Source organism: Diceros bicornis, chromosome 17 (genome assembly GCF_020826845.1).
Source record: "Diceros bicornis minor isolate mBicDic1 chromosome 17, mDicBic1.mat.cur, whole genome shotgun sequence".
NCBI lineage: Eukaryota > Metazoa > Chordata > Mammalia > Perissodactyla > Rhinocerotidae > Diceros > Diceros bicornis.
In genome coordinates, this window is record NC_080756.1 from 61,352,562 (window position 1) to 61,454,834 (window position 102,273).

At 47.6% G+C, this 102,273-nt stretch overlaps 3 protein-coding genes and 1 non-coding gene across 5 annotated transcripts; 2 read left to right on the top strand and 2 right to left on the bottom strand.

Annotated features, from left to right (window-relative positions):
- Positions 1-16,942: 16,942 nt before the first annotated feature.
- On the top strand, positions 16,943-17,070 carry LOC131416595 (small nucleolar RNA SNORA40). The gene has a single exon (XR_009222614.1). It is a non-coding gene; the product is annotated as a small nucleolar RNA SNORA40 (small nucleolar RNA).
- Positions 17,071-21,966: 4,896 nt separating this feature from the next.
- IL17RA (interleukin 17 receptor A) lies at positions 21,967-46,004 on the top strand. The gene is made up of 13 exons (XM_058559128.1): positions 21,967-22,182; positions 32,406-32,430; positions 33,155-33,301; positions 34,135-34,247; positions 35,638-35,764; positions 37,402-37,449; positions 37,579-37,742; positions 38,585-38,668; positions 38,997-39,081; positions 39,870-39,881; positions 40,148-40,246; positions 42,363-42,404; positions 43,002-46,004. Exons 1-13 carry the CDS (start codon positions 22,045-22,047, stop codon positions 44,504-44,506), a joined length of 2,589 nt encoding a protein of 862 aa, XP_058415111.1. The 5' UTR covers positions 21,967-22,044; the 3' UTR covers positions 44,507-46,004.
- Positions 46,005-53,211: 7,207 nt separating this feature from the next.
- TMEM121B (transmembrane protein 121B) lies at positions 53,212-57,957 on the bottom strand. Its single transcript, XM_058559134.1, has one exon. The coding sequence runs from the start codon at positions 55,456-55,458 to the stop codon at positions 53,719-53,721; it is 1,740 nt and encodes a 579-aa protein (XP_058415117.1). The 5' UTR covers positions 55,459-57,957; the 3' UTR covers positions 53,212-53,718.
- A 12,728-nt stretch (positions 57,958-70,685) lies between these two features.
- On the bottom strand, positions 70,686-87,222 carry HDHD5 (haloacid dehalogenase like hydrolase domain containing 5). 2 transcript variants are annotated; one of them, XM_058559135.1, is made up of 9 exons: positions 87,085-87,222; positions 86,338-86,379; positions 80,073-80,276; positions 78,846-78,958; positions 77,130-77,223; positions 75,749-75,782; positions 73,858-74,032; positions 71,738-71,926; positions 70,686-71,564 (listed from the first exon to the last, which is right to left on the bottom strand). In XM_058559135.1, exons 1-9 carry the CDS (start codon positions 87,208-87,210, stop codon positions 71,231-71,233), a joined length of 1,311 nt encoding a protein of 436 aa, XP_058415118.1. In that variant the 5' UTR covers positions 87,211-87,222; the 3' UTR covers positions 70,686-71,230. The 2 variants fall into 2 exon arrangements, with proteins under 2 accessions (XP_058415118.1, XP_058415119.1); XM_058559136.1 differs by lacking the exon at positions 86,338-86,379.
- Positions 87,223-102,273: the final 15,051 nt, after the last annotated feature.

The following is a 102,273-nucleotide window of genomic DNA, read 5'->3' on the forward strand; positions in this document are numbered from 1 at the left end:
GTACTTTTTTTCACTTCAGCAGCAGGGACTATGGGATCTGTGAAGTTGAGGCTCAGCTCCCTGTCTGAGGGAATGGCACACTCTGGACAGACCATAAGCACCCCATAACCTCAAAGTCACCTTCCCTCTAGGATGGTTTGGACAAATCTTCTTGAACTCTAGCCCCACATGGGAAGGATGGTGGGAGGAGATATATTCAGACTATCAGGAGGAGGGGGGAATATTGTTTCATAACCAGCCCCAAAGCCCCGACCTATGGAAATGGCATTCTGAGAGCACAGCCTGAGGCAGACATTGCCATCCTGCCCTTTTTCCATAGGACTAGAACTGTTAGGTGGGCACACAGCTACCCTGAATAAGACCACATTTCCCAGACTCTCCTGCAGCCAGAAACGTTCTGGTCAATGGGATGTGAGCAGAAGTGAGGTGAGCACCTCTGCGTTGTGCACTCAGACGGGCAGGGCTCTCCCTCCCCTCTGCCTTCCCCCTTCCTACTGGCTGAAATGCTATCCCCCGACATAGACCAGGACATTCCCCCAGGGATGGTGCAATAAAAAGACAGAAAGAGCCTAGCCCGCTGATGACCTTGTGAAGAATCTCCATACCAATTTGAACTTTTACATGCAAAAAAATACAATGTTTAAGTCAACATTCTTCTGGATGTCTTTTGCCCTCAGCCAAACTAACATCCAACTAATACCTGATCCAAGAATGGGCAGCTGGGCAGAATTGGGTAATTTCAAAGAACTGAGAGAACATAGAATGGGTGGCTGAAAAAAGTCAACGACAATATGAGTTGCAATCTAACAATAAAATTGCTCTGAAGAGAGGGGACCCTTAGCCACCACTATGGAATACTGCCCTGGAGACCCAAAAGCCAGGGAGGAAGGAGAGGGATCACACTGGGCATCCCCGTCCCGCACTGCTCCTGGTGATAATCTTGCTGCAACAGCGTCCTGACTCAGGGATTGACTCCCACAGGTAGCTGGGGAGCCCTAAGAGCATGACTTGGTGAGCCCCACTCCACTCGAAGAACTGCAAGGGAACAGAAAAAATCATGCTAAGGGAGACAGCAAGGAAACCATCAGACAAATATGAAGGCAGACCAAATCGCCATCACCTGGGAAATGGAGGCTCTTAAGGTAAGACACAGCCACACACTCCAACCTTCCAATGAGCTGGAGGGCAACCTACGCTAGGTTGGAAGTGGCTTGGCCACCACAGCCCTGACTGACAAGTATACTCTCTAGAGATTTGTACCGAACAGAAGGTTCTGGGTTCCTAATATCTTTTAGCCTAAAAACAGTATAAAAAGCAGCAGGCCTATGCTTCTGGGTACCCCTGGCCTAGAAGATTCTTCACTCTGTGTAGACTGCAGAAATAACAAACTTCAGGTATGCCTCCTCCACAAGGAACAAGGATGCACCAGGTAGCCAGGTCTAATCACACTGACTACCCTTGATCTCACGTATGTCCTTGCCACATCTTGTTTGCTGGTTCCATACTGAAAAAAACAAAAAAGGAAAGGAAGGAAGGATGGAAGCAAGGGAGGGAGGAGGAGGGAGAAAGAAACCTCAGCTGGGACCTCGCATATGGGTGCTTACACTGTGTGCTTCACACCACCAGAGGGCACGTTCACATGGAGTCCATCATTGGCGGCATTTCCCGGGATTGTGAGCTATGCAGGCCCTGAGCTCAGGTGACTCTGGTGGTCCCCATCACAGTCCCGAACCCAGGTCAGTAGAGACAGTCTGCCTGGCTCACTGCTGGTGAGGGTCCATGTGACCAACCTTGAATTCAGGCTGGGCAGAGAAGGAAGAGAGGCCAAAGAGGCTGTGAGACTGGGAAGAAAAGGACAGTTCCAAGGACTGAAGGAGGGCCAAGAATAGGGGGAGTGAGGGTGTGGGAGAGCAGAACTTTGCCATCTTCCTCAAAACTGATCTTCAGACTTAATTCTCATGCACACAAAACCTGCTCTATGACCTTGGGTGAATTGCTTCATCTCTCCAGACTTGTTTGCTCTTCTACAACATACCCACCTCACAGGCGGTTGTGAGGATTAAATGAGATAACCGGGGGGAAGCCACGCCAGGGCCTGGCATCGGGTCAGCACTCAGTAAATACTGGTTTCCTCCTGTCCCCCACCACCTGGGCCTGAGCTTGTCTGTAAAGCTGTTCCGTACAAACCCAGAACTATAGTCCGAGGGGCTAGAAGAGATGAGCACATGGGGCAGCAAGTTCCAGAACACAGGGATGTAGAAGGGAGAGGAAAGGGGTGGTGACCTCCCCAAGTTGCACTCAGCACTGCCCAGAGGGTCACTCGCTACCCCTTCAAGCCACCACCCTAGCACTGGCTTTCCTAAGATTTTTAAGACCTCATAAATTAAGTCAGCCCTGTGGGGGCTCCACTTCCCCAACACCCACTTTCTCCTTGGGATCTGACTTCTGTCCCCACCACCGCACTGGGGCTGTGCTTTCAAAGGGCACGTGGAGCATCTTAAATTCTCAATCCTATGGCCTTTCTGAGTCTGGTGCTCCCATGGAGGGCTTGGCTCATAGAGCTCAACAAATCTCAGTGAAATTAAAATGTCTCTCTTCTCTGGTAGTCCCCACTTTAACCAGGTGACCACAGTTAGCCTCAATAATAGTGCGGCAGAGTGTGGTGGTGTGGTTACACAACCCTGTGACTATGACTCCTAAAGAATACAGAACTGTACACTTAAAATGGGTGAATTGTGTCGTATGTGGATATATCTCAATAAAGCTGTTAAAAAATAAGTAAAAAGAGCGATGTCAGCAACATGGCAGAGTGAGCTGTTCCCTATGTCTCTCCTCCTTTGAAATATAACTAAAAGGACATTCATCAATCAGCGGAGGATACCCACACAACATACCAGGACGCCTGAGAGACTCAAGAAGCTGTATATCTGAAGGTGGATGGACTATCCCCCCCAGGAGGCAGTGGAGATAGGTGAGCACCCTCTGGACCCCAGGCAGCCCAGCACACATGTGCAACTACATTCCCAGCTGGAGCGAGCATAGCACCCCTGTGGCCTCGAGGGTGGCAGCGTACCTCAGCTTGACTGTGGAAATAGGTGACAGCAGCCTTGAGCCCCCCATGTGATCACTTCCCTGTCTAGTGGGGGAGCCCTCAGGGCCACACAGCCCACAGAGAGGGGCACAGGCTTGGACCCAGTGGGGAAGCCCTGCCTGCCAAGCACAAAGGCCGGTGCTACCTAGGAGCAGAGGGTGGCTGAGCTGCCGCCCAGGTGAACAAGCTCCCGGCTGCCGTGAACACCCATAGTACTGCTGTGGCCCCAAAGGGGGGAAGTGTGTCTCAGCAGGACTGTAGGAGCTGGCGGCAGTGGCCCCAAGCCTCCATGTGATCACTTTCTCGTCTGGGGGGACAATCCACAAACCCACCCAGTCCCAGGGAGTGGCTGGCTCAGTCCCAGAGGGGAGCTCCCACCCACCAAGCACAATGGCTGGTGTGACCTAGGAGCAGAGGGTGGCTGAGATCCCAGTCCGGGAGAACAAGCTCCCAGCTGCCGTGAACACTCATAGGACCGCTGTGGCCCAGAAGCAGGGAGCACAACCCCCGGGGTCTGTGGGAGCAGGAGGAAGTGGTCCTGAGTCCCCCACGTGACTTCCCTGTGGGGAGACCCCACAGGGCCACTGCAATCCCAAGGAGTGACCCAGGCTTGGACAGGCACAGCTGATAGGGATCGCAGCAGTGGGCTCAGATTACACAGCGCCTGCACTCCCCCCGAAGTGGCAGCAGGCAGAATCTGCATCCAGAAACTATCACTATGCGCCGGCAAAAATCCACTCCATCAAATGGTATAAAGAAATTTATTAATACTCCAGACCAGAAGGAAAAAGACAAACACCCAGAAACCAATCCTGAAGGCATGGAAATCTATGATCTAAATGACAAAGAATTCAACACAGCCATCATAAGAAAACTCAATGAGATACAAGAGAATTCTGAAAGACAGTTCAATGAAATCAGGAACCAAATTACTGAACAGAGGGAATTTTTCACAAAAGAGATCAAAACTATAAAGAAAAACCCAATAGAATTGTTAGAGATGAAAAACACAATGGATGAGATAAAGAAAAATCTGGAGTCCTTAAACAACAGGACTGATAATATGGAGGATAGAATTAGCAATCTGGAGGACAGGAACACAGAAATGCTTCAGATGGAGGAGGAGAGAGAACTTAGACTAAAAAGAAATGAAGAAATTCTCTGAGAAATATCTGACTCAATTAGGAAATGCAGCATAAGGATTATAGGTATTCCAGATGGAGAAGACAGGGAAAAAGGAGCAGAGCGCTTGTTCAAAGAAATAATAACTGAGAACTTCCCAAACCTGGAGACAGAGCTGGAATTACATGTAAAAGAAGCCAACAGGACTCCTAATTACATCAATGTAAAAAGACCTTCTCCCAGGCATATGTTAGTAAAGCTGGCAAAAGTCAATGATAAAGAGAAATTATTAAGGGCAGCAAGGCAGAAGAGAATAACCTACGAAGGAAGCCCTATCAGGCTTTCAGTGGATTTTTCAGCAGAAACCTTACAGGCTAGGAGACAGTGGAATGATATATTCAAAATTTTGAAAGACAAAAACTTTCAGCCAAGAATACTATATCCAGTGAAAATATCCTTCAGATATGATGGAGAAATAACAACTTTCCCAGATAAACAAAAGCTGTGGGAGTTCATTGCCACAAGAGCCCCCTACAAGATTTGATCAAGAAAGCCCTCATACCTGAAAAAGAAAGAAAGAAAGGGTTTACAAAGCCTTGAGCAAGCAGATAAATAGGCAGACAACATCAGCAATTGCAATTCTCTATCAGAACAGATTAGCAAACACAATTATAACTCTAAAGATAAAGGAAAAGAAAATATCAAAAATAAATATTATCACTTCATTTTAACCACAAATTCACAACACATAACATAATAAGTTGTGACAACAACAACTTAGAAGGGGAAGAGGAAAGGGATTAAACCTGCTTAGACTAAGGGAACAAGAGGATATCATGAAATGGACTATCTCATCTATGAGATCTCTTATAGAAAGCACATGGTAACCACTAAACAAAAAATCAGAACAAAGACACAAATGATAAATAAAGAGAAAACTGAGAAAACCATCAAAGAGAGCCACCAAACTGAATTAGCAGTCCAAAATACATGGGACAGGGCCGGCCCCATGGCTTGATGGTTAAGTGCACGCGCTCCGATGCTGGTGGCCCGGGTTCGGATCTCGGGCGCGCACAGAGGCACCACTTCTCCATCCATGCTGAGGCCGCGTCCCACATACAGCAACTAGAAGGATGTGCAGCTATGACATACAACTATCTACTGGGGCTTTGGGAGAAAAATAAATAAATAAAATCTTCAAAATACATGGGACGAGAAACAAGGGAAATACATAACAACTGAAAAACAAGAGATAAAATGGCAGCATTAAGCCTTCATATATCAATAATCACTCTAAATGTAAATGGATTGAATTCTCCAATCAAAAGACACAGAGTGGCAGGATGGATTACAAAAACAAGACCCAACAATTTGCTGCCTCCAGGAAACACATCTCAGCTCTAAAGACAAACACAGGCTCAGAGTGAAGGGATGGAAGACGATACTCCAAGCTAATGGCAAACAAAAGAAAGCAGGTGTTGCCATATTTATATCAGACAAAGTAGACTTCAAGATAAAAAAGGTAATGAGAGACAAAGAGGGGCAAGATATAATGATAAAAGGGAAACTCCACCAAGAAGATATAACACTTACAAATATATATGCATCCAACACAGGAGCTCCAAAGTACATAAAGCAACTATTAACAAACCTAAAAGGAGATATCAACAACAACACAATAATAGTAGGGGACCTTAACACCCCACTTACATCAATAGATAGATCATCCAGACAGAAAGTCAATAAGGAAATAGTGGACTTAAATGAAAAACTAGACCAGATGGACTTAATAGATATATAGAGAACACTCCATCCAAAAAGAACAGATTACACGTTCTTCTCAAGTGCACACGGAACATTCTCAAGGACAGACCATAGGTTGGGAAATAAGGCAAAACTCTATAAATTTAAGAAGAGTGAAATCATAACAAGCATCTTTTCTGACCATGATGCTATGAAACTAGAAACCAACTACAAGAAAAAAACTGGGAAAGTGACAAAGATGTGGAGACTAAACAACATGCTACTGAACAACCAATGGATCATTGAAGAAATTAAAGGAGAAATCAAAAAATATCTGGAGACAAATGAAAATGAAAATACACCACACCAACTCATACAGGATGCAGCAAAAGCGGCCCTGAAAGGGAAATTCATAGCAATACAGGCCCACCTTAACAAATAAGAAAAATCCCAAATAAGCAATCTTAAACTACACCTAACAGAATTAGAAAACAAAGAACAAACAAAGTCCAAAGTCAGCAGAAGGAGGGAAATAATAAAAATTAGAGAAGAAATAAATGAAATTGAAACCAAAAAAACAGTAGAAAGGATCAATGAAACAAAGAGCTGGTTCTTTGAGAAGATATACAAAATTGACAAACCCTTAGCCAGACTTACCAAGAAAAAAGAGAGAAGGCTCAAATAAATTTAATACCTATCCTTCGCAAACTATTCCAAAAAATAGAGGAAGACAGAACACTTCCTAACACATTCTACAAAGCCGACATCACCCCGATACCAAAGTCAGACAACGACAACACAAAGAAAGAAAATTACAGGCCAATATCGCTGATGAACATAGATGCAAAAATCCTCAACAAAATATTGGCAAACCGAATACAGCAATATATTAGAAAGATCATACACCATGATCAAGTGGGATTTATACCAGGGACACAGGCATGGTTCAAAATCTGCAAATCAATCAATGTGATATACCACATTAACAAAATGAGGAATAAAAACCACATGATCATCTCAATAGATGCAGAGAAAGCATTTGACAAGATCCAACATCAATTTATGATAAAAACTCTCAACAAAATGGGTATAGAAGGAAAGTACCTCAACATGATAAAGGCCATATATGACAAACCCACAGCCAACACCATACTCAACAGGGAAAAACTGAAAGCCATCCCTCTGAGAACAGGAACAAGACAAGGGTGCCCACTCTCACCACTGTTATTTAACATAGTGTTGGAAGTTCTGGCCAGAGCAATTAGGCAAGAAAAAGAAACAAAAGGAATCCAAATAGGCAATGAAGAAGTGAAACTCTCACTGTTTGCAGATGACATGATTTTACATATAGAAAACCCTAAAGAATCCATCAGAAAAGTATTAGAAATAATCAACAACTACAGCAAAGTTGCAGGGTACAAAATCAACTTACAAAAATCAGTTGCATTTCTATACTCTAATGATGAACTAACAGAAAGAGAACTCAAGAATACAATTCCATTTACACTCGCAACGAAAAGAATAAAATATCTAGGAATAAATTTAACCGAGGAGGTGAAAGACCTATACAATGAAAACTATAGGACATTATTGAAAGAAATTGATGATGACATAAAGAAATGGAAAGATATCCCATGAACACGGATTGGAAGAATAAACATAGTTAAAATGTCCATACTACCTAAAGCAATCTACAGATTCAATGCAATCCCAGTCAGAATCCCAAGGACATTCTTCATGGAAATAGAACAAAGAATACTAAAACTCATATGGGGCAACAAAAGACCCCGAATAGCTAAAGCAATCCTGAGAAAAAAGAACAAAGCTGGAGGCATCACAACCCCTGTCTTCAAAACATACTACAAAGCGACAGTAATCAAAACAGCATGGTACTGGTACAAAAACAGACACACAGATCACTGGAACAGAATTGAAACCCCGGAAATAAAACCTCACATCTATGGGTAGCTAATCTTCGACAAAGGAGCCAAGAACATACAATGGAAAAAGGAAAGTCTCTTCAACAAATGGTCCTGGGAAAACTGCACAGCCACTTGCAAAAGAATGAAAGTAGACCATCTGCTTTCGCCAGACACAAAAATTAACTCAACAATGGATCAAAGACCTGAAGGTGAGACTTGAAACTATAAAATTCCTGGAAGAAAATGTAGGCAGTACACTATTCGTCATTGGTCATAAAGGGATCTTCTTGAATTCCATGTCCACTCGGACAAGGGAAACAAGAAAAAATACACAAGTGGGACTTCCTCAGACTACAGAGCTTCTGTAAGGCAAATGAAACCAGGATCAAAATGAAAAGACAACCCACCAGCTGGGAGAAAATATTTGCAAACTATATATCCAACAAGGCGTTAATCTCCATAATATATAAAGAACTCACACATCTGAACAACAAAAAAACAAATAACCTGATCAAAAAATGGGCAGAGGATATGAACAGACATTTTTCCAATGAAGATATACAGATGGCCAATAGGCACATGAAAAGATGTTCAGCATCACTAATCATCAGGGAAATGCAAATCAAAACAACACTAAGATACCACCTTACACCCGTGAGAATGGCTATAATCACCAAGACAAAAAAAAACAACAAATGTTGGAGAGGACGTAGAGAAAAAGGGAACCCTCATTCACTGCTTCTGGGACCATAACCTGGTGCAGCCTCTATGGAAAACAGTATGGCGATTTCTCAAAAAATTAAAAATAGAAATACCTTATGATCCAGCTATCCCACTTCTGGGTATTTATCCAAAGACCTTGAAATTAACAATTCAAAGAGGCTTATGCACCCCTATGTTCACTGCAGCATTATTCACTATAGCCAAGAAGTGGAAGCAACCCAAGTGTCCCTCGACTGATGAGTGGATAAAGAAGATGTGTATATATACAATGGAATACTACTCAGCCATAAGAAAAGATAAAATCGTCCCATTTGCAACAACATGGATGGACCTGGAGGGTATTATGTTAAGTGAAATAAGCCAGACAGAGAAAGGTAAACACTGTATGATCTCACTCATATGTGGAAGATAAATGAATGCACGGACAGAGAGAACAGTTTGGTGGTTACCAGGGGGAAGGGAGTTGGGGGGTGGGCACAAGGGGTGAAGGGGTGCATTTATATGGTGACTGACAAATAATAATGTACAGCTGGAATCTCCGAATGTTATGAACTATTTTGACATCAATTAAAAAAATTTTTTTTAAATAAGTAATATAAATAATCGTGGGAGCAACCTGACCCAATGGGCCTCCTAACGTGACTTCATAGGAAACACACAGCATCCCCGGGGAGGCACTCTTGCCGAAAATGTCAAACTTGAATCAAACCAAGCCTTTAGACTCCACTCCAGTTTACAGGCAGTGCAGGGAATAGAAAAAATAATGCTAAGAGACACCTCAAGGAAACTGTCAGTCAAATAGAAAATGTGGAATATTCAATGTCACTTTAAAAACAAAGAGGGGAGGGAAGTGTCCTAGACTTAAAGAGACATAACAACCCCACACAATATGTGAAACTTAAATGAACCCTGGTTTAAGAAAAGCAATGTTTAGGGGCACAATGGGGGAAATGTGAATATAAACTGAATAGTAGGGGTTATGGTTAATTTTCTTGGGTGTAATAAAGGGATCATGTTTATGTAGTAGGCTTTCGTTACTCTCAGGAGATGCTTGCTGAAATATATTTGGGTCAAGTGCCCTGATGTCTACAACTTTCAAGTGTTCCTGAAACACACACACACCCACATACACAGATACAGGAAAAGCAGATATGACAAAGTGTTAGCTATTGAGGTGGTGGGACTATGGGTTTACTTGTCATTTCAACTTTTCTTCATGTTTGGAATTTTATAATAGAACGATGAAAAGAGTGAGTTCCTTCATTTCTTCCTTTCCATGCTCACTGCCACCACCCTAGATAGTCATCCCCTGTTATGTGGACGGAGGCGATGTAACCAGGACCCATCCTTCTCCAGGGCACTCTTCCCGGTGTCTTAGAACAGCGAGTCCTCCAAGCCTGCATTAGGGGCCCCAGCAGCGTGGGCATACTGCTGTTCAAGTATGTACCACCTGCTGGTTATCTATTCATTGTCCTTCCCACTTATCAGTGAGCTCCTAGAGGGCAGGGACCATATCCCTTCATCTGTGAGTCTCCAGAGCACAGGCCTGGCACATGTAACTGATCCATAAGGCTCAAATAAATGAAAGATTGTGTGAGGGAATTAACGGGTGGGCGGATGGATGCACAAAAAAGCAGACAAAGGACTGAACAGATCTTCTAGCACTCAGGCCCCATGCTCCAGTGCACCTTACATGGCACTGCTACCAGTATGCGGGGGCAGAGTCCCTGCTCAGCAAACTCCGATGGCTTCTCATGGCCCAAGGAGTTAAGCAGCCTCCCTCTCCTACTGTAACTCCTACACGACCCATCACATCTGACTGCATACTCGCAGTCCCTGGAAAAACTCTATGCCTTTCCTTTCAATGTTTCCTTTGCCTAAAATGCCCCTCTCTCCTGCCCACTCTCTCCTTCTTCAGGGCCCTTCTCAGAAGCCATTTCATCAAAAAACCTTGCAGATTCCAAGAAACAGATGGGACCTTCCCTCACCCCCCAACTCCCCAAACCACTTTGATTGTGAAATGGTATATGTTTTTCAAGTTTTATCTTAGCAGCTAACAACAGAATTCTTTAAAAGGTATTTAATATCTATGTTTTAGGAAAATATGTTAATAAGCTTGTTTACTTAGGTTGACTAGGCATTTCAAACTGTAGCCAGGAAAGTAATGTACTTACTTTCTCAAGTTCATCAAACTCCTAACACGACAGACTTACATTTCCTTCCAACAAAACCATCCTAAGCATTTAAATTCTTTTCCTAGACCTTGTTAAGTCTTAAAGATTCCATAAATCAAATTATCTTAAAAATCTGAACACTGATTACAAAAGTAATCAGATTCTTAAACACATTTCAAATTATCCAAATCTATTATCCTTCAACTTTTTACAAATTTCAAAATACATCACAAGATTAACATCAAATCCTCTTAAATGTTTCAAATTAATATCACAAGTGTAATATGTTAGATTCTCTATGTGACACTCTCTTAAATATTTCAAATGCCTTAAGAACAATACCTACAAATTACCATGATGGTTTCAAAATTTATTTCTAAGCCTAACACAAAGTAGTAACAGGGATTCAATGTACTTTTTTCTTATCTCTATGCTTATTTCTACACCTTCAGAACAGAGTATCTATACTTACCAGACCAAGGAGATGAGAATTACCATCTCTGTTTGGCTGGGGTCCAAACTTTGGGACTGAGATGGGTTACAGATTCCAGTGATAGTTGGAGATTCTGAATTACAACAGAACAGCTGGGTCCACTTCCAGGGCAATCCTCCCTGAGCCCCATAAAAACAAGGTGAGGCTTTTCTCAGAGTCTTACAGTAATGGGACATTTTACGTCCATGCCTTTTCCTTGCAAATCAGTGCCTCACGTTTTAAAAGTAACCTCGAAGACAACTTTGAATTTTTCCTCTTTTATTATGAAAAATTTCAAACATAAAGAAAAGTTGAAAAATTGTACAGTAAACACCCATATACCCACCATCTAGATTCTACAATTAACATTTTATGATATTTGCTTTATCACATATCTGTCCTTTTATCCATTCCTCTATCCATCCATCAATCCACCTTATTTATGCTTTACAAAGTTGCAGACATCAATACATTTAGCCCTTCAGCATGCATAGCATCAACTAGAGTTCAATATTTGTTCATAGAGTTTTTAGATAAAATTTACAAACAATTAAATACACAAATTTTGAATGTGCCTTTAGATGAGTTTTGACAAACATATACACCCATGTAAGCTAAACTTCTATAAAATATAAAAACATTACCATTACTCTAAAAAGTTCCCTCATGTCTAGGGTTGCCAGATTTAGAAGGAAAAATAATAGGATGCCCAGTTAAATTTGAATTTCAGATAAAGAATGGATAATTTCTGAGGCCAGCCCAGTGGCGCAGTGGTTAAGTGCGCGCGCTCCACTGTAGCAGCCTGGGGTTTGCAGGTTCAGAGTCTGGGCACAGACACACGCACCACTCATCAAGCCCTGCTGCGGCGGCATCCCACACAAAATAGAGGAGGATGGGCACAGACGTTAGCTCAGGGCCAGTCTTCCTCAGCAAAAAGAGGAGGATTGGCAACGATGTTAGCTCAGGGCTAATCTTCCTCAAAAAAAAAAAATGTGCTCAGTAAACAGTTATTGAATGAGTAAATGCACTCAAAAAAAAAAAAAAGAATGGGTAATTTCTTAGTATAAGTATGCCCCTACTATTGCATGAGAAATACTTGCCCTAAAAAATTATTGTTTATCTGAAATTAAAAATTTAACTGGGCATCCTGTATTTTGTCTGGCCATTCTATTCATACTCCCTTCCAGTCAGTCCTGGATCCCTATCCCCTAGACGCAACCACTGGTCTGATTTTTTTTGCCACCATAAATTAGTTTTGCCTGCTATTCAACTATCCAGCTTTATAAATTGGAATCATAAAGTATGCAGTCTTTTGGGTAAGGCTTCTTTTACCAACATAGCATTTTTGAGACTCAATCATGCTATTGTGTCTAACATCACCACCATTTATCCATTCTCCTATTGATGTCTACCTGGACTGTTTTTAGCTTGGGGCTATTATAAATAAAGCATCTATGAACATTTTTATACAAGTCTTTTTGTGGACATAAGTTTTTTATTTCTCTTGAGTAAACATCTAAGAATGGAATAGCTATGTTACAAGGCAGATATATGTCTAGTTTTCTAGGAAACTGCTACACCTTTTTTCCAAAATCACTACATAATTTTACATTCCCACCAACAAAGTATGAACGTTCTGGTTGTTCCAAATCCTTGCCAACATTTCGTGTTGTCAGTGTTCTTAATTTTAGCCATTCTGGTAGATGTGTAGTGGTTTTTTATTGTGGTTTTAATTTGCATTTCTCTAATGAATAATGATGTTAAACATCTTTTTTGCACTTATTAGCTATTCATATATATTAGCTTGTGAAGTGTCTATTGAAATGTTTTGTCTATTTTTAAAAATTGAGTTGTCTTCTTACTATTGAGTTAAGCAGTTCTTTAAATATTCTAAATATCAGTTCTTTGTCAGATATATGTCTTACAAAACATTTTTTCCCTGTGTCTTCTCTTCTTTCTTAACAGGGCATTTGATGAACAGAAGTTTTTAATTTTTATTAAGTTTAATTTATCATTTATTCTTTTATGGTTTTTACTTTCTATGTCCTAAGAAACCTTTATCTATGCCAAAGTTACAAAGATATTCTCCTATATTTTCTTCTAGATGTTTTAAAGTGTTAGCTTTTATGTTCAGATCTATGATCCATCTTGAATTAACTTTTGTGTATGGTGTGAGGTAGTGGTAGAGGTTCACTTTTCCTCAAAAAAAAAATTTAGAATCTTGGCGATTTTAGAGTTTGGTAATTCCTATGAAAAAGCCTGGTGAGATTTTGATTGAGAAATATTCTGCAAATGTTTTTACACTTTCTTTTTTTTTTTTGTTTTTTTGTGAGGAAGATCAGCCCTGAGCTAACATCCATGCCAATCCTCCTCTTTTTGCTGAGGAAGACCGGCCCTGAGCTAACATCTGTTGCCAATCCTCCTCCTTTTTTTTTTCCCTTTTTCTCCCCAAAGCCCCAGTAGATAGTTGTACGTCATAGTTGCTCATCCTTCTAGTTGCTGTATGTGGGACGCGGCCTCAGTATGGCTGGACAAGCAGTGCGTCGGGGCGCGCCTGGGATCTGAACCTGGGCCGCCAGTAGCGGAGCGCGTGCACTTAACCGCTAAGCCATGGGGCCGGCCCCTACACTTTCTTTTTAAAGATGAGGTTTTTGTTTTGTTTTTAAGGAAATTTTTTTTGCTGGGAAAAATTTGCTCTGAGCTAACATCTGTTGCCAATCTTCCTCCTTTTTTTTCTCTTCCCAAAGCCCCAGTACATAGTTGTATATTCTAGTTGTAAGTCCTTCTATGTGAGCCACCGCCCCAGCATGGCTACTGACAGATGAGTGTGTGGTTCCATGCCTGGGAACTGAACCCGGGCTGCCAAAGCAGAGCGCACTGAACTTTAACCACTAGGCCACCAGGGCTGGCTCAAATATTTTTACATTTTACTTCCTTCTCAATGACCACCATTCTCTAGCCATGTTATTGACGAGCACTTGCACGTAGTTCTATACCTGTCACTACATCTTTCTCTCTCTCTCACAAACAGGCATCACTTCTGTTTTCAGCCTCTGATTCTTTTGACTCATCTTGCTCAATTTCTCCCAACATTATTTCTGTTCCATTATCTACATCCCTTCCCTCTCTTCCTTCAAATCTCAATGTTCCCTTTTTTTAAAATATAAATTTAATAATTATTCCTGGATGTAATGATTCCCTACTCTGGCTTCAGTAAGAGGAAGAACCCCAGTCTAAGAGTTCAGAACTTCTAACTTCTTTACCAAGCCTACCACCCGGCTCTCTCTCTACCCTGGGCCCTGCCACTGACTAACTGTGTGACCTCAGGCAAGTGATTTACTCCAACAGAGCCTCAGTTTACTTTTCATTAAGTGGAAAGATTAGACTAAATCAGTGTTGTGGTTTTGCTGTGCTGGTGGTGGTGGTTTGGTATGGTTCTGTTAATACCAAAACTCCTTCAAGAATCTGATGAAATTTATGAACTCTCTCTCCAGGGAAAAGCACATTCACACATAAATATTTTGCAAATTATGTCCAGCTGTTTACAGACTTCCTAGAGCCTATCCATGAACTTTAGCTTAACAACCCCTGGACTGGATGCTTTTTTTTTTTTCCTCCAATAGCTCTCTCTGGCTCTAATTCTAATTCCTCTTAGAAACAGAAATAGAAAAGCAGCAATTTCCATCCCTGCTAAGCACATATCTCCGAGAAGAATGGTGCTGACATCCCTCAGCCACATTCTGATGATCAGGATTCTAGAAAGCCCCTATGCTGAGAAGATAAGTGGTTTAGGCAAGAAAGCCCCATACATCTGTTTATTTGCCTCCCAGGCAATAATCATTTCTAGAATTTGATGGAATTCTCCCCTTAGGTTATATTTCTCCACCTTCCAATCTGTCCCATAAAATGTGACTGATATGTTTAGCAACTTGGAACTCCCACTTCTGCTGAATTTAGTTGGGAATGTTGTACTGAACTTAGATATATTGCAAATAAAATAATTTAAAAATATTTTTATATCAGAACAACATGTAAGGATTAGGTTAAGTGGGAATTATATTGGAACATCATTGGGAACGCTTTACCTTTTAAAAGTATAACTTTTCTAGCTCTATCACTAAAACTGACCCACAGCAAAATCACCCATTTCAGACTCATGGAACAATTTGATATGCACCCCTAGATCCCTAAATGGGATTTCTAATACATCACTAAAAGAACCAAAGCTTGGTGAAAAGTAGCTAATTCCATACCTTGTTGCCTAAAATATCTTATTCCCAGGAAGCAAGATGCTTTCAGACCATCTGGAATGGCACTGAGAAGAGCAAGCTTAAAGGATCTTCCACTGGCTGAGACACTACAATTTCAACAATAAAAAGGAAATAATCATTATATTTCATTGGAACAAATCTGAGAAAAATTATCTGCCTATAACAGTATTCCAGAAGGGATAAAAACATAACGTGTACTAGAAGAAAATTTCAACTCATGAAAAGGATGATTTTGCAGGATATATTAATGATGATCACGTTATTCTCTGTTATTACCTTAGTATTAATATTAATTGTATTGCATTGCATTATTATGTCAAGAAAGTATTAAATACATTTCTTTGTTTAAAAAGATCAAAATTTATAATTACAAGGGTAATTGGCCCAATGACCATGGGGGAGATATCTAGAAATGATTTTCAAATGAGAGTTGATAAAAGAAAGTGAAATATCAGAAGAGTGTGGAATCCAATCAAGTGGTGAAGTAATTAGTTACAATCTGGATAAAGGGTTCATTACCTTATCAATTCAAATCAGGAAGAAAAGTTGTGAAAGAGATTCTGTTATAAAATGGATGGATGGGCCAGGTTTCAAGGAGAAAACTTTGGCCTGAAAAGGCCCATTACAATAAGGATTTCAGTCTGTGTATCAGTTTGCTTCTTCTACATAAAAAAACACCCTAAACTTAGTGGTTCAAGTTTTCTCTTATTTCTTTCCATTCTGTGGGTCAATTGATCAGCTTCTTCTGGTCTGGCCTGGTTCCAGCTAGTGCTAAAGGGTCTGGCTGAAAGGTCCATGTGGGTAGTTAGAAGGTGGATGGGTCCGGGGGGCCTCAACTGGGATGGCTTGTCTCTGCTCCACGTGGTCACTCATCCTCCAGTAGATTAGCCCCAGCTAATCCTGGGAGTTTAAGGGTTCCAAACATAGTAAGAGCGAGCAACTCCCAGAGGGTCACATTTGCTATTGTCCTGTTGGCCAAAGCAACTCCAGTGACCAATCTCTGTCAGTGTGAGACAGGATCACTCAAGGAGGTGTGGACAGGCAGGGACCACGGCTGCAATAACCAGCTATAGCTGGGTAACAGTGTAGTTTATTAGACCTGTAAGTGTGACAAACGCTTAGAAATATTTTGCTTGTTAGATTTACCTGGTCAGCATTTGAAGTGTTTGAGAGAAGCAGACATATAAAATTCGTGATGTGGTTTGAACTGTCTAAGGAAATTTAACTAATCAAGTTTTAAGTGGTGTTAAATGTTTAAAGATGATTTAATCTTAAATTTATGAGTTAACTGCACAAGAATCAAAGAACAAGTAAAAGCAATTATTCTTATTTTATATAAATATCACTAGATTAACAATTGGACTATCAAGATTTGTAAGTGAATTTAAAATTTTGAGAAAAACAGGATTTAAATTTTGCAGCTTAGCACTTGTGTTTGTGTTTGTTTAACTTGTGGACAAAGACTTATAGACAGGTGCAAAAAATAAATCCTCTTTTGCAACCCAGAGCTCATTGTTCAGTATGAGTTTTGATACAGATAAGAAGGAACATACCTAAAGCAGAATAAAGTGATGGGGGCTGGGGAACTGACTGACAACTAAAAAGCATAGGATATAAGGCAAATCTTGGCTATATTGATTTAGTATTCCAATTTTAACATTGACATGAAACAAAGATGGCTTCTTTTTTTGTTAGGTTTTTATCTTGAAAACACGTCTGGACTTATGTCTTATGCTTTAGGTTTTGGCATATCCCAAGATCTGTACTATTCTAGAGTGTGATAGCTTAGGAGTGAATATGATTTGAACGTAACTCATGTTTAGAGGTTGTCTAATATTGAGAACCAGGCAGATCCATCGACTCTGACCCTAAACATCTGGGGAATTTTTAAAGAATGTTCACATTCAAGTGGAAATCAAAGAAGCCCAACTAAAAGAATCATGAACTGACTGACATGACAACCGTGGATTGAGCAAAATTTCTCTTTAAAAGGGCTATCTTGAAGACTCAAAACTTTGGAGGAACTAAGGGGACTGGCAGTGGAAGGAATCACAACATGTGAAATTACTTAAATAAAAATTTATTGACTTTAAAAAATAATAATAATAAAAAACAAATTTTGCAGCTTAATGTAAGTGAATAGTAATTAAAATATCAATTATTGTAAATAATTATTCCATACATAGAAACTCTCTCCAGCTTTAGCAAACCTCAGTTGACACATTTATTCAAAACATATTTATTGATTGTCTGCTACGAGACAGGTGCTGTTCTAGGCACTAGGAATATAGTGGAAAACGACTCCCAGTTCCTTCCTTCATCGAGATTATACACTAGCAGAGGAGGGGGTGGGCAGGTAATGTCAAATAAGCAAACACATGATTTCAGACAATGGGGAGACAAATATCAGTCAATCAGAGGCTATTTCCTTATCTCCTGACTCTAATCCCATATTCCTCATGGCAAAGGATACTCTGTCCCCTCTCCCACTGTCCAGGAACAGAAGCAGTGGCCATCCCCCTTTTTCCACAGCCAAAGACGCCACCAAGTTCTCCAACTTCTACCAGACTCCAATTCTTAATACCAGCCTACTGCTCCTCTCATAATCAGTCAATGAATCCACAAATGTTTATTGAGCATCTACTATATTGCAGGATGAGGCTCTGTCAGGGCAGAGAAGAAGGGAAGAGAAAAGTAAGAATCCAGAAAGCATGCAATAAACCAAGCAGCCCAATGGTAATGAGCACTCAGTAAGTGATACTGGCCCTGATATTGGTTCCCCTACATTAAACCCAGCTTATATGGGGTTAAAACCAAAAGCACCCATCCCTTTCCCTACTTCCTTAAGTTACATTCATATGTAAATATCCATTTCTTTAACCTTTGTATCCCTGAGCTTCACAAGGCAAATAGAAGATACAAATTGTTAAAGCCTGGGTGGCCTCATGCTAGGCTCACACTCAAGTTTTGGCTCATTACCATCCTTGAAGTTTATTACAGGGAAACTGATGTCCAGAGAATATCAAGAAACTGAAGCTCCCAGACCCCAACTCCGCTTCCTGGTGCCAGATCCACCCTCCACCACCGAGGCAGACAACCAAGGACACCCACCTGCAGATTCTTGTCTCACCATCCCCCTCCCTGCAAGTAGCCTCACAAGGCCAAACACAGGCTGGTGGGAAGGCGCCAACCAGCAAGGCCACAGGCTCCCCCTCCCCTACCTAAAACCCCAAATAAAAACCCCTACCTTTTTCCCTTCCAGGAGGGGAATCTGAATTTTAGCTCCCATCTCTTCGTCTGGCTGCCTTTCAATAATAAAAGCCCCTTTCCTTGCCATAAGCCTGGCATTCCAGTTTTTTATTTTTGGCCCCTCTCCTGTGGCAGGTAAAAGAACCTGTGTTCGTGTATGGTAACACAAGTATGTCCTCAACACCTCCTACCCAGCTAAGCACTGAAGGGTGAGTAGAACACAGTGGTGAGGAAGCTAGGATCCTTGCCACTATGGAGGACCAGTCTTGTAGGGAAGGCAAGACCATATTTCATTCAATCAAAGACACCCATTTCTTTACATTCTAAAATCTTTAAAATTGGACCTTATCTTACAGTAGTGATGTTTTCAACTGGATAAAATACAGTAACTGTAGCACAAAGCAGCATCGTGCCCTGAGACCTGTGTAGAGCCTATGGCAATTAGAACAGTGGTCCAAAGTCAGGCTGCATATTAGAATCACCTGGGAAACTTAAAAAAATACCTCTACTGGGACCCCACCTGAGACCAACTGAATCAGTAAGGAGAGGGTGAGGCTGGGCATTGGTACTTTTTAAAGTACCCCATGCAATTCTAATACATAGCCAGGCTTGAGAACTAGGATGGCAATTTCAAACTAAATGGCAATTTCAAACACATTCCTCTGAGGTTACATGAAGACTTTCCAAGAAGCACACTACATGGATACTTTAGGGCAGGGGTCAACAAACTAGGGCCTGTGGCTGAAATCTGGCCTGCGGCCTGTGTTTTTTTACCAGCTAGGAGCTAAGATGATTTTTACATTTTTAAATGGTTGTGTGAAAATATCAAAAGAAGAATAATATTTTGGGACATGTGAAAATTATATGAAATTCAAATGTAAGTGTCCATAAATAAAGTTTTATTGGAACACAGCCATACTCCTTGGTTTACTTATCGTCTGTGGCAGATTTGTGCTACACGGGAAGAGTTAAATAGTTGCGACAGAGGCTGTATGGCTGGCAAAGCCTAAAATACTGACGATTGATCGGACCCTTTATAGAAAGTTTGCTGATCCCAGCTTAAAGGGAACGGATTTCCAGAACTTCAACATCCCTGTGTCCTCTTTCAAGAACTTACCTGCCTGGGAAGGTGCCAGCTGTCAAGGGGTCAGGTGTGGGTAAAGGGTCTTCTCCTTTCCACCTCTTGTTCACATTCGCCCTTCTCTCTTTCAAAAGAAAGGCAGGCCTCTCAACAGCCCTGAGGCATAAAAAGCCCCTAGGCGCTAAATAGAGGAACAACCCCAAATACTGGTGTCTAATAGGCTTTTGAAGAAGCCTATTTTCAAGTCAGGTGGGTTCCAGATATTGCGTTCCCAAAATTGTGGAAGACTCAAGTTTTCAGCTGCCAAACCATTAAAAATATTTGGTGACAGATGGCTACGTGATTTTTGGCATATAACTCAGAAAGAGGTCAAAGAATTGAGTAACATGGTTATGACAAAACTAGTGTCACAATTATTCATGTAAACGAGGTTTTTCGAGGCCTACATCTAAAATATTTTAAACGCTGAGTACTGACTCATTCTATGAATAAGTAGTATTTGTCCCCAGATACAGGCACTAATTAAGAGGGAAAAATCATTCATCTCAGAAAAAATGAATTCCAAATAACAGTTTGTTATATTTAATAATTACTTATCAAAATGTGTATCATATTTACATTATTCTGATCAATTATGTGCTAATAATTCTAACTGTGAAATGACGATCTCAATTTCTGACTGGCTGTTCCTCCCCACTTGGGCGCCTCCACCGGGCAGCTCACAGCAACCCAGACAGAGGCTGAGCGACCAAAGGTCGTGGTCTTTTTGTAGCCTAATCTTGTAAGCGACGTCCCACCATTTTTGTCTTATTCTATTCATATTCTACTGTTGGAAACAAGTCACTAGGCCCAGCCCTCACTCAAAGGGAGGGAGACACAACAGGCCGTGAATACCAGGACATGGGATCGTGGGAGCCATCTTAGAAGCTGCCTGCTACAAATGTCAAATTTTAATAACAATTATATCCTCTACTATTTAAACTTAGGCTGAAAAATTTTAGATGTCATCTTAAAAGTGTATGAGAAATGCAGTTTTCCAAAATTCTTTTAGAAATAAACAAGCAAAGACATTTGAAGTCCACGGAGCTTTAGGCCTAACTTAGCTGGGTCCTGCGAGGCAGCGGGGCCTGACGGAGATGGTCACCAGGGGCCGGCCGGCAGCGGCAACCGGGTGGCGGGTGCGGGGACAGTGCGAAAGCCCACCGCCCCAGCCCCGGGAGCTCCAATCCGGGCGGGTGGAAAATACAGGGAAAAGCTACGAGCGTCCGGCTTCCGCGGGCGTCAAAGGCCAGGCAGAGGCGTTTAGACTTGATAGGGAAGGAAACGCGCACGACGGTGGGTCTAGGATGAGGGGAAGAGGCTAAAAAGCGCAGTTTTCAAAGGTACATGTGTCAGGAGCGTGTAGGACGATCCGCGGAGGGGCAGTGGCTGGAACCCAGGGGGAATGGCGCGCCGGCCTCAGAGCGGTGCTGGCGGTCCGGAGCGGAGAGGATGCGGTCAGCACACGCTCTAGAGGACGAACCCTCAGAGCGGAGCCTGACCAGATGTCATGAGCCGATGACAGGCCTTCAGAGCAAGCCCCTTGGGAAACACGGCGGCCTGGGGCGCTGTGGGGACGCAAAATGGTGAGACCAGGGGCCTGCCCCCCGGGAAGTCAGTCTCCCCGAGCTGGCGCCACACGTGCGGGAAAAGACTGTCCCCGCCCCGCCCCCGCGCCCCACGGAGAACGGCGTCGGAGCCCGCGCTGCCGCTGCCGGAGAGAAGCAAGGCGGCCGGCAAGGCGGGGACGGAGAACACCGACCTCCTTGGAGTCTCGGATCGGGGTCTGACGTCAAACGACCGAGGAGAAAAAGAAGAGAGGTCTGACGAGGAGCGACAGCAGAGCAGAAAGGACGGACGCCGAGCTTTCCGGCTCTCCGGAAGGAGCGAGGCCGGCCCGGGCGCGGCGGGGGCGGTGCGGGCCGGAGCGCGGGCGGCGGGGCGCGCACCTGGGACGCCGGGAGGCGGGCGCGCCGGGGGCGGTCCGGGGGCGGTCCGGCGCAAGGCCCGCCCCCTGGCCCGGCCCGCCCGGCCGGCTGGAAGCCGGAAGCGGGCGAGGGCGAACCAAGGCGGGACGTCTCGGCCGAGGGGAAGTCGGGCGTGCCCTCGCTGCGCCCCCCGCCCGGGCCGCGAGCCCTCCACCACGGTGCTGGGGCAATGGGTGCTCCGCGCCGCTGGCCGCCCGTCTTCCCGGGGCCCCCGCCGGGGCTGCTGCTCCTGCTCCTGAGCGGGCTGGCCCCGGGTCGCGCCTCCCCGCGGCTCCTGAACCACCCGGCGCCCGTCTGCTCCCAGCAGGTGAGACCTCGACGCGTCCCGGAGGCGCTGGCGCCGCGAGGACGTTGCGGCCGCAGGGGCGGGCGTCGCTGGGGGCCGGCGGCCGGGGCTCAGGTGTCCCGAGCAGGGCAGGCAGGAAGTCTGCGCTGGGGGTCCCAGGCTTGGGCACAAAGAGCTGGGGGCACTGGGGACGACAGTCGGAGCGGCGGGAGTTGCGGGGTGGACCCGGAGGAGAGGGAGTTCGCGGGGAAAAACGATCGCGCTGCGCGTGTTGCACAACCTGAACTGGCGTCCTGGGCGGGAGCCGGGAGTGACACCTCCGCCGTCGCCCCACAGTTTGGGGAAGGTGACCGAGGCGCAGGGCCCGGCCAAAGAGGCGGGGCAGGGCTGGTTGGAAAGGGGGTGGTAAGGGGCCATCGGAGGAACCAGGCAGGACGGGACCGGCCTGCACGCCGCGCGCCCTGCAGATCCCCCGCCGTGCCCCGGCGAGTCCGGGAGGCCGACGCGGACCCCGGAAGCCTCCCCTTGAAAGGAGCCCGCAGGCGCACGGCAGACGGTCAGGGGGCGCTCTGTGGAAGGTGGGGGCCCCAGTGGATCTCAGCCCCGCTTCCCCGGGAGGGACCCTGCGGTTGTAGAGCCGCGAGCGCGAGCCGGGCGGCCTGCAGGGCCGAGGGGCCTGAGCGGTGAGACGTGGCCTGGAGCCTTCCTGGGACAGTTGCGCGGAGGGCGGCCGAGGGCGGTCGCAGACTCGGGACAGCTCGGTGACACCTCCCCAGGGGGGCGAAGCCCTGGGATGGGGCAGATGATGAAGACACCAACCCCTCCAGTTCCACCACCACCACCCGCATCTGGGTTAAGGGCTGCTCTGTATCTGTCAAGTCGTACCCCCGGTGTGCCCACAGGAAGTGACACACCCACATGTCGGGCAGTGGCGTTGTTGTGGAGGACCATCTTAAGAAGAAAAGAAAAGAAACAGCAAAACGCTGTGCCCGCCTCCACAGCCTCTCCCATCTAAGCGGTCCTCTCTTTCCTCCACTTTCTCTCTGGTTTTCTCATCCCCCTCTCCTCCACCACCACTGACCCTAAGGAATAATGCTCAGTATTTGAGTCAGAGGATGTGAAACAACCAAAGAGATATTTCTCCTTATCTAATTTTATGGACTATTTACCAAAAGAGGGTGGAGAGTGAATGACTGTTTAGCAGAATTTTTTGTTTTTTAATGTGAATGATGTTGGGAAATGACCTTGTGACTCCCACTATTGGGAAGAGCAGGGGACATATGCTCAGCAGATCCTTCCTGCAGACTTGCCATATAAGTATTCTACCATCTAGGATTCGGGCTTCATTTTTTGATGGCCATTTTCCCGGTGCCTGCAAAATACAAGGTACTGTTGCTAGAAACTGAAACTATAAAGAACCGTGCCCGGCCCCCTAACGTCTGGGGACTTAAATCATGCAGGAGGGAAGAAGGCTTGAAGATAGGTCACTGTGGTGCAAGGCAGCCTGTGACAAGTGCTCTTTGTACAAGTGTGTGTACAGAATTCCAGGCAAAAGAAAAATGTCTTCTAGTTGGGTGTCCCTCATGACAGAGAAGATATTGGGCAGCCCCAAGGGGTGGTGGGAGCTTCGAAAACAGAGGTCGTGGAGCATTCCAGGTGGTGGAAAGGGGCTGAGCCAAGGCCCTTGGTTGGGCAAGATAAGGTGTGTGGCTGGAGTGGAGGTCTGTGTGGCAGGAAAGTAAGAGAAGAAGCTAGAAAGGGAGGTAGGGACTCCATTGTGGCATGCGTGAAGGGTGGGCTAACAGGATTTGCCTTTAATTGTTCAGTGGGAAGCTACTCAAAGTCAGGAGGAGGGCAGTGGCAGGATTCCAGAGCGGGCTAGGGAGAGATGCTGTTGGCCAGATGTGTCTACCGTCTCCCTGCTCTTCCTTCCTCCCACTTGCCTCTGCATACGCCTGCCTCACAGGCAACTCAACAGCTTCCCTGCTTCACTGACTAGTCTTTTTAGAAAGAAACCACACCCTTCAGAGTTCTCTCCCCCTGCTGGTGTTTTAGGGGATGCAACACGATGTAGTGAGGGAAGAAAAGCTACAGACTTGGCCTCAGAGGACCTAGATTTGCATCCTGACTTCACGCCTTACAATCCCTTCAACTTTGGCCAATTCAGGCTGCCGGTGCCTGGGTTTCCTCATTCCCACAGTGAAAGGGCTAGGTGAGCCATCTCACGGTGGGCTGTACCACTTTCCAGAATATAAATGTCTGTCCAAAGCTGGGCTGGCTCTAGCTCTCAGTGGCTGTCTCCTGAGACAGAGAGGAGCCTTGCGCATGCCTGCTCTGTTCCTAGCCCAGTGCTGCAAGCACAGGTGCGGAGCCTTCGTGAATATTTGTGGGTTGAAAGAACAAAGGAATGAATGAATGATTAGCTCTGCTTGGAAAGCAGTGATCAACTGAGAGCAGGCATGGCACTGTTTCCGGCTGCCCAGATTTAGCACCTCAAAGCCCAGATGAGTGTGCGTTCCCCACAGAAATTGAGCTGGAGAAACCATAATTGCATCTCCCTGGTCAGTCTTCTGGTCGGCCCTTCCCCTGCTGCCAGCCCAGAGGAGAGCCCCTGAGGAAAGACAGCCACTGGGAGTTGGTCAGTGAGTGTTAACACACAATTTTATAGACAGGAGGTGTATGGCGTTACAAATTCTTATTTTCCTGAGCACTTGTGGTTTTTACTTGTAGAACAGCTGTTTGGTTTCACCCTTACCTTCTGGTTGCCAGAAGCTTTCGGCCATGCCACCTTCCAGAGTGTAAAAAGTTGTGTGATGTGGACGTTTTGTGTGCTGTAGGCATGCGGCCCGTCAGGGCTGGGGTCACTGCTGGCAGAGGAACCAGCAAAGTTAACAGGCTCCTTGGCACATTCCCGACTTCTCGCCCTGACTGCTCATTGCTAGCCGTCTGTCTGGAGACTGTGTGACATCAGATAGCATCAGCCACCAGAAGCAGGCAGCAAGGCGGTGCAGGGCAGAGGACACTCGACTGAGAGTCAGAAGACCTGGGCTCTGGGTCAAGCTTCCTCGCTCACCCACCCTGCAGCCCTGGGTCGGGCCCTCCACCGCCCTGAGCCAGTGTTCTTGTCTGTAAGAGGAGGCGACCCTCACCTCCCGGGGTATGGAGAGAGCAGATAATGTGCCAGCAGTGTGCAGGCGCCGGCCCAGGGGTGTGTGGCGTTGGACGGCGCAAGGGCGCTAACAATCGCCTGCAGCTTTGTGCAGGCCCTGTGTGGGGGTTAAGGCGTGTGACTTCAGTCAGCGCTCACACAGCCTGCCAGGCTGGCATGATTAACCTGTCTTAGAGAGGCTGGGTGAGGGCCCGAGGCCACACAGCCTGTGAGAGCGTAGGGCTGTGTATGTGACTTCAGAGCCCACTTTTCCTTACCAGGCACTTGGTGAGGTTCTTTGAAAGCACAGAGTTGAATATAGTCTTTTATTTCTTCCTTTTAATCTTCACCGCCATGGACAGAGACTCTCGGCCTCACTATTTTATTTAGGGAGACAGTATAGCAGTGATTAAGAGCGTGGGTTCAGAGCAAAACTGCATGGGTTTTGTCGGCTCTGTGGGACCACGGACTGCTTAGCTGACCTCCCTGTGCCTCAGGTTTTCATCAGTAAAAATGAGACAGTGGCGCTTACCTCATAGGACTGTTGTAAAGATTAAATGAGATATTAAAGTATTAAAGACGGAGTGCTCAACGTGCTGCCTGCCACAAAAGAAGGGCTCAGTAAGTGTTAGCTGCCACTGTCGTCGTCATCCTCATCGTCATGAACATTCTCCCTCTCAGATTTCGGCAGGAGGCCTAACATACTGCCATTCACAAGCAGGGAGCTCATAAATAATATTCTGATCCTGCTGTTTTTAAAAAATGGGCATTTGAGGGCCGGCCCCGTGCCTTAGTGGTTAAGTGCGCCCGCTCCGCTGCTGGCGCCCTGGGTTTGGATCCCGGGCGCGCACCGACGCACCGCTTCTCTGGCCATGCTGAGGCCGCGTCCCACATACAGCAACTAGAAGGATGTGCAGCTATGACATACAACTATCTACTGGGGCTTTGGGGGGCAAAATAAATAAAATTATAAAAATGAAAAAATAAAAAATGGGCGTTTGAAGTAAAGAAATCGGCGATGATTTGTCAGAGGGAAATAAAACACGATCTGGCTTAGTAGTATCCAAAGACCCGGAATGTATTTTTTACATTGTTAAAAACATTACTTTAATGTAAATTCTATATAGAAATTAAATTTTAAAGAAAACAGGTCCACTATTCCTTCCCCTAAACAAATTAATGTTTTCATTTGTTTATCTCACTTTTCAATCCTGTCATTTGTTTGGAGTAACATCATAGGTAAAATTCTATCTTTTAATCAGTCCTTATCAAGGTAACATGGTGATCCTTTAAAAATGGTACTGAGATGTTTAAAACAAAAAACAGCAGGTCCCTGTCCCACCCCCACCACTCCCTAAAACTGTTTCCCAAAGACCATCACTTATTCTTCTCATAGATGTTTCTTCTGGCATTTGCCTCCATATTTCTAAATGTACTTTTATTGTTATTCTTGGGTTGTCAGGGGGTTTTTTTGTTTTTTGGTTTTTTTTGTGAGGAAGATCAGCCCTGAGCTAACATCCATGCTAATCCTTCTCTTTTTGCTGAGGAAGACTGGCTCTGAGCTAACATCTATTGCCAATCCTCCTCCTTTTGTTCCCCAAAACCCCAGTAGATAGTTGTATGTCATAGTTGCACATCCTTCTAGTTGCTGTATGTGGGACGCGGCCTCAGCATGGCCGGAGAAGCAGTGTGTTGGTGCGCGCCCGGGATCCGAACCTGGGCTGCCAGTAGCAGAGCACGCGCACTCAACCGCTAAGCCACGGGCCGGCCCTTGACTTGTCAGTTTTAGATATTACCCATTATAATAGATGAAAATTTAAATGCGTACATTTTACCCTGCTCCCACTGCTTCTCCTCTCAGTCTCCCTGTTGTAGCTTTGTCACAGTTTTAGTTAAATCAGTATCAGTGTTTATATTATAACGAGTACATAATCTTCACTGCTGAAGCAAGTGTGTCTATTTTGATTATATTTCTTTTCTGGTACGATTTCCTTTCCCCCCTGGAGATGATAATTGCTTTAATTCTTCACCTGCGTAGTTTTCCGTGTAACTAGTCTTAGTTTTTTCTATCAGATTTGTCATATGCTTTTTGCCCCAAACATCAGATATTTCATCAGTTTCATTCCCTTCCCCCAGAGAGGTCCCTCCTGGAGCCCTGTGTTCTCCAGCTCCAGCCTGGCTGAGTACTCTCGAGGCCTGTGGCACGACTGTCACACTAGATAGCGTGTCATGACTATATGTATGTATTTTTTTTGTCTTTACATGTCTTTATTCTACCCTCACACTTTTTTAATAATTTGGGTAGGTATAAAAATCTTAGATGAAAGATCATTTTCCCTCAGAATTGAGAAGGCATTGCTTTGCTGCCTTCGAGCAAATAGTACAGATGCTAAGAAAGCCAGTGCCATTCTGACTCCTCTCTCTTTGTAAGGCACCTATTTGTTTTCCTCTGGAAACATGTAGGATCTTTTTATTCTTGGTATTCCAAAAGCATCATGATGTTGGGCCTTGGTCTGGGTCTCTTTCTTTTGTGGTGCAGGCCATTCAGTGGACCTTTTTTATTTGGAAATTTGTGTCCTTCAGTTCTAGAATCTTTTCTTTTTAATTTCTTCCCCTCTATTTTCTGGAAAATAGCTCTGAGCTTCTTCTGGAAATCCAGTAAGTCATACCTTGTATTTCCTGAATTGATTCTCTAAATATTTGTATATTTTCTCTTCTATTTCTGTTTGTAGTCTACTTTCAGAGAAATTTCCTGAATTTTATAGCCCAAGCTTTTATGGGATTTTTTATTCTCAAGGTTCATTTTTATTTTCTGCTTGCTCATTTTCCCACAGGATCCTGTCCTTGTCATATGGATGCAGTGACCTCTCTTATCTCTTTGAAACTATTATAAATTTATTTGTTGGTTTTAATTTTACTCTGTTCTCAGCATTATTTCCTCCAAGAGCATCTTTTATAGTTTTTTTTTTTTAATTTTTATTTATTTATTTTTCCCCCAAAGCCCCAGTAGATAGTTGTATGTCATAGTTGCACATCCCTCTAGTTGCTGTATGTGGGACACGGCCTCAGCATGGCCGGAGAAGCGGTGCGTCGGTGCGAGCCCGGGATCCGAACCCGGGCTGCCAGCATCGGAGCGCACGCACTTAACCGCTAAGCCACGGGGCCGGCCCCAAGAGCATCTTTTAAAATTTGTTTTGATCTATTTTTCATACAGGAAACCTTCTCAAATATCTGATACTCTTTGGCTGTCTGAAAATATTTTAAGAATGAGGTCCTAGAAAGGTGATTGAATGATACTCTGTGCAGATAGGGCTTATTGATCATTGGACTTGACTGTAGGGGGTGAGGCGAATGTGGCCTGTCTATTGGGGAACTCTCAGATGTCGACATCTGGAGGGCTTCTCTCTGGGCTTGGCTGCCAGCGTCCTGAGGTCAGGGCAGGGAGCAAGACGCAGAGGGTCCCAACATTCCATGTGTAGACCTTAACTTAACTGCTCCCCTTAAGCCCTTGGCTTTGTACTACCTCCTGAGTACCTGCTGCTTTTAAGACTTGATTCTTAAGAAGATTCTGATGAGCCTTTGGCTTCTTTCTTGCCAGTGTTCCCTCTGCAGTGTTCAGATTGAAGTTCCTCCGCTTGGCCTGAGCCCACTCCTCCTTCCACTTTGTCTTTTAAAAATTTGTTGGCATCTCTTGTCCACTGATGTTTCCTCTTTGTCCTTGAGAATTTATAAAAAATTTCCCTTTCCTATAACTTTCATATGGTTTAGGGAGGGGGAGAAGATTATATGTGTGCATGGTCAACACGCCATGACCTCTAATGGAATTTTTTATTCTGTATCCACTTATATGTATATTTTTCTGTTTTGTTTAACTCTTTTCCCCTTATCTTCCCTCTATCTCCTGTGCTTCCATCCTTTATCCCCAGTAACCAGTGTGTTAACAGCCTGATATATATCTGTCCACATGTTTTTATATGCTCATACAATCATATTCAAGCATATATAAATATATGCAAGGTTTTTTTTATCACTTATTTCCATAGAAAATTGGATCATACAATAAAAAGTTCTCTGCAACTTATTTTTCTCACTCATCAACACATCTTGGGTGTCACTCCAGGTCAATAGATATCTATGTAACTAATTCTCTTTAATATTTACATAATATTCTCTAGTAGTCTATTCCGCCATTTCTGTTTTTTTTTGTTTTTGTTTTTTTAATTTTTTTTTGTGAGGAAGATCAGCCCTGAGCTAACATCCATGCTAATCCTCCTCTTTTTGCTGAGGAAGACCAGCTCTGAGCTAACATCTATTGCCAATCCTCCTCCTTTTTTTTTCCCCAAAGCCCCAGTAGATAGTTGTATGTCATAGTTGCACATCCTTCTAGTTGCTGTATGTGGGATGCGGCCTCAGCATGGCCGGAGAAGCGGTGCGTTGGTGCGTGCCCGGGATCCGAACCTGGGCCTCTAGCAGCGGAGTGTGCGCACTCAACCGCAAAGCCATGAGGCCGGCCCCTCGCCATTTCTGTTTTGATGGACCTTCAGATTTAAACTAGATCTCACAATATTCAGCCTTTCCCTATTGATGGGCATTCAATACCACAGAAAAAGAGGGAGTTAACCATTTTTAAAGCTAGCATAAGCTTAATTCTAAAACTTGATAAATTGTATACAAAAAGAGAAAACTATGGACCAACCTCAGTTATGAATATAAATACAAACAATTCTATATAAAATATTAGCAAATTTAATCTAGCAGAATACACTAGAATAATGCACCATAACCAAGTAGGATTTATTGCAAGAGTGCAAAGTTGGTCCATTATCAGCAAATTTATCAACATAATTCATTACATCAATAAATTAAAGGAGAAAAATCTATGAAGTTATATAATGTAAATAAATGCTAAAGAGGTATTTGATAAGGTTCAGAAGTGTTTTAATAAAAATCTTTAAGCAAAATAGTAGTAGAAGGAAAACATTTATGTACAATGACTATCAAAAACCAAGACCAAAAACAGTACTAAATGGTGACATAGCAGGCTGTTCCATCAATCACAGGAATTAGAGGAGGACACCCACCAGCATCATTGTTAATCAACTGACTGCATTTTCGAACCCTCCCAACTTCCCCTTGGTCTACACGAAGACAAGAGCCTTTCATCACGCACATCGTGTTGCAGTGGTTTTTGAGTAGTTACCAGTGGATGCTAGGGAGTTGCCCAAAATGGGTATCTGTTTTCCTTTTCTGGAAGAGCTCCCCATCTCAAGGTGAAAGAACCAGTTTCCTGTTATCTGTGCCCCGGGCCTAGGTGTTTGAAGTGGGAGAGGAAATGAGAGTGTTCAGGGAGTGATAGTCTACTCACCATTCAGGAGAGTGATGCTCGTTAGAGTGAGCAGAGGCAGCTAGGTAGATTTTGTGTTGAACATGTGAGGAATGCCTAGCAGGGCTGTGATGGCCCTAAGTGAGAATTAATCACCAGGAGCTGGACAGGATACAGAAAATCTGGACCCTGAGAGCATATGAACTGGTGTCCCAGAAAGGGAGGATAAGGACGAAGTGGCATGTTTAGACTTGGTCCTGAGCATGCTCCAGGATACTATCCCTACATCCACTTTGTGAATGACCCCTGGTGCCATAGGGTCTTCTCCTTCCCATCTTTAGTCCTGCCTCTCTGCTCCCTCTTAGAAAGTCAGGTGCTGACCCCAAGACCCTATTTACAGGCATACACCACATCTCTCTATTGTCCTTAAAATTGTATTTCTGGTCTGCTTCAACATCGGACTTTCTGCCCCACAGGACGTGTTTGGTCCATTTGCCAGTTAAGATAGCTGGAAACACCTGAGCCTGAGTTCGTCCCTTGCTCCACTGCCAAATCGGAAAGTATGGAGGTCACCCCTTATAATACTAGCTTCCATTTATTGAGTGCTTACTGTATGCCAAGCTCTAAAGAAGGGGAGCCAGTAATTAAAGAGCTGCCATTATGTGCCAGACACTGGACAAATACTGTCTCATTTAGCAGGCATTGCGATGGTTCTCTGGGCCCTGCAGCCAGCAAAATTCCTCATCATGGTTCTCTTACGGCTTCTAGTGAGCTGCCTGCTGAACACTGTATTGTTTCATTTAATTGTGTAAAACATGAATACATCCCCATTGTTTGAAATTTTTTGTAATACAGATATATTAGATGTGAAAAGTGAAAGGCTCCGTACAGCCACACCACCATCGCTGTCAGCCTGGCCCCTGCCCCATGATCTTTATTTCCATTTGTCTCATTTAATTCTCAACAATGCTATGAAGTTGGTGTTCCGGTTATTCTGATTTTACAATTGAAGAAATGGAGGCTTGGCCATGTTAGCTAAAGTCGGTCAGCTGGGAGTGGTGGTGAGGTGACACCTCCAGGGCGTGTGTGTGTGTGTGTCCAGAGCAGAGTCAGCGGGCCCAACTTAAGCCCAGTGATGCCATTTCCCTCCTGTCTGTAACTGGGGCTTCTGCATTTGGCCTTCAGGGTCTCCTCTGGGTTAGAGAGTCAACACATGTTGCCAGACTGGGAGGCAATATAACATAATATTGGTACTTCAGTTCCCTCATTTATAAAATGGAGCTAAGGGTACTTCATTGTAGGTGTGCTGTGAAGATTAGGGAGATAATATCTATAAATCACCCGGAACAGTCTGGCACACTTTCCCTGGGGGTTTGTAGGGACTCAGTGAGCTTCCTAACTGGTCCTATGACAGGGACTGTAGTTTTTGTCCCCTCTCACAGCACTGTTACCCAGACCAAAGGCTGGAAGCCCCTAGAGATTTAGAGGCCTCTTCAGGCCGGTGCCCCAAGGGAACCCTCTCTGTGTCTTTTCAAGTTGGAAGGTTTCCAGCTCATAACAGTTACTCTGAAAGTACCAGTTCCATTTTGTCATCAACCATACCTGCCTCTCCTCCTGTGTGAGGAGACTGTGGTCCCCGCGCCGAGAGTGCCCCCAAAAGTGAGAAGGGAGGGCTCTGCATTTCATTCTGGAGAATGAGCCGGGGAGAGCGTCTGGAGCCTGGCCTATGAATTCAAGTTTTTTCACACTGTAATGACCTCCTTTTTCCCACAGGGGCTGAACTGCACAGTCAAGAATAGTAAGTCATCTGTTTGTGTTCCTCTTGTTGCTCTGTTCATCGGGTGCTCACCTCGTGCTGCTCCCTGACAGAAGTGCTGCTGCTCCGCTTCTGGTGTAGGGTGAGGGTTACAGCCTGCAGCGGGAGGGGTCCTTGAGAGTCTAGAGTGCGTGCACCTGTGCTTCCTCCCAAGCCTCTTCGTTATGCAAAAGTCAGGAAGTGAGAAACAGAATTGTGATGGGGATTGTGAAAGTACCCTCCAGGGTGCTGCCCTTGTGTATCTGTAATACAATTTCATTTGCCAGAGCTTGTCACTGGAAAGAGAGAGACAGTTATGGTGTTGCTTTTGTTTTGATTCGAGAAGGAAGCACATATTTCAAGTGTCTGTGCTAATTAGGGACCCCTGGCATATGAAAATAAAGCAATTCTGTCGTCACCCCATCCCTCCTGTGCTCCCATTTCCAACCGCTGCCTCATCTCGCAACCAAGTGGTGTGCTTTGTCCTCTCTCCTAAAATGCCCTTTAGACTTCAGCACTTTGCAATGACCCTAGACGAGCATTAGACAAGAGGAGGCAGGGCAGTGAAACTGAGAACGCACCAAGGGTCCCAGGCCCCTGACTGTTCAAGTTCCGGCTCTCTCTACCCACTGCTGGGCATCTTGTCTGTGCGCTTCAGTCTCTTGCAGTTTCTTCTGTTTCTTGCAAAGCATGCAAGTCTCTGATTTCTCCTTTTCCTGGCTCCCAGGCACCTGCCTGGATGACAGCTGGATCCACCCTCCAAACCTGACCCCCTCATCCCCAAAAGACATCCAGATCCAGCTGCACTTTGCCCACACCCAGCAAGGAGACCTAGTCCCTGTGATTCACGTTGAATGGACACTGCAGACAGACGGTGAGTGGGCATGTCAACGGGGCCCTAGAGGAGTCTGCCAGGTGAATCCATAGACTAGATACTCAGCTCTCCCATCAGACTCAGAATTGGGCTCCCAGTCCTGTGCTCAGACATGAGGGCCCAAATTTAGTGCTGAAAGGAGCCATCATTTCATGCAGTGAATACTTTTTCAGTGTTTTAGACATTAACCCACGATGATATCTTATCCCACCATCCTTCATGAAAGGCCTCCCTTCAGCCTAAAATCTTTATCACCCTGGGGGAAAAAAAAAAAGTCAAGTGGTTAATTCTCTGACTTCAGTACCAAATATTTACTGGAAAAATGGTAACACATTTGCCAGCCTGCTTTTCCCCTTAATTTAGGGGCTGGCACTTCTTAAAACACCCTTCCTGAAGCTTCTTGGGGATAGAGAGTCGTATTGCAGAATTAGGAAGATTTGGGTTAATGAGAGTGCGCCCCAGACATGTGAACAGGGCCTGGGGGAGTTCTCTGTAAGTCCCCAGCTCCTACTGACTGTGACCACCATCCAAGGATGGGCATGGCTGTGTTTGACATGCCATGCTGCTTAGGCCCTGGCCTCAAACTTGCAAAGCGTTTGCCTCTACCCAGTGTCAAGTATCAGTGGTCCTTGTCCAGCTGGGAAGTGTCTGCAAGGCAGTAGGTACTCAGGCCCAAGAGTGAGCTGGAAGGAACAGGAAGTGGAGGGTTGAGTAAGATGGACAGATTTTCTTTTAAGAGTGAGCAAGCATAACAGACAGGGAAGTGGCACACCCAGCAATTTGTCTTCCTTGATCTGCGTCTGTTTATCTCCTCTCCTCCCTCTGACCTTCAGCTAGCATCCTTTACCTGGAGGGTGCAGAGTTATCTGTCCTGCAGCTGAACACCAATGAACGTTTGTGTGTCAAGTTTGAATTTCTGTCCACACTGAGGCATCATCACAAGCGGGTAAGAATCCAGCTCCAGAGCAGGTTGTGTTCATCTGATGATAGGAGCAGGGCATGTTTTGAAATCTTCCCAGACACGCCTCCCCCTGCTTTTCCTTCCAACCTTACCTACCTATTCATTGTAAAGGAAGTTGAATGGGAAGACAACTTCCACAGCCCTCCCTCCACCTTTATCCGAAACTGAGATTAATCTGGGGCCTGCCTCCAGTAAGGAAAAACGTTGTACAGACCCGAGAACGTCTGTGGGTGGGGCACATGGAGTGAGTTCTGCAGCAGTTTCAGCTCATCTTGTTGCCCACAGCCGGATGGTAAAATGTTGATTCTCCTGTAGTTTGTTTAAAGCAGTGGTTCTCAAAGTGTAGTCCCAGGACCAGCAGCACCAGCATCCCCTGGGAACTTGTTAGAAATGCAGATTCTGGGGCCCCACCCCAGACTTCCTGAATCAGAAACTCTGAGGGTGTTTCACAAGCCCACCAAGTGATTCTGATGCAAACTCGTTTGTAAACTGCTAGTTTAAATCAGCAAAAAGTGGCCATTTGCAGATCTCCCACAAACACAGCAGCGAAGAGAGATCCCCTCTCCCATGTTTAATCCAGACCCACAAACCTGACTGCTAGGTGGGATGGTGAGGACCAGTCGCCTAGGTCTACTTAGAAGCAAGGTCAGGGGGCCGGCCTGGTGGCATAGTGGTTAAGTGCGCACGCTCCACTTCGGTGGCCTGGGGTTTGCAGGTTCAGATCCTGGGCATGGACCTATGCACCACCATCAAGCCATGCTATGGTGGCGTCCCATAGACAAAGTAGAGAAAGATGGGCACAGATGTTAGCTCAGGGCCAATCTTCCTCAGCCAAAAAAAAAAAAAAGCAGCAGCAAAGTCAGTATCTGTAATCTGCGCCATCCAGAATACATCTGCACAAGGGTGAGTGGGGCTGTCTGTAGCCCTCCCTTTGCACTTTTGTGCTCCAGAACATTCTCAAGAGATCCCTGGCTTTCCCACTTAAGGAGGAAGTCATTTAACAAATAGTTCTTAGCTGCATCTTGCATGCCAGCTCTCCCAATAGCCCCCAGTGCTCTGGCCCGGCTCTCTCACACCACCGTTCTGGGGTTTGAGGGGACTGGTGGGGGAGGAGGACTATTTCAGCTTTCCCCAGATTCTTTTGCATATGACACTGCTATCTACTGAGGAGGCCAGGCCTGGGTTTTTTTAAATAGACAGGAAAGACCAGAGGAAACAAAGTTACAGATGCCTCTGATTTTGGCTCTTGTTGTGATTGTTGTTTTCTTCTTAATTTTGACTGATCTTTCGGGGCAGGTGGGGGTGGGATTGGGGGACACAGATGGGTGAGAAGTGTGTGTGGCCTGTCCAACCTCCCCTTCCTCCTTCTCTTCAGTGGCGTTTTACCTTCAGTCACTTTGTGGTGGAACCTGGCCAGGAGTATGAGGTGACTGTTCATCACCTGCCCAAGCCCATCCCTGATGGGGACCCAAACCACCAGTCCAGGAACTTCCTCGTGCCTGGTAAGAGCACCCTCCCAAGCCTCTGCCTCCACCACTTGGCTCTGCAGGAGAAACCAGCAGGTGGCTCAGACATCTGCCCCTGCTCAGCTGGACGGTGGCTGCCCTTGTGCATGGTACCCACAGAGCAAACAGATGCCAGGGACGGGGAGCTCTATGGTGTGTGGCTGCAGCATCTGTTCCCTAAGGGCACAGCCTGTTCTCTGTTGGCACCGAGAGTGGATGTTGGTCTAAGACTCCAGTGGTTTATGGAAGCTGGAATCCCTCCCTCTATCTGCCCAGAAAGTACCAGGAAGACAAGCCACTCTCGGAAGAGTTGTAACCCTGCTCCCAGTCTAGTTCCAGCGTCCATCACCTTGTTCTTCACTCTTTACACCACATCCTACCTGCATTTATCTAACACCATCCCATGTATGATACCATCTCCTCTTCCCCAGCTAATCCATCCTGCCTGTGAGTACTGCCAGGTTTACCTTCTAAAACATTTTTTGTGTGTGTGTGCACCTTCTGTTTCTCTGTCCTTCCGAGAGTCTCAGCCACAACCTACAATATTTCTCATTGTTCAAAGCCAACCACATCTGGAACCCCAGCCCCATTGAGGGCAGGGTCTGGGTCTCATAGCTGTTCATGCAGTCTCCAGAACCTCACACGTTGCCTTGCCTGTGGTGACGAGGAAGTGCTTGTTAAGGATGATGATGGCCTTCTTCATCCCTGGACCAGCCCCTATACACATGCATGCGTGCACGTGCACCCACACTGTCTGCTCACCCTGCTGTATTTTCCTTCATGTTCCTCATCACTTCCTGACATTGTACTGTCATGATATAATTATGACATTGTTATGCTGTTTGTTCTTGGTCTTTTCTACTGGAATGTAATCTCTGGAGGGCAGGGACTGTGTCTTATTCAGCACTGGATCTCCAGTTTCTCAAACAGTGCCTGGCACATAGTAGGTGCTATATAAGTATTTGTTGTGTAAGCAAATCTCCCCAGTTCCCTCCCCTGTTCCTAAAGTAGACTGACTCAGTCCCTGTCATTCCACAGTGATTCATACCTGTCATGTGTCTTCTTAAACCCAAGTGAAAACATTAGAGTCAAGGAAATTGGGGAAGGGGGATCAAGAAGATAACTGTAGAGCAGGTGGTCCTCAAGGTAGTTCCCGGACCAGCGACATCATCGAATTACCTGGGAACTTGTTAGAAATGCAGATTCTCAGGACCCACCCCAAGCTACTGAATCAGAAACTGCTGATGATGATGCACACAAAATTTGAGAAACACTGCCATGGAAGAACAAAGTACTCCCCCCGTGAAAAGGCAGAGGCAACCCTGGAGAGGAAGCCGTGGTGAGGAGAGAAGGGACTGGACCAAGACCCTTGGTCACCCAAAGCAAGCTCAGGAGAAATACACTTGAATTTAGAAAGTTCCCTGAGAGAGGAGAGATGAGACAACCAGGTCAGCCTTCAATTCTGTGGGACCTCTGGCCAGCAGCAGCGGTCCAGTCCTGGAGCTTGCTTTGAAGGGGCCATCTGTGAGCAGGCTCCCCAGAAGGAAAAAGACGGTTATCCCTGGTGTCGGGATCTGGAAAAGCCAAGTTTCTAAGGCAGACGCTTAATGGTTGCACTTTTTTCTGGGCCGCAGACTGCATGGACCCCAGGATGAAGATAACCACGCCGTGCGTGAGCTCAGGTAACTGCAGCTGGGGCGGGCTTTGCCTGGTCGCACACACACATACATGCACATGTGTGCACATGCTCACACACATGCATGCACGCATGCCCTCTCCTAACGCCCAGCCTCCGTCTGTGCCCTGAGCAGGCAGCCTGTGGGATCCCAACATCACCGTGGAGACCCCAGAGGCCCACCGGCTACGGGTGGGCCTCACCCTGTGGAACGAGTCTACCCATTACCAGATCCTGCTGAACAGTTTTCCACACACGGAGAACCAGAGCTGCTTCGATCATGTATTGGATATACCCAAGGTGACTCTATGCAGCCTTCTTAACCCTCTGGCATAGCTCAGACCCCTCTCCACACCTCCAGTCTCCCTGACCGTCCTGACAGCACTGCGGTGCCGGGAGCTCAGTGCTCAGGGCTGTGCTTGGTCAGTCCTGACCCCGCGGCTGCTCTGTTCCTCTCCTTGCAGTGTGGCTGATGTATAGTGGGTCCTCTTGCTCCTACAGCTGATCCTACAGCTGATGGGCTGGAGTTGGTCTCTACCTGCCCCCCACTCAGGCCTTCTTGCTTTCTCCACTCCACATTCTCTCCTGTTCTCTTTTTTTTTTTTATTGCAGTAACATTGGTTTATAACATTGTGTAAATTTCAGGTGTACATCATTGTACTTCTGTTTCTGCATAGGTTATATCATGTTCACCACCCAAAGACTAATTACAGTCCATCACCACACACATGTGCCTTTTGGTTTTGCTTGGTTTATTCTACTTATTCCAAAAAGGATTTGAGGATTTGAAAAATGTGGAAATTAAGATGAAGGGGAAATAAAGGTGAGAAAATAGGATGGAGCCAGGGTGCGGTTGGTGCAGAAAATGTGTGCCCTGCTGCTGGACGTGAGCACAGAGTTGTCTCCGTGATCCCTGGCGGCCAAAGCAAAGAGGGGCATGCCAGTCACCAGACATGTCCATGAGTCACAGCAACCCCTGCCCTGGGGCCTCGGAGTCCTGGAGAGAAAACCTGGAGAGCAGTTCTCCCTGTGGCTTGCCAAGGGCTCACTGGACAGCAGGGGTAATGTTCTCACAGCTTCCTCAGCAGGACACAGCAGGTTCTTACCCGACCAGCCTCACTCGTCCTCTCCTCTCTCCTCAGCCCACACCAGAGGATTTCCACCAGCGGGCCAATGTCACGCTCACCCTACCCAACTCTCATTGGTGCTGCCGCCACCAAGTGCAGGTGGGAGAGTGCGCACAAGTGGGCGCTTCTGCTAGATGGGCCAGGGAGGGAAGGGGGGCAGCTGCTGGACCCATGCTCTCTCCAAGGACCCAGCCCGCTACCGTCTGGGACTCCCTGCCTGACAAGGCCTCATCTGCCTTGTCCCGCCCCGTCCTCCAGCCTCACCTTGCAGGGGTCCTTTGACCCCCTCTTGCTGATGAGCTGGAGATCCTGGAGTAGCCAACTAGGGTCTGTTACTCTCCCGTAGTACGAAAGCCTCAGTGGGAGTGGGGGGGAGGGGGTGTCCCATGTCTCCCTGCATCTCAGCCCACTCTTCCCGCTCCCGCAGATCCAGCCCTTCTTCAGGAGCTGTCTGAACGACTGCCTCAGACACTCCGTGACCGTGCCCTGCCCAGAAAGCCCAGATCCTCCAGGTAGGAAGCATGTGGCTGTCCTGGGACATATTTGGGCGTGAGAGTGGATGACAGTCAACAGCTTGAGTGAACCCTGACGTGGTCCTAAGGGTGGGAGCAGAGTTTAATTAAACTTGGAGTTATTCAGGCCTACAGTTTGGGGCTTTAAAGAGACCAGAGGGTTGGACTCTTGACTGCCTTTCATTAGCTGTGTAGCCTTGGGCAAAGTACTTAACCTTTCTAATCCTCAAATTTGTGAGTGGAAAAATGGGGATTGTTATCATCATCGAGTTAAAGTTTTGTACCACATACTAAACAAAGGCTTTAACATGTTGATTTTTAATTCTCACAAATTGTGAGTTGTAGTACCATGAAGGGAGGTTCCTTCCCCCAGGTTCATAGATGAGGAGACTGAGCACAGAGATGGTACATAATTTGTCCAAGATCACACACTGAGGAAGTGGCAGGGCCATGGGTTCTGACCTGAGCCCATTCCCTCCCCTGCACTGCCGCCGGCTTCTCCTTCAGAAGACTTCTCCTTCAGAAGCCGTCCGCAGTCTAACATACGGCTACAGCCAGATGCTGATCGAAAAGCGACAGAGGTTGCTCTGGCCCCCCCAGTGGGAGGTGGGCATCTCTTATTAGACCAACTCAGGTGTTTCACATCAGTAGTTTCATTAAGTTTAACCAGTACCTGAAGTGCTCGGGGTAGGGCCAAGGTCATCAGCAGGCCCTCAGTGGATGTCAGTGATGGTTCTGTGCTTGCTGCTAATAATTAAGAATACTTCTCTCCCTTGTTCTCGTTGCAGACTCGATTCCAGGTAAGCCCAGTTCGCCTTCCCGTAGTGCTGCAGGAGTCCTCGGAATGGTCCTCAGGGGCCACACGAGAAGTCCCTGACTCAGCCTTGTGTGGAGCCAGGCAGGCAAGGCTGAGCCAAGGCGCAGCCCAGGGGAGGGTGAGACAGTCAGCGTGCCATGGTGGGGGCCAGAGAGGATGGCCCAGGGCCGGGCTGTGGGACCTGGGGACCTCAGGGTGGCAGAGCAGGCCTCCCCTGCCACGTCACTCCCACTGCTCTGCTCGCCACAGATATGCCACTGTGGGTGTACGGGTTCATCACGGGCATTGCCATCCTGCTGGTGGCTTCCGTCATCCTGCTGATCGTCTGCATGACTTGGAGGCTCCCTGGTAAGCAGCAGGGGCTGTAGGGGGGCTGGTCCTGGGGCTTTACCCCTGCTCCTCCTTCTCCCTGTCCCCTCTTCCCCCTCCGTTCCCTGCGAGACTGTGCTCGGAGGGCATCCTTCAATACCAGCCTTCAGTCTCAAACTAAGTATAGACATTGCCTTTCTTAGGCCACACCTCGGCTGTCAAGAACTCAGAACCTGGGCCCAAATACCAGCTCTACCGCTTACCATCTGGACAAATTACTTAATTCCCTGAGCCTCAGGTTCCTCTCTTGTAAAATGGAAATTATAATGATACCCACATCATAAAATAATTGTAAGGATTAAGTGAAATAATGCATATGAATTTTGCACTTGATACTTGCTCAATGTATGTTAGCCACAATTATATTTAGCTACTGTTGTTAAAATCAACAGGTTGGAAGGAGCTGGGGTGGAGTGTCCCTGCATCAGGAATGATCAGCCAGGCAGGTGGAGCAGCCTGAGTGGCCCCATCCTGCAGCCCGTAGACTTGTACATGTGAGGTCAAGGAGAGTAGCAAGGGACAGCGTGATGTGAGAGAGAAGGCTCAGGGCCAACCCGGAACCCATGGGTGTGGATCCCAGCTCTGCCTCACTGGTTTGCAGTCATAGGCAAATTGCTTAACAAACCTTGGGTTTGGTTTTCTTCTCTGTAAGATGCGATAATAATGCCTCCCTCTCAGGGCTGTGGTGAGGATCAAATGATAGAGCCGAGGAAGGGCTTGTTGGTGGATGTTAATAAATAGCAGTTCCCTCTCCCCTCCAGCCGTATGTGGCCAGGCCCTAAGCAGGAGAGAACATGGGTCCTCAGGTTAGGGGCCTTCCCTGCCCCTCCACGACCCTAGGCTGTCTCCTCAGTGACCCGGGGGGTCATTTCCACACGTAGCCAGCTCCTCAGGATTAGGTATTCAGCATTATTAATTATTGTGCAGTGGAAATAGCTCCAAACCAGGCATGAGAAGACCTGTTGGGAGGGCCCTTCCCAGGGGACTACTGGGAGGGTCAAATCCGCTCACGTCTCTGTGAGGGCTCGAGAAACTGTGGAGTTCTCTGTGGGTGTTGGGGCTTTTTATTTAGTTTCTACTGCTGCACCTCTGACCTTTTCCCGAAGCGCCCCACATGGCGGGGTGAAGAGAGGAAGGGCAGGGGAGACACCTCACGTGTGATTTGACTGTCTTTTGACAGTTCTAGGAAAAGACCCAGGAGGTGGGGATGCAAATTGAGGTTCTACATGTCGTCCTCAGCCATCTGTGTGTTCCATTCCTCCCATCCGCGTCCCCAAGGACTTGACTCATGCATCTCTGAGGGGAGCAGTTGCTTACCTTTCCTCACCTTAAAAATACCAGGAGGTGGGGCCAGCCCGGTGGCGTAGTGGTTAAGTTCGCACGCTCCGCCTTCATGACCTGGGGTTCTCAGTTTGGATCCCGGGCCCAGACCTACGCACTGCTTGTTAAGCCATGCTGTGGCAGTGTCCCATATAAAGTAGGGGAAGATGGGCACAGATGTTAGCCCAGGGCCAATCTTCCTCAGCAAAAAGAGGAGGATTGGCAACAGACGTTAGCTCAGGGCTGATCTTCCTCACAAAAAAAAAAAGATTTGTGCCTCCTGCAGGGTCACTTCTGGGAAGGGGCTTTGCCTGAAGTGGGGAGTCAGCTTGCGGGTGGCCAAACTGCAGGGACGGGAGGAACCAGGACTGTAATGAGGGGGAAGCGTGGAACTGGCTGGGTCAGTGCCACAGAACGCTTGTGACCCCAGCTGATTGAGTACATACAATGCACCGGGCACTTCACACACATGATCTCGTTAAATCCCCCACACAAAGACCCATTTTACAGAGGAAGAAACTGAGTTTCAGAGGCGTTAGTAACTTTCCCAGATCACACAGCTCACAGTGGCAGACCTGGGATCCACACTGGCGTAACTCCACAGTAGGGTCTCCCTGCAGAGGCCAGAGGCGTCTGCGAGCCACTGCCTTGGGCAGCCCTCCCTGTCCTTCACCCTTTAATATCAGTGGGGCAGTGCTCCCATCAGATGCCTGTGTCAGCCAGTCCCTATTTCTCTTGCAAAAGAGCCACTCTGATGTATTTCTTTTCCTTTCAGGGTCTCGTCATGAAAAATACAGTAATGACACCAAAAACACAGGTCAGTGTTTCCTGGTTTGGCTGGGCTGGGTTTGGTGTTTGTATTCTTAAGTCCGGGGTGGAGTCTCCTGAGCTCTGTGGGTGGGTCGCCTTCTGCACATAACCCTGAGTCCCTTCAGGAGGCCTCGCCTTCAGAGGACCCACCGTCTAGCACCCCAAACAGAGGGGACCTCAAATGGCAACGCTGCGATAACATTTTTTTTAATCACTTAGACCAGGAAAGGAAGGTAAAGGTACCATATTTTGTGAAAAGAAGTCCTCCCTATAACAGAGATTTCTATTCTGTAGGCAGGCTTTTTTGCCTTTTTTTCTTTTTTAATTAGGATAATTAAAGGCCAAAGGCCAGATAAGAAGGTGAGGGAGAGAGATTCTTTTTCCTGAAGGCACCAGACTCTTTTTTCAGCAGCAAAATGGGTGAAACAGCAACATTTGGCTTCTTCGAAGGCCCCAGTGCATTTCTTGGGTGAGGGAGCCAAGCTCTGCCTGGCCCAGATCCCTCCTAGCGGCCAGCAGGGGTCTCTGCCCTCGGGCTGTGGTGTGAGGCTCCGCGCAGACCCATACCTGAGCCTGCGGGCTTGGCTCCCCTTGTTTCCCTCAGATATCTTGCCTGCTGCTGGCCTGACGCCCCCCCCACTGAAGCCCAGGAAGGTCTGGATTGTCTACTCTGCCGACCACCCCCTCTATGTGGACGTGGTCCTAAAGTTCGCCCAGTTCCTGCTCACTGTCTGCGGCACCGAAGTGGCCCTCGACCTGCTGGAGGAACAGGTCATCTCAGAGGTGGGGGTCATGACCTGGGTGGGCCGCCAGAAGCAGGAAATGGTAGAGAGCAACTCCAAGATCATCATCCTGTGCTCCCGAGGCACGCAGGCCAAGTGGCAGGCCATCCTCGGCTGGGAGGAACCCACCATCCAGCTTCGGTGTGACCGCTGGAAGCCCGCTGGGGACCTTTTCACAGCGGCCATGAATATGATCCTACCAGACTTCAAGAAGCCAGCCAGCTTTGGCACCTACATCGTCTGCTACTTCAGTGACATCAGCAGTGAGAGTGACATCCCCGACCTCTTCAGCATCACTCCCAGGTACGCACTCATGGACAGATTTGAGGAGGTGTACTTCCGGATCCAGGACCTGGAGATGTTTGAACCTGGCCGGATGCACCGCGTTGGGGTGCTCACAGGTGAAAACTACCTGCAGAGCCCCAGCGGCTGGCAGCTCAAGGAAGCCGTGGAGAGGTTCCGGGAGTGGCAGGCTCAGCGGCCTGACTGGTTTGATCGTGAGAACCTTTGCCTGGCAGATGACCAGGACCTCCCATCCCTGGAGGAAGAGGTGTTTGAAGAGCCACTGCTGCCTCTGGGAGGAGGGATTGTCAAGCAGAAGCCCCTGGTGCAGGAACCTGCCTCCGAGGGCTGCCTGGTGGTAGATCTGCTGGTCGGCGAGGAAGGAAGAGGACTGTCAAGGCTGGAACCTCAGCTTCAGCCCCAGGGGGAGCTGGCAGCCCAGACGCTCCAAACTGCAGTGGTCCCAGTAGAGAAGCTCCCTCCAGCTCAGGCAGTGGAACCTGTCCCCAGAGCTGTTGGAAGCAGCGCAGCCAGCCGGTTGGCCGTGGTGGAGGGCGATGAGGCCTGCCCGCTGCTGGAGGGCTGTGGCCCTCAGCGGAACAATGTCCTCTTCCTCCCTGTGGACTCAGAGGACCCCCCTCTCTGCAGCACCCCGACGGCATCACCCGACCACCTCCCGGAGGATGTAAGGGAGGAGCTTGAAGACTTAATGTTCTCCCTCTTCCAGCAGAGTCTGAGCTGCCAGGCCCAGGGCGGGTGGGAGAGACCGGCTGTGGCCCACAAAGACCCACACACGCCCTACGAGGAGGAGCAGCGGCAGTCGGTGCAATCTGACCAGGGCTACATCTCCAGGAGCTCCCCACAGCCCCCTGATGGACTTACGGAAATGGAGGACGAGGAAGAGCAGGGCCTGGGGAAGTCGGCCGAGCACCTCTCTCCTGAGGACCTGCAGAGCCTGAGAAGCCTCCAGCAACAGCTTTTCTTCCAAGAGCTTCAGAAGAACTCTGGCTGGGACAGTGTGGAGCCGGAAAGGCCGGCCTCGTAGGGGTCCCCCAAACCCAGAGTGCTGAAAGAAGGATGTGTGTGTTCACAGGTGCACACGTGTGTCTGTAGATGTATGTATGTTCATGTGTGAAATGTATACCTTTCAAATGTAGACATCTTGATTCTGATCCCAGGGTATCCCTTTAACTTTTCTTTCTGTGACCGTCTGGTCATCTTCCATCCCCACAAGGATCCAGAGCCCATTCCCAGGAGCTAATGGCAGAGTGTCCCTAAGTCTCCATCATTTATTCATTCATTCATTCAGCTTTATTTTGCACGTACTACATGCCGGGCATATGAGATAACAAGGATAAATTGCAGCCGACATGGCCCTGGCCACCAAGGAGCTTCATATCTAATGAAAGGGGCAGATTAAACAGAGATTGGTCATGCAAGATGTAAAGGCTGAATGGAGGCCTGCCCAGGGCTATGAAAATACCCAGAAGGGGCCCTTGGCCCGGGGAGAAATTCCTGGAGGAGGTGATGTGTGAGCTGAAGGAGAAGCTAGTTTCCTGGGCCAAGAGATTGTGCTGGAGAAGGCGGCAGTCCCAGGACACGGAGCACATCTGGTGAGGGCTGGCAGGTGAGTGGCAGCAGGGCCCCTCAGGGTCCTGCAAGTTGATCCTGGAGTAGAAGGAGGCAGGTGTGGTGGAGAGGAGTCAGAGCCCCAGTGGGGAAGGCCTTGTGGGCCAGGCTGGGAGTGGAGACATCAGCCCAAAGGCCTGGGACTCCTTTAATATGATGAGCTGTTGCCCTGCAGAGGAGAAGGCTGGGCCAAACATACCCAGAAGCCACCTCAGATCATTTTTGGAAAGAGACGGGATAGAAATGTGTGATGGGAAACCTAACAGCATCCAGCAGGGAGGAAACTTGGAAACCCGGAGCTCACGTTTGGGCAGTCTGTCACTGGGAGAGCTATGGCGGAGCTCCTCAGGGGCTGCCTGGCTGAGCCCCTGGGCTGTGGGCCCCTGAGCTCGGGAAGCACTGGGAGCTGAGAGCCCTCCCCTCCAGCTGTGGTCCAATGACAGTGAATTGAGTATGAGATGTGGAGGACCCACAGCAGGGCGGGAGGTGGGTGGCAGGTGGGAGTGGGAGAGCATGAGAATCTGGCAGGCCTTCGATAGGAGAGGAAAGTGTGTCATTCTGTACTTAGAGTCTGAGGTCCAGAGACATTGGAGGAGAGATGCTAAGGCCCAGTGTTTGAAGAAGTTGTCCCCAAAGTGCCTCCTTGGGAGAGACTGAAGGTTTCTGTCTATCTGGGTGTCCCGAAGAGCGCACTGGGACGCCGTCCTCCCCTGCAATTGAATGTCCTCCATTTGCCTATACTTGAGTCCTTCACTGCAGCCCCAAGCTTCAGCGAGTAGGAGAGGATTCTGAAAAGTGAGGAAACCAAATATCACGGGTGTACGTGTGTGTGCACGCATACACGCATGCATATGTATACATAAAAGAGAGATCATCAATAAAAGAATGAATAAATTTGTTAACTCTGCTAAGAATTCCTCGTAGTTACTTTGAGTCACGTGTTACCATACGTCAAGAAGTTCCTAGTTGTGCAGTTCTTTCTTTCTTGAGATTTTTCCCAGTAGCAGCAGGGCTGTCAAGGCCTTGACAAGGCCTTGGCCTGTCAAGGCCAAGACAGTATGTGGCTATAAACTGGATGTCTGTGTCCCCCACAAATTCTTAAGTTGACACGTAATCCCCAGTGTGATGGTATTGGAGGTGGAGCCTTTGGGAGATGATTAGATCCTGATGGTGGAGCCTCATGAGTGGGATTAGTGCCCTTAGAAAGGGAGCTCCCTCGGCCCTTCTGCCATGTGAAGAGACAGTGAAATGGTGTCTGTGAACCAGGAAGCAGACCCTCACCAGACACCAAATCTGCCAGCGCCTTGGTCTCAGACTTCCCAGCCTCCAGAACTGTGAGAAATAAATTTCTATTGTTTATAAGCTGCCCGGTCTATGGTGTTCTGTTATAGCAGCCGGAACAGACTAAGTCAGAGAAAAGAACTGAGCCCTTCCAGCCACCAGCCTCTCGGGCTCCATCTGTCTTCTCCAGTAACGCTGGAGGTGGGTGTCATTGGGTCCAGATGTCTACCCAGCTTCCTGTGACGTTTCCCCAGCTTCCAATAAGCACTTGTTGGATGTTCAGAGTGTGGAATACTGTGATGGTTTCTTCCCTTGCTGGAGCCAGGGCTCTACCTGGCAGCAGAGTGGCCCCCACCAGTGAGGTCCTGGTGCCCAGAAGCACACTTTCCATTTGGATTGCGTTCCTCACGCGCCTTGAGTTCTGGCTTTGCTGGCCTTTGAGGCCAGATACCCTCGACTGGCATTGTCCGCTATGCCCCCTTTACCTCCAGGGCTGCTGCCTTGCTTCCTGACGGTGTGCTGAGAGGGCTCACACACCATGCAGTTCACAGTGGACCCTGTGCAGTTCAGTGGCTTTTAGGGGTTCAGAGTTCAGCAACCATGAGCATAATCAATTTGAGAACATTTTTCTTACCCCAAAAAGAAACCCAGCACCCCTTCATCATCACCCCCAGCCCTCCTCACCTCCCTGTCCCTAGGCAGCCACTAATCTACTTTCCTTCTATGGATTTGCCTGTCGTGGACATGTCATATATAAATGGAGCCATCAAGTTCTCCAAGGCTTCTTGACCCTTTCTCTCCTGTTGTTCTCTTGTTCCTGCCACGTTCTCTCCTGCCCCCTTCCCTGGAGCCTGCAGTCACACACTGGTCTAAGCTCACCATCTGGAGATTCTGTCAGCCTGAGTGTGGCGTCTGCTCAGCCAGATGCCAAGAGCTTCAAGAGCGTGTATAAACGAGCCATGCCTTTGTTTCCGTGTGACTCTGAACCATGGCTGATAAAATCCAGCCTCACCCAGAAGAGCCCTCCAAGAATGGACGTCCTCCAAGCCGTGACATTGCCGCCTCTTGGGCCCTTCTCCTAAGTAGAGTGGAGCAGAGGTGGCTCGAGGTGGGCAGTGTGTGACCAAAGCCTGTGGTGGAGCGGCTGCCTGTGACTGGTGCCCAGCGCAGACCTGCGCGCTTCCACCGTGCCGGCCTCTGGCCCCTGTGTAGATGGCATGACTTTTTCATGCCTGCTGTCTTGGTCCCAGGGAGACAAAAAGGAGAATGATGAGATGGTGATCTGGATGTGGCTTGAGGCAGTGCTGCTGACAACTTTGATTCTAAACCAGTTTCTCTTTCCTGCTTAGGAAGGTCCTCAGAGGTGTTTAGGTTTTGAGTGGGTTTTATTCAGTCGCTTAAACATCCACTCAGCAGTTTGAGCTGGGATTTCTGAAGGCCAGGGTATGATGGATTTTACTTATTTCCTGTTTATCTTTGACTATTAAATAGGGCCTAAGGAGAGGGGTCCTTACAGTGCGGTGGGCGCTTTCAATCCTATGGCCTTTAGCCTCTGCACTCGAGGTTCTCCCTTCCCAAATAAAGAGGGGAGTGCCAGGCCTTGTTCTGCTCCAGGCTGGGCAAGAAAGTAAGGGCCCAGGTCCGCTTGTGCTCAGAGTGAAATGCAGAGCTGGTATTCTAGCCACAGCCTTGGGTCTCAGGTCAGGTGTGTTACAGAGAGAGCTTTCTTCAAAAGAGGCTGGAGACAGTTAACACAGGGCTGGAACCCTAGCTCTGCTGCTTGCCTGCTGAGTATCTTCCTTGGGTCTCAGGTTGCTCGTCTCTAAAATGGGTGCAGCAGGAGTTCCTACTTCATAGGGGTTTTGTGAGGAGTGGATGAAACATACACGTGAGCCCTCAGGTGGTGACCCGCACCGGGGAAGCATTCAATACGTGACAGCCGTCATTCGGTCCGGGTGTTGCCACACTGCCACACTGCTGCCTTTGCCGGGAGTCTGGAGGTTTCCTTAGGTCTCTTTGCCTCTTAACGAGGAGAAGCTCTCTGCCCTGATTCTGTGTCGGAGCAGCTGATGACCCTGGGGCACTGTTCACCTAGCCTCTTTTCCTGTCATTATTACTTTCTTCCTCGAGCGTTCGCTTTCTCGGATGATATGTGTGATCCAGTACTTGGCACATATTAAGAGCTCAGCAAGTGTGTTGGCTGAGTGAATATGCTCATTGTGGGAAAGTGGAAACAATATAGATGCTATAGATTATATATTATGGAAGAATATAAAATGAAGCAACTGCCTCCCAACCCATGGGGATAGGCTGTGAAGCTGGGGTGCCCCGCTGCTTTTTTGCCAGAATGGGACCCTTGCCACATGTCTGCTTCCCACCCATGGCCTCCTACATCACTCCTAAATGGCTTCCAGGTCCATCTCCTTTCTTTTGGTCTCTCTCCAGCTCTTCATGCCCTGCTGCCTCTCCCAGATCTCGGCACTGGGGCCACACTCTCGTCCTGTCCATTTAGGTTGGTTAAGGCAGGCGGGGCACCATGGTGAGCCAGCCTTGCCTGTAAGAGGAACACGCAATACCCTCTCTCATGATCTGAAGGATGCCAAGAAGTCTTGTCCAACATGCCTCCTCCCACCCTGGTACCTGGATTCCTTTCCTAGAAGGAGTCGCCCCTTAGGTTATTAACACCTTAGTATGAATTTCTACATCCTTCCTTTCTGATTAGAGAGGAAGAAGATACAACTGACCTGAGAAGAGGGAGCAGAAAGGAGAGGGTGAGGCACGATTGGCCGGACCCCTACTTTTGCCTGCACCCTGACATGGGTGTCCTGCCTGCTGGCTTTTGCTCCATGCCTCTTCCATTGGACTCACACGGAATATGAACATCAGCTCCTGCGTCTTAGCCAGAGCTGTACGGTGTTAATGAAGGGGAAGTTGAACCCAGTTAACAGCTAAAGTCTGAAGGCTGCCTGGAGTAGTGACTGCCTTTGGAGGCAGTCAGACCTAGGTTCAAATGTGGATTCCCTTCCTGACTGTAGTGTGGCATTCAGCAAGCCACTCCCTCTTCTGGACCTCAGGCAGTGGAGACAAACCTCCCTTGGAGGTGGCTGTGAGGATGAAACGAGCTAGCATGACACAGCCAAGCACAGGACGTGTTTCTGTGTCCTTCCCTTGGGCCAGAACTGCAGGGTCAGACTCAACCCTCAGGCAGGGCCCCAGGCTGGTCCCGCACTGCCCTTTCCTGAAGAACTGGCTCCTGCTCTTCTTCACCTGTGCTCCAGCTGACCCAAATCGGCGAGAGCTCGCTGCTTCACTGTGAGAAATGCGTAAATAGTTATAGCATGCTTAGTCAGATTAATCATCTTCTTTTACATCTAGATTTAGGAAGAAATGAAGATGTGGTCTTATGTTGTTCTGTAATTATTTTACATGTAAATTTTGTCCCCCATTATGATCATAAATGTCTTGCGGAAAAGGACCCTTTTTGCATAAGTCACCTTATTTAATTCTCACAGCCTTGTGAGGTAGGTATAAGTAATGACCACATTCCAGGAGGCCCGGCGAGTGCTCACAGCCACAGCTAGAAGGAGGCAGAGCAAGCTCTTCCCATGCTCGGGTTCTGTCCCTCTCGCCCTAGTGGGTCAAACCACCATGTGACCTTTGGAATGGCCAGAAGCATTGTCAGGCAACAGCCCAGAGTGGCTTGAATAGTACTGGCTGTCTCTGTGCTAAAAACATATATACAATAATTTTGTGTGTGCAGCCCGAATATTCTGTCCTAGACTTCGTAGTCCCCTTTGTGTTAAAAAAACAAAAACAAAAACAAACAGAAAACCATGGGCTTGTTCTTCCATTCATACATAAGAATTCATGCTTCTGGCTGGGGCGAGAGTAATAGAGAAGGGCAGAGTAATATTTAAAAATCAGTTTCTGAGCCAGCCCCGTGGCTTAGCGGTTGAGTGTGCGCGCTCCGCTGCTGGCGGCCCGGGTTCAGATCCCAGGCGCGCACCGACGCACCGCTTCTCCGGCCATGCTGAGGCCGCGTCCCACATACAGCAACTAGAAGGATGTGCAGCTATGACATACAACTATCTACTGGGGCTTTGGGGGCGAAAATAAATAAATAAAATTGTAAAATAAATAAATAAAAATCAGTTTCTCAGTCTTTCCCCCTTTGGTAAGTTATCCTTAGAAGGAAATGGGAGTGAAAGCCCTGGGCGGCTGAGGAAACCATGCCTAACCAGCGCCCATCTGAGTTAGCCCTGCCTACAGAAAGCCTGTGCAGACGCCCACCAGGTCAAGGCCAAAGCCACACTGTCTCTCTCAGCAGCATGCTGACTGCCTAGAAGGAAATAGCCAAGGTGTACCCATACTGTTAATGCAAACCTGTAAAATGATGACAAATGCCACAGCCACATTTAAGAATTTAGTAAGGAAACCAGGACAGGAAAGATCTCAAACCACACAGGAAGCTTGTCACAAGTCTCAAGTTTTTTATTTTCAGAACAGAGTCTGGTTTTATTTTTAAAAAGAGAAGGGGGGGAAAAAACGTGATAAATGCTAGTGAGGTGCCACTTCCTTTCCTCCAGGCTCTAACTGCCAGCCTGCTCTCTCCCACAGAAGCACAGGGACTCAGAACCAGGGCGTCCAGTCGGAACTGTCTTTGGAGAAGGTCTAGTCCAACCCCTTTCCAGAAGAGATGAGCAGTCAGAGGCCCAGATGAGGACGTGCCTTGTTTGCTCACATGTCAGGGGCAGGCAGTCTGGATTCTGAGCGCAGGGTTCTTTTCTGTGAACGGTACTGCTGGCATTGGCCTCAGGAGTCAGTACACCTCCTGGTTGTTAGACCCATGGAGAACATCTCCAGGTTGACCCCTGCACCACAGATGCCCCTAGAAAGCAAGAAAAATGAAGCTTTAGGGGGCATTTCTTGTTGTGAATGGGGCAAGGGAAGTAAGTAAAAGGACTCAAGAAAAACACACCAGAAGGAAGGGACTGACCCCTGAGCACAAAGAGCTTGCACCAAATATTTGAAAGAGGATGTCCAGGGGTAATTTGGGGGCCAGCAGACAGGGCCTGAACAGGCCTGGCCTCTGCCAGAATTGGCTTGGTGCCATCAGTCTCAATGTATCTAGGGAGTTGGCAGCGAACCGGAACCTATCACAGCCTCACACCAGAAACCCAACAGTACTAAGATTCCACAGTCAGTCACCCAGCAGGGATAGCGCCATGCGAACAGTAGAGAGGGTGTGGGCAGGGGGCCAGCCGGGTGCTGGCCATGGCTCAGACACAAAGTCCTTCACAGTCACTGAGATTAGGTAGCAGAGAAACAGCAAAGCTGGAGAGAGGATATGGGAACAGAGGGAGCAGCTAGTGGGACCCACCCAGGGCCTGGCCCCAGAACTTCAAGCACATGGAATTCAAAGGGAGAGAAGAGGAGTCAGGAGAGAAGACAGAAAAAAAAACAATTAGTTGCGAAATCCAACCAGCTAATACTGGACCTAGGAGGATGAGGGGCTGGGGGCACAGAGAGTGCATTGAGTGAACATTTTCCCCCATTACTCCCCACTCTGAGAGTAATGGGAGGCTCAGGAGAACTCCGGTCAAGCCATCAGCCCCTCTTGTGTCTCTGTCTACATGGATGTCTTCTGTCAACAAGTGCCCAAAGAAGTTGGGAGAGAAGGGCGCCAAGTGAAAAACTGTGGCCCAGAAAGCAAAAGTGATGTGTGACTCAAAGCTAGTGAGTGACAGTGTCCATGATATCTGGTCCTTTGTCCTAGTTTATCACACCACGCACAACTTCCCAAGCATGAGAATGGAGAAGGAAAACAAAACTTCTTACAATTTCACTCCACCCCATCCTATGACAAGGTGGAGGAAAGTGAGTATTTTCCGGCCTTGCTGCCAACTGTCCTCCTGCACTCTTACCTCCCCTAAAAATACTTATCCTGCCTCAAAGACTCCAAGACTGATGTCCCACATCAAGACTATAAGTGGGCAACACCTGGATGTCCCTTGTCATCAAACTCAACAAGAGGAATACCAGGGAGGAAGGCTGGGGAGGGTGGGGGGAGGAGGGTTTGCCCACCCTACTCCATGCAGCCTGCCTTTCCCTAGAGATTCTCTTAACCGGAGCAGAGAAGAAAGGTCACCACCACCCTTTCTGATCTACACCAAGCTTCTGAGAGAAAGGACAGATGGGGAATTGGGTTTCCTACTCCCTTGGGCCCATGGGAGGCTCACCTTCACATCTATCCAGGATCCCCACCAAAGCTGTTGTTCTGAGCCAAGATCTGACCCAGCCAGAAACAACCTTCAGGAAAGATAAGAGTTCTGGGTGCAGAGGGAGGGACAAAGGGAGGGAAAGCCAATGGCTGATACTCCACAGACCCTGTAATAACACTGGCACCAAACCCCAGCTGGATCTAGCAGCCAAGTTGAATGCAACTTCGGAGTATTTTGTCTTTATTTTTTGCAAGCAGCATCAGTGAATGATGCAACAAAAGTTGAAAGCACGGAGGTAGAATTGCTCACTCACCCAAGAAAGGGTGCAGTTTGGTCCTTAGAGTATGGACCCTCTCCTCCCCACAAGCTGAGAAGAGAGGAGTAGGATTGAGGAAGATCCTGGGTGAGCTTCTCCCTTGGAGGAGAGCAACTGGGCAGCCCCCAGGCACCCAGCTCTTTCTGGGAATTCATGGCCACAAATTCAGGTAGGAAAGAGGAGCGTGGTAGTATGTGTGGTGGGGAGGGCAGGGCCTCCCCAGACCTCCTACTGATTGCAAGGGGCCACAGGGTGGACACAGAAAACCACACACACACACACACACACACACACACACACACACACACATAGACTTTGCATCTACCATCTGGAAGAAATCCAATAGGTCATGGGAACAGTGGATTCTGGGTCAATTTCAAGGCATGGGACAATGGCCACTCACCACAGCCTAAAAGAAGCTGGCACTTCCAAGGAAGGGGGAAGGCCCAAGGCCCAGAGCCCCCTGTCTGGGCACCCCCTTTCCTCCATTCTCACCCACAATGGATAGGAATTAGCGTGGAGGTGGGAATAACAAGAAGCAGAGTGTCCAGCCCTTTGGAGGCTAGGATTAGGATAGGGCATGAAGAAGGGAGACTAGGGTAAGTGGACTTTCCTCCCTCACCATTAGCTACTTGGTCTCCCTCCAAGCAGTCTTGACTCAAGGGGTGCAGAAGGACACACCGGCCCTTAGCCCTATTAGCAGTTACCTCTTCCAAACACAGCCTGATCATATCTGGGTGAGGGAAGGTCTGAGGACAAGGGATCTGGGTCTCTCAACCCAAGATCCAGCCCCTCAAACCCTTATCTCCCTCAATTCTGGGAGGCCACAGCCAGGGTGTTGACATAGCCATGGGCCCCTCCCTCATTCTCCGAGATGCAGTGGCCCAACTGCGAGCCTCCCTGAGGTGGCGGCGGCGGCGGTGGGGCAGAGGGCGGAGCGCCGTAGCCTCCTCTGGCCCGACTGGGGGAGGCCCTACTCCCCCGGTCCCAACAGCCCTCCAGGGCCTCCAGGCCGCGGCAGCCAAGGAAGAAGACGTTCTTGAGCATGAAGATGGAGAGAGGCTGCTGGTAGCTCACCACCAGGAGGCAGCGCAGCGCCAGCAAGGGCACGTCCACCAGGCAGCCGCCCAGCAGGCGCAGAAGGCGGCTGCAGCTGCCGGGACGCGAGGCCTGGCCCCAAGACGAAGTTGCCGCGGCGGCGTTGAGCTCGTAGAGCCAGAGCACGGGCGACGCGAGGGTGAGGAAGTACACGGCGATGAGCAGGTAGCGCAGGTGCGCGGGTAGCGGCACGCGGCCCTCCAGCATCAGCTCCACCAGGGTGAAGCTGTCGAGCAGGTCCAGACACGTGCCCAGGAAGCAGCCGGCGGCGCGGTGCTGCTGGGGCTGCAGGAGCAGGGGTCCCGCCGAGCCAGGGGGGGCGCCCGCCTCGCTGATGGCCCGCACCAGGCTGTAGAGCAGGGGCACGGACAGCGCCATGGTGAGGCGGAAGCCCATGGTGCCGAAGGGAGCGCGTAGCTCGATGAGGTCCAGAATGGACGTGCCCAGGATGAGCACCACCTTGGGCGTGAAGGCGATGGAATAGATGAGCCAGGCCAGGTAGGCGAAGGCAAACTCGCCCGCCGCCCCAGCAGCCCCCGGGCCGCCCCCCGGGCCGCCCGCGCCCCCGCGGCCGCCGCGCGCCTTGGCCCCGGCCGCAGCCCCCGCGGAGGCGACCGAGGGGGCGGGCAGGTGCAGCGGCGGCGCCGCGTGGTGGTGGTGCTGGTGGTGGTTGTGCGCGCCGCTCGCCGCGCCGCCCCGACGGCCCCGGCTGTTCTTCGCGAAGAAGATGGCCCAGCCCGCCACCACCACCAGGTCCGTGGCGATCCAGGAGCACCAGTACAGGTCGGTGACGGCGATGAGGTACAGGTCCAGCAGACCGCCCTGCGCCAGCAGCAGCACCACGGACAGCGCCTGGTAGCCCCAGCGGCACCCCGGGCCGGGGGCACAGCCGCCGTGCCGACCCCGGCGGCCCGGGCGGCCGCAGCAACAGCAACACGAACAGCAGGAGGTGCCGCTGCCGGGGCTGGGGCCGCCGGCGCCCCCAGCCGAGCGGCCCCCTGGGCCCCCGACGGCCCCGGCCCCAGCGCCCCCGCCGAAGTCCGCGGCTGTCATGCTGCAGGAGGAGGTGGGCGTGGAGGTGGAGGAGGAGGTGGCGGCTGAGGAGGAGAAGGCGGCGGGCGCGGGGTTGGCGGCGGGGGCGCCCCCCTGAGCCGGGGGCCCCGCGAGCTCGGCGGCGGCGGCCGGCACCAGCGGCTTGCTGATGCTGATGCTCTCGTCGTCGTCCTCTCTCTCCGCGCCGGTGCTGCTGCTGGGGGAGCCGCAATCTGCCGGTCTGCCGCCGCCTCCCCCCCGGCTGGTGCTGGTGCTGGTGCTGCTGTCGCCCGAGCCTCTCCGGCCGCGGGAGGACCCCCCCCGGAGGAAGAGGGGCTGCAGCCGGGCGGCGGTGGGGGGTGGCGGGAAGGAGCCGGACGAGGTCGAGACCGAGCGGGGGTTGCCGAGCGCTGGGTGCATTGTCCTCCGAGGGGCTCCGGGGGGCTGCCCAGCTGCTCCCTCCCGGCCAAACCCGGGCTGGCGAGGCGGCGGAAGGGAGCAGGGCCAGCCGCCGCCTCCTCCCCGGCGGCTGGGACTCGTACCCGGGCCGGGCAGCAGCGGGATCCGGACTGGAGCCGCCGGACCGGGCGAGCCAAGCCCCGGGTGGCTGCGAGCGGGTAGGCGAGGGGCTGAACCCGCCGCGGTGACGGCGGGCGCGGCGGGGGCGGGGAGCGAGCCCGGGCGGAGGGAAAAGGAAGGCTGGCGGCGGGGAAACCAGGACTGGATTCAAGGGGGAGAGGAGGAGGAGAGCCCAGAGAAGGAGAAAGCCCGGCTCGCTGGATCAGCAGAAAGAAAAGGCGGAGGGGGATGCTGAGGCAGGAAAGTTGGGGCAGGGAGCCCTGTGGGCCTGGAGGATGACAGGGGAGAAGGATGCAGCGTCAGAACCAGGAGGGACGCTGGGTGGCAGGTGGGGGCGTGGGCGCTGGGGGGACCTAAACGGAGCATAGGATTCCTAGAGAGGCCGCTCCGAGGTCCCACCAGCTGAACCGCTGGAGCGTTAGTGACTGGATGGCCTTGGTCTCAGTGTGGACCGGCCTCCAAAAACCGGGCTCAAGTGACAGGTTCAGGCCTCTGCTCCTGGTCTGCACAGCTTCTTTGCAGGCAGCAGGGCAGCTCTGGCCTCTACCCTCTGTTCAGTGCCCTTTCTCCTGGGCCGTCCTGCCTCTCCTTAAGGCACTTAAAAACTAATTGGAAGAGTCAGGCCATACCAATGAAAGGACCAGGAACAGCAGCCCCAGACATAGATTTCTACATATTCATGTGCCTGCACTGGGTTCAGTGAGCCACCATCTGGGAGGTCCCCATTTCCAGTGAATTCCAGCTTGTGTGATCTCAGAATATAACTGCTCGGGAAGAGAGGGCAGGTGAAAGAATTGTTCATGTGGCCCCAGCCAAGCAGGGCTTTGGTATTCTCCAAAAGGTTTTCAAAGCGGGAATTGGAAATAGTAGGAAGATGTATCTAGAAGAGAGGAAAATAAAGGGACATTTAAAGGTAGGGATACCTTGATAAAAACAAAGGCTCAGAGGGGGTAATGGTGAATGTTACAGCCAGCTGCGGGGGACAGAAGGCACAGGGGCCCTGCATCTACAAGTCAGAGCTCACCCTGACTCGCCTCCATGACCGGGGCTGGAGATCGCACAGCAACTCAGGAAGACAGCAGGTGGAGTGATGCCTTTGGGGCTTTAGGGGAGAAACAGTGACTGGGGCAGTTGAGGCTCATATATAGTGCAAACATCCAGCCACATCACAGCAAGGCTGGAAGCTTGCCTGCCCCTTCCTCCTTCTTCACACATGCCAGGCTGCAAGTTCCCTGCCTTAACTTCACACTGGTAAAGCTGCTGCCACCAGGGCTCCCCTTCCTAGGGAACAGCACGCAGCACGAGGGAGGGGGCAGGGAACCACGGCACTCGGTTGCCCAGGCCTTGCCCCTAGATCTGCCTCTTGAATAAGAGTCAGTTTGAGCCAAACCTGCTTTCTCCAGTCTCTTGGAGGTCAGTCTGTACAATGAATCCATGGTAGATGTGGGAGTTAGAATCATTTCCACCTGCCCCTGGCACACACAACCTTTTAGAAGTTCTATGTCCAATCGTCCTGCAAGGCAGAGTGGGTATGATGGGGAGAGCTTGAGCTCTGGGGTTGGTGGTCTCAGCTCTGCCACTTCATTTGTGTAGTCTTGGACTGGTTATTTCACCTCTTGAGCCTCAGATTATCCAACTGTAAAAAGGGACCAGTGTCCATTTTAACAAGCTGTTGTATTAAGAGAGGTCGTGTGTCCAAAGTATTTAGCCCAGTGCCTGGAAGTTAAAGGTAGCAGGCGTTATCATCATAATTCCATTGAACTCATGTCTTAACTTCCCAGAGAACATTTACTCATAGCCCAGGCCACTAATGACTGTTTTCTGGGCTGGATTCCTTCCCGAAGCCACATTCAGAGATCTGCTCCCCGACAGCTTTGTACTTCAGTAAGTGCCAGGGAGCAAAACTGCTCTCATTAGGAGCAGTGGTTCTTGGAGCTGGTCTTCACAGGCTTCACAGTGTGAGAGAGTCAGCTGTGCCAGCTAGTGCCAAGGCCCACCCACGTGGGGCAAGGTGAGGAATAAATGGCGGATGCAGCCTGCACTCACGGGTGAGCATCACAGCAGGTCTGGCAGACATCAGGGCTGAGCCAGTCCAGGTTGAAAAGCGGATTGGGGAGCTGCCAACTGCTAATGGGAGTGATTACAGCAAGTCTCCCAGCTCTCCCCCAGGGAGAACACCAGCCAACAGCTAACCTGAAAGCTGGCCCAAGACTTCTGCTCAAGTGAATGAAGCAGTCGAAGAAGCAGAAGCAGCTGATGAAGGCAAAGAACTGGACTCCTGAAAGAACACTGACGAACGGGTCCCCACTCGCCACCCCCATGCTGCACTCCCCTACTCACACATGCTTCCCTCCTGCTCTCACCCGTCAGGCCTGACCCCTCATCCCACAGGTGCCTCTGTGAGGACAGCCACCCCCCTGATAACTTGGATTGTGACAGCCCTTGGAAGTGACCCTTTGTATTTCTGGGAAATGTGCTGTCAATCGGTCAGATTGACATTTCTGTATAAGATTCTTTAGCCCAATTTCTTTCAGGTCTGAGGCCCTGAATCAAAAGACCACGGACAATAAGGATGAGAAATCAGGGTACACGACAGAATAAGTTGGTGGTCTGAGTATTGGCGGGATCTCCTCTTTGCACTGGGTTTTTTCTAATCTTCTGTGTACGCACACACACAGCCTTTGCTTCAGCCTGGAAAGGGCTTGACGAAGATGTGACAAGAATGAGAAGGAAGGCGAAAAGACTCCCTCATATATAAAGTGAGTACAAACATCCCACAAGGATCTAGAAAAGGGAAGACAGTCTCCAAGCACCTCATGAGCACTTAGAGTCTATGCTAGATATCTTAGATACAATACCTGGAAACTGAGAGACAGAGAGGTAAAGCAACTTACTCCAAGTCACTCAGCTAGTTAAGGGCAGCATTTGGGTTAGATCTAAACTTCTGACTCTCAGCCCAGTGCTCTCACCTGCCTACCACTCTCCTTCTCACAAGCCTAGGATGGCAGCAGCTCATAGGCATTCCAGGAGACATGGACAAACTAAACAGCTTTCAACCCAAAAAATATTTCCCTAAGCACCTGTTAAATGCTGGGCTCTGGGTAAGGCTCATCTGGAGACCTAATATTCTTGTCCTCCTGGAACAGAAAGGCTAATGCTCACTGCCTTCCTGCAGCACAGTAGCTGGACTAGGAGGAAGGGAGAGAGGTCCCTAGTCAGCTCAGCAGCAAAGAAAAGCTCAGGGAGGCACGGCCAGCCTGTGCTAGTACTGAACTAGGGCCCAATTCCCTACTGATCCAGTCTCTGTTTACTATTACTGCCCTCTTTCACCTGCACAGCAAGAACAAAGAACAGGTCCAAAGGGAACACACGGGGGTGGCAGGGGGGCGGGAAGCCTCACAGGTGCTCCCTGTGAAAAGACACAAGCAGGGCCCTCTGGTTCCCAATTACACGGTCGCCATCCTGACTCTCAGAAAATGGAAGGGAAGTTGGCAGGAACTGTGACCGAAAGCAGGATGGGTCGCAAAGCGTTGGCTTATTAGGAACTTGAAGCGTCAAAACTGCTGTGAGAGCTCTCTGAAGACAGACACTCCAACGACCCTGACTCAGAGCTCCTCTCGTACCTGGAGCCAGGCTGTGCCTGGAGCTGCCGAGGATGTCTCACGGTGATGCTGCTACCCTCCTGGGTAAAGGAGAAGGCCCAGCATCAGCACCTCCGTGTGTCAGTCCCTGGGCTAGGTGCTGGGGTTCCAGAGACTGAGAAGCAGCAAGTCCTTTCCTAGGAGTCCAGACTGGGAGGGAGACAGACAAGTAAACAGCAAAGCACAATAAAGTATTATGAAGGTTACGATCAAATTCTATACAGGGTCCAGAAGACGTACAAAAGAGAATCAGTAAAGCCTGCAGAGAAGATGGGACATGAGAGCTATTGTGAAAGATAAGCCAACGTTGGTCAGCAGATAGGAGGTAGAGTCAGGTCAGGAGAACGTGGCAGGGTAAAAGGAGCAAGATGGACAAAGGACCTAAGGTATGAAATAGCACTTTTGAGGAATTACAAATATTTGGCACTGCTTGAATATGAAGTACAAGGAGAAGGTGCAGTGAAAGATAAGGCTGAGGAAATAGGCAGGGGCTAGGTTATAGAGGACCTCAAGTGGTAGGCTGAGCTTGGGCTGCATTCTGAGAGAAGAGGGAACTCTTGAAAGCAGAAATGTAACATGAATAGATCTGCATTGTAGAAAAATCGTTTTGCAGTAGAGATGATGGATTGGAGGGGAAAGAAAATGGAAGCAGAGACTATGTTCCACTTCTGGCAATATTGTGAACTAAATAATATAAAACCTCCCTAGCTTACAATAAACACTGGATAAAATTTAACATCCTTTTAAATGCACAGATAAATTAAAGATAAATTCTTGGGGCCATAAACAAAGAGAAAACTAAAAACCAGAATTGTAAGTGAAGTAAATGATGCTGTGAGTACCTTCAGATGTAGTCTGTCTCAGTAAGGAATGCTGTTTAATATGGTGGGGACCAGCCACAAGCAGCTATCTAAATTTAAATTTACTTAAATTAATATTAATTGAAATAAATTAAAATTTAAAATCCAGTTCCTCAGTCACACTAGCCACATTTCAGGTGTTCAAAAGCCCCATGTGACTAGTGGCTGCCATAGTCACATGGGACAGCAAGATAGAGAACCATTCCATCACTGTGGCAAGTTCTATTGGACAGCACTGATGGGGACTTGGACTTAATAGCCAAACAGAGACAGGAGACCTGGCATTCAACCCAAATGAGGCAAGAAGACAGAGCTGAGCTTCCTACATAAAACCAGGACCCTCAATGAAAGGATGGACTACAAAAACAAATCTACCACCCAGACAAGGAGACTACATGGAAATAAATGAGCATTGGCCTAGGCTGGAAGTGAAATAAAAATCTCTCCTGGGAATTCATAACCATGGGCCTATACCACATATAGATTTGGGATTTGAACAATCTTACGCTGAGAAATTAACATAATATTCATTGTAGGCTGGTAATAACCATGGGATGCCTAGCAATAGCAAATATAAAACAATTCTGGAGGGACACACCTTCAACCCAGGCCTTATAGGAGTTCCATAGATAAAACACCAGTAAAATGTGAGCTCACAATCCCAAATTACAAAACACACAAGGAAATAATCCATCATGAATAAAAGCCAGCAGATGAAACACACAGCAAAGTTAACTCTCCCAAGAACTTCAGATGATGAAGGCTATAATATCAATAGGTTTACAATGATCAAGAACATAAAAAAGAATAAAATATTATGGAAAAGAATAGTATAGAAAAAGAAAAGAATAAGGCAGGGAAAAATATATCCAAGAATGGCAGTGTGTGGATCTCTGTGAATTTTCTCCCCAGTGAAACAACCATAACTGATGGAAACTATAAAAAACAACTATTTAAAATTTCTGGAAATTGTCTTAGGGCATCCAGCAAGTGAAAAAACATTTACTCAAGAAAATCTACCACATCTCAATAAGAACAGTGAGAGTCTGTGGCATTTAAGCCACAACCTGCTCCCTCTCCTCCCCCAACTCAATGTGACAGAAACTCTACGCCAGGTGAGTGTGGCCAAGAAGAAGGGGCTCCCTTTCCCCCCATCTCCCAGTCTAGGACTGTAGTTTCTCCCCAGGAGGCGCTGGTCACTGGCATTTCTAATCTTCCCCCCACTACCACCCCACCTTCGTGTGCAGAAACTATTCCAAGAAAGCACAGCTAAGAGGTCTGAGGCTCCCTACTTCCACCCAGTCCCTACTTGTAGAGTGGAAGCTCTAATGAAGGCATGGCAGGCCAAAAATACTGGGCCCGATCACCTTGTCCCAGCTAACTTGTAGGATAGAGGTTCCATGCAGGGAGACACAAGCTGAGAAGACAAGGGGCTACTGCCCTCTCTTCCCATCCCCTTCCAACTCATAGAAAAGGTATATCACACCAAGAGATATGGGTCACTGTACCCAGCCCCAGAGCAGTGGCACAGAGGTTCTGCTCTGGGTGCAGAAACAGAGAGCTCTGTAGCTCAACCTAAGGAGACTGACTTTATTTGGAACAGAATGTGGAGAAGTTCAAGCCTAAGGGCACTGCTGAAAACTATGGAGATCTTGATGACAAGTAATTTAGAGGAAGCTGGTAGTTCCATGATTAAACTTCCAACTAGAAGTTTAACAGAGAGAAGCAAGGAAAGAGACAGCTACAAAGAACCCACCTGGGGTCAGAGCAAGCTTCAAAGACTGGTCTTAAGAACTACTCCGGCAAAGGGGCCTAACTTTATTGAACCAGATGTGGAGCAATTTATGCCCCAGGACATTATCAAAAATAACAGAATAATCAGCTAGCAATTAATGGAGGTTAACAGCTGGGTATGACACCAATAGAGGCAGACCAGCCAGAAGCTTAACAAGAAAATCAGGAAAAAAAGGAAGTCACTGAGAACCCAGCTAAAACTGCAGCCATCCTGGGGGGAAGGGAGACTGTGTGCATGTCCAAGGCTACATCCTCTGAGAAGTGACATCAGAGGCTTCATACTATAGGAAAAATAGCCTTCACTGAATTCGTCCGGCCATATCACTAAAGAACAACAACAACAACAAAGCAAACACCAAAAACAAAAATTCCTGGGGTGGCAATGAGGGATCACGATCAGTTTCCAGAGTTGCTACAATATATTATCTTAAATATCCAGTTTTCAACAAAAAATTATAAGACATATAAAAAAATAGGAAAGTGTGACCCATAGACAGGGAAAGAAAGCCAGACAACAGAAGCTGCCTTTGAGGGGCCCAGATATTAGATTTAGCAGACAAAGACTTCAAAGCAGCTATTATAAATATGTTCAAAGAACTAAAGGAAACTGTGCTTAAAGAATTAAAGGAAAGCATGATGATGATGTCCCATCAAATAGAGAATATCTATAAAGAGATAGAAATTATAATAATAATAATAAACCAAATGGGAGCCAGCCCTGATGACCTAGTGGTTAAAGTTCAGCACTCTCTGCTTTGGTGATTCAGGTTTGGTTCCCTGGCACAGAACCACACCACTTGTCTGTCAGTAGCCATGCTGTGGCAGCAGCTCACATAGAAGAACTAGAGGACTTAAAACTAGAATATACAACCATGTATGGGGGTTTTGTGGAGAAAAAAAAAATTTTGTCTTAATAAAAAGCAATTGCATAAAACCATATGATTATAATTGTATTGTTGGGATTTTAACATATAGAAATATATTTGACAATAACAGCACAAAGGAGGTGGGTGGGAGCAAAGCTGTATGAAAGCAAGGATCTGACATAAGATGGTAATTTGAATGCTCAAAAATTAAAAGAACCAGAAATGGTAAATAAGAAGTTTAATGTGAAAAACTTTATAAATACATACTTTCTCTCCCTTCTACTCTCAGCTTCTTTAAATGACATAAAATTATATGTAATAATTATAACAATGTATTGTTGGGTTTGTAACATATATAGAAATTAATATGTGTAAGAATAATAGCACTAAAAAGGGAAAAAGGGAATAGAATTATATAGAAGTATAGTTTCTATATCTCACTTGAATTAAATTGATGTAAATCTGAAGCAGATTCTTATAAGCTAAGATTAGAAGCCCTAGAGCAACCACTAAGAAAAAAACTCAAAAATAGTTTAAAAATTGTTAAAGGAATTAAATGTCACACTGGAAAAACTTACTTAATACAAAAAAGGAAAATTAAATAAAAGAACTTCAGATTTCAAATATATAGTCATTTAAAAAAATGTAATAGATTACAGAGCAAAGTAGACACAACTGAAGAGAATTAGTAAATTTAATAATCTATCTGAAGAACTTCTCTAGAATGCAGTACAGAGAGCTAGAGATTGGAACATATAAAAGAGAGATGAAAAGACATGGTGGATGAATTGGGAAGATCCAATATATGCCCAATAGAAGTTTCAGAAGGAGAAACTAGAAAGAATGGGGAAAAGACAATAAAGAAATTTTGGCTGATAATTTTCCAAAATTGGCAAAAGAACTTCTCCAATCCACAGATTTAGGAACTGCAATGAATCCTAAACAGTATGAATAAAAATAAACATGTTCCTAGGCCCTTTGCTGTGAAACTGCAGAACATCTAAACAAGGAAAAGATCTTAAGAGAAACCAGCAGTAAAAACAAATTAGAAAGAACAACAGTTAGATTGACAACAGACTTCTCATCAGAAATAATAGAAGCCAGAATGCAATGGATGGCTTAAAAAAAAAAAAAAAAAAAAAAAAAAAGCTAAATATACCAGTAACCACAATAAATGTCCTATTAAATAACAGAGATTATCCGATTAGATTTTTAAAAAATTCCCAGCTATATGCTTTTACAAGAAATATCCCTAAAATATAAAGACATTGAAAGTAAAAGTCTTAAGAAAAAAAATATATGTATATTTTTTTACATATATATTACATATATTTTTTAAAGTATTTATATAAATAAATGAGGAAAATATTAACTAAAATAAAGCTGGCCTGGGTATATTAATTGTAGAAAAAAATAAACTTCATGCCCAAGAAAATTATTAGGGATAAAGAATTTCACCATATAATGATAAAAGAGAGAGTATAGCATAGTAGTTAAGGGCACACACTCTAGAGCCAGACTACCTGGGTTCAAATCCTGATTCCACCACTTAGAAGCTGGGTGACCTTGGGGAAGTTACTTAATATCTCTGTCCTCAATTTTCTCATCTGTAAAATGGGGATAATAGTACCTACTTCATAGAGCTGTTATGAGGGGCAAATGGATTCATATATTAAGAGCACTTAGAAAATGCTTGGCACATGGTCCCATATAAGTATTTGCTGCTATAAAAGGACCAAGTTCCAGAAAGACACCATAATTATGAATTCATATGTACACAATAACATAGCCTCAAAATATATAAAGCAAAATGGATAATATTATAATGAGACATTGGCAAATACCTAATTATAATGGGGGATGTAAACACGTCTCTTAGTAATTGACAGATCAAACAGATAAAAGACTGGTAAATATATATATATAAGTTTAACCATATCATTAACAAGCTTGATCTAATGGCTGAATATAGAACTCTGTACCCTCCAAAATTAGACACTACACATAGTTTACAAATATATGTGCAATATTTACAAAACCTGACCATGTACAGACCGTATTCCTTGACCTCAAAGCAATTAGATTAGAATACACTAACAGAAAGATAACCAACCACTCCCTAAACATTTGGAAATTTCAAAACATCTTCCAAATAACTCATGCAAAAAGTAGAAAATATTTAGAACTAAATGATCATGACAATACCACTTGTCAAAATGAATGGGATACAGCCAAAGCAAAACTTAGAGGAAAATTTATAGCCTTAAGTGTTTATGTTACAAAAGCAGAAAGACAAAAAAATTAATAAACTAAGCACCCAAATTAATAAGTTGGAGAAAGAACAACAGAGTAAATGCAATGAAAACATACAAAAGGAAATATTAAAGATAAGAACAGAAATAATAAAAATTGACATATAAATACACAAATATCTGGCATGATTTATTAAGGAAAAAAGGGAGAAAGCATAAATAATCAATATTAAGAATGAAAAGAGATTAACTTCAGAAACAATACCGATTTTTAACGATAAGAATTTATGAACAATGTTACACCAATGTATTTGAAAACTTAGAGAAAAACAGAACATTCCCTAGAAAAATATGGCTTTCCTAAACAGTCAGAAGTAGAAAAATATGAATATACATATAACTATTAAAGAAATTGAATCAGTAATTAAAAGTCTCCCCAACAAAATTTACCAGGTTCAGATGGTTTTGTGTGTTCCACCAATATTCAAGGAACTGATAATCTGATTTTAAACAAACTGTTCCAGAAAATAGGAAAAGATGAAGTGAGTCACCATTTATTTTATGAGGCTAATATAAGTGATATTAAAACCAGACAAAGTCATAGAAAAAAGTTAAAATATATAAGCCAATCTCATTTATGAACATAGATAAAGAGCTCCTAAACAAAATACTAGCTAGTAGCTGCCAACAAAATGCAACATAACCAATTAGGCTTTATCACAGGAATGAAAGGCAGAGTTAAAGATGAAAAAAAATCTGTTAAGGTAATTTACCACATTAACAGGTTAAAGGAGAAAAACATTTATGATCAACTCAATAAATATAGAGAAACAACTTTCAACATTTATTCATGAATTTAAACAAAAACTAAGCAAAACGGAATTTCTTTATCCTAGTAAACAGTAATATGGCAACAGAGAGAGGCTAGATGCCGACTGATCCCGTTTCCTTTTTCCAGGTACAGAGGAAGACCACAATTCCCATCCTCTTGGGAGTTGCACTGGGACCATGTGCCTGGCCAATGGATATGGACAGAAGTGATATACACCACTATCAGGACTGGCCATAAATCCCTTCAGTCACCCATCCTCTCTCGTCTTCCGCCAAGACTTCGAAACCATGTGTTGAAGATGACACATCACAAAATGGAAGATGCCTGGATCCCTGAGTCCCGGATGGAGAGAAAAGGCCAAGAACAGCCACCTAGCCCCTATCAGACTATGAAATAGGCAAGAAATAAATATTTATTTTGTTAAGCCACATTTTCATATATTTCATCTATGTATTTCTGAGTGCTGTTTTGTCCCATACGTTTGTATCCCTGCCCCTGCCAATACAACACTGTCTTAATTACTGTAACTTTATAAAAATGTTTGAAATCTGATAGGGCCAAGTTCAGGGTCAAGACAGTGACGAACTCCTCCAAGACAAAAGCAGTTTCTCTTTTCCTACCCCGGGGCTTAGGAGATGCTCAACAGTCTTTGGATGAGTGAAGAAATGAAGCCAAAAGAAAAAGTTAGAAAGACCAAAGGAAAAAGCAGACAAGAAGGGACACACCCTCCCCTCTCCAGAGAGGTCCCGGGAATGCTAAGGCTGCTCTGGTAGAATGTAAGCCAGAAGGCTCAAGTCAGAGTGGGAGGAGGGGCAGGAAGAGTTTCAAGCTAAACCCCTCTTCTCTGCCTCCCAAAAAAGAGAAAATGACATAAGGCTTTTGGAACCAAGAGCTGGAGGAGCCTGGAAGGCAACGCTGAAGCCCTGTCAGCTTCCCAGTAGTTCACACCCTGAGACAATCCTCCCACCTCCAACCCCCGGAGAAGCTGCCAAGAGCCCCAGGCAGAGAAACAGGCGTCCTGGCATGGCCAGCCTCAGCAGCACCACGCAGCACTGGGGAACTGACAGTGATTGGAAAAAAACACAACTATTATAGCTGAGATATTTTAAAATTCCACCCTCAAGGCAGCATCCGGTTGCTACAGCAACCCTAGCTCTGCTGCAATCCTGATTACCAGCTTGCTCACTGCACCTCCTCAGGTAGCCGAGAGGTGTCCTCAGGAGGCCAGAAGCTGCTGTCCCGGAGGGGAACACCGAGGAAGTGCCCCTGTGTCCAACTCCAAGGTAATGACTAAGGAGACCCAAGGTGACTCTATCTGCTCAACGTGAACACCTGACGGTATAGTTTTGTTCCAGGTTAATAATTTTATTATAAATACGTGCTTACTTCCTGTTCAAATTGACTTACAAAGTCTTATTTGTTTTGTATTCACTTGGCTCCAACGAAACCAAAAAGGTAACATCTTCATTCAGTTTGAGGCTGAGCAAATGACGCAGTTGGTTGCGAGTTTTGGTTCCACGGTTTAGACAAAGCCCCTAAGGAATAAGACTGGCACCGGAGCTGAGAGGCTGGCCCTGCTCTCCAACATAGATTTGCATGAGTAACGTTGCCATATACGTGCTCTCTGCACCCAGTCTGGAATAGCTTGCAGTATCTTTAGGAAATTCAAACATGTAAGAAAGGGAGAGAGGGGCCACAGAGCCAGAATGACTGCTAGCCAAAGGGACAGAGCCAGAGGCAGACAGACACAGAGCTGCTGTCACTCTGTCTCTTCAATCTGGAGCTAAGTATTCTCCACGCTGGCAAGGTTCCTCCTTGTGTAGCCACACTTGGCTTTATTTTCCAACTCACTTCTGCTCTCACCTGTCATTCCATTTGGTAACTGGACCCATCTGGCCCAAGGCGAGCCCATCTGGGCTGTGTCCACAACAGCAGCTACTCCGGGATGTAACGCAGTGCTTGGAGGAAGGGCAGTGGGCTGGATGGGGGCGGAGGGGGGGGGGGTTGTGTCTTTGGTGCATGTCATGGGGAGAATACTGGGCTCAGAGTTAGGAAACCCAACTCTAGGCCCAGCCCCTCCATTTCCTAACCGACTTTGGACACATCGTCACTAAAAGGTGAAGTCCACGGGGGCAGGTACTGTTGCCAATGACAGTCACTGCTATGGCACCTAGAATGGTGCTGGGCCCCTAGCAGATCTTCAATAAATGTTTCTGAAATGAAATAATGAATGAATGGTCTCTGCCTGGGTGCCTTCATTGATAAAAACGGGAGAGAAGAGAATTGTCTCTCTCCCTTAGGGGCTTTGTGAGGCTCCAACAAAGTATGGACAGATGATGTCTGCTTTAAAATGCTTTGGTCAGGTTAGGTTTGAAAAGCTTAACTGATCCGCAGATGTGAGCTAGCAAGACTGTTAGCCAGCCCAGCTGCTCAGATGACAGACAAGGGGCCTCCGAGGCCAGGGCTTCACCCACTTCCTCAGAGCACTTGAAGAGAGAATTGTAGTCAATGCCTTCCGAGTCCCAGGAGCTGGAGTTGTACTGCTAGGTGCCCAACATCCATTCCACTAGTCTTCCTCACAAACAGACCCTGATTCTGTCTGAGCAATGATGTGCCCTGTCCCTGCCTCCCGCCGTGTAACCCAGCTGTAGTCCACCAAAGAGAACTGGAAGGCCTAAAGTGGAACTTTTGGGAAAGTTCTTTAAAGGGAGTCCAGCTCCACTGGCTTTGTCTTTGCCCTTTCCTCCTTCCTCCTTAGAATGTGGATGCAAGGCCGGACAGGGTAACGGAGCCGTCTTGCAAGTGGACAAACGTACAGGCTAAGGAAGGTGGGTGGACAAGGGCCTGCGTCCTTGACGACACCCTAGAGCTGCTTCCATAGTCTGAAATGCCTACCTCTGAACTTTCTGTTACTTAGAAAGATAACCACCTATCTGTTCAGCCACTATAGTCCGATTTCTGTGATAAACAGCTGAACAAAATCCTAAATGAAACAGTACTGCACTTAAAATAGCACATTTATGAAATACACATTGCCAACGTCAATTTCACAGACGAGAAAACAGAAGCTTGGAGAAGTGAAGGAAACTGCCCAAGGCCACACAGCTAGTGAATGACAGAGCTGGGATTCGATTCCAGGTCGGTCTGACTCCGAGACCCTTTGTGTCTTTTCACTTTTGCCATACTCCCCAAAGGAGAAGAAAGAAAAGAAGGCCATGTTTGTCTCTAAGGACCCTACAGGAGGTTTGCAACCCTGCCATGTGCCAGGCTTGTAGGTGTGGGGCTTCGCGTGAACCAATACGGACAAAGCCCATGGAGCTCATATTTTAGTAGAAGACATAGAGTAAGGAAGTGACCTATATTTATAGGTCACGAGGTGAAAAGGACTATGGAAACAATTAAGCAGGATAAGAGGCACAGAGAGTGCTATTTTTTATAGGAAGCTGAGGGATTCTCTTTGAAGTGACATATGCACCAGACCTTTACAAGTGATGGGGAAAGGAAAAAGAAGGGATGGAGCAAGTCCTGTGGATATCGGAAGGCAGAGGGAATGCAAGTGCAGAGGCCCCGAGGAGGAGCATATGGTGGACTGGCAAGAGAACCAGAGCGGCTGGTGTGAAATGACTGAAGGGGAAGGGGTGGGTGAGGTCCCAGAAGCCCTGGTGGAACAGGATGCAGAGGCATCTGTGCTGTGGTCAGGAACCGTGGCTTTTACTCTGAGTGAGACAAGAAGTCACAGGAGGGTTTTAAATCAGAATAGATCAAACGTGTGATCTGACTTCTGGGCCACTGAGTGGAGAATATTAGGGAGGGACAAAAAAAGAGATGTGGCAGGAAGGCCAGAGATGAGGCTGCTGCAACAATCCAGGCAAGAGATTCCAGCGGCCTAGACCAGCGTGGTGTTGAAGGCTGGAGTGCCCATAGTCTGATACATTCTGAAGGCAAAGCTGATGGGATCTGCTGATGGACTGGACATGGGAAATAAGAGAAAGAGAGGACAAGGATGAGGCCAAGCCTTCAGCCTAAACAACGAGAGAGAAGGAGTGCTACTGTCTGAAGTGAGGAGGACTACAGGAGCACCCAGATTACTTGGGTTGCTGGAGGCGGAGAACCAGCTGCATCTGGTTTTAGACACGGTTGAGCTCTGATACGTATGGAGTGAGCACAGTGCATCACCCCTCCTTCATGAAACACGTTCAGTCAGCTTCCAGGACACTAGCTCTCGATCCCTGTCCTGTTTCGCTGGCTGCTCTTTCTCAATCTCCTATGTTTCCTCCCCTCTAGATGACGACCAGGCATCCACACAGAGGTGTCAAGAGGTCGGTAAGATATAGCCATAGTACAGAGTGTTTTAAGAAGAGGAGAGGGAGTAATCAGCTTGCGTCAAATGCAAACAATTGTCGGAGCGAGATGAGGACGAGAAGTGACAGGGCATCTGGCAAACATGAGGTCACAGGTGACAGACCATGGAAAAATGGAACTGGATTACTCCTAGAGGGAGGAATATAAGAAACACATACTTTCCAGAATCACTGTAGGAAAAGCTCTTTCCTTTAGAACAAACCATAAATAAGACCCTTTTTCTTTTCCACATCAGGGAAGTTGCTAAGAACTTGCCAAAGCCTGGCATAACTCATTCCTAGACAGACTGGGGCCTCGCAGCCCAGCCTGCAGGTGGTTTGGGGGTGGAGGGAGAACAGCAGTTGGAAAGGAGACGTCAGCACCTTTGGGAGTGAAATGCCACCAATCTCTCTGCCTCAAGGTCACCCACAATCCTTCCCCCACAGGACTTTCTAGTACATTCCAGATAGAGCTTCACAAGAGACAGTATAATGAATATTTATTATGATTATTTTAATTAAAAAAAATAAGGCCCAAAGTCTCTGGGCAATAAGCTAAAATACAATAAGAAGTGGTATCTGAGTGTTATACACTCCTTGCTGGCATGCAGTGGTTCCTTCAATGTGGGCAGAGGCCCTGCAGAAATTTCCACATTATTCCCCTTTCCACCACCTCCCCATTTTTCAGAAGTCCCTACCGAAATAATGAGGAAACTGAGGCACACAGGTAAAGGGACTAGCCTGAGGTCAGAGTGCCAGGAGAGGCAGAAAGGAATTAGGCCCAAAAAATCCTGATAGTTCTACCCAAAATGCTACCCAAGATACAATTCTGTGGCAACTGACCAGCAGAAAAAAAGCCACTGTCTTCTTCCAAGTGACCAGTAATATCACACTGTGGGGCACCAAGAAGAGTGTCACAGGAGCAGGCCCTGACTTGATGCCCAGTGATCTGGGCCAGAGCCAGCCAACAGGACCCCCTAGAGCTCCAGGCTCCCTCCTGCCCCCTGGCCTCCAATGCCCGGCCCTCACTATAAAGCCCAGCCCTCCTTGTGGAAAACCAGCTGCACAGCCTCGTCCACGTCATTCACAATGTGGGATGCCTCCATGAGCCCTGGACTGAAGCAGAAGTCCCGGTGCCCATGGAAGGGTGGCTCTTCTCCCCCCTCGGCAGGCTCGGTAGGCGCCAGGGTCTCGGGACTGTACACGCCCGTGCACACCAGGATGGAGGCGCAGCTCTGGGTGGCTGAGGGACGCTGCCTCCACAGGCCGCCGACCACCAGCTCCTGTGCCCCACCTTGCTTCGCCATCTGCAGGTACTGGTGGAACAGGTTGGCACCGTAGACATCAGACATAGGGTTATCACTGGCAGGGGCAGCCACATTGGAAAAGGAGAGAGGAGAAAACCCAAGTTCAGCGTTGCAAGGCAGGGAGAGCAGAGGACAGCTGTGGGGAGAGGTGTGCATTAGACGTGGGGATGCGAGGGAGGCGGGTGGGCAGGGAGGAAGGGAAGGACGAGGAGGTAGAGCAGAGCTTACCCTACAGCATAGAGATTCTGGATGGGGGCGGCCCAGCCCCGCCTCTCAGCCTGCTGCCTGATCAGCTCCTCCGCATACTGGTAAGTGAGGATGCTGGGTTTGCCCATCAGGCCCTCATATCTCAGCTCTTTGCCCGTCATTTTCCGGTAAATGGTTTCCAGGCACAGCAGAAAGGTGCCGTGGCCAAACCTGCCAGAGAAGAGAGCTCAGCAACTCAAGCCTGCCCCCACTAGGCTCCTCCAGGCCACCTGCCGTTCTCTAAGCAGTACCCTGCACACTAGCTGTCACTCCAGGGCCCTGGTGGGGACAGGTCAAAGTGAAATTACTTCTAGTAAGAAGTAACTACATTTATGACCTGCTTTTATCTAATAACATTTCTCGGGCACTGATCTAGCACTGGCGATGGCACCTCACACTTAACTCTCAGAAACACCCTATGAGAGAGCTATCACCATCCTCATTTTACCAGTGAGGACACTGAGGCATGGCGACATTAAGCACCTTGCCCAAGGTGGTAGAGCTGGTATTAGCACTGGCAGTCGGACACAAACCAGAGTTTAAGTTCTGCTTTAGATTTGTGGCAGACTACTGGTTGCCATTCTCCTTTTCTTCCTTCGAGCCCGTTTTCAGCAGAGTATATTGCTCCCAGGTGTCAAAAGCACATTGCCGTGCCTCCATTGCAGCTAAGAGTGTGGCCATGTGACTAAGCTACAGCCAAAGAGTCAATGAAACCAGAAGTGCTGGGCTAAGCTTCTAGGAAGTACCCTTATAATTGGGAAGGGGTGCTCTTATCCACCCTCTCCTACTCCTTCCTGCAGCCTGGAATGCTGATATGATGGCTGGAGTTTGGGCAGTCATTTTGGATTATGCAGTGAAGAGCTAAGGATTGCACAGCAGGAAGCCAGAATATGCCTGTGTGCCTGACAGGTGGGCCTCCATACAAACCCTGGACTGCCTACCCAAGACTTTTTTACAGGAGAAAGAAATACACTTCTATCTTGTATAAGATACTTTTGTTTTGGGTTTTCATTCCTTGCTGCTCAACCAAACGCTAACTGATACTGCACAGTACATTAAAGTAATATTTCAGTGTCACTTACCAAATTCTATTTTCAATTTTTAAATTATTGAATAAAAAATTAATCTCAAATCTGGTTTATAAATAGAAATTTACCCCTTGCTATTCAGTTCACAGCCTATATAACCAAACCCCTCCCACCTGGTGTCAGCATACCCTAACTCCAGGATACTTCAGAGAAAATACCTAACCTCAAGCTGCAGAAATACACTTTGAAAGTAACAAGGGAGAACCCCGTCACCTCATCTCGTTGGGGCTGCTGAGTCATGTGACTTCAGGTGGAATTCAGCCCTGCTGCCCCTGCCGATGGACCACTCACACAGCTCACCGTGAGTCGGTGGCAGGGAGAGAAAACCCTCGACTTTGGCCTTGCAGATAAGAGCAGCCAAACGGTCCACAGCAGCTGTCAGCTGCCCTTCCAGGTGGGCACCTCAAGGGCCAGAGAAAGGGCTGCCTCTACTGTGCTCGGCCTCAGGAAAGGATCAGACAGATGACATCTGCACCACCGCGCAGGAGTGCGGGCCTGCTCCACACACGTGTGCCTGGGAGGAAGTCACTTACCCACTGGGTCTCACTGTCCCGGCCCCGAAACCTCAGAATAACTCCTGCTTCCCCTGCCCCACACCTTATGTGCCACAGGACATGAAGACGTGAAAGGACCACGCTCCAGCGGGAGGAGGCGGCGCGGCCGAGCCATCCCCACGGGTACACCCCAGCAACTGCCCAGCGTCCGTCCAGGTGCCGCTGGTCAGAAAGAGCACGATCTGTTAAGACTCTGGAGGGCAAGGGTCATGTGTTCAAGATCATCTCGACATATCTTCCGTGCTCAGTAAGCTGTAGTTTTTGTTTCACCATTAAAATGTGAAGGGATCCTTGCAACCCCTCCCAGAAGGCCAAGTTTCTGTGGCAACCGCAGGGAGCCCCCAGGCAGGGATCTGACCACCCCAAGTATCAGAACGACGGTGGGAACTGTCAGCAGGACGGCCCCGGCAGCAGCTGGAAGGGAGACACCAGGGTCAAGGCCGGGACTCTGTATCCTCACCTCGGCATCTTGGCTTCAGCCATCCAAAGGAGATCCATGTTGCTGGCCAGGACAGGGAGATGGGGATAGGGGGCCGTCGCCAGACCAGTCCCGGGGTTCCCATTGCTGAGAAGGACATCCATGATCAGCTGCAGGCTTGTCTCCCAGCGGACTGGCTCCCCAAGGAGGAGCACCCCTTTAAAGAGCAAAGGCACGCTGATGAGGGTTGCAGGGCTCTGAGCCTGCCCTCCATGGCCGGCAGGTGAACAGAAGGCCCTCAGGAGGCCGGCTGAGGCCAGAGGGTGCCACCCAACCAGAAGCTCTCCCGCCGTGGGCACTCACCCTGGCAGGGGCACGGTTCCCTGAACCAGCCTTGAAAGAGCCCCTCACCCACTGACCCTGGTGACCGAGGCCCAGGGCTGAGGAAGGAGTTCCCAAGGGCGCCCATCTTCACTGTGTCCATGGGTACTTCACAGAGGCCAATAAAAGGCAGCGGCAATCTAGGCCCACTTCCTCCTGCTGACTGTTGCTCTCTCCACACCTCACCCCACAGGGACTCGGCAAAGGGCCCACCTTCTGCAGCCACTTCTCTCTGAACCCCAAGGCCAGCAAACCTAACGGCTAGAAGAGGGGGACCTGGAGGGACAGAGACCTGAACTCCAAGCCTGACTCTGCCAATTTTCCTCTACGATTGTGGGCAACTTACTTACCTTCTCTAAGGCTCAGCGCCCTCAACTACATAACAACGACACCTACTACTATTATGAGGATAAAAATGAGATATAATACATAAAGCACTTAACCATGCTGGACCCGGCGCTCAACAAACGGAAGCTGCTGATGTCAGCTACAAGACCAGTGAACCGCATCAGACCTGGTTGTCAATGGGCAGCACTGCCCCCTAGGGAGGTGGCCTAGAAACTGCAGGACGGATTTTAACTGTCACAATGACTAAAAGTGGGTGAGGGCTGTAGGCAGGGGATGCAACATGCTCAGGACAGTCCTGCACAATCAAAAACTTTCCCCCATCCTATTACCATCCCAGTGTCCCATCCGACATTCACACAGGTGAATAACCTGTTGATAATTACTTGAACCTAAACTCTAATTCCATTCTACATGTAAACACAAAGGATTTGGGGTACAAGTTTTAATAAACATTGATTTTTCCAAAAACGCAACTATCAACTAAGAGAAGACTGTACTTTATTTTTTCAAAACTTTATTAAGAGTGGTTCCCTATTTTGGAAAATCACTTCACCAATAACAATGCTGCCTCAAATTTCTGACTCACCAATAAAACACCCCTCTAACACACCTATAAACACACTTACATCAGTCTGCATTTGTAGCTGTAACACTCATGGTGGCTCTATGTTTGCAATCATTTTACTACTTCCTTATGTCTTCTTGGTAATTATTACATATTGAAATACATATTACCTTACTAAAAATGTTTCCTTTCATTTTTCCCTATTACAGTTAGGGCTTTATACTGAACTAATTAATTTTTAATATATGTGTATAGGAAAGTTATATTATCTATGAATCACATTTCAGGGTAGTAAAGGGGACATTACGGTATTTTTTCTTATATGAGGGGAGAACTGGGATTAAGAGGGTTGACAAACACTGGACTAGATTACCCCTAGGTACCTTTCCACTCTAAGATTTTCTAAGCTTACAATTTCTCTGGAATAATCACGCAAGTGATATGGAGTAGGAAAGATTAATAACAAATGTCTCAGAGGTAGTGAGTGGCAGGTCTGAGACCAGAACCCAGGTGACCTGATGACCAACGCCCCCAGTCACTCTACCAGTCTGCAGGCAACAGCTGCACTACAACAGCCTGGAGGGCCTGAGGGAGAGAGAACAACCAGACCCACACCCACACAGGAGAAGACCCCATTACCTTCAATGGCAGGGAAGTCGTTCCTTGGAACGGGCTGCCAAGAGACAAAGAAGAGGCCATCAGCACAACGGTCACTTTCCACCTCTGACCACCACACACTGGTTTTGGTGGGGAGGAGGGCAGGAGGAAAAAGGCATTCCAGACAGATCAAAGACCAGCCCCTGGTCTAGCCCAAGCTGAGGAGAAGCCGGATAGGACTGAGGAAGATTCATGAAGAAAGGTGAAGAGAGAATGACCAGGTTGGTCACAGAACAGCTGAGGGATACCACATATAAAGGTCAGCCAAGAGGAAGGGCTGGTCAGCTGTCCTTCTCCAGTGGGGACAGGAGACGAGATAGGGGCCAAGCAAGAGTCTAGAATCAGGGAGCTAAAGATGAAGGTGAGCCTGTGGAGAACAAGGGGGCCGTCGGGCATGACGGATCATTTCTCTTGACGTCAGATTAGGAAGCAGGAGCCCTCACTTCACCGACCTCTTGGGGTCCATTCCTTCCCCAGTCCTGGCTCTGCACTAACCAGCCATGGGACCTGGGGTAAGTCACTTTCCCTGGTGGGGCTCAGTCTCTGAGCCGTTCTAAGATCTGTTCCAACTCTGACATCCTGGTTCTCCACATAATCTGCATAGTTCTAAGAGAAAGCTCTCAAAGGCGATGAAGTGCGCTATTCAAGTGGAAAGCTCTGGCAGAGGAGGGCTCGTGCCACATAAACAGCAGTAAGCCTGTCTATTTATAACCACATTTCATCACATTTTGACAGAGGTCTGACTTAAAATGTAGGCTATGTGATATATATAGAGTTTGCATGAGGAAAAAGAGGGCCAAGGGCCAATAAGAGATGGGTAGCCACACTCCAGAGGATCAGTGAGAGGCCCTGTGACTACTGATAGGAGAGACAGGAAATCAAACCAGTGGTTCCAATAGGCGCTGAACCCAAAAGGCACACGGGCAGACTCTCAGAATCGCCAGTCACTTCTACAAGCACATGCTTCTCACAAGGACACTCTCTCTAGCATGCTTCAGGATCAAGCAGAGCACTGATTACTTTAACAGAGGCTGATGAGCCTCCCAACCAACACTGGGAAAGCCAGGCGGTGAAATATCAACTACTAATTGGAGGAGATGCTAGGGCTCTGAAAGGAGTTCTCAGCTAATCACACACCATGCAGAAAGGAAGGGCCTTAGGAGCTTGTTGCTCCTCTGGGCCATTCTTGTATATCTGGGGAACAAAATCCTTGGCCAGCTGTGCCTCTCCAAGGAGGCAGCTGTGCAGAACACATGCACAAGATGCAACTCCAAGCAGGAGGGGTCTCCAGGTCAGCAAGAGGAGCCATGCGGGGACAGGAGAACGGAACTGAATGCTGAGATCCCTGGGATGTGCTTCTTACTGTGGTCTTCGGCCGCCGCTGGAGATCCACCATGTCAAGCACAGGGAAGGCCGTCCGCAGCTCGTCCACAGTAACCACATTCTCGAAGCCCAGTCTAGAGCAAGTTCAGGGAAGCAAAACTGGACAGTTCTGGGGGCAGATGCCTTTAAAGTGAGGGGAACCAACCCAGTGCCAATCAAACCAGTCCACCCAACCGCCAGATGGAGCCCAGCAAGGCCGACACCAATCCTGAAGGTGCTGGCAGGTGGGCCCTGACGGCACAGGCAGAGCGGGGATGTACACCTCCAGGGCGATGCACCAGCAGGCACTGGGCACACTCCAGGTGCCAGGGCCCACACTAGGCACTCCCAGGGCACAGGAACATACAAGAAATCTGTCCTCCCAGAGCTCACCACAGGCCCAGAGCCCATCAAAACCAGCACCCTGTGAACAGTGCTGCCACTGCGTGCTGAGGAGCTCAGAAGAGCCAACTCCTCAAGGGCGGGGCAGCTGCGCAAAAGGTCATAGAGAAGTTCGACTTGAGCTAAATCTCGAAGGATGAACGGGATTCAGCCAAGGGGAGGACCTGGGGAGGGGCAAGCCAGCTCCAGCCTTATCTTTCCCAGACCTGCCTCCATTTTCCTGTCCTCACTGCTACTTGCAATCTTAACTGGACACGGTTTCAGATTACTCTCAAAATGAATCCCCCAAAAACACTGCTTGCGTCAGATCACCCCATCAGCAATAAAAGCTGCACTAATGCCCCACTGCCCTCATAAGCAAGTTCACTTACTTCTCACGTTTACTTCCGAGGTTTCCTACCCCGGGCACCACCCTTCCTATTCTCTTATTCCCCACCCATCCCCTTCTAACCTCTGGCTTCAGGGCTCCTCAGCATCCCTCCTCTTTCCAGCCCCCCTAGCTACTTTCCCTGCATGGGAAACCTTACCCTCCTGGGGCACAGCCGCCCCCTCCATGAAGTCACAGGTGGTTCCTACTCCTGAAATAGTCCCTTCCCCCAACACCTGTGACTCTCAGAACCTACACTGCTCTTCTTAGGCTTCCATCATATGCCATCTTCAATATTCCTCTACTGTTTATGGGGGTGTTATTCCCGCATCCTCACGTCCAAACCCCTTGATCAAGTCACAATCCCACTCTGCTTCTCTTGGTCCCCCTCCCCCTTTAGAGCATGCAGCACAGAGCTGATAACACAGGAAGTGCTAGCACAGGTTTGTGGAATGAGCAAATGAACAAGCTGCTTGAGAACAGGAACCAAGTCTTCTGCTTCATGAGTGTGCAGAAACCCAGAAAGATGAGTTCACTGTAGATACATAATATCGGCTGGTAATTAGACTGAGCACCCCAAGGAAGAACACTAGAGCAGTGGTTCCCAAACCTAATTACAGAATCACCTAGTCTTCTTTTTTTAAATACAGATTGCTGATTTTATCCCAGACCTAGCAAATCCAGACTCTCCAGGGGTAAGTCCCGGCAATCTGTATTTTAAGCTCCCCAGAAGGTTCTGATGCAGTGGCATGTGGCCTGTCTTTTGGAAACCACCAGGCACCAGGACTGGCCACACCTGGGAGCCATCCTCCCTCCTGTGAGCCCACCACCCATCCCATGAGCCCTGGCACCTTGTGTCCAGCACGCCTCACTACAGTCCTCCCTCAGCATGGGACGAAACCCCAGTTCCTTCCTCTTCAACCAGAGTGAGCAGCACTAAAAGGATACACTCGTGCATTTTCCACCAGGGGTCCCTGACCAGACACCAGCATCCGCCTCTTGTGGTACTGTGAGAAGAGCTTCATGGGGCTGTGAGAGAGAATAACCTGGTCTGGCTCCACCTGCAGGGACAGCCAAGAGACAGAGGAGAGCAGCGGAGGACTCGACAGGCGAGGGAAAGTCATGGGGAGATAGGCGGCAGGGTCTTTCACCTAGGAAGGGAAAAAACTGCCCAGAAAAAGACGAGGGAGAAGCCTTTTCTGGCACCCAACACTTCTAGAAACTACCCAAACAGGTATGAGAAGAACCTAATTTGGGGTGCCACACAAAACAAGAAAGCAGGAAACGCCCTCAGTCGTGGGTTCTGCCCGCTCACCAGTCCTGTTCTCTCAGCTCACCGACACCCCTGCACTTCTCAGGCCCCCCGCTGGAAACCGGGGGTTTGTGGGCACGTTCTTCGTCTGTCAGAGAAACCTGCCTCTGACTTTGACTTTCTGTTTTCATTCTACTTAGACTTAGCTTTTTGACATTTATCCTAATTCCAACAATGCAGCCTTTACTCAGAATGTTTTTGGAACTCTTTCCGGAAACCAGAGAAGGAAACCAGCTTTATTCCTTTACTGTCTGTGTTCATCCCCAAGCAGTGTCACCCAGCCAATCAGCCACTTTATTTACTGTCTTGGTTCCAAAGGACTCTTTCCAAAAACTAAATCCACCCTTCACAAAGAAGAATGTGTAATGCTGGGACACAGTGTGGAGCTGCAGGTGGGGGAGGAGGGGCTGCTTTTGGGGGAAGTGCTCATTCAGATGTGTACATCTCATTTCTGAGAAATAAGGGCTATTACTGCAGAGTCCCACCTGGCACCTGGAGATTTAGGCAAATGTGACCCTTGCTTTCCAGGGCTGACCATGCACAACACAGCCCTGACGCCCAGAAGAAATGGATACCAAGACAGGAGGCTAAAGCTGACAAACATACGGGTGGGATTTCTGTGCTCAATGTGTATCCATACATAAAAATGACCCTCCTGATGAGGCTCTGCTCACGAGGCTGGGCTTGAACTTCAAGGCATTTTCCCAGCAGGGTTGGAAGATCTGCACTGACCCAACTGGCCAGGCCTTTGGGTTTACCGACACCGTGCCCCAGCCCAGGGAAGGAGCCTTGGTCAGGGCTGGAGTGGGGGTTCCCCGGGGAACCAGGTTCCTGGGCTTCCAGGTCTCCGGCTGCCTCCTGACCTTGAACCCCAGCAGGGCTGACAGCTCCTGGGCTTTGCCATGTTGTAAGATGTTCCCAGCATTCGTGACAAAGACCACGGGCACCCGCAGCTGCCCCTGGGAGTTCAGCAGCCTGCGGAAGGCTTCCTGAGCGGCGGGAATCACTCTGTGGCCCCGCACCAGCACTCCATCGATGTCCAGCAGGAAACCAAAGGTGGGCGGGCTCTGCACAGAGGGGAGAAGAGAACCAGCACTGCCCGGGCCAGAGGCAGAGGAGGATGGAAAAGACCCTCACAAAGAGGGCTCAACGTCATCCTCAGTCGCCCAGGGCCCTTGAAAACCTGTGTCAGAACGAACAGAAAATGAGGACGGGGGATTTCTGATAAAGCAAATCCATTTATAACACGGAACTAGTCCTTTGTCATGAATTTTTAAGCATATAACTATTTTGTTAAAATTATTTTTGCATAACTGAAGAATTTTTAAACTGGAAAATAGAGAAGTTCAAAAACATAATCCCAACACTTTAACACAACCAATTAATATTTTCCTTTCATCTCTTCTTTTTCTATTCTTATGTTTGTCATGTAACTACTATATATGTGCAGTTTCGCATCTTGTTCTTTTTGCTTGACATATAAGCATTTTTATCTGTTACAACAGCTTTCATAACCATCTTTTAAAATTTTATTTTATTATAACAACATACACAGTTTAAAAAAAAAACTCAATTGCTACAGATGATATAAAAGTTCTTTTTTAAGTTTCTTGCTTCCTTCTTCCATCCAGTGCTATTCCCTTTCTTGTATATTTTCCAGAAACTTCTTACGGATATATAGTATACAAATTTCTTATCTTTTAACTAACACACAATGGCATTATATTGTTCTTTTCCATGTTACTTTTTTAAGTTGGTATCTCTTGGTTATCTTTCCATATCAACACACACAGCTCTACCTCCTAAACATCATGTCTGGCTAACTAATATTCTGAGGGAATAATCCACTAACATTCTATTTCCCCTATTTTGGACATTTAGGTTTCTCTACATTTTTGCTACTACAAATAATGCTATAAAGAATCTCTTCATGCTTCCTGATTTTTCCATATTACTGATTTTTCCTTAAGCTAGATTCTCAAAAGTAGGAGTAATAAATCAAGAGTACAAACATTTTAATACCGTACCACCTACTGACAAATTGTTTTCCAAAAATATGTATCAACTTACGCGGCCACCGATAATGCACTTTACCCTTGCCAACACTGATTTTCACATGTATCAAAGTTTATTAATTATCAAATGTCTTATTAACTTAAAAGTTAAAAAAATGGTATCTCATCTTGATCTGCATTTCTTGGATTTATAAAGTTGAACACTGCCCTCTTTTTAAAAATTCAACCCATTTCTTATTTTATAAACTGTCAACATACAAAATGTTTTTCAATTGTCAAAAAAATCCAACCTAACCTGTTTGCCATTTTTCTTCTGCTGGTGCCAACCAGGTCAAGCCATCCTGACTGCACGCACCTTATCTACGCACAGGCTCCATCTGTGAGAAGCACCCAAAACACAGACAAACCTCACTCCAGCGCCTCATTGTTTAGCTGGTGAGAAAGAACAAGCCACCCGTCTAGGAAACACAAACCCATCAAAACTGCAGCATTCTCCCAAGTGTAACTCAATTCTAAGTACTTAACTGAGTAAATAAACAGAATTAAACAGAGGTAGTTTCTCTGAAGAGAATTTTGAGCTAGGCAATGAAAGACTTAAATACATGCATTCATGTAACAAATATCTATGGAGAGCCCCATCAGCACCAGACCAGCCCAGCAGGGAGAGGTGGCCTCTGCATACCCAGTTCAGTGAGGAAGACCATTAAACAAGCAGCCACAGGGCAGTCTACACCGAGTGCTACGCTGAGAGATGAGGGGAAGTAAGGGACTCTGAGAGCCTGTATCAGGGGTACCTAACCCATAGGGAGTGAGAGGATTGGCCATCATGGGTCTCCTAGGTCAGTTTAAGGAGTTTGAAACAGGAAAGCGGCATCATCAGACCTGCGCTGTAGAAAAATCTTGGCTGCAGAGTGAAGAATGGATTGAGTGGACTGACGAGAGTCAAGCTGAAGGGACCAGCTGGGACCAATTGCAATCCAAGACAGAGACTGCAGTGGCTTTAACTAGGTAGTGGCAATGGGAATGGAAGGAAGGGGGCAGATTATACACAGGAGGCAGAACAGCCAGGACCTGGTAACAATCAGATGCGGGAGCTGAGGGAGGGAGGGACCACAGGGATGTCCATGTTTTTGAGTTTGGGAACCTGGGAGGGTGGATGCTGGTATCACTCACTGACCCAAGGAACTCTGGAGCAGTAGCAGCTGCGAGATCGGGGAGGGCAGAAGATACATCCCACCTTGGACCTGCAGACAGGCAAGTGGAGATAGCAGCCCTGGATACAAGGTCCTGGAGATGAAAATCTGGAAGGTCAGCTCTCAGAGAACAATGAAAATTGGGAAGGGAGAGGAGAGCCTGAGAAGCACAAGCAAAGTGAGCGCAGAAGTGAGGCTCCTCGAGAACCAGGGAGAACATCGCCATCTGAGGGCAGGCCACGTGCTAGTTACCTGGAAAAGAGCAAGGAGCAGTCAGAGTGAGGAGGAAAATCAAGAGGATGTGGGGTCAAGGAAGTTGAGAGATGAGTTTCTGGAACAAGTAAAATAGGGAATGGAGTGACTGCAAAGTCATGATGCCCTCTCCCCTCCACTGAACAGGGAGGACCCCCCAGGAGGCAGTCTCCCAGCTCCTGCGTGCTGCCTTCCACACAGCCTCCCAGCCTTAGACAACGACAGCTTCAGTGCCAAGGTGGTGGTGCGAAGGGACACTGGAAAATGGCAGGAAAGCCACTCCAACCCACAAGATAGCACCTCTGACCACCAGCACACAGAGCTGGCAAGAGAAAGTGGTGAAGTCCCCGTGCCCTGCAGGCAATGCCTGAACAAACGGTGTCTCCAACTCTTGGCTCCAAAGGCGGAGCCTGCTGCACCCCAGACGGGGAGACTATATTGAGCACCGAGCTGGACATGGAACAAAGGTACTTGTATTTAATCTTTGTACCAACACTCTGGGGGTGAGTGTCCTTACCTCCAAGTGACATTACCTATAGCAAAAAGGGCCTGTTTATACATGGTGTGCAGTATGTATTCACCGCATAATGTGACTGATGAATAAGAAACCAAATTCAGAGAGAACTAGTCAAAGGTGACCCGGTTCACAAGCACTGGATTCAAAATCCAGCCTCAGATTGCACTCGCAGCCAAGTCAGAGCTCTGCAGCGGCCCACACAGCAGCACCTCGGAGTGAGGAAGGGATCCAGGAGGCACCAGGTGGTCCCTCACCTCCCACCAGCCCGCCATGAGTGCCGGTTCTGCTCTGTACTCAATGGACTCGTGCACCGATGGCCCTCACAGATCCCCGGAACCCCTCCCTGTTCCTCAACAAACCCCACTAGAATGGGAGTCCTAACCTGGGGCCCACAGAGATTTCAGGGTGCCTACAAACCCCTTCTAACTCTATGTGCGTTTGTCCTGGGGAAAGGAACCATAGCTTTTCCCAGATTTCACCTTCTTCTATTCAAAGAGAATCACCTCGTGGTCTGAAGGGAAGAGGGGGTGTGATTTGCCTTTCAACTCCCAGATCAGACACAGTGCTTAGCTCCTCGTGAGTGCTCACTGAGGGCTGAGTGAACGCTGACCACCAAAGGACCAAGAGTCAGGGTGAAATGAGACAGACCTTCCCCTCAGGCACTTCCCGACCACCCCCTTCCTTCCCAAGGGAAGAGGCGGGCACTCGGAGGCAGGTCCCTGCAGGCAGGGACTGTGTCATTCTAGCACATGGTCTGCCTGCCTTCTTGTACTGTATGGACACAGAGCATTCTGTTCTGAAAGTTTAAATGTAAAATGCATTTACCCATAACTTTCAGACAATCAGGGAAAATTTTTAAAAAGACAGAATTTTAAGTGATGTTAAGGAATTACTAATGTTGTTAGGTATGATTATATTCAAAATGTTCTTCTTGTCTTAGAGGTACACACAGAAGAATTTAGGGTTGAAATGACAAGAAATCAGGGATTTGTTTTAAAATCTTAGAGCCACAAAAAAAAGAGGGGGAGAAGATAAGCAGAGCATGTGTGGCAAAATGTTAGTAATTACTGAATCTGGAAGATGAGTCTATGGTTCATAATATTCTGTCTGTGGATTTTTGAAAACTTACAGCTAAAAAATAAAGGAAAACAGCTCATTTACGCTGATGGCTGCAAAATACAACCACAGTTTTAATGGTTTTAGTGTCCATATCTTAAATAGTCACAAGATTTGGTCTCTCAGACATAAGAACCCACAGCCTCTGCTACTTAAGGAGACAGGAAGGTTTTCAGGACAAGTTAGCAACATCCTTAAGGGTCCCTCATCTCTAACTATACAGAAAGTAATCACCAGCTCCAACCCTCAGGTGAATGTACAGAGAAAACCAGGCACCAGCGACATGGAAAGTGAAGGTGCACATCCACTGGAACAAACGGGCCACAGCGATGCAGGTGTTCACAAAAGGGCACAGGGAGGGGCCGGCCCGGTGGCGCAAGCGGTTAAGTGCACGCGCTCCGCTGCGGCGGCCTAGGGGTCGCCGGTCCGGATCCCGGGTGCACACCGACGCACCGCTTGTCAAGCCATGCCGTGGCGGCGTCCCTTATAAAGTGGAGGAAGATGGGTACGGATGTTAGCCCAGGGCCAGTCTTCCTCAGCAAAAAAAGAGGAGGATTGGCAGATGTTAGCACAGGGCTGATCTCCTCACAAAAAAAAAAAAAGGGCACACATAGGGGACCTCTCTCAACTCTGCTCAAGTTTCTGTAAACCTAAAACCGCTCTGAAAAATAAAGTCTATTAATTTTTTTTTACAGTGAAGTTACCTAGAGAAAAGGAGAAAGGGATAGTTTTTTTTATTCCTTTTTTTTCATTTTTCTTTTCATTCTCTTCTGTATCTCTATTCTGATTTTTCTTCTGTTATCATTTGATTTTTTTTTTAACTAGTCCTAGGTATTAGGCCAGATCCTCTAAGTAAAAGGTTGATATGTTTTAAACTAAACAACAGCATTACAACTACCATCTATTTCACTGTCTACCGACTCTAACCACTTCCACATTTGAGAGAACTTACTACGTGCCAGTCACTGTGCAAAGCACCCTACGTATATTCTCACAAAAACACTGCAGGTAAGTAATAGCACCGTTACATAGAGGGGGAAACGGAGGCTTAGAAAGCTAAGTAATTTGCCTTAGGTCAGCCAGTAAACAGTACAGGCAGGGTTCCTTTCCAAAGCCAGTACTCTTCAACTCTATGTTATAGTACACCCCTCTCTTCCTTTTTTTACTCTCTCTTATCAGAAAAGCACTCAGATATCTCAGGACCTGCAAACGCTAGGGTCAATATAACAGTTATAAATAATGGCAATAATTCTGTGTATTTGTCATTACAGCTTACAAAGTCCTTTTATCAACATATTCTCATTGCATGTTTCCAGCTTGCCCACTTTTAGCTCTGTGATACTAGCCAAGTCACTCTTTCAATTTTGGCTACTCCATTTGCAAAAGGATAACATAGCTGTTAGGAGTTAGGGCTCTGACACCTGGCTTCCAGGTTCTGCCACTTACCAGCTGTGTCCCCGTGAGCAAGTTACCTAATCTCTCTGTGCCTCAGTTCCTCCATCTGTAAAATGGTAATAACAATAGTACTTACCTCACAGAGTTGTTATGAAAATTATACGAATTAATAATTGTGAAGTACTTAGAATAGTGCCTGGCACAAAGTGTGTTTTTTAAAATAAGTAATTAAAAATAATTAATCAGGGCCGCCCCGTGGCTTAGCGGTTAAGTGTTCGCGCTCCAGTACTGGCGGCCCTGGTTCGGATCCTGGGCGTGCACGGACGCACTGCTTCTCAAGCCATGCTGAGGCTACGTCCCACATACAGCAACTAGAAGGATGTGCAGCTATGACATACAACTACCTACTGGGGCTTTGGGGAGAGAAAAAAAAGGAGGAGGACTGGCAATAGATGTTAGCTCAGGGCTGATCTTCCTCACACACACACAAAAAAATAATAATAATCAAAGGGTTACTGTGAAAAAATTATACAAATGTAAAATATCATTATACAGAAATTGTCAATTTAGAAGACAAAATGATCCCCTTTTTGAATCAAGGCAAAAATGGCCCAGGGGAAAGTGAGGGTTGTAGATCTACCTGGCTTGAAGTCCTGGCACAGTCGTCTACCAGCTGCTTGACCTTAAAAAAAAAAAAGTACTTAAAATGTGGCTCCAAGCTTCAGCCTCCTTCCCAAAACAGCAGGCCAGTCCTCCCTCCCGCGCTGAGAGAATCAGACGCCCGGCACAAGTCAGGGGCCCTGCACAGCGCTCGTCCTCTGCCCGCGAATCTCCCCTACAGTGCGCCGACTGGCGGCTGGGGACACGCCAGGCCACGAGCGAATGGAACCAGAGCACGAGGCCCGCAAGAAACCCACATCCACCTCCGGGCTGCCAGCTTACAGGTGCCGCTCCCGGAGCGGGGCCCATCCGAGCCCCCAGGTCTCTTCAAAATGTACCGTAGTTGAAAATCATAACCAAAAGGTTCTCATCACGGAAACCAAAGAGGTAGTGCGGGAATCACACCCTGACCGGAAAAATGGGAACACGGAAACCACCAGGGAACTCTGGGGACGAAGAGCAGGAAGAAGCAATCTCTGGGCACCTTCGGGGATTTTGTTCACTGTCTAGCTGGACTGACCTTCCTCCCAGGCCGAAGGCACGACAGGTCGCCCGAGCCAGGGGAGGCGGGCCGCGCCGGGGACAGTCGTGCTGGAGACAAGGAGGTGCACTTGAGGTCAAGGCCATTTCTCAGGAGGTCGGGGATGCCGGAGCAACCGGGCCGCGGCCCCTCCCCGCGGCTCCCGGCCCACCCCCACCCTGCTCTGCCGGAACCGGGCGTCCTCACCTGCGCCGGGCCCGCAGCATAGCCCCTCCCGGGATGGCGGCCCCGGAGTCCCCCGGCTGCGCAGACAGCCCACCGCCAAGGCCCGGGCGCCCCGCGGACCGCCACGAAGCTGCCGAGCGCAGCCATCCGGCCCCGCCGCGCGCACGTGCACAGGCCGGCTCCGCGCCGCCCCGCCGCCCCGCCAATCAGCGGCCGGGAGCGCTCGCCTGGCTCGCCCGAGGCACCTCGGGAGTTGTAGTCCCGCGTGCGTGTCCCGGCGCCGCGGCTAGGGCGGCGCTGGCGGGGCCTGGACAAAGGGAAGAGGCGCAAGGTCCCGCCGGATTCTAGACAGAGACCTGGGGTCAGCAGGCCAGTGTGTACAGTTGCACGGCCTATGTACCTGTTGACTTCCTGGAACGTACGTTTCAAGCCGACGTCCCAGCTGCGTCAACCCTCGATGACTTGAATTCAGGGAGAAGAGAACCTATGTGGAGGGAACTAAACCGTGATTGCAAGGAGTGGTGGAGGACCAAACCTTTCTTTTGATGTCGGAGTCCCCTGAGCCCCAGTCAAGCAAGGAACGCTTGTCGGGTGCCAGTTATTCATTATTATATTCTTTCAGTAAATATTCCCTATAGTTCTTCCTGTCGGGCTCTGTGCTGTAAACAATCCCCCAAAACTCACACTTAGTAGGGAGGTTGAGACAGGACTATAAAACAAGGTCCTGAGATAGTAACTGCGCTGAAGGTCGGATAACTAAGCAAACACCTATTGAGCACAGCTCTGTGTTCCCGCCGTTTGAAATGTATAGGATGCCCCCTTCCAGACCCTTTGACTCCTCCCTGGATATAGTTATGTAAGAATGGATGAACCCTGGATGCCTTTAGTGCTAGGAGGAGGAAGGGAGGTGGGGCTCAGGGATGGACAGGGGACTCTGCTAACTCAGAGATTAGCAATACCTTTTGGTCTTCAGCTTTGAAGGCCAAGAATTTTTTTTTTTTTTTTTTTTTTGAGAACTACTCTGTGAGCTTGTTTTTTGGGGTTTTTGTTTGTTTTGTTTTTAGATTCCACATATAAGTGAGATCATATAGTATTTGTCTTTCTCTGTCTGACTTATTTCACTTAGCATAATGCCCTCAAGGTCCATACATGTTGTTGCGAATGGCAAGATTTCATTCTTTTCATGGCTGAATAATAGTCCATTGGATGTTTATACCACATTTTCTTTATCCATTCATCTGTCAATGGACATTTAGGTTATTTGCATGTCTTGGCTATTGTAAATAATGTTGCATTGAACATGGAGGTGCATATATCTTTCAAGTTAGTGTTTTTGTTTTCTTCAGATAAATACCCAGAAGTGGAATTGCTGGATCATATGGTAGTTCTATTTTTAATTTTTTGAGGAACCTCCATACTGGTGTCCATAGTGGCTGCAAGAATTTATATTCCCACCAACAGTGCACAAGGGTTCCCCTTTCTCCACATCCTCGGTAACAGTTGTTATTTCTTTTGCTTCTGATGATAGCCATCCTAACAGGTGTGAGGTGATATCTCACTGTGGTTTTGATTTGCATTTCCCTGATAGTTAGTGTTGTTGAGCACTTTTTCATGTATCTCTTGGCCCTCTGTGTGTCTTCTTGGGAAAAATGTCTATTCAGATCCTCTGCCCATTTTTTAATCAGATTCTTTGGGGTTTTTTGCTATTGAATTTTATGAGTTCTTATATATTTTTTATATTAACCCCTTATCAGATAAATGATTTGCAAAATTTTTCTTCCATTCGGTAGGTTGCCTTTTCATTTGTTGATGGTTTCCTTTGCTGTGCAGAAGCTTTTTAGTTTGATGTAGTCCCACCTGTTTATTTTTGTTTTTGTTGCCTATGCTTTTTGTGTCTAATCCAAAAAATCGTCACCAAGACGGATGTCAAGGAGCTTTCCACCTATGTTTTCTTCTAGGAGTTTTTTGGTTTCAGGTCTTACATTCAGGTCTTTCATCCATTTTGAGTTAATTTTTGTGTATGGCATAAGGTAGAGGTCCAGTTTCATTCTTTTGCACGTGGCTGTCTAGTTTTCCCAACATCATTTATTGAAGGGACTGTCCTTTCCCCATTATATGTTCTTGTCTCCTTTGTCATAATTTAATTGACCATATATGTGTGGTTTTGTTTGTAGGCTCTCTATTCCATTCCATTGTTCTGTGTGTCTGTTTTTATGCCAATACCATACTGTTTTGATTACTATAGCTTTGTAATATAGTTTGAAATCAGGGAGTGGGATGCCTCCAGCTTTATTCTTCGTTCTCAAGATTGCTTTGGCTATTTGGAGGCTATTTATACAAATTTTAGGATTGTTTGTTCTATTTCTGTGAAAATGCCATTGGCATTTTGATAGAGTTTGCATTGAATCTGTAGATTGCTTTGGGTAATATGGACATATTAACAATATTAATCCTTCCAATTCATGAGCACGGAATATCTTTCCATTTATTTCTGCCTTCTTCAATTTCTTTCATCAGTATCTTACAGTTTTTGGTGTATAGATCTTTCACCTCCTTGGTTAAATTTATTCCTAACTATTTTATTTTTTCTGATGCTATTGTTTTTTTTTTTTATAATTTTATTTATTTCTCCCCCCCAAAGCCCCAGTAGATAGTTGTATGTCATAGCTGCACTTCCTTCTAGTTGCTGTATGTGGGACGCGGCCTCAGCATGGCCGGAGAAGCAGTGCGTCCGTGCGCACCCGGGATCCGAACCCGGGCTGCCAGCAGCGGAGCGTGCACACTTAACCGCTAAGCCACCGGGCCGACCCCTGATGCTATTGTAAATGTGATTGTTTTCTTAATTTCTCTTTCTGGTAGTTCACTGTTAGTGTATAGATATGCAACTGATTTTTGTTAATTGATTTTGTATCCTGGAAGTTTACTGAATGTGCTTATTAATTCTAACAGTTTTTTGGTGTAGTCTTTAGGGCTTTCTATAAATAATATCATGTCATCTGCAAATAGAGACAATTTAACTTCTTCCTTTCTAATTTGGATGCCTAATATTTCTTTTTCTTGCCTAATTATTCTGGCTAGGACTTCTAATACTATGTTGAATAAAAGTGGCGAGAGTGGGCATCCTTGTCTTGTTCCTGATCTTAGAGGAAAGGCTTTCAGCTTTTCACCATTGAGTATGATGTCAGCTGTGGGCTTGTCACAGATAGCCTTCATTATGTTGAGGTACATGCCATCTATACCCACTTTGTTGAGAGTTTTTGTCATAAATGGATGTTAAATTTTGTCAAATGCTTTTCCTGCATCTATTGAGATGGTCATGTGATTTTTAGCCTTCATTTTGTTAATGTGGTGTATCACATTGATTGATTTGTGGATGTTGAACCATCTCTGCATCCCTAGTATAAATCTCACTTGGTCATGGTGTATGATCTTTGTAATGTATTGTTGAATTTGGTTTGCTAATATTTTGTTGAGGATTTTTGCATCTATGTTCATCAGAGGTATTGGCCTGTAATGTTCTTTTCTTGTGGTGTCCTTGTCTGGTTTGGGCATCAGGGTAAGGTTGGCCTCATAAAATGAGTTTGGAAGTGTTGCATCCTATTCTATTTTTTGGAAGAGTTTGAGAAGGATAGGTATTAATTCTTTAAATGTTTGGAAGAATTCACCAGTGAAGCCATCTGGTCCTGAACTTTTGTTTGTTGGGAGGTTTTTGATTACTGGTTCAATCTCCTCACTAGTAATTGGTCTTTTCAGATTTTCTATGTCTTCCTGATTCAGTCTTGGAAGGTTGTATGTTTCTAGAAATCAATCCATTTCTTACAAGCTTTCCAATTTGTTGGTGTATAATTGTTCATAGTAGTCTCTTATGATCCTTTGTATTTCTGTAATGTCAGTTGTAATGTCTCCTCTTTCACTTATGATTTTATTTATTTGAGTCCTCTCTCTTTTTCTTGGTGAGTCTAGCTAAAGGTCCGTAAATTTTGTTTATCTTTTCAAAGAATCAGCTATTAGTTTCATTGATCTTTTCTATTGTCTTTTTAGTCTCTATCATTTATTCTATACTATATTCTATATTCACTGATTTCTGCTCTGATCTTTGTTATTTCCTTCTTTCTGCTAACTTTGGGTTTCATTTGTTCTTCTTTTTCTAGTTCCTTGAGGTGTAAAGTTAGGTTATTTATGTGAGATTTTTCTTATTTCTTGAGGTAGGCATTTATTGCTATGAACTTCCCTCTTAGAACTACTTTTGCTGCATCCCATAAGTATTGGTATGTTGTATTTTCATTTATCTCAAGGTATTTTTTATTTCTCTTTTGATTTCTTCATTGACCTAATGGTTGTTAGGTAGCATGTTGCTTACTCTCCACATATTTGTGAATTTTCCATCTTTCTTCTTGTAAATGATTTCTAGTTTCATACCATTGTGATTGGAAAAGATGCTTGATATGATTTCAGTCTTCTTAAATTTGTTAAGACTTGTAACAAAACTTATTTGTTAAGAAATAGACAACAATGCAATAATAGTAGGGGACTTTAATACTCTACTCACATCAATGGATTGATCATCCAGACAGAAAATCAAAGGATAGATTGGCCTTAAATGACACATTAGACCAGATGCATTTAATAGATATATACAGAACATTCCATCCAAAAGCAACAGAATACACATTCTTCTCAAGTGCACATGGAACATTCTCCAGGATAAATCATATGTTAGTCCACGAAACAAGTCTTAAGAAATTTGAGAAGATTGAAATCATACCAAGATCTTAATTACGTCAGTTCCACCCATAGTTGAGCAGGATCTGGAAGACTGACCCACATTAGCCAAACCTATGATAACACAACACATAAACTCTGCCAGAAGACATAGCTTTCCAGGATTGGTATGGTCTTAATTTCTTCCTGCTTTCAAACTACCTAGAAACTGGTTTAGTAATTAGAAAGTTTTTTGGTGTAGTAGGTTTTAAAATATGTCCACAATTTTAAAATCTTCTTCTCAAAAGGTAGTGTCTAATTCCCCTCCCATTGAGTGTGGGCTGGAATTAATGACTCACTTTTAATAAATAAAATGGGGCAGAAGTGACAGTATGTGATTTCCAAGGCTAGGTCATAAAAGATATTGTGGCTTCCACATTGCCCTTGTTTGGATCACTCATCCTAAGGAAGTCAAATGCCATGTCATAAAGACACTCAAGCCACTCTCTGGAGAGGTCCTCGGACGAGAACCTGAAGCCTCCTGCCAACAGTGACAAGAGACAGATGTCCTGGAGGGTCCTTCAGCCCTGGCAGACACCTTGGCCAAAACCTCGTGAATGACTCCAAGATGGAACCCTACCCAGCTAAGCCACTCCTGAATTCCTAACTCTCAGAAACTGGGAGATAATAAATGCTGTTTTAAGCCATTAAGTTTTAGGGTAATTTGTTACACAACAATAGATAACTAATAAACTTGGTGATCAAAATTGTATCATAATCACTGCTAGTTCATCTCTAGGGGTTCTCAGCCTGGGTCAGGTATGTTCCCTATCTGGGTCTGCCTTGCTTTCAGTCTTCCTCAGCTACGCACTAAACTCTATGAAACAGCATCCATCTCTGGCAGGAATCAGAAATGGGCTGGTTTTTTTTTCAGGAAAGATGACAGAACAGAAAGTGCATTCTGGGAGGTTCCAACCTGATTATTACTCTATGTGTAATTAATACCCTGTGTGTGTGTGTTTAAATATTGATAAGGCTTCCTTAGATTCTCTAGCAGTTCTTAAGCCAGAAGTAAGAACCATCCTCTAACTAAAAAAAAAAAAATCCTTGCGGGCAGGGTCCCTCTCTGATTCACCTTTGTTTCCTTCATAGGTACTATCCTGGTGACTTCCACGTGATAGATGCTCAATTAATATTAATAGACAGATGAATAGTCATACTCCTACTCTCCCTATAAACTTCCTTACACGTGTTTGCATATGCACATGTGCATAAGCCTGCTCACACCCATGCATGTACTTTGTATTAGTTAGCATTGGGTTCAGCTGCAAATAATACAGACCTCCAAAGATCAGTGACTTAAATAAGAAACAAATTTGTTTCATGTGAACAAAGTTGGGACAGAACAATACGAGCTTGGTGTTGTGGCTCCACAAATTTATTAGGTAGGCAGGCTCCTGTTTTACTCCTTTCCCATCTTCACTGCATAGCTTCCATTTCATGGTCCAAGATAGCTGCTCAAGCTGCAGACATTATGTTCATGTTCCAGCCATCACAAAAGAGACAAAAAAGGGTATGCCATCTCCCTACAGGTCCAATTCCAAGAAGTATAATATACCACTTCTGCTTACACCTCATTAGCCAAAACTTAATTACATGGCCACACCTAGTGGCAAAGAAGGTTGGAAAATGTATCCTTGTGCCTGGCTGAAAATCAGGAGTTCCTTTTCCACATAAAAAGAAAATAAAGGATGTTAGGGGGAAATTGACATTTTATGCTTCACACCAGGAGGAGGCAGACAAAAGGAAAAAAATCAGAGCATTCATGGTTTCCCCGTAAAGGAATAGCTGGGATGCTGTGGCTGAAAGAAAGAGAGTGGAGAAGGGGTAACAGACAACAGGGAGTTGGGTGGACCTGGCTGGTGTCAGTAAAGGAACTACAGGAGAGTTTATGTCACACACACACACACACACACACACACACACACACACACACACGACTTTCCCCAGGCCCCACCCACTCATTCTTGCTGAGGGGCAATCCTGAGAAGAGGGTGGAGTTCAACTCTATCAGGGAGGAACACTTATTCCCTTCTCCTCACGTGTCCCTGAGAAAGGAGCTTCTGTTAACAACACTCCTGGTCTCCCCCTTGCCCCAGGCAGAGGACGCGTGACTTACCTGAGGGATGAGTTTGTAAGAAAGAACCAGGCGTACATGGCTCAGTCCTCTCTCCCCTTGGGAGCCAGCCCTTGGGGGCTTGGGTATTTGGTCTGTCCCTGCAGTGAGGAGCGCTGGGTCTTACTCCTGTGCCAACGACGGCTGGATGAGAGTAATTCAAGAGTTAAGTGTTAGCAAGCCCATTTGTCTCTCAAATAAGCCACATTCTCTGACAAGCTTTTAACAGAAATAAATCTGACTTTTTTTTTCCATCCGTCCCGAGTCTATTTTTCAACAGAGTTAGATTTAAGCAGGAGAGTGAGGGGCGTTGTTTATTGACTTACCCTTAGAACCCCAACAGCCTGCTTCCTCACCGGCCCCAGACTAGCGCCCCAACCATGCCTTCCATACCCTGCCTATTAGTGGAATAACTGGCCACCAACCTGGTAGTGAGATTCCAGGGGCCAGAGCCAGCTCTGGAGCCCTCAAGGCCCTCTGGAGGCAGGGAGTAACGTGTGTTAACCACGATTAGAACTTCAACTTAAGACAGGGAGAACAGGGACCCCAAAAGTTGGAATAATTCACTCCATGGCATGAAGGACTGGCACTCACCACTATCCTGACAGCAAGTTTTGCAAGTGGGAAGTAGCGGGGGAGCTATGGGCACCAGATAGCAATGACGGGGGCAAAGCAAAGGCCCAGAGAGCGGCCTGGGGCTCGGAACTTCGGCACCTTGCAGCATTCTCAGGCCCACCTGTCTCCCCTGCTCTCCTGAAACAGTCAGGCAGGGGTCGCAGTCGCGTTAATCCTGGGTGAAGGGCGACAGGACCCTCAGTATGGCTGTGCCCCGGGTCTGGAAAAGGAGGTGACAAAGTACTTCCAAGGTCGTGCCCGAGCTGCCCTGGGACCAGTGCTGCAGCTGGCGTGGGGGTGGGAGTCCTGGTCAGCAAGCTGGGACCCAGTCTCACTGGACTATGTGACCATGATTTGTAGCCAGGTAACAGTTACAGAAAAACTTTAAACCTCCTGGCTAAAGCACTGTGTCATCGATCCCACCCCCTAGACTTTCACCCTCCCTAACCCCCACTGTGGAGAGGGTGGAGGGTGACTTTCTGACACCCTGACCTGTCTGGAGTAGAAAACGAAGAAGCCAGGGGCCCTCTGGCCTACCTGACGGGTCTCCGCGAGGTTCCGCCTCCTGCTCAGGTGCTCTTCTTTCCCCAGACTGGCCAGTGTTTTCTGCCTTAGCCAAGTCCTTTTGTTCCCTTCCTGTGTCCGTTCTCTCCCCACACTCCCCGCTGCCCGCTCCAGAGAACTCCAGCCCCAGAGAGGCCGGGTGGCCCAAGGTGGTTTGGCTGTCCAGTCCCGAGCTGGGTCCGGCTTCACGTGCAGGTGGTGAGGAGGCGGCGTGTGGCAGACTTGGGGATTGAGTGCACTCAGCCTGCCTGCCCTGCCGGTGCCCTCTGCCAGGCCCGCTGCTCTGTCCAGCGTGTCCGTATTAAACATAGGTTGATTTCTGAGGGGCAATAAAAAGGAAAGGAGAGGAGCAAGAGAAAGAAAGGGGAGCTGGAGGGGAGGGGAGGAGAGAAAGGAAGAGGCAAGTCATGGCCGATCAAGGGAACTTTTAGAAACCAGACAGAGCTGTGTGAAGAGTAGGCGACAGCAGATGGAGTTCTAAGTATCTTGCAAGCAGGTGACGTCCAGTGAGCCCCTGGGCTGGGTCCTTCACAGGCCAAGGGGTCCACCGTCCCTGCTCAAAGCCTTGCTGTCCTTCCCCTGGACACCCTGCTACCTGCCTCCTGGGCATTTTAAGCTCCTCAGCCCTTGCCCAGACCGGATCCTCAGGTTGCATTGTACTTCTGCATCAGGGCAGAGTCATATCCTCCAAATATGGCCCCTTGCCTATTCCCTTTCCTGCAGAGCCCGAAGGGAACACGGAGAGCACTTACCCACTGCAGCTCAGCCCGAACGCCCTTCTGCCTCTGGCCTCCAGGGAGCCTCTGGGCAGAACCAGTGGGGCCCACCCTGCAAGCTCCGTCCTGGCTGACCAGCACACAGGCACAGGCCTCACGAGGAGGGGAGGGGATTCCGGGGGACGGGGCAGGGGAGGAGGCTCCTGGGAAGTCTGACTGCCCTCCAGAGCCCAGCCCCACGGTGGGCTCAGCACATGGAGCAGCTGCCCACCCCGCCAAGCCTGACTGATGTGATCCCACCTGGCTGCTGCCCTTGCGTCTCCAGCCCTGGACAGGCCACAGGCCTTAGACTGGCTGCTCTTCATGGGTATGCAGATTGGGAGGGGCACCACCTATGAAACAGTCCTGCCAAAAGGATCAAATCGAATCTTGTCAAGACTCTAGGTCCAGGGGCCGGCCCCATGGCTTGGTGGTTAAGTGCACGCGCTCCAATGCTGGTGGCCCAGGTTCGGATCCCGGGCGCGCACCGAGGCACCACTTCTCCGTCCATCCTGAGGCCGAGTCCCACATACAGCAACTAGAAGGATGTGCAGCTATGACATACAACTGTCTACTGGGGCTTTGGGGGGAAAAAATAAATAAATAAAATCTTAAAAAAAAAAAAAAAGACTCTAGGTCCAACCACCAATTTACAGGAAATACAGGGGCCAGAGGAACACGGTCAAGAATACCATGAGAATGCAGTCAGTGAGTTCCGGACTGGGAATCCTCTGCACGACAAATGACCTGGTTTCTCCACCAAATAAATTTTAAGAAACAAAAGAAAAGAAAAAGAGAGCAATGACAGACAGCTCCAGAGGTGTGGCTGAAATGGCACTCAGTTATCACCATTAGAAGTCAGAACCATGACCTCCCTGTAGGACCTGGACAGCCACAGTGAGCCTCCGGCCGGAGTTCCCATGGGGGAGTCAGGGACCGCAGTCCCACAGGGGGGAAAGACAGAGCCATGTGCACATCCACCCTGGCCACCCCTGTGGCCCCTCAGGGAGTGTCTGAAGGGTAGAGGCAGGATTCCTCAATCTGGCACTGCTGACACTTTGAACAGGATGAGTCTTGGTCGCGGGCGGCTGTTCTGAGCCGCTAGGATGTTTAGCAGCATCTCTGGCAATGGCACCCCCACCCGCAGCTGGAACAACCAAAAACGTTTCCAGACATGGCCGAGCGTCCCCTGGTGGACACCTCAACCCTGTTGAGGACCGCTGGGGTAGACATTCCTCTAACCTCCTGGGTGAGACAGAAAGCAACAGGAGCCCCAGAATTCCCAGTTCCCGAACGCTGGGCTCCACGAGGGAGGCCCCTGAGCAGAGGCTGAGTCCCTCACACTCTCCTCGGGTTCCGCTTCACCGAGCCCTTCCCAGCGGGGGAGACATCAGCGTTTCCTCGATAACCACATCTTGTTGCCACTTGATATCGCCCTGGTTTGTGTATGAGGGAAATCTGTTAATTTCTTTATAACCTGGGAGTGGGGAAACCTTCTGACTGAGTCAAGATTCAGAAGCAATTAAAACAAAAAGGATTGATACATTCAATTACATAACATTTAAAATCTTTTGTATGGCAAACGAAATAAAACACTGCACTGCAAAGGACAAACGAAAACTGGGAAAAATTATTTCACTTTATGCTGCAGCTCAAGAGCTTATATAACATAATTCCTAATACACAATACTCCCAAAACGCAGGAGGAACAAGACCAAATCCAAACCCTACAGAAAAACGGGCACATATAGACAGACAAGTCATAGCAGAAGACACAAAAATGACTTTTGAACATATGAAAAGATGCTCACGTCATCAGAAGAGAGACACAACTTCATATTGTACTGAGATACTATTTCTCAGTCATCAGACTATCAAAGATCAAGAAGTTTGACAACATGCTGTGTTGGCAACACTGGGTGGAAACCGGTATTCTTATTCATTGTTGGATTCTACAACCCCTAGGGAGGGAAATTCGTCAATATCTAACAAAATTACATGTGCATTTACTCCTTGACCCACCAATCCCACTTCTGAGACTCTATCCCAAAGATAAACTGGCAGAAATACCAATTAATTTATTCACAAGGTTATCCATTGTGGTATTACTTGTAATTTTTTTTAAAAATTAGAAACAACTTAAAGATCCACCATAGGGGATTGGTTGAATACACCATAGGGCACCCCCACCATGGAGCACTGTGCAGGCAAAACAAGGAATAAGTGAGGTCTCTGTGCAGATTATGGATTGATCTCAAGTATATATTGTGAAGTTAAAAAAAAAGTCAAAGTGCTATACAGTATACATGATATGCTACCCTTTGTGTAAGAATTGGGGGACACACAAATATATATTATATATATACAGTCGTGTGTCACTTAATGACAGGGATACATTCTGAAAAATGGGTCATTAGGCGATCTTATCGTTGTGCAAACGTCATAGACTGTACTTACACAAACCTAGATGGTGTAGCCCGCTACACAACTAGGCTGTATGGCACTAATCTTACGGGACCACTGTCGTACATTCGGTCTGTCATTGACTGAAACGTCGTTATGTGGCGCATGACTGTAATTGTATGTCCAAATATATATGGCTTATGCTTTCTTTGGAAATATAATTAACTCAAAAAGTTAGTATGTATGCAGCCCATGCCACTGAAACTATCACCATGCCAAAGATCACGCCCAGTCTTCCTTTTTAAGCCTGGAGACTCTGGGCTTTCACTTGCCGGCCTTTGAGCTCTGCCAGTCTTTCTCTTTCACGTTAATGGCAGCCTCCCTGAGGCGGAGGGAACACAGGACTTGGGCAGAAAGGCTGCACCCTCAGTCCTCTGCCTGCGTCTGCCAGAGGCTCTCTGCCTCCACGTGACGAGGCACCGGTCTTATCTCCTGCTGAGGCTGGGACCCATTTGAGACACAGAAGCAGTCGGCCCATTCAACTTGACATCATTAACTCAGCTGCAAGTCTCCTGAAGAAGCATCTTCCTTAGCAGAGCCATGTGCTCATTCCCATCCCAGTCTGCTGACCGAATGCCTACCCTAACCTGGAGTCCACTCTGCTGAAAGGAGCCAGAAGGAGCCAGCACATACCCATATTCTGAATTTTTCCTTCTTTTTCCTATAACATTACAGTCTTGAATGATGCATGATCTGCCTACCAGGGTAAAGCAGACAACAGGTTGAATCGATACTTACTGAATCACACCACTAGCTTTCCAGCCTGTGACAACTGACTCCTCTGCTCCTCATCTGCTTCCCCAAAGCTAGAGCCCCACATTTTAGGTTATTTCACATGCAGCACTCCACTTCCAGGTGCTGTATTCAGTATCAGTTAGGATTAGGTTTAGCTGTGAGAAACATAAAATCCAAAGTGACAATAGCTTCAACAAGATAAAAGTTTATTTCTCTGTCATGTACATAAAGTCTGGAGGTAGTCAATCCAAGGCTGGCATGGTAATCCACAGTGTCAGGAATCCAGGCTCATTTCATCTGTTTTCTTCAACGCATACCTTCCACACATAGTTTCAACCTCATGGTTAAGATGGCTACCTGAGCTCCAACCATCACATCCACATTCCAGCTACCAAGAAGGCAGAAGGGACAGAAAAGGGTCAGTCCCTTTGAGGACACTTCCCAGAATTTATACACACACTTTTACTCACATACCATTGACCAGAACTTAGCCACATGGCTGCACACAGCTGCAACGGAGGCTGGAAACTGTAGTCTCCACTCCAGGCAACCGTGTGCCCAACTAAAAATCAGGGCTCTATTTCTAAGGACGAAGGGGTAACAAATACCAGGGGACGATAGCAGTCGCTGCCATATTCCTCCTGAAGCAGAGCAAAGAGCAAGCCCTGTCACCTCAGACCACCGGCTACGTGATCTCCCAGCTTGTCGGCACCAAAAGGTTTCTCCTCCATGATTAACCCAGGGTTTGATCTTTATTCACAAGATGACTCCTCCTTCCCGTCTCTCCACTGTTCCTACTGCCTTCCCATAGGCCAGGATTTCTCTCCACAGTGTCAACTCTTCCTTGAGAGCAGGAAACAGAATGTTGGAGCCAGGAAACACCCTGCCCAGCACCTCCAGGGATAAAAAGGAGGCCTTCAAGTTAGAGGCCATGTGAGCCGGCTTGACAAGGGCCCTGTGTGTATATACACCGGAGGCACGAGTGGTGGCAGAGCGAGAGGGAGGCTCAGGCCTCCAGGGCCAGCACTCTTCTCTCTCCCCACAGTGACCTCCCCAGACACAAGCCCACAGGACCCCTTCCCTCCAGCTGGTGGAGTCAGTCGAGAGCAGAATTCACAGCCCTGCCAACAGCCCTCCTGGGGAAGGGGTCCCGCTCTCCTTCACAGCCTGCTGTGCTGGCCGTGGCCTGTGGTGAGTTACCCAGGAGTGAAGAAGGGCAGGGCCCTCACTACAGCCCCCTCTCAGCAGGGGATGGCGGGGGCAATCGAGGAGGGAGGAGGTCAGGGATCACAGGCTAAGGTATCGACCCCTCTGCCCTCCAACCCCTTCAGAGCGGACGGTGTTGCAGGAGTTTCTCATCTACTACAGAAATCACGTCTGAGAGAGAAGAAAACCTATTCCTTATTTTTTCCTTCAAAATGTTCATATATTTTCTTTTTTCCATTTCTACTTCTAACCTGCCTGGACCAGGCCTTTGACCTGTAAAGTGAGACCCCTACTTCCAGTCCATGCACACAGGGTGATTTAGCACCTTCTCTGGGCTTCCCCTGAGCTGAGGTCATGGAGGAACGAAGGGAGAGAGACTGTCTACAAACCCAGGGGAGGGCCCACAGGGCTGCTGTCCTGTCGCCTGGCCCCCTATTCATTCACTGAATAAGTTAGGTACTGATTATGTTGCAACAATGTTTATGATAGGTATTTGAAAACGATCCAGGTGCCAAACTAGAGGGGCCTCGTTAATTAAACTACGGTTAGAAAAAGGAAGTACTCTCAACGGACCGAAATGGAAAGGTCCCCAGGGGCATATTGTCGAGTAAAAAGAGCAAAGCTCAGAACAATGTGGGTAAAGTGCTGCCTTTTATATCAGAGAGGGGAAAACAGAATATTTATATTGGTATCTGTTTATTTTGCATAAAGCAAGACAAAAAACTAATAAACATGGTGGGAAAGAAATGGGTGGGGTAGGAAAGAGGGTGGGGCAAATAAGGGTGGGCATAAGACTTCCAATGTATCCCTTTTCGTATTTTTTTGATTTTTGAAATGTGATTATACACCTATTCACAATTTTTATTTTAAATGTAATAAATGTAAAACCTGTGAAGGCCCTCCTTTCCCACCCTGTACTACAGGCTCTAAGCCTGTCCAGAGGCCAGGCCGGCGCGCAGCCGAGAGCGCGCCCGGCCCCGGGAGGGAGCCGCGGCGGGCGCGGGGGCGGGCCGCGGTGAGACCCTGAGGGCCGCCCCCGAGGGACGGAGATGGACCACAGCGTGAACAGTAGTGCGGTGACGGGTGACTTTTGTTTTCATCTACACTTTTGAAGTGTACAAATTTGCTACCACAAGCATATTTACAATCAGAATTTTTATTAAGCGTTACTGCCAGCAGTGACAGGAGGCGACAGCAGAGGACACGGAACCGTTCCTGTGGCGCCGCGAGCGGCCGCCAGGGGCCAGCAGCACGCCGCGCTGCGCGCCGCCCCCGCGGGTGACCGGCCGCGGCCCCCGGAAAGGCCCTTCCCGCAGTCCTCAGTCTCACTGGGCGCCGTTTGTCTTCCACATGCTTCTGTCTTGGGCCATTTCCCAGTAAACGGCAGTCCCTGGGCTCTCGGAGGCCACAGCTGTCTGCAAGCTGGGGGCAGTGGGGGTGGCGGAGGTTCCGGGACCCGCGCTCGCCCAGGGACCCTGGACAAAGGGAAGGCGCTTAGGCTGGAGCCCTAGCTCCAAGAATCCGCTCCTCCCGGGGGGACGGGAAACTGAGGCCGTTTCCGGGGCTGGGACACGGCCAGAGGAGGGCCGGGTCACAGGAGGGGTCAGCTCGTCCCCGGAAGGAACTCGCTGTTCCCAGCCGGGCAAGGAGACAGGTAGAGGGATTGTCCATGGGCAGGTCAGGGGCTGAGGCTGCCCAAACTCCACCCTCGGAGCCGGAGAACCGACGTAGGCCCACCCCTGGGAGGCTCTTCAGACAAGGAGGGGCAAGAGTCCTGTGTTTTAGGATGAGCGCAGAGCTAAGACTCAGGAAACCCGCTGTCACCCACTGTGTGACCTTGGGAGAGCTATCTACCCTCTCCGGGTCTAATTGAGTTCTCTGTTGTACAAGGAGGTTAGATAAGATGATCTTTAGGCCTCTCCCAGCTCTGGTATTCTGTGAATCTAACAATTCCAGGCCTCCCACCCTCCCCAACCCCAGGGGGGTCTTAGCCCC

Bases quoted from the DNA above. Each gene is read 5' to 3' on its own strand.
- IL17RA (XM_058559128.1), top strand. From the start codon at position 22,045: ATGGGTGCTCCGCGCCGCTGGCCGCCCGTCTTCCCGGGGCCCCCGCCG. The intron at 37,450-37,578 runs GTAACTGCAGCT...TGCCCTGAGCAG, and splicing joins CACGCCGTGCGTGAGCTCAG to GCAGCCTGTGGGATCCCAAC. The intron at 38,669-38,996 runs GTGGGAGAGTGC...CCGCTCCCGCAG, and splicing joins GCTGCCGCCACCAAGTGCAG to ATCCAGCCCTTCTTCAGGAG.
- TMEM121B (XM_058559134.1), bottom strand. From the start codon at position 55,458: ATGCACCCAGCGCTCGGCAACCCCCGCTCGGTCTCGACCTCGTCCGGC.
- HDHD5 (XM_058559135.1), bottom strand. From the start codon at position 87,210: ATGGCTGCGCTCGGCAGCTTCGTGGCGGTCCGCGGGGCGCCCGGGCCT. The intron at 77,224-78,845 runs GTATCCTTTTAG...AACTTGCTCTAG, and splicing joins CTGGTGGAAAATGCACGAGT to ACTGGGCTTCGAGAATGTGG. The intron at 71,565-71,737 runs GTAAGCTCTGCT...TGCCCCTGCCAG, and splicing joins CAGAATCTCTATGCTGTAGG to TGATAACCCTATGTCTGATG.